Raw genomic sequence first — 144,179 nt, 5'->3', positions numbered from 1 at the left:
CCTCTTTGCAAAGGCAGAGAACCCAGAGACAGCCAAGGTCATTGATCAATGAAGCGGATTTTAAATCACAATATGAACGGTTAAAATGTGAAAATTGTGAAGCTCAGAGAGGAAAGAGATCGGTTCTTGGAATTTTGAATAGAACCCCTTTCCCCTAGGAAAAAACGGTTTTGGGACATTGAAATGTTAAATCCTGCTTCTCTGGAAAAATGAATCTGAAGCTGTTTGGGGCTGGACAAATTAACATTTCAATGACTGGGTGGATAGAAATTCTCCTGTACGGTTTCAGGGGAACCCTCCAAGACATTGATTTGTTAATTCAGTCCTACACAATTGTATGTGTTCCTAAGGGTTTAGTTTTTGTATGAGTTTTGGGTTTTAATTTAAAATTAACTTTTTACTGAATCTCCATGTATGTAGCAGGACTGTCTGTAACTGAAGTTTGCTATGTTTGTTTTTCTCTCCTGTTTACAGGTCTTCTTCTACGAATCCATTTTTATTTTTCAGTTATTTTTGTCTATTTTCGTTTGGGTATTTCTTTGATTAATTTTCATTTTTCTTCTTTTACTGATCCATTTTTATTTTTTAGGTTTTTATTGAAGTTTCTTTCAGTTTTTCCTTATTTACCAACCCATTTTTATTTCTAGTCTATTATTAATTTTTTCCTTTTTAATCCATTTTAATTTTTTAGGTTTTTATTGATGTAATCAAGTTTTTTTCAGTTTCTGCAGTTCTATATTCAATCTTTTTCCTTCTATTACTCTTTTCCAAGTGACGGTTCTACACTCCAGGACTCTTCTCTCTTTAACAACCAGAGGTTAACCCCGTATTTATTTTTACTTTATCAGCAGGAGATTGACTGGAGGAGCCACATTGAGCTGGAGAAAAGCGGGTCTCAATTATTGGCTAGTCGTTGCTGACCAAACGCAGGCGTAGCTCAGCTGTGTGTATAGCCCTTTAGGAGGCATACTGGGAATCCAGCAAAAGGAGCTTTGGCTTAAATGCCCTGTGGAAGTGGAAATAGCATTGAGAGTAGCAATAGGCCGCCCTCAGTGCAAGAGATTTCTAGCTGTCCGACATAGACTGTGTAAAAGTCGGGGTTGGACAGACGTACCGTAAGAATGAGCCGGGCGGTACCCTCCATGTACGGTCAAAAGCGTGTCCCTGGACGCAGGCAACACTGGTAAGGCTTGGTTAACCAAGGATGGGTTGTGGTAGATCCATTTTCGAGGGGGAAAACATAGTTCCCCTCATGGGGTCAGACGGCTGCTCAGTACATGAGATCTAGTTATGGGGTGAAGGCCACAAAGCCCCTTAAAGAATGGAGTAGGTGGTCCAAGGGAACTAATTGGAGTATCCCTCTGGAAGTTAGGTAGCGCAATTGTGGCTGCAAAAGTCAATCATGGTAATTAAGCAGGGCATACAAAACCCAGTTTTAATCCGGAAGAACCGAGTGATGTACGGCCTGGCCTGAGGGGTAAACTGAGTTTAGGGATCCGATGCAGGAAGCAGAGGAGGCTCTATCTGGGCTGACTTTGCTGAAATAGGCCGGATCCACTAAACCCGGGCCTACTGAAACAACCAGTACCCGAGGTAAGTGAGTCCTTAACTGTCACTTCCACCTCCACTACTGAAAGGGTTGCTTTTCTCTTTCTCTATCTCTCTCTCTCTCATCCCTCCCTCATCCCTCTATCTAACCTTGAGACGATGCACCATGTTTAATCCAGCTTCTCTTCATCCTGGTTTTAAGGACGATGAGAAGGGGGGAAAGTGGTGCAGAAAACAACGATCTTCAAACTTTTTACTAACCATTCCAACCTCTCAAATGTCAATCATTTTTCTAACCTAGTAGAGAATTACGTCGAGAACCATCACAACTGCCTTTTCTTTGACGGTACTTGGGTCAGATTTTTGCAAAGAAGGTAAAAATCATGGCCGATCCATGGCCAGAATGTTTAGCTGTAACCCTTTATTCCATCAGGTATGCCCACAGGCAGCCCCACGGGTTATCACCCGATGTCCACCACCGGGTTCGGGACTCTCTCCCGGACCCAGACTCAATAACCAGTGTTCATTCTAGTCAACCAGGTGATTGGGTCATGCTAAAGAAACATCCGAGGACGGGACTAGAGCCGAGATATCTTGGGCCATTCCAGGTGCTGCTGATGACGCCAACCTCTCTGAAGTTCGAGGGACGAGACAACTGGGTCCACACGGGTCACTGCAAGAAGCTGCTCAACTACGTCAAAGAATAAAGAGTATTGTGACGTGATGTCACGTCCCTGTCCGGATCTTATTAAAAAATGACTGTCAGTTTAGAAAAATTAACCACATCTAATCTGGGAACAGGACGTCCATATATGGTCGTTCCTGTGGCCCTTTGGAGACCACAGACTCTAATCACCCCCTGCTGAGATCACCTCACACCTTGGAAAGCTTCTAAGGACAGACCCCAGCCCATGCGTCTCCTGCCCACCTTTGAAACCATGAAAGCTAAACACATGCTAGTTGGCCCTTCCTTGCAGCCTGCTCAATTTACACATCAGAAGCAGAGATAGCTGGGAGGGGGGAGCGCCTAGGAGAGACATGTGAACCGTGCTCTGAGAACCCCAAAAAGCATATTGGGGCTATATGGAGTTATGACCCAAAAATGTAGGTACCCTCAAAGTGCACCTCTCGCCCAGAGGAACCAGGAGAGTCCAAACTTGGCAGCTCTGGGGTCTTCCCAGACTGGGAAATGGGTTACTAGTCACCTGGAGGGGAGAGAGGTGGGGTGTCACCCATAGAATCGTCCATAAATTCATGGTGGACCCCGCACAAGTGCCCGGTTTTTCATATTTCTTACGCCGGCAAAGTTATGGGCCTCTTTTGTAAAATTAGGGAAAAGTGGCCTGGCCGGCAGCAGGGAGGGGCGAACAAGCCTTCCCAAAACCCTCCTTCAGGAACACCCACCGTGCAGCCCTTGGCCAGCGATTGGCTGGGCCAACCCCCCTTACCCTCCCACAGAATGGGGCATAAAGGTCAGTGCGCAAGGGGAGAGGGAAGCTTTTTGCCCTGTGGTCACATCGCCGATAGGCTGTCCGTTGGAACGTAAGTTTGTGCCTGGATTTTGCATAGGCAAAATCCAAGATAGTATTTCTCTTTTTATCCCTGTTTATTTTCCACATGATTCCAGCTTGCTATTCTAATATTTTTCTGTAAATTTTTGCATGCATTGTTTGTTTCACTTCTGTGTTACTTATAGTAAAAGATATTTTCATATCTTTTAAATTGTCTCTCTCTTATTGCTCTAAGCCCCACTGCAACAAAGCACTCGTACGCCCTGAAGAGACCTACCTGTTTATAGTAGACTGATATTAGAGACATAACTGTTTTATGACTCGATTGGGTTAGCTTGTAGCGTGATAGTGGGGCTGATCTGTGAGTGGTCCGAACCCCTATCCCCACAATTATAGAGTCGTTCACTCACGAATGTGGTGGCAGCAGAAAATAAGGGGGGTGCAGGATTGACTGTTTGGGTAATTCTGAATCTCCCCCCTGTCGCGGTCCACCCTCGGTTGGGCTTTTCTCCACGCTGGGGCGTCCTGGCGGTCAGAAGTCTGATTTACACGGGGGTGGTCGTGACAAGTATCACTTTTGTTTATTTGTTTAGTTTAATGTTTGTTGATAGCACTGGTTTTACATTCCTATAGGGTAATATCAGCTATAGGTTTAATAATAGCTCTGGCTCCTGCTCCTCGCTTGTTAATCCTGTATGGGTGTCCAGGCAGCTAGGCGGCCCGTAGATGTGGTAAAGGGCATAAGTTTGTGGAATCGTCCAGTTGTGAGGAAGGTATAACGGTCAACCTTACTAATGAAACCCCCGATCTCTACCATAACACCCATAGACCAGATTATATCTGCTGGAAAGAAGGGTGTGACGTTCAGACTCAGGGAGCGATCCCTCAGTCTATTCAGTTATTACTGGAAGCCCGTGACCGTCAGAAGTTCTTGTGTGGAGTTGACGGGTCCGTACTATTTCCTATGCGGTTTAGCCGCTTATAAGGTAATTTTCCCTAATGCCAGAGGTTCATGTGTCCTGGTGAAGCTTGTCCCTGTATCTTACGTTGCAGCCGATTGGGAGAAACTGATGGTGTGGAAGGAGGTAAGAAGGACAGGGAGAGCTGGAAGGGATTTGTTTTCTGGCTGGACGGGATGGGGAGTTGGACTTATGAAGCGATTGAACAATTTCTCGTCCATAGTGGATGAGATGTTCAAAGAAACCGTTGAGGCCGTGAGAGAGATCACCGAGAAACATCAGTAGAGCGTCCAGAGGAGGGTTTCTGTGAATTAGATGACTGTTATGCCTGGCTTGCAGACACCATTGACAAGGGTCAGGCCCATACTGACAGGATCAGAGACGGAGCTATGACTAGGGAGAGTTGGAATCCTTTTTAAAGTTTTGGGAGGTCTTGGGGCTCACTAATTTTCCATTGGATCCGGGCGAAAGGAAATAGGATATGTACTTATGTTTTTTTGTTTCCATTCCTTCTATACGCTGGAGTGAGATGTTCCTGATGTCTAATCCCGAACAGACAAGATACCCTGAAGACCAAGGACCAGATGCAGAGGATTCCACAAACCAGCCGGCGACCAGCGCGAAACACCACCTCCTGAGTCAGCTCTCGAAGAAAAGAATCTCAAAGTCATGATTTGTTTTAAGCTACGTGTCAAGATTGACTTTCTGTTTTCCATCATTTATGGGTTCAGGACTTTTCGTAGACAAGACTGTTTTTTTCAAAGAAGAAGATTGAGATTCGTCGAGAGACACTGGGGAGCATATGACAAAGAGGAGGGACTGTTGTGGAAATTTTATTAGGATGTGTATTTAATATATTGTGTATTGTCATCATGTCTCTCAGTGTCAGGGTAAACCATTGGAGTGGATATCTTCCCGTGTATGTCCTGTCACAGCTGCTGGGCGCAGGGGTCTCCGTCGGCGAATGGTCCATGTGCTAAGCACTGGGCTGTGGGCCGGGGAGACTGATGTGTTCAGCAGAGCAGTGTTTTGTTGGCTGATGTATGGACGCCAGCTAGGGCCCCCGCGCAAGACGCGGATTTATTGGCTTGGCGTGGGTGCATTTGTTAAGAGAACAATACACTGCGTGCAGAATTATTAGGCAAATGAGTATTTTGACCACATCATCCTCTTTATGCATGTTGTCTTACTCCAAGCTGTATAGGCTCGAAAGCCTACTACCAATTAAGCATATTAGGTGATGTGCATCTCTGTAATGAGAAGGGGTGTGGTCTAATGACATCAACACCCTATATTAGGTGTGCATAATTATTAGGCAACTTCCTTTCCTTTGGCAAAATGGGTCAAAAGAAGGACTTGACAGGCTCAGAAAAGTAAAAAATAGTGAGATATCTTCCAGGGGGATGCAGCACTCTTAAAATTGCAAAGCTTCTGAAGCGTGATCATCGGACAATCAAGCGTTTCATTCAAAATAGTCAACAGGGTCGCAAGAAGCGTGTGGAAAAACCAAGGCGCAAAATAACTGCCCATGAACTGAGAAAAGTCAAGCGTGCAGCTGCCAAGATGCCACTTGCCACCAGTTTGGCCATATTTCAGAGCTGCAACATCACTGGAGTGCCCAAAAGCACAAGGTGTGCAATACTCAGAGACATGGCCAAGGTAAGAAAGGCTGAAAGACGACCACCACTGAACAAGACACACAAGCTGAAACGTCAAGACTGGGCCAAGAAATATCTCAAGACTGATTTTTCTAAGGTTTTATGGACTGATGAAATGAGAGTGAGTCTTGATGGGCCAGATGGATGGGCCCGTGGCTGGATTGGTAAAGGGCAGAGAGCTCCAGTCCGACTCAGACGCCAGCAAGGTGGAGGTGGAGTACTGGTTTGCGCTGGTATCATCAAAGATGAGCTTGTGGGGCCTTTTCGGGTTGAGGATGGAGTCAAGCTCATCTCCCAGTCCTACTGCCAGTTTCTGGAAGACACCTTCTTCAAGCAGTGGTACAGGAAGAAGTCTGCATCCTTCAAGAAAAACATGATTTTCATGCAGGACAATGCTCCATCACACGCGTCCAAGTACTCCACAGCGTGGCTGGCAAGAAAGGGTATAAAAGAAGAAAATCTAATGACATGGCCTCCTTGTTCACCTGATCTGAACTCCATTGAGAACCTGTGGTCCATCATCAAATGTGAGATTTACAAGGAGGGAAAACAGTACACCTCTCTGAACAGTGTCTGGGAGGCTGTGGTTGCTGCTGCACGCAATGTTGATGGTGAACAGATCAAAACACTGACAGAATCCATGGATGGCAGGCTTTTGAGTGTCCTTGCAAAGAAAGGTGGCTACATTGGTCACTGATTTGTTTTTGTTTTGTTTTTGAATGTCAGAAATGTATATTTGTGAATGTTGAGATGTTATATTGGTTTCACTGGTAAAAATAAATAATTGAAATAGGTATATATTTGTTTTTTGTTAAGTTGCCTAATAATTATGCACAGTAATAGTCACCTGCACACACAGATATCCCCCTAAAATAGCTAAAACTAAAAACAAACTAAAAACTACTTCCAAAAATATTCAGCTTTGATATTAATGAGTTTGGGTTCATTGAGAACATGGTTGTTGTTCAATAATAAAATTAATCCTCAAAAATACAACTTGCCTAATAATTCTGCACTCCCTGTATAACGAAAGGAACGTGCGTTTGTTGTCTCTAGTGCGCCTGATCAGCCGCTGGAGATAATGACGTTGTCCTGTAAATAAACATGCATGAGGATCATAGTAATTTTATCTGGCATTGATCAATGAGCAAGGCTGGATAAAATTAGCTCCAGTGGTAATGGTAGGTTATAGTATACATGTGTTTGTTAGCTAGCTAGGTTATTCTAAATGATGGTGTCTTGTCTTCCTATGTCATCACTTCCTGTATCCTTGTCTTGGGCCAGCCCCTTTTTACACCTTTTGTTAGTAAATAAAAGTGAGCAGACTGAGCAGGGCGGGGCAGATGCTTAGCAGAGAACACCTTTGGCTGACTGCGGTTGAGATTTTTACCTCAGATGCTTAACATGAGAACACCTTTGGCTGACTGCGGTTGAGATTTTTACCTCTCCTTACACAAAGACATTGGAGAGCAGATTTTGAATATTAATATTTCTATTTCAGACAATATTTGCTACAACAAGCCATTCAGAGATTATTATCTCGTGACACATTGTACTTCATGACAGTGGTAAATTTGAGTATTTCACCTTTATTTATAAAATAATCCCAAAAATACCCCAAATTTTAAAAAATGTGCAATTTTCAAGATTTCTATTTCTCCGCTTTTAAAACAGAAAGTGATACCTCCATAAAATATTTATTACTCAACACTCCCCATATGTCTACTTTATGTTGGCATCATTTTGTAAATGTCATTTTATTTTTTTGGGGGACATTAAAAGGCTTAGAAGTTTAGAACCAATTCTTCCGAAAATTTTCAAAACCCACTTTTTAAGGACCAGTTCAGATCTGAAGTCACTTTGTGGGGCTTACATAGTGGAAACCCCCCATAAATGACCCCATTGTAGAAATTACACCCCTCAAGTTACTCAAAACTGATTTTACAAACTTTGTTAACCCTTTAAGAATTAAAGGAAAATAGAGATGACATTTCTAAATTTCACTTTTTTGGCAGATATTCCATTTTAATCAATTTTTTTCTTTAACACATCAAGTGTTAACAGCCAAACAAAACTCAATATTTATTACCCTGATTCTGCGGTTTACAGAAACACCCCACATGTGGTCGTAAACTGATGTAAGGGCACACGACAGGGCGCAGAAGAAAAGGAGCGCCATATGGTTTTTGGAAGGCCGATTTTGCTGAACTGGTTTTTAGATGCCATTTCCCATTTGAAGCCCCCCTGATGCACCCTTACAGTAGAAAATCCCCAGAAGTGACCTCATTTTGGAAACTAGGGGATAAGGTGCCAGTTTTGTTGGTACTATTTTGGGGTACATATGTTTTTTTGGCACCGTTTTAATTTTTTATTTTTTAAAACATTTATCTGACAGGGTAGATCATGTGATATTTTTATAGAGCAGGTTGTTCCAGACGCAATTATATCAAATATGTCTACTTTGTTTGTTTGTTTCAGTTTTACATAATAAAGCATTTTTGGGAAAAAAATGTTTTTGTGTCTCCATTTTCTGAACTTCATATTTTTTTAAATTTTTCTGCCAATCCTCTTGTGAAATTTTTATTGGTACCATTTTTGGGTAAATATGATTTTTTTTGTATCATTGATTATTATACTTTATGGGGCAAGGTGACCAAAAAATGTATTGTTTTAGCACAGTTTTTATTTATTTATTTTTACAGAGTTCACCTGAGGGGTTAGCTCATGTGACATTTTTATAGAGCAGATCGTTAAAGACTTGGCAATACCTAATTTTTATATGTTTTTCCTATTTTACACAATAATAGCATTTTTAAAACCCCAAAAATTTGTCTTTAGTGTCGCCATAGCCTGAGAGACATAGATTTTTTTTTATGTTTTCACCGATTTTCTTAGTTAGAGTCTCATTTTTTGCAGGATGAGGTGACCGTTTGATTGGTACTATTTTGGGGGGCATACGCCTTTTTAATCGCTTGGTGTTGCACTTTGTGATGTTAGGTGACAAAAAGTTTTTATTTTTTTTTTTTTTTTTTTTATGGTGCTCACCTGAGGGGTTAGATCATGTGATATTATTAAAGAGCTGGTTGTTGCGGATGCAGCAATACCAAATATATCTTTTTTTTTTATTCAACTTTTTTTTTTTATGGTGTTTATCGGATGGGGTGGATCATGTGATATATTTATTGAGCCGGTCGTTACGGATGCGGAAATACCAAATATGTATTTTATAAAAAAAATATATATATTTTTAACTTTTTTTAAATTACTTAATTGGGGGATTTTATATATTTTTTTATATGTGAAACTTTTTTTTATTTTTTTGTTTTACACTTTGCATCTCCCATAAGGTCATACAAGACCTCTGGGGTTCATTTAACTTCACTTTTTATTTTTTCCACTATTGATTTGATTGCTCCTGTAACTGGGGCTGACATAGTAGCCCCAGTTACAGGGGAAATAAAGCCCCCAGAGAGGCTGTACAGCATAATACAACGCTGTACAGCCTCAGTGCAGGGCTAATCGAGGTCTATGGAAGACCGCCGGGCCGTGACGGGACAGGAAGGGCATAGCGCTTCCTGATCTGTATGCACAGTGCTCGCTGAGTGCTGGTTATACAGCGATCTAGGCAGGGACACCTGGGAACTGTCCCTGCCTTCTCTCTGGGTTTCCCTTCTGTCACTGAAAGAGGGCCCCCCGCTCGGCAGCTGCACGATTAGCGTGCAGCTTCCATCTCTGAATGGACGTTCCAGAACGTCCATTCAGAGATAAACATCCACCCAAAGGACGTTTATATCCTATGGGTGGATGTGAAGTGGTTAGCTTTTTTATTTTTCCATTATGAGGGCTTGCTTTCTGCGGGACAAATTGTACTTTTTAATGGAACTCTATACTGTTGCATAAAATGTAGTGGGAAGTTGGAATAAATGACAAATGGGGTGAAATAGAAAAAAATAAAAAATAAAAAAAGGAATTCTGCCAGTTTTATGGGTTTTGTTTTTATAGCATCCCCTATACAGTAAAACTGACCCGTGCTCTTCATTCTATGGTTCAGTATGATTGCAACAATACTACATTATTATAGCTTTTCTTGTGCTTTAATACTGAAAAAAATAAAAACTTTTTTATAGTTAGGTCTACAGAGCTGTGTGAGGAATCATTATTTGTGAAGCAACTGGTACTCTTGATTGATATTGATAGAGAGGTGGATATCATTCTTGATCAACTAAGATGGCCCCCATATCCTCCAGTTCTCAGCTAATGCCTTATTCACTCAAATTCCAAGAGGACCCTCCTCCCTGATCTGTCATATAGGACGTATGCTGTACTGCTGTTGGTGTGAAGCCATTACAATATGGCGCTTGCACTTAGATGTTTACATAGTTTGCATACCAAAGTTAGTAAAACAATGCACAATGCGCAAATGCCAAGTGTTATCTCTTTTCTTATTGTTGTATTCTAGCCAATAGAACACTGTCACGAGCCTCAGAGGGGAAGCCCCCTCTGATGTATATAAAAACTGCTTAACTTCCTTGAATAAATAAGAACTGCTTTGACCCTTGCCTGGTGTCAGTGTGGGTTCTTCCATGCATGTAGAATCCTGGGATTACTACTAATTTGGAGGAGTAGAGCAAACGTAATTGGCCCTGTTCGAGGGCACCTTTAACAGTTTGGTGCCCAACGTGGGATCTCGGAAAAAGGTAGCATCAATAGCTGAAGGTCTGGCTTTCCAGAGCACGGTGGATGTCCCTTGAGGATGGGGACTGCAGCCCCAGAGACAAGGTAAGAAAATAGATAATCTTATCTGCCTCTTGTACCCCACCGTGCTGTGGTGAACTATTCTGCTGGTTGATGTTACATTATCCTGTGAGTAGCAGCTACGGCTGATGTTGAAATCCCGAGTCCCTAGAACCATAGATTGAAAGAGAAAAAAGATTTGCTCTACTGTGGGTACTTCTTTTCTGTGTATTTTTGTGTCCGGCGCCTCCTCAGCTAACAATTAAGCGGAGCAAGAGATTTCCCCTGGCAGGGAGGGGGCTACAGTAAATTCCTGTGAGACATGGACTGGCAAGATCAGAGGAGGCGGCAGGTGGATTCCTGTGGGACCTGAACTGGCAGACCAGAGGAGGCGGCAGGTGGATTCCTGCGAGACCTGGACTGGCAGACCAGAGGAGGCGGCAGGTGGATTAGTCCCGGCTGGCAGACCAGACGTGGGAGCCGGAGCACATATACTGCACAGGGGTGAGCTCTGCTTGATGGTAAAAAGGGGAAGGTGCCGGTTGTTTTTGTCTGGTTTGTGATTGAGTGGTTAAGCTCATTGTGTAGAAGTACTGTCAAGAGTGGAGTCCGGTTGTGGGAGTGGAGTCCTCAGGGAGTTTCGTGTCTTGTCTGTCTGTGTACCATGGAAGGTGCCGTGTCTCTGTTGCCCGGTGAATATACATCCCCACAGCTGGTGGCTGAGGTGTATGAAGGGAGACAGCGGGGGCCGCAGCTGCAAGGGGCGTGACGTCATTGGAATGTGTGATAGCGAGTACAATGTCTGCAAGAGATAATAACAAGGCAATGTGTGTGAGGTACTGAGTGTGCGTGTATGAAGTACCAGAAAATTTTATTTGTTAATAAGTTCAAAGACTTGTGTGTGTTAATGTACAGTATGGGAATGTTTCTTTATGTCTATCTGTTTCTATGTCTGTTCTACATATACTTGTTATGTTTGTGTGGACCAGGAATCTGACCTCGTGTCACACAGCCAAGTTTACAGTGAGCAAAATCACCTCTAATGATGATTATGATGTTAAATTGAGGGAGGGGGGGGGGAAGGATCATCACAGAGACATAGGGAGGTATGTGCTCTGGCTTTAGGCCAATAAGGAGTGAAATTATTACAAAGTTTCTCACAGGAGTGAACACAGGACATTCGGCCTTGAATTTCAAACTTTCTATTCTAGATATTATGAAAAACAATGTAAGCATCAACGTGAAAATAATTAAGTATAAGAAATTAGGCTGGACAGAAATGTATGATTAACGGACAAGTAATTATTTTTACATGCCGCTGATACTACCCTCCAAGATGGATTAAGTGAAGGTATTACTGGTAGTATTGGTTGTTTAATTCGATGAAATGCCTTAACCTCTATGTTTTTGCTTCCTCTACTAGGATTAAGTCAGCACTTGGAGGCAATTTCATCTCGATTCATAACAGGCTGTTGTGGTTGATGCAGGTGTCCAGGACTCCAGGTCAAGTGAAGTACTCGGGCCCATGGGGGTCCTGCCCATATGCTAGAATCACAAAAGGAGGGGATTGGGATGGAAATGGTCTCAACTGTGGTAAACTGTAGCTTTAAGGCCAGACAAATTTTGTTTTTTCTGTCTTTCAAATGATGTTGCTGAAGAATGCTAAGGTAGTAAGGAAGAAAGAATGTAGACAGGTAGTGAAGGACATCAGCAAGCTAATGAAAGGTGTAGACATGCCCCCCTCCCCCCTGGCAATTTTGTGCTCCCCACACTAGGCCTATCAAAATATATTACATTTAAATTGTATTGCACAGAAGTAAATGGCCATGCCTTAGCTGTCCTCACCCAACTGCATGGGCAGCAACAATGCCCTGTAGCATATTATTCAGCCAGACTTGACACGTGGCCAGAGGTGCCCCTTTCTGCATCAGAGCTATAGTAGTTGTACAAGCCATGCTTGATAAAAGCTCTGAGATAGTCCTGAACCACAAAGTGACAGTGCTTGCTCCTCATGATACTACATCTATCTTCATGCACGTACAACCCAAAAATCTTTTTGAGAATGCAGTGTTCCATTTTGTTGCCTGACAATGTTACTGTCCAAAGGTGTAATACTTTGAATCCAGCCACCCTGTTGCCTCTGGAGCAGGAGGGGAGGGAAGTTAGGGCACGTAAACTTTTCTTCCAGATCCAGAGGAAGAGGCTTGCATATGTCACGAGAGGCAGCGGGATGCTAAATCAGCCATTAGATAATCCAGATTATGTGCTCTTTGTGTATGGATCGAGGTATGGCCAGGATGGCAGGTACTACACAGGTTGGGCAGTGGTGACTAAACATGACACTAAAAAGCAGAGTCCTTAACACCACACATGTCTGCCCAAGAAGCAGAGCTAAGGGCTCTGGAGATGGTTTGCAGAGATGCAGATGGAAAAACAGCCAACATTTAAGCTGATTCCAGGTATAGCCCATGACTATGGACCCATTTGGAAGCTAGAGACTTCCTGACCGTTTCAGGTAAACCCATAAAAATGGGGAAGCAGTGAGGTCTCTGATGGAACCCCATATGTCACCAACTTGAGTGGCTGTGATAAAAACAAAGGTCACTGTAAAACAGACTCAGAGGAGGCAAAGGGAAAAGCCAAGGGAGATCAGGTGGCAGCAATAGCCGCCAAATTGCCTAGGTAGACCGCTGCCTTAGTGGACACAGCTCAGGTCCCTGAAATAACTCCTCCTGTCTCCCTGGAAGTTCTTAAGACCTTACAGAACCAGGCAGGGAAGGAGGAAAGGAACTAGTGGATGAAAAAAGGGGGACTGCAAATGAGGAAGGCCTAATACAGTTCCAAGGGAAACTCTGCCTTCCCAGGTCCCTCTAACCCACAATGGCACAGGCAACCCATGGGGTGACGCACCAGTCAAAAAACTGCTTTGTGTGATATAGAACATGGTACACCCCAGGGTTTAGCACTGTAGCTTCTCAAGGTGGGCGTGTATGAGTATGTATTGGTGTATTATGACTTGCTTCCAGGATGGCCAGAAGCATACCAGGTAGAAGATTATGGCCGAAGTTGTATGCAGGTATGGGGTACCTGAGACCATTGAAAGTGACAGAGGTGTTCACTTCACAGGTGAAATGATGCAGGAGATGATGAAGGTTTTAGGTGTAGAACAGGCCTTACATGCTTCGTACCATCCACAAAGCAGCGGTAGGGTATGAAAAAAAGAACTGAACGGGACACTAAAGTTAAAGATTTAAAAAGCCCTGCTGGTAGCCATCTTTTCTGTAAGATATACCCCTAACCGTAAGACAGGCCTTAGTCCCTATAAGGTCCTTTTTGGGTCAGCCCCTAGGACAGGATTGTATTTCCCACAGCAGCACCAGATGCAACATGGTTGTCTGACATATTATGTGATCAGTTTGCACAAGCATTTGACTAAAATACAGTCTCGAGTTTTTGCTTCACTTCCAGATCTTAATAAAGTACCAGGAACCCACATGTGTCTGGAGATTGGGTGCTGGTAAAAAAGACACATTATAAAAGTCATGTCATCAAACCCTGTTTTGATTGTCCATTCCAAGTGTTGTTGACCACAAGCACATCAGTTAAGCTCAAAGGAAAGCTTAAATTGGATCTACGCCAGTCATTGCAAGAAAAAGTGTTTCTTGTTCCCCTTGCGTGACTGCTGATCCTGACTCAAAAAATATGGATTTTAAATGATAGTAAAAATGGGTTTCTCTGCCATGAAAAAGTTGTGTAAAAGGAGACTAAAGCTGTTACAGCCCGATACTTCCAGCCCAATGACCCATGGATAGTATTGCCTAAAGATTCTCAGTACTAATAGTTTTTATATTCACAATAATCGAGAAGTTGAAGACTGAAACCCAACTAAGCATCCACCACTCAACATCGCCCCCGTATATTCTGTATTAGGGATAGGTGAGAATCTGACTTCCCATTGTATAAGTCCATTATGAGGGAGTCTATCCAATAGGGATAGGTTGTCTCGAAAGTGGTGAAACAACCAACAGGTACAATGGGACAGATTGTAGAACCTACTTAGATTAGGGACAGCATCCGGCCGGTTGAAATGGCTTCAAAGTGGGGACTGATAGTGATGTGGATATCATTCTTGGTCAACTAAGATGGCCCCCATATCCTCCAGCTCTCAGCTAACGCCTTATTCACTCAAGTTCCAAGAGGACCCTCCTCCCTGATCTGTCATATATGACGTATGCTGTACTGCTATTAGTGTAACATAGTAACATAGTACATAAGGCCGAAAAAAGACATTTGTCCATCCAGTTCGGCCTGTCATCCTACAAGTTGATCCAGAGGAAGGCAAAAAAAACCCTGTGAGGTAGAAGCCAATTTTCCTTACTTTAGGGGAATAAAAATTCCTTCCCGACTCCAATCAGGCAATCAGAATAACTCCCTGGATCAACGACCCCTCTCTAGTAGCTATAGCCTGTAATATTATTACACTCCAGAAATACATCCAGGCCCCTCTTGAATTCCTTTATTGTACTCACCATCACCACCTCCTCAGGCAGAGAGTTCCATAGTCTCACTGCTCTTACCGTAAAGAACCCTTTTCTATGTTTGTGTACAAACCTTCTTTCCTCCAAACGCAGAGGATGTCCCCTCGTCACAGTCACAGTCCTGGGAATAAATAGATGATGGGATAGATCTCTGTACTGCCCCCTGATATATTTATACATAGTAATTAGATCTCCCCTCAGTCGTCTTTTTTCTAACGTGAATAACCCTAATTTTGATAATCTTTCAGGGTACTGTAGTTGCCCCATTCCAGTTATTACTTTAGTTGCCCTCCTCTGGACCCTCTCCAGCTCTGCTATGTCTGCCTTGTTTACAGGAGCCCAGAACTGTACACAGTACTCCATGTGTGGTCTGACCAGTGATTTGTAAAGTAGTAGGAATATGTTCTCATCACGGGCATCTATGCCCCTTTTGATGCAACCCATTATCTTATTAGCCTTGGCAACAGCTGCCTGGCACTGTTTTTTGCAGCTTAGTTTGCTGTTTATTAAAATTCCTAGATCCTTTTCCATGTCAGTGTTACCGAGTGTTTTACCATTTAGTATGTACGGGTGACTTGCATTATTCCTTCCCATGTGCATAACTTTACATTTGTCAGTGTTAAACCTCATCTGCCACTTATCTGCCCAAGCCTCCAATCTATCCAGATCCCTCTGTAGTAGTATACTGTCCTCTTCAGTGTTAATTACTTTACACAGTTTAGTGTCATCTGCGAAAATTGATATTTTACTATGCAAGCCTTCTACAAGATCATTAATAAATATATTGAAGAGAATAGGGCCCAATACTGACCCCTGAGGTACTCCACTAGTGACAGTGACCCAATCTGAGTATGTACCGTTAATAACCACCCTCTGTTTTCTATCATTGAGCCAGTTACTTACCCACTTACAGACGTTTTCTCCGAGTCCGAGCATTCTCATTTTATATACTAACCTTTTATGAGGTACAGTGTCAAATGCTTTGGAGAAGTCCAGATACACGACATCCATTGATTCGCCGCTGTCAAGTCTAGTACTTACCTCCTCATAGAAACTGATTAAATTAGTTTGACATGACCGATCCCTCACGAAGCCATGCTGATATGGCGTTATTTGCTTATTTCCGTTAAGATGCTCTAACATAGCATCTCTCAGAAAACCTTCAAACAGTTTACCCACAACAGATGTTAAACTTACCGGCCTATAGTTTCCAGGCTCTGTTTTTGGACCCTTTTTGAATATTGGCACCACATTTGCCATGCGCCAATCCTGTGGGACATTCCCTGTCAGTACAGAGTCCGCAAATATCAGAAATAAGGGTCTGGCTATGACATTACTTAATTCCCTTAGGATACGGGGGTGTATGCCATCCGGTCCTGGCGATTTGTCTATTTTGATCTTTTTAAGTCGCTGTTGTACTTCTTCCTGGGTCAGACAGGACACTTTTAATGGCGAATTTATTTCAGCATTCAGCATTTCATCTGACAGTTTATTTTCCTCAGTGAATACATTGGAGAAAAAAATATTTAACAGCTTTGCTTTCTCCTCGTCGCTCTCTGCGACTCCCCCCTCATTACTCTTTAAAGGGCCGACACCTTCAGATTTATACTTTTTAACATTTATATAATTGAAGAACATTTTAGGGTTAGTTTTACTCTCTTTGGCAATTAATCTCTCGGTCTCTAGTTTGGCCGCTTTTATTTGTTTTTTACATGTTCTGTTTTTTTCCTTATAGTTTTTCAGTGCTTCCGTGCTACCCTCCTGTTTTAGTGTTTTATATGCTTTCTTTTTGTCATTTATTGCTTTCTTTACAGTTCTATTTATCCACATTGGTTTCTTTTTGTTCCTTAACCTTTTATTCCCATACGGTATGTACCTCTCACAATGAGATTTTAGGATGTTTTTAAAGATATCCCATTTTTTGGCTGTATTTTTATTTTTGAGGACTTTGTCCCAGTTAGTTAGGCCTATGGCCTCTCTTAGTTGGCTAAATTTAGCTTTTTTGAAGTTTGGTATTTTTGTTCCTCCCTGTAGAAACGCTCTTTTGAATGATAATTGGAAGGTTATTACTTTATGGTCACTATTTCCCAGGTGTCCCCCAACCTGCACGTCTGTTGTTCTGTCAGGTCTATTGGTTAATATTAAGTCCAGTATGGCCGTCCCTCTAGTCGGGTCCTGAACCAGTTGGGAGAGATAATTGTCTTTGGTTATTGCCAAGAATCTGTTTCCTTTATGAGATATACAAGTTTCAGTTTCCCAATCTATATCTGGGTAGTTGAAGTCCCCCATAATAACCACCTCATTATGATTTGCCGCCTTGTCTATCTCGTTTAGTAGTAGATTTTCTGTAGGACTCTGGTATATTAGGTGGTTTATAGTAGACTCCTATTAGTAATTTATTGTTGTTTTTAGCTCCATGTATCTCTACCCACAGTGACTCCACATGTTTATGTCCCTCACTTATATCTTCACGGAGTGTGGGCTTTAGACAAGACTTTACATAAAGGCAGACCCCTCCACCTCTCCGGTTTTGACGATCCTTTCTGAACAGACTGTAACCTTGTACATTAACTGCCCAGTCATAGCTATCATCCAGCCATGTCTCAGTTATTCCCACTATGTCATAGTCCTCCTTACACATCACTAATTCCAGTTCACCAGTTTTATTAGTCAGGCTTCTGGCATTAGTATACATACATATGAGAGGTTTATGTATATTTTTTACCCTACACCTTTCCTTCTGAACTGTTCTTGTCCCTCCTTCCATTTCTCCCCCAGTCCCACTAGCTTGCCCCCGGTCTCTATCTGCACTATCTTCCCCTTCTATAGTGTAATTACCCTCCCCCCCAGTCCCTAGTTTAAACACTCCTCCAACCTTCTAGCCATCTTCTTCCCCAACACAGCTGCCCCTTCCCCAAGTGTGAAGCCATTACAATATGGTGCTTGCACTTAGATGTTCACACACCAAAGCTAGTAAAACAATGCACAATGCGCAGATGCAAAGTGTTATCTCTTTTCTTATTTTTGTATTCTAGCCAATGGAACAATGCCACGAGCCTCAGGGAAGATGCCCTCTCTGATATATATAAAAACTGCCTAACTTCCTTGAATAAATGAGAACTGCTTTGACCCTTGCCTGGTGTCAGTGTAGGTTCTTCCATGCATGTAGAATGCTGGGATTACTACTAATTTGGAGCAGTAGAACAAACGTAATTAGCCCTGATTGAGGGCATCTTTAACAATACCAGCTTAGTTGGTTTGAGATTGGTAGCACGGGAGTTTTTCAGATGTGGTGGCGACCATGATGTTTTTCTTTTTGTATTTTTTTTTATTATTATTCTAGGGAAAAGGGATGATTTGAATTATGCTTTTTTAAAATATTTTTACAGGTTTTTTAGAATTTTATTTATCCTAGGTCTGTAATGGCTAACCTCCGCCACTCCAGCTGTGGTAAAAACGACACCTCCCAAGATGTACACTTGCTTGGCTGTTCTCAGAACTCCACAGAAATGAATGGAGCATGCTAGGAGTCGTAGTTTCACCACAGCTGGAGTGCCGGAGGTTAGCCATCACTGCCCTAGGTGAACATAACATGCAATTATTAGATGGCCACTTGTATTCTGTAATGGATTTCTATCCAGTACAGAATACACGATCGCAGACATTAGCCTCCTGGTCTCTGCTGTTTAAATTGGCACAACAGAATCCTAGCAGTTACGGTGCTCGGGAGCGGGCACCACCTTTACAGACCAGATTTCTCCACGTATATGTACGGCGGATCTGCAAGGGTTGAAGTGCACTATTTTCATAGTAAAAGGACAGAATGGATTTCTGTTGTAGATATTAACATTTTTAATCACTTGCGGACCGCCCATTGACTGTAAACATCCAAGTGGACTGTATTTACCTCTGAAAGCATGTTCCTGAACGTTCTTGCAGAGTTAGCACCGGCAGGGAGATCATGCAGCTGTGGGAGTGGGGACCCTGCTGTGAGTGACAACACGGCTCCCCATAGAGAAACCAGATACATTATTTACCGTCCTTGCCTTCTCTAGTATTGCATACACACAAGCAAAGGCACAAAGCACACTTCAGCATCTAGCCCCACCCCCACAATCATAAACTATATATCCTAATATCAAAGTGACCATTATGGAAAGCAGATATAATTCGGAAAAATAATTTATTGTACTTTGTGCTATTTCGAAAAAGTTATTTACATAACCAAATGGAATAAAAAGTCATCGTTTTCAAGGAATGTATGTATAAAAAAAAAATATTAGAAAATGCTCCTGGGATGGGGGTTGGTCTTGAACTGGTTAATGTATATAGAAAGCGTAGATTTTATATATTTATCTCCGTTCGTTCCTATCATAATAACTGTGAACGCTTTGCTATGTATAGAATCTCACCTTCAGTATAATTCACATAGGGTTTATTAGACATTTGCAGTAGATGTCTTGCCAAAACCTTACAAACACTTTCATATTTTGTGTGAATTTTCTGAAATATGGACATTTGGGAAAACAATCAACAAAGCAATGTGTTAGTGCTGTGCTTCAAGCAGTTACTTTGCATCTTTTCATTTCCTGATCATTCCAATAACAATTGTATATATTCTTATGATTAAAATCTATAAAGTTAAAAGTTATCCAATAGAACTATTGTGCCTAAAAAACAACAACATTTCAATCACAGCGCTAACAGTAGGCTCATTTCACACCAGTGTTAGGAGACCTCCAGCAGGCTGTTCAGTAGAGAACAGATTGCCACAGTCCTCTCAATCCAGAAAGTGCAGTATACCCACCGGATCCCATTGACTATAAAGGGGTCTAACAGGTAGGCAGCACCATCCGACTATGCCAGATCCAGAGAACCCCTGGTACAGCCTGCTGGATGTCTCCTAACACTGGTGTCTCCTAATGCTAGCCTTACCAATATTAGAAATTACTGATAAGTCTTCTCCTGCCATCAGGGAATATCTATCCATCCATCTTGGGACATTTATCCAAGCAATCATGCCAATTTTCTGGGGTACTTGCATCACAAATAATTACATTTTCACCAACTCGTCATCAGCTCCTCCACCCCCAACACTTGTACAGACACAAAAGGCTGTATTGATTTGTGTTAGTAAAAGAAGGGTGCTAGGATATATGAAAGACTTGACACTTTTTTTTAAATGGGATATGGCCTATACAACCTTGAGGGTTACAACCAGTATTATTAGATCTTGCTTGTTATCTAGTAAAAAAACAACCAAAGACGTACTGGCAACCGGTAATAATGCTGGTGAGACATGGTATCTAGGGACTGGGTGCCAAGGGTATACCTACAAGTCACTTCACCTTGGTGGGCCATAGAGTTTATATAGGGCTACTATACCTTGGTGAGCCATGGTGGTTAGATATAGGGCTATGGTGAATTGTATCCTCCTAACACTAGGTGAAGAAAAGCCTAGCTCTGCCTCTGAGCTATGTAGAATTATGTGCTTCCAGTCCTTGAATCAGGTGAGAATTCTTGATCTACAGAAAACGGTCATCCAATATATCGTAGTAATCCAGTAAGCTGATACTTTTGTAGACTTAGGGGGAAATTTATCATTTGCTTTATGTCTCTTTTGGCATAGAATAGTCACAAATTCACTGCATTTGTGACTTTTCAATTAATTTGCGACATTTAAAGTCGCAACCTGTTCCAAGTCTACGAAAAGGTGGTGTGGCGAGGGCAGAGTGCGGGAATGGCAAGGAAGGGGCTATCAGCCCAGCTAATTCATCATTATTTACTCCAGAAACTGGAGTAAATAATGACTGAAATCTAAAATAGCTTTCATTTCAGGGTACAGAGAGCCAGAGGAGGCAGGAAATGTATGACCAGACCTGTGCCTCATCATAAATGACATTCTTCCTCCAGCAATGTATGCCTTATCAAAGCCAACATAGCACACACTAGCCTTCATAAATAAGGGCTTTTTTTTTTTTTAGGAGTGGTAGGCATGTGTTAGAGTTAGGCCTCATGCACACAACCGTTGTTTGGGTCTGCATCCGAGCCGCCGTTTTGGCGGCTCAGATGCAGACCTATTCACTTCAATGGGGCTGCAAAAGATGCGGACAGTGCTGTCCGCATCCGCGGCCCCTGTTAAAAAGAAAAAATATATAACATGTCCTATTCTTGTTCGCGCTTTGCGGATAATAGGCATTTATATTGCCGGCGCCCGTTCTGTTCCGCAAATTGCAGAAGGCAACACAGATGGCTTCCGTTTTTTTGCGGAACGCAAAAAACAGCACGGCCGTGTGCATGAGGCCTTAGGCTGTATTCACATCTGCATTGTGACTTCCAGTTCTAATGGAGGAAACAACATTATACAGGATCCATTATGCAACAGATACTCCCCATTATAAGAGATGAAGTCATTCCATATATTCTACTTCTTCTTTGTCAGGACTTTTAGCATGGCAAATAATGTCATTTAACACTCTATCAAATCAGTCAGACCAGGGAGGAGTGAGTGGTGACTCAGTTAGAGCTTCACACTTTGTGGTTGGTCAGGACACCTCACATTATGCTAGGCCTATCAAGAGAACAATAGAGCTGTAAGTCATCCTAGTCCTACTATACTAATAAGGAGCACCTTGCAGACATATCTCCCTGTGCAGGAGTCAAACTGAAGTTGCTTTACCATTGAGAACTAATTTCTTAGAGATTACTGCTACAGAAGGACTATATTGTGTATTTTCTACTGCTAGTTCATTCATTTGGCTATGCTTTTATGTATAGGTAGCCATGAATTAGACTATAGCAAACGCTCAGTTTACTGCATCTTCCTCTTTAAATAACAGATGCAGACATTAAACAAACCACTTCTCACCACATTGCTGTAAAACAAAACTCTTTTGAAAAAAAGACTGATCCATTAAGACCAGGAAATGACAAAAGCGAACCCATTCAGTGGTTGTTGTGTATAATATGTGTCAGTGTGCTGTCTTGAAGGCAGGATACCATTACACTTGAAGTGAGAGAGCCTCAGGACTTGCTCAAGGCTCTCTTTATGCAATGGGCATTATGAGCTCAGAACGCCCGAGGCTAAGCCTAGAGGTAGGTGAGTATTCAATCTTCATTGGCAACAAAGGGACACATTTTGTAATATATAATAATGATACAGTTATGGTAAATGGTTCAGCGTGACAGATTTAAAAAAAAAAAAAAAAAAAAAAAAGGAAATATCTAGTAGCAGTTCATGGTCTCCCAGGCACTAACTTAAACAAAAAAAAACAGCACAATGAAAAATACAAATCCAGCTTTTTTTTTGTTTTATTATAATTTTTAAATGCAGATTACTTTATTACCGACAAAGCTATCATATTATTTCTACAAACACACAATACTCATAAACATCTTGGCACAGAGAATATCTATACAACACTATTCTGGAGGCATGCAGGCAGCCTTGGTTCATATCTATGTTAGTGGCTTTATGGTTTATAGACACTTGACAAAAATAAATAAAAAATGCATATGCTTGCGGTTACTGAGATTAAAAAATAAAAAAAATAAAAAAATTGCATTCATTTTCAGAACACCTGATGCAGTTCACAACCTGCTCCAAGTTACAGACTTTTGGTGTATGGACGTCATCCTTTCAGTGATAAATGCTGAATGTGAGGTATGTGTAACCAGGATGCTGCTATCTTCACTAGTTCTCATGTATTCCTGGACTGACTTGTTCCTGCTACAGACCATGAAAGATCTCTTCTCTTTTATCCTATCACTGAGGCTGAGGAGTCTGTGCAGTGGGTGGTCTTCTCTCAAAGACAGTGAGTCCAGGAGAGACCACCAGATCTGCAGAGTGACGATAGAGCAGGAGAGGTAAGTTAATATTTCATTTTATCTCTGATGGGGTCTGATCTAAAGTCTGATTAAGATTGAAGGTCTAGTTTGGGGTTCTGATGAAGATTAGGGGGTCTGTTCTGAGGTCTGATAGAAATGTTTTTCTTTTTGTTTTCCTGCATCTTGCCACGTTTCCCTATCAAATAGCTTCACCAGGAACATTTATATTGTATACAGTCCATACAGAAAGGCCTGTAGAGTTTTTGGCACATTTTTCACAGCTTTGTAAAAACTTATGACTGTATCACAGCATAAGCATGGATCATGCAGGAAGAGTCACCACCATTTTGAGCATTGCAAAGCAGGTAGGCCAAACCAAAGCTCAGTCTATATTGAAGAGATGGAACCTCATTATCTACTTCTACTTGACAGGCAAAACTGGTGGTACACTTTTTAAAAGGCACCTCAACATAAAAGAGAAATCCCAATCAAGTCCTCAAAGACCTACAACAGACCATGTCTCCTGATGTTTCTTCTACAGGAAATTCGTACTGTATATATAATGTCTGAAGCTGATCACACAAAACAATTTATACACAAGCGGTGGTCAGCAGACTCTTGTACGTTCCTTCATTCTAGCCAGAGGTGACTCCGTGTCTATGAATATGTTTCAACCTCTCTGTATTCTCCCCCCTCATTTTTTTTCTCACATCATTGCTCAGGTAGAAGTTTAAAAAAAAAAAAAAACAACATTCAGTCAGGTTCGGAGCCCTCCCTTTATCTCCATAGGGAATTGTCTGAACAGGAAAAAAAAAAAATGCTGGACTTCTCTGTTATTAACACTTTATAGCCAAAGATGGCAAAACCCATGCTAAATGCGGCCCTAGAACTCTAGGCTTATATAACTAACACAACACTCTGGCTGTATGTAGAAATACACAAGCCGCTGTATACATTAGATCTTACAACTGGCCTAGGCGAAGAAGACAATACGAGCTTTTGACACATTTGCAAGTTATGTATGTGGAAAAACATAGAAATCTAAGGCTGCGGTATGTTAATACATAATGAATGCCCTGCTAGCTACCATTAACCATGTCTACCTCCCTGCTCTAGACTCAGCTGTCCATGTCCTGAGCATAGCCTTTTGCATGGAGTAATGAAGGAGGTTTTATCCTGGGAGCTTATTAAAGTGCGCACACACACACACACCATGGCTAACAACGCCAGCTCAGTGAGTAATGCGAAAGGCACTAGGCGCTGTCAGCTCCTCACACCAGACCGAAAGTGAACCAGACACAGGGTGGGGAATGAGGGGGGAAGCATCCTCGGCCTGGATCTTCTCCCTGAGGAGTCCCAGCAATCCCCTCCATAAATCCTGGGCTCTGCTCTTATCCTTCCATCCAGAGCATTGATCTGAAAGTGTACAGAGTGAGGATTAAATGGAAGCAGGGAAGGGAGGGTCAGACAAGACCCGAAGACCCCATGAGAATGAGGCTTTAGATACAGAATATGCTGCCAACAGCGTGTGATATCTGTGTACAACTATAGAAGGGGTGGCTATAAAGGTTACAATACTGCTCCTAAAGAATCTATATTAAATACAACATCTGCCCTTTAACACAAGACCACCATGGGATGGATGACTGTGTGGTATACAGAATCATAAGCTTATGATAACAATGGCTACAAGCAACAATAACAGCCAGTTTAGGTCTATATCAGTATATTCTGCAATGGCGCTAGTACCCCTCACCCAGCTGCGATACTAGTAGAGATTAAGATCTCCTGTACTTTAAGATATACAGTTGTGTTCAAAATAATAGACGTGTGTTTAAAAAAGTGAATAAAGCTCAAAATCCAGCACAGGATGATTGGACTACTTTCCACAGTTCTTCTCTATTTCTTGGTTTTGCTTCAGAAACTGCATCTTTGATGTCACCCCACAAGTTTTCTATTGGATTAAGATCCAGGGATTGGGCTGACCACTCCATAACGTCAATCTTGTTGGTCTGGAACCAAGATGTTGCACGTTTACTGCTTTGTTTGGGGTCGTTGTCTTGTTGGAACACCCATTTCAAGGGCATTTCCTCTTCAGCATAAGGCAGCATGACCTCTTCAAGTATTCTGATGTATTCAAACTGATCCATGATCCCTGGTATGCAATAAATAGGCCCAACACCGTAGTATGAGAAACATCCCCATATCATGATGCTTGCTCCACCATTCTTCACTGTCTTCACAGTGTACTGTGGCTTGAATTCAGTGTTTGGGGGTCGTCTGACAAACTGTCTCCAGCCACTAGACCCAAAAAGAACAATCTTACTTTCATCAGTCCACAAAATGTCTCTTTAGGTCAGTCAATGTGCTCTTTGGCAAATTGTAACCTCTTTAGCACATGTCTTTTTCAACAGTGGGACTTTGCGGGGACTTCTTGCAGATAGCTTGGCTTCACATAGGCATCTTCTAATTGTAACAGTACTCACAGGTAACTTTAGACCTTCTTTGATCTTCCTGGAGCGGATTGTTGGCGGAGTGCTTGACATTTTGGCTATTCTTCAATCCATTTGAATGGTAGTTTTTTGCTTGCTTCCACGTCTTTCAGGTGTTGGTTGCCATTTTAAAGCATTTGCGATCATTTTAGCTGAGCAGCCTATCATTTTCTGCACTTCTTTATATGTTTTCCCCTCTCCAATCAACTTTTTAATCAAGGTACGCTGAACTTCTGAACAATGTCTGGAACTACCCATTTTCCTCAGAATTTCAGAGATAAATGTACTATAACCAGCATGTACAACATTTGCTGCCTTCCTTCCTTAAATAAGGGCAATAAGTGCCTGTTTTTCAAAGAATGAATGACCTCACTCATTGAACTCCACACTATTATTTTGAACATGCCCCTTTCAATTAGTGATTCAATTACACAGAATCAGCAGCATGCATGTCATGACTGTTGGATAGCCATTACTCTACTACACCTGCTAGAAAATTATTTGCCATGTAGAAATATAATTTCTACCAAAAACAGTGATTGATCAGGTTAGTGATACAAATCAGATTTTTTTTTATTTTTTATAGAACAACCTGCACGATATGATAATGAATGCCGCAGGTGTACATGGCTATTATATTATTATATATATAAAAAAAAAAAAAAAAAAAGCTAGTCTGCCCGGGGAATGCCCCAGTGGCTAGGTGTATTAACACCTGCCTCCCCCCAATGGCAGTGTGATGTTACTCATCCATGTGTCTAATTTAAATATTAAAACATGACTGAATCTCAGCCCTATAACAGTCTGTGACCACTTACAGTCAATACCAGGAACACAGCAGTCCAAACAGCCGATTGTGGTGAAATTAGAGACCAGATCCCACCGATCTGATATTGAGGATCTATCCTAACTGATATCAGTATTACATCCTGGAAAATCCCCTTTAACGGCCTCGCACACTTTCCCATATATTTAGGCTAGGGCTATGCGCCGAAACTGGTCGCAGCCAGGGTCGCTGAGAAGTGGAGATCCCATAGAAATGATTAGGATCGCCGCGGCAGTCACAAGAAATCCAGCCGTCTGTAACATCTTGTGCTATAACATGATCTTGTTACTTATCCTGAACATGAATGCCATTAAAAAATAAAAATAAATACTGGAACTGCTGTTTTTTTGGTTACCATGCCTCCTAAAAATGGAAAAAAGTAAACAAACTTCAGTATAATCATTTTATAAAAGATAAAACTACTTATTTTAAAAAGTTATTTCATAGTGAAAAAGGAATAAAAACATGATCACTAATCTTACGGACCTGCAGAAAAAAAAAAAGTTTACATATAATTTTATGTCTAGTGAACCTTAGACACTCGGATACTGTATTAATGATCTATCCTGAAGCAAGGTCACAAAAAAAAAAAAAAACAAACACACACACACACACACACACACACACACAGACCAGGGTTTACCACTAAGGCCTCCTGCACACGAACTTGTGCGATCCGTGGCCGTGCTGCGGCCCGCAATGTACGAACACCGTCCGTGGGGCAGCCGCAGCAGATCGCGGACCCATTCACTTTAATGTTCCGCAAAAAGATAGGACATGTTCGATCTTTTTGCGGAACGGAAGTACGGGACGAAACCCCACGGAAGCACTCCGTAGTGCTTCCGTTCCGCATCTCCGGACCCATTGAAGTGAATGGGTCCACATCCGTGTGCATTCTGCATCACAGAACGGTGCCCGTGTATTGCGGATCCGCAAATGCGGTCTGCAATACGGCAATGGGACACCTACGGTGGTGTGCAGGAGGCCTGAGTACTATGTCACAAAAAATTTAAAATTCACCCATGTCAGACTTGAATAATGGGGCTACATCTTTAAAAGGGGTTATCCAAGACCTATAATGCCCAGGCCCCTCACACAGATTGTACTTACCTTGCTCCCCGGCGCCGCTGCATCTAGCAGGCCACGACAGGGACGAGCTTCCCTACCATCGCGGGTGACACTAGGGAGGCTCGTTTCAGTCACGGCCTGCTATTGGCTGCCGCACTCCCACACCCGATGTTTTAGTCTGCGCAACGGGGAGATGCAGCGGCAGCTATACCAGCGACTCAGGTGCTGGGGAGTGAGGAAAGTACAATCTATGGGAGGGACCTGGGCATATGGGGCAGCATTATAGGTCTTGGATAACCCCTTTATAAAGAGCAGCCACACATGAGGATAGGTCCTGGCAGTCAAATCCCCAGTGATCAGAGGTGGCATTCCCTCTCCATATGGTATCACTTACTATAGTGAGAATACCCCTTTAAAACAACATGGAAAGTGTGACCACAAACTATAATGCAACAGCCTCCAAAGCTATGCATTGCCCTGAAATGATTTAGGACTCTTAAAAGGGCTTCTGTCACCCACCTAACCCCCAATTTTCAGTTTTTGACTTATTATATTTGTTAATGTAAGCAGATTCCATATATGCCCCTCTTACCTCGGGCTGTGCAGTAATTACAGTAAAAAATTTACTTTTATTATATGTAAATTTCTTCACTACCAGCAAGTTGGGCGGACTTGCTGGTAGCCGCCGCATCCTCTGTTTGAAAAAACACCGCCTCCTCCACTTGATTGATCGCTGGCCCTGCCTGCAGCCTCAAATCCCGCGCCTGCGCCGTACCGGTCATTCGGCGCTCTGAGAGATCTTAATCCCATTGAGAACTTGTGGTCAATCCTCAAGAGGCGGGTGGTCAATCCTCAAGAGGCGGGTGGTCAAACAAAAACCCACTAATTCTGACAAACTCCAAGAAGTGATTATGAAAGAATGGGTTGCTATCAGTCAGGAATTGGCCCAGAAGTTGATTGAGAGCATGCCCAGTAGGGTGACCACATTTCCAAACTGCCATTCAGGGACACCCGCCCCGGCCCCCCCCGCACCCATGTCCACTCCCCAAAAAATATGATTTTTGATACTTTTTTAAAAAAATTAAGTCACTTAGTGATCAGTTGATGCTACTGTGCCCCATCAGATGCTGCCAGTGTGCCAATCAGTTGATGCTACTGTGCCCCATCAGATGCTGCCAGTGTGCCGATCAATTGATGCTACTGTGCCCCATCAGATGCTGCCAGTGTGCCGATCAATTGATGCTACTGTGCCCCATCAGATGCTGCCAGTGTGCCCATGAATTGTCGCAAACTGTGCCTCATCAGATGCTGCCAGTGTGCCTATCAATTGCCGCTACTGTGCCCATCAGATCAGATGCTGCTAGTGTGTCAATTAATTGTCACTACTGTGCCCCATCAAATGCTGCCAGTGTGCTAATGAATTGTCGCTACTGTGCCCCCATCAGATGCTGCCAGTGTGCCCATGAATTGTCGCTACTGTGCCCCATCAAATGCCAGTGTGCCCATAAATTGTTGCTAGGCACAGTAGCAACAATTCATGGGCACACTGGCATTTGATGGGGCACAGTAGTGACAATTTACGTGCACACTGGCATTTGATGGGGCACAGTAGCGACAATTTACGTGCACACTGGCATTTGATGGGGCACAGTAGCGACAATTCATGGGAACACTGGCAGCATCTGATGGGGGCACAGTAGCGACAATTCATTAGCACACTGGCAGCATCTGATGGGGGGCACAGTAGCGACAATTCATGGGCACACTGGCATTTGATGGGGCACAGTCCATCAAATGCCAGTGTGCCCATGAATTGTCGCTACTGTGCCCCCATCAGATGCTGCCAGTGTGCCCATGAATTGTCGCTATTGTGCCCCATCAAATGCCAGTGTGCCCATAAATTGTCGCTACTGTGCGCCATCAAATGCCAGTGTGCCCATAGATTGTCGCTACTGTGCCCCATCAGATGCTGCCACCCAGTGTCAATTGCCCCTATTTGCTCACCTTTTGGAGTCATATAATGGAGATGGAGTGACTGTCTCCTCGTCTGGTCACTGGTGGTGATGGAGCAGGGCAGGGCAGTCTTGCGCCGGTGTTCTTCCAGTCAGGACTCGAGGAGGCACTGGCGTCTGGCAGCCGGTGGGACACGTGGTCACCCTAATGCAGACCCATTCACTTGAACGGGTCCGTAATCGCGGAGATGCGGAACGAAAGCACAGATCGGAACCCCACAGAAGCATTACGGAGCGTTTCAGTGGCGTTTCTGTCGGTGCCTCTGCACCGCAAAAAAAAATAGAACTTGTTCTATTTTTTGCGGTGTGGATGGATCACAGTCCCATTCAAGTTGAATAGGTCTTGATCCATCCCAGGGGGGGACCGCAAATTGCGGTCCCCAATGCATGGAACAGATGCACAACGTTCGTGTGCAAGAGGCCCTATGTGCAATTTCAGTGCAGATTTCTTGCAGATTTTCTGCCGCTTAGGCCTGTTTCACACTTGCGTTCTGGCATTCCGGTCATCAGATCCGGCAGAGGATCTCAAAACTGGGCCAAAACGGTTCTGTATTGTCCCCATTGACAAAGAATGAGGACAAAACTGACCAGTATGCCTTCCGTTCCATTTTGTTAAGTTTTTTTTGACTGGACACAAAACCCGCTGCGGTTTTGGGTCCGGTCTGCGAATCGGAACAAACCGGATCCAGCAGCAAAATCAATGTAAGCCAATGATGCCAGATCTTTTTTTTTTTTTGGATCTGAAAAAAAAAAACGGAAGAAGATGATCTGTCACCCATTGACTTACAATGAGTATAGTCCTGGGTCCCGTTTGTTCCATTTCAGTGTAACATAAACGCATCGCAACGGAATGGACACGTCCGAATGTATTAACATCAAACTGAACCGTTTTGGTCCGGCTTTGAGATCCTCTGCCTGAACTCAAAACCGGAAACCCAAACGCAAGTGTGAAACAGGCCTTATGGAAAGCAGACAATCGCCTTTTTGGTTCAAAGGTCCAGTTGGGAGTCTTGGTGCCCAGCACATGCTGGATTTGGCACTTTCAAATTTATTTATTTTCTGTCCCCCATACCAGAACGGAAATGAAAATAAAATGCTCTGCTCCTCCCCGTACTGCATAGCGCACGGGGAATAGGAAACACCATTCACGAGCAGAGGAGAGATCTGCACAGAATTCAGGGCACCGGCTTAGTTGCCCATAGCAACCAGATTCCACCTTTCATTTTCCAAAGGAGCTCTGAAAAATGAAAGGTGGCATCTGATTGGTTGCTAGGGGCAACTAAGCCAGTTCTACTTTGCACCAGTTTTAATAAATCTCCCCCTATGTTGCAAAATTGCCACAGGTGCTCAGGTTTCGCTCTTTTGCAATGCATTGTGTGAAATCTGTAACATTGGTGAAAAACCATGCATCAGAACAGAGAAAAAAGCGTCATAGTGAACAGAGTCGTAGATTATTTCCTGTCATACAGGTACTTTCAGCGGCCTTCTCCCATCCAGGCTGGGGGCTGAAGTGGCACAAAAGCTTAGGCTACTTTCACACTTGCGGCAGAGGGATCCGGCAAGCAGTTCTGTCGTCGGAACTTCCTGCCGGATCCGGCAATCTGCATGCAAATGGACAGCATTTGTAAAGGGATCCGGATGAGGATCCATCTCACAATTACATTGCAAGAACGGATCCATCTGTCATACGGATAAACTGATCCGTTTCTATTTTTTTTTTTCACATTTTTAAAGGTCTGCGCATGCGCACACCGGCATTGCAGTATTTTTAATGCCAGATCCGGCACTAATACATTTCAATATAAATGAATGCCGTATCCGGCATCTGATCCGAAATTTTGGACGGAGATAATACCAGAGCATTTCCTCCGTCCAAAACGCCGTTCAGTAACTGAAGACATCCTAAATGGATTTCTCTCCATTCAGAATGCATGGGGATAAAACTGATCAGTTCTTTTCCGGTATAGAGCCCCTAGGACGGAACTCAGTGCCGGAAAAGAATAACGCTAGTGTGAAAGTACCCTCAAAGGGCAGGTGTGCGACTGCACCAAGGAGCTGACCAACACTTTAGTAAGCGATCAGAGATGTGACCCGTGATGTGCCAGGTAGCGGCACTCTATAGGCTTGTAACGCGTGCACCCCACGGTGTGGGTGACTACCTGGCAGTACAAGTCACGTGACATCAGAAATAAAAACTGCACAACCCTGGCACATAATGCACACACTGACTGCAATCTACAGAACGGATCAGATCAGCCACTGCTCAAGTCTAAAGTTTTGCATAGTATTCCCCATATCTAGGACTGAGCATAGCTTAGTAGATTTGCAACCATGTATATACAGGACCTCTGACGTCATACCACCGCAGACTATAGAAATCCCCCTGTATATAAAGCACCTCTGACGTCATACCACCGCAGACTATAGAAATTCCCATGCAGCGCCCTGACTACCTATGTTGCATCAGTGCAGCGCAGAGGTAGGTAGCTCTCACCAGCTTGGTAGCTCTGTAGGGGCCCGGGCCTATGATGCGGTGCTCCATGTCCCCGGCCCGGTCGCCTCTCCCCGGTGTTGCTGTGTCTCCAGGAGACGGGCACAGTTTGAATCTTGTACCTGAGCGACGGCGGCCGCCTATTGGCTTTGGGGACACCACGTGACGTCTCTGGGGAGTGAAGGAGGAGGCGGCGGGGGCGGCGCAGGGTTTTCTTCTTCTCACTTGCTGGGGCAGCTGCGTGCAGTGTGCAGGGTGTGGAGTCGGAGCCGCAGAGAGAGCGGGACATGGTGACGTCACTGGTTGCTACACGCCAAGCAGGGCAGCCGTAGCAACCAGTGATTTAGGATGACTTAATTACAACAGCACTGCGGCAGCAGCGGCAGTGAATGTTGCAGACTGGCAGGCAGTTGATTCCGGGACTCTCTATTGTCCCGGTTTGAAGGCTCCCGGGACACGGGACAAAAACGTAAATTACTGGACGATCCCGGGCAAACCGGGACACGTGGTCACCCTAAATTGCCCAGTCGAATTGCAGAGGTCCTGAAAAAGAAGGGCCAACACTGCAAATACTGACTCTTTGCATAAATGTCATGTAATTGTCGATAAAAGCCTTTGAAACGTATGAAGTGCGTGTAATTATATTTCACTACATCACAGAAACAACTGAAACAAAGATCTAAAAGCATTTTAGCAGCAAACTTTGTGAAAACTAATATTTGTATGATTCTCAAAACTTGCAAACCATATGTTCCGCTTGTTGGAACAAACAGCCAAAGCAATAAAGTACAAAACATAACTATGTACAATTGCAGATGCCCCCTGTTCTGGGATATTGCACTACTATAACTCCATTTACTTCTATGGGATATGGGAGTTCCAGTGTAGCACAACCCACTTGGCTGTTTCCATAACTCCAACTGCATCAGTATGACTGGTATTATGATCTCTGCCATGACTGTTGAAAATATTATATATATTTATATTCTATATCTTTTATATAATCATTTGTTCAAAAAAGTAAGACACATCTGTCCATACTGTCTGGGTTCTACAACACTTCCTGTAGTTGAACTGTTGAAAGCTTGTTATAAGCAATTAGCTGATATCATTAGGCTGCTTGATTACCCACTAGCCATTCTTATACCACTCACGGATACTGAAATCTGCAACTGACTCTTACTGCTCGTTTTGGTTACCAATACACAACTGCCCCCTGCTGGACTGCATATTAATTACACATGCATTAATACTGTTTATGCCTCATAGTCAGTATTTGATCAGTGACTAGAAGCCTACACATAGATAATGTATAAATAGAAAGATTTACTTTTTTAACCAAACCTGATTTTGGATAACAATCACTAGTGCAAAACCTTAATCAAACACGGATGTGTGAATGAGGCATAAAGAAGGATTTTTAGGCCAGGTTTGCACAGTTTTTTCTGACAAAAATACACACACACACACACACACAGTTTTGCAATGTGCTAATTGGTTATGTAGTTTTTGCAGGTTAAACACAGATTCAACATTTCACCTATAAAACCACAATCGTGGTAACATATGCATGGATACCCACCTTTAGGTCTCCTACACAAAAATCTGCTCTGTCCATAGAAACTGCTCATGTTTTTTCCATATCACATGGTTTGTAATTTGTTTTTTTCCTAAATAACACTGTGAACCAAGTTTTTATCTGACTTTTCTTCCCCATAAAAATGTACCAAAAAAAAGTCAAAAAAATAAAATTAAAAGCCTGCCTAACTCCCTCCACCGCCAAATTACAACACACCCAGCGCCCCCTAATCATCAGCAAAGGCTCCAAACAGGCCAGAAAGGATCAAGTTCCCCAATCCATCCCAGCATTGCCCTGACCCTGGAACCACAGCCCCAAGCAACAGAAGCCAGGCCTGTGAGCAGAACTAGACTGGAGCCACCGCAGCTCCCACCAAAAATGGTGAGGGACTGGGGAGGAGAGTGAAGGAGAGCCAGATTTAGATAAGTGGCTCTGGACAGGAAAATTGAACTGAGGTTTGGAGATGTAGACCTTTCCATCTTCTCAGGGATGAGAGGTCTTTCTCGCATGGGTGCAGTCATGGGCAAGGGGAAAATACTTACTCACCTGCTCTCCACCGCTCCATTCCAGCTCCCTGGCTCTCTTCACTGGACTTTTGACCTGTCTATGCAGAAGTTGACAGACAGGGATGAGTGTGTCACTGCAGACAATGATTGGCAGTGTTGATGTGCACTTCACAGCTTGGTCACATTACTGCTGAGGCTAGTCAGTGGCTGACTACCCATCCATTAGTTTACAGGTAAGGATTTGAAGACCTGTGAAGAATGCTAGGGAGCTCGAATAGAGTGATGGGGAGCAGGCGAATACAAATTTTTCCAGCGTTACTGCTGTCTGGGCAGCAAATTGAATAAAAAAATAAAAAATAAAAATAGGAAAACCCCTACTTCTACATGAGCACTTGTACAAACATGAATCCTCTTGTCTTGATTGTCAGCTTTTATGGTACTTGTTAAAACTTTGATACCATCCGTTGTATGTCAGTCAGAGAGCACTGTGTGCCTGTTGTATCACAGCAGACATCTGGGGCTAATGTCTGCAACAGTCGTTAAAACATTTAATCCCTCAAATGCTGTGGTCAAATGAAAAGCTGAGTGCTGCGCTCTAGGTGCTGGAACAGCTCCCCTCAGCGGTGCTCGGGGAAGACATTCATTCGAGAGGCCGCCTTGGTCCCCCTGAAGGATCCGAGGCTGCCACAGCTACGTTCCTAGTGACCGTGCCTTTAGCAAGGACCCATGGAACATAGAAAATTTCGGATAGACTTCAGTGCTAATGCGTTAGTCTGTGACAGAAGTGATCTGATGAGCACATGTATAAGAAAAAAAAAAGAAAAAAATTATGGAGCCTCACACAGCTCTTTAAAGTATAAAGAGTTGAAAGTATACATAAAGTATGAAAATCTATACAAATTTGGTATTGTAACCGTACTGACCCAGAAAACCAAGGACACAGGTCAGTTTTACAGCAAAGGGAACGCTGTAATGACAAAACACATAATGGTGGCAAAATTGCATTTCTCGATTCTAACCCATTTGTAATTATTTTTTTCAGCTTCCCACTACAATGTATGCAACAGTAAATGGTGTCATTAGAAAGTACAACTCATCCCAAAAATAAAGCAAGCCCTCTAACTGTTATGTGAACAGAAAAATGAAAGACTGGGAGAATAATTTTTATATATATATATATATATATATATATATATATATATATATATATATTTATATATTATATACATACATACATATACACACACACAAATAGTGCAGCAGCACAGTCAGATACGATGTACCGGGTGCAAATTCCCCACAGAGGTCGGCTCTTCCTCCACGAAATATATCAAACGAATGATGAGGCAGCACTTCCAGTATAGAGTGAACGGGTGAGGACCCCAAACTTCATTCAAGCGATGTTTCGGCCTGCTCAATGAGGCCTTTCTCAAGCTCATTGAGCAGGCCGAAATGTCGCTTGAATAAAGTTTGGGGTCCTCACCCGTTCACTCTATACTGGAAGTGCTGCCTCATCATTCGTTTGATATATTTCGTGGAGGAAGAGCCGACCTCTGTGGGGAATTTGCACCCGGTACATCGTATCTGACTGTGCTGCTGCACTATTTGTGTGTGTGTATATGTATATGTGTAATATATATTATACACATACACACACACACACATACATAATATATAATATATATATATACACACACATACACATACATACATGCACACATATATACACACACACTGCCCAAAAAAAATAAAGGGAACACTTAAACACAATGTAACTCCAAGTCAATCACACTTCTGTGAAATCAAACTGTCCACTTAGGAAGCAACACTGAGTGACAATTTCACATGCTGTTGTGCAAATGGGATAGACAACAGGTGGAAATTATAGGCAATTAGCAAGACACCCCCAATAAATGAGTGGTTCTGCAGGTGGTGACCACTTCTCAGTTCCTATGCTTCCTGGCTGATGTTTTGGTCACTTTTGAATGCTGGCGGTGCTTTCACTCTAGTGGTAGCATGAGACGGAGTCTACAACCCACACAAGTGGCTCAGGTAGTGCAGCTTATCCAGGATGGCACATCAATGCGAGCTGTGGCAAGAAGGTTTGCTGTGTCTGTCAGCGTAGTGTCCAGAGCATGAGGCGCTACCAGGAGACAGGCCAGTACATCAGGAGACGTGGAGGAGGCCGTAGGAGGGCAACAACCCAGCAGCAGGACCGCTACCTCCGCCTTTGTGCAAGGAGGAACAGGAGGAGCACTGCCAGAGCCCTGCAAAATGACCTCCAGCAGGCCACAAATGGGCATGTGTCTGCTCAAACGGTCAGAAACAGACTCCATGAGGGCCCGACGTCCACAGGTGGGGGTTGTGCTTACAGCCAAACACCGTGCAGGACGTTTGGCATTTGCCAGAGAACACCAAGATTGGCAAATTTGCCACTGGCGCCCTGTGCTCTTCACAGATGAAAGCAGGTTCACACTGAGCACATGTGACAGACGTGACAGAGTCTTGAGACGCCGTGCAGAACGTTCTGCTGCCTGCAACATCCTCCAGCATGACCGGTTTGGCATTGGGTCAGTAATGGTGTGGGGTGGCATTTCTTTGGAGGGCCACACAGCCCTCCATGTGCTCACCAGAGGTAGCCTGACTGCCATTAGGTACCGAGATGAGATCCTCAGACCCCTTGTGAGACCATATGCTGGTGCGGTTGGAGCTGGGTTCCTCCTAATGCAAGACAATGCTAGACTTCATGTGGCTGGAGTGTGTCAGCAGTTCCTGCAAGACAAAGGCATTGATGCTATGGACTGGCCCGCCCGTTCCCCAGACCTGAATCCAATTGAGCACATCTGGGACATCATGTCTCGCTCTATCCACAAACGTCACGTTGCACCACTGACTGTCCAGGAGTTGGCAGATGCTTTAGTCCATGTCTGGGAGGAGATCCCTCAGGAGACCGTCCGCCACCTCATCAGGAGCATGCACAGGCGTTGCAGGGAGGTCATACAGGCACGTGGAGGCCACACACACTACTGAGCCTCATTTTGACTTGTTTTAAGGACATTACATCAAAGTTGGATCAGCCTGTAGTGTGTTTTTCCACTTTAATTTTGAGTGTGACTCCAAATCCAGACCTCCATGGGTTGAAAAATTTGATTTCCTTTTTTTATTTTTGTATGATTTTGTTGTCAGCACATTCAACTATGTAAAAAACAAAGTATTTCAGAAGGATATTTAATTAACTCAGATCTAGGATGTGTTATTTTTGTGTTCCCTTTATTTTTTTTGAGCAGTGTATATACACTCACCTAAAGAATTATTAGGAACACCATACTAATATGGTGTTGGACCCCTTTTGCCTTCAGAACTGCCTTAATTCTACGTGGCATTGATTCAACAAGGTGCTGATAGCATTCTTTAGACATGTTGGCCCATATTGATAGGATAGCATCTTGCAGTTGGAGATTTGAAGGATGCACATCCAGGGCACGAAGCTCCCGTTCCACCACATCCCAAAGATGCTCTATTGGGTTGAGATCTGTTGACTGTGGGGGCCATTTTAGTACAGTGAACTCATTGTCCTGTTCAAGAAACCAATTTGAAATGATGCGAGCTTTGTGACATGGTGCATTATCCTGCTGGAAGTGGCCATCAGAGGATGGGTACATGGTGGTCATGAAGGTATGGACATGGTCAGAAACGATGCTCAGGTAGCCCGTGGCATTTAAACGATGCCCAATTGGCACTAAAGGGCCTAAAGTGTGCCCAGAAACCATCCCCCACACCATTACACCACCACCACCAGCCTGCACAGTGGTAACAAGGCATGATGGATACCTGTTCTCATTCTGTTTACACCAAATTTAGACTCTACCATTTGAATGTCTCAACAGAAAATTGAGACTCATCAGACCAGGCAACATTTTTCCAGTCTTCAACAGTCCAATTTTGGTGAGCTCATGCAAATTGTAGCCTCTTTTTCCTATTTGCAGTGGAGATGAGTGGTACCCGGTGGAGTCTTCTGCTGTTGTAGCCCATCCGCCTCAAGGTTGTGCGTGTTGTGGCTTCACAAATGCTTTGCTGCATACCTCGGTTGTAACGAGTGGTTATTTCAGTCAACGTTGCTCTTCTATCAGCTTGAATCAGTCAGCCCATTCTCCTTTGACCTCTAGCATCCACAAGGCATTTTTGCCCACAGGACTGCCGCATACTGGATGTTTTTCCCTTTTCACACCATTCTTTGTAAACCCTAGAAATGGTTGTGCGTGAAAATCCCAGTAACTGAGCAGATTGAGAAATACTCAGACCGGCCCGTCTGGCACCAACAACCATGCCACGCTCAAAATTGCTTAAATCACCTTTCTTTCCCATTCTGACATTCAGTTTGGAGTTCAGGAGATTGTCTTGACCAGGACCACCCCCCTAAATGCATTGAAGCAACTGCCATGTGATTGGTTGACTAGATAAGTGCATTAATGAGAAATAGAACAGGTGTTCCTAATAATTCTTTAGGTGAGATAGATAGATAGATATTTTTATTAGGAACAGGTGCTGCTAGCCTAGTTAGAGGGACACCCACCCTCTCAAAACAAGGAAATGCAAATTATAGTAATAGACGAGCACACTTCATTTGGCATGTGAATAAAATTTAATTAAATCACTCAATAGCTGTACACGTGTATATGCTGGGAAATAAAACAATGATAAAATAATGTTAAAATAGATAGAAGACCAAATGTAGGGTATAAGCTTCAAAGCTATAGAGTCCAGCAAAGTCCACAAATATTGCAATACCTAAAAATAATTCACACTACACACAGTGTTGAACTCCAATTGGTGGTATTAGTTGTGATCCCTTAGGGATAAGTCCTTAGGTGTATATATGGATCTGTATCCAATTGATTGCTGTGCAAATATTGGAGGACTCAAATATTCCCGGAGTAGTTTGGGAAATCCACTTTGTAATTAAAATGTTCCAATAGACATCAGAGAATCAGGCCTTCATGTATCTGTAGCTTGTAATATAAGCTTAGACGTTCTTACCTTCCTCTGTGTGTCTAGCGAGGATCCGGGACGCTGGTGTTTGTTAGCGTCTTCCTCCTTGCCTCTCTAGCCGGCTTACCCGAAGTATCGCGGGAGTTTGAGCGTGACTTGCAACTTAGTCCGTGCTTGTAGCTGTTCCGGCTTGGTACAGAGGGAGGAATCTTACGGTCCTTGGCTCTTTGATGCCGATATTAGTTCGACTGTCCTGGCGATTCAATTTTCATAGCGTGGCCACGCTTATGACTGCGGAGGTACTGTTCCCAGGTATCTGATCCGGTCCAGACGCGTTTCAGGAATAAGCTTTCCCTTCATCAGTGGTGACAGATCACCTGGCAGCCTCCGCCTTTTATATCCAAATAGGCACTCAAACTATGGAGATCTGGATTTTCATATGGAACAAGAGATTCTTTGTATGCGGTTTTCGTGCGTTTTTTTAAAAACGCATATGCGTTTTTTCTGCTGGATATTGCCTTTAACCTTTAGAGGCTTGTGGTATAAACGGATTTGATATTTAAAGTTGCTTTACAGACTTATATCATTATAAAGTTTCATACATGTACTCACATGCCTATAACCTGAAACTTCATGACAATATGATGTCTGGTCACTATGTCTTCATAAATAATATATCAATATCAATAAACATGTTAAAATAGATAAAAAGGTAAAAAGGATAAATATGATACATAATAATTTAAAATTTATTGATATAAATTTGGGACTTAAAATTGAGGTAAATTCATAGCGGATATATTATGCAAATTTCTCAGGTGTCTTACTACAATTTTGGTCCATATATCCATAGATGATCCATGAAAATGGAATCATGGAAACACATGAGTAGGATATTGGAGTTGAATAATGGATACCTCAATTTTAAGTCCCAAATTTATATTAATAAATTTTAAATTATTATGTATCATATTTATCCTTTTTACCTTTTTATCTATTTTAACATGTTTATTGATATATTATTTATGAAGACATAGTGACCAGACATCATATTGTCATGAAGTTTCAGGTTATAGGCATGTGAGTATATGTATGAAACTTTATAATGATATAACTCTGTAAAGCAACTTTAAATATCAAATCCGTTTATACCACAAGCCTCTAAAAGGTTAAAGGCAATATCCAGCAGAAAAAAACGCATATGCGTTTAAAAAAAAACGCACGAAAACCGCATACAAAGAATCGCTTGTTCCATATGAAAATCCAGATCTCCATAGTTTAAGTGCCTATTTGGATATAAAAGGCGGAGGCTGTCAGGTGATCTGTCACCACTGATGAAGGGAAAGCTTATTCCCGAAACGCGTCTGGGCCGGATCAGATACCTGGGAACAGTACCTCCGCAGTCATAAGCGTGGCCACGCTATGAAAATTGAATCGCCAGGACAGTCGAACTAATATCGGCATCAAAGAGCCAAGGACCGTAAGATTCCTCCCTCTGTAACAAGCCGGAACAGCTACAAGCACGGACTAAGTTGCAAGTCACGCTCAAACTCCCGCGATACTTCGGGTAAGCCGGCTAGAGAGGCAAGGAGGAAGACGCTAACAAACACCAGCGTCCTGGATCCTCGCTAGACACACAGAGGAAGGTAAGAACGTCTAAGCTGATATTACAAGCTACAGATACACGAAGGCCTGATTCTCTGATGTCTATTGGAACATTTTAATTACAAAGTGGATTTCCCAAACTACTCCGGGAATATTTGAGTCCTCCAATATTTGCACAGCAATCAATTGGATACAGATCCATATATACACCTAAGGACTTATCCCTAAGGGATCACAACTAATACCACCAATTGGAGTTCAACACTGTGTATAGTGTGAACTATTTTTAGGTATTGCAATATTTGTGGACTTTGCTGGACTCTATAGCTTTGAAGCTTATACCCTACATTTGGTCTTCTATCTATTTTAACAATATTTTATCATTGTTTTATTTCCCAGCATATACACGTGTACAGCTATTGAGTGATTTAATTAAATTTTATTCACATGCCAAATGAAGTGTGCTCGCCTATTACTATAATTTGTGTGTGTGTATATATATATATATATATATATATATATATATATATTAAAAGTTGTAGCCCATAGAAATGTGTCACATTATTGATATACATGTGTACCAAACAGACCCATATGGCTAGTCATGTTCACCTGTATGCAAGATCGCATAATGGGCTAAACTTTGCAGCATACATGTACTAGAGGCTTGGACTGCAAGTGGTAGCCCTAAAAATATCCTTCATACATAATTTTCCACTATGAATTAATTAATCTATGGCAAAATAAAATCTGAATAGCCTTCATCAGATTTTGAAGCACAAGATTTCTGCCTTTTCAATGCAACTAGTGAAATTCGCTGCAATTCTGCCTCAGAATCACCATATGAGACATGCAGATTTAGTGAAAGGTTTTGTCCATATTGGAAAACTACTAATTAGGTGAAGGAATCCGTCAATTTGTAATTAGAGATGGAATACACATTTCATCACAATATCAATATAAATAGTGTTTTATTTACCTTTACATTCATACAAAAATGAAATGAGAAAAAAATAATATATACACATCTAGCTCTAGGGTTCGTGGGAAAGTCCACAAAGCAGGAGAAGCTGAGAAGTTTGAAGGGGATGGGCGGGCGGGCAGGCTTGTCTCATTTACTATGTTCTCCGCCCGTTTCAGGTGTAGGAAGCGGTCTTACATTTAGACCTGGTGGAAGATCCGGCAAAGTTATGAAGAGGCTGGTGCCTTTTCCTAACTTCAGCGGAACCACTACCAGTTTAGCTGTTTATTAAGACCGGCATCTAAAACGCCGGTCTTAAATAAAATAAACTATACTATGGGGCGCATTTATTATTTCAGTCCCTGCTCTTTCTAGGTTTCGGAGTGCAGAGAGAGGTCCTATTCAGCAATTGGCAGTCTTCCTTTTATGAGTGTGCATAGAGCTCCATCATACAGAGGACCACCCACTGGAGTGCTCAACATAGACAGTATACAGCATCTATGCAAGGGTTATCATTTTTGCTCTAGATTTTTAGAGCTCATTGAAAAGGATATGACGTTTCGACCCATGCAAGGACCTCTCTCAGGCGTGAAAAAGACATCTGCGTGTATCGAGCTTCTCACAAATTTTATGCTGGATTAATAAAGCGCCTTGGAAATTCTAACAGCTGGATGGATGCCGTCTCATACTACTATTCTACTAGACAACAGAGCCTCTATGGGATTGTTGGACTGTGTGCCGCACATCCACATTTATTCCTGGTAGGGCATATGAAGGGTCAGATTATGATGTGGAAACGGCAAAGATTCAAATGCATAAAACACAAGTTATAGTGGATCTTTCCCATAAAACCATATATCAATCTGCTCAGCTCCTCCTGCTCCACAGCATAATGCCTGCAGATAGGAATGAATGTTCAATGTGCCCGGTTCCCTTTAAATGGTAAAACAGATAAGATCAGAGAGGACATGCATCCTTCGCAGTTTTCATCTCCGAGCAGGAACTGGCAAATGGACGAGACTTCTGCTGCACCTTTGAGAACAGCGACCCCCTACACTTCTAGCTTTCCTTCCTAGAGAAGACTAGCATAGTTTGATACCTACACTCCGCAACAGAGGATGGTCGAGAAAACCCTCAAACACCAGTGCTGACAGCGCCACAAACTGTGCAACTGGTAAGTCCAAATGTATAGGCATGTTTGAATATGGCACATGACCGCAGGGGACGCCATTGCTTGCTCTGTGGAGAAGCGATGTACAGGCAAACAGGATGCAAACATACAAAAACCTCCGATAAAAAGATCACTTCAAGCCATCAGGGTTCTCCAGGAATAGGGGTAAAGTGCTGAAAGGGAAAAGAAACAGGATGTCAAATGATTTATAGCACATAAACAAAAGCTGCTTAACCACCTCAGCCCCCATAGCTTAAACACCCTTAAAGACCAAGCCACTTTTTACACTTCTGACCTACCCTACTTTCACAGTTTATTGCTCGGTCATGCAACTTACCACCCAAATGAATTTTACCTCCTTTTCTTCTCACTAATAGAGCTTTCATTTGGTGGTATTTCATTGCTGCTGACATTTTTACTTTTTTTGTTATTAATCGAAATTTAACGATTTTTTTGCAAAAAAATGAAATTTTTCACTTTCAGTTGTAAAATTTTGCAAACAAAACGACATCCATATATAAATTTCTCTAAATTTATTGTTCTACATGTCTTTGATAAAAAAAAAAAAATGTTTGGGTAAAAGAAAAATGGTTTGGGTAAAAGTTATAGCGTTTACAAACTATGGTACAAAAATGTGAATTTCCGCTTTTTGAAGCAGCTCTGACTTTCTGAGCACCTGTCATGTTTCCTGAGGTTCTACAATGGCCAGACAGTACAAACACCCCACAAATGACCCCATTTCGGAAAGTAGACACCCTAAGGTATTCGCTGATGGGCATAGTGAGTTCATAGAACTTTTTATTTTTTGTCACAAGTTAGCGGAAAATGATGATTTTTTTTTTTTCTTTTCTTACAAAGTCTCATATTCCACTAACTTGTGACAAAAAATAAAAACTTCTATGAACTCACTATGCCCATCAGTGAATACCTTGGGGTGTCTTCTTTCCAAAATGGGGTCACTTGTGGGGTAGTTATACTGCCCTGGCATTCTAGGGGCCCAAATGTGTGGTAAGTAGTTTGAAATCAAAATCTGTAAAAAATGACCGGTGAAATCCAAAAGGTGCTCTTTGGAATGTGGGCCCCTTTGCCCACCTAGGCTGCAAAAAAGTGTCACATGTGGTATCTCCGTACTCAGGAGAAGTTGGGCAATGTGTTTTGGGGTGTCATTTTACATATACCCATGCTGGGTGAGAGAAATATCTTGGCAAAAGACAACTTTTCCCATTTTTTTTATACAAAGTTGGCATTTGACCAAGATATTTATCTCACCCAGCATGGGTATATGTAAAATGACACCCCAAAACACATTACCCAACTTCTCCTGAGTACGGTGATACCAGATGTATGACACTTTTTTGCAGCCTAGATGCGCAAAGGGGCCCACATTCCTTTTATGAGGGCATTTTTAGACATTTGGATCCCAGACATCTTCTCACGCTTTAGGGCCCCTAGAATGCCAGGGCAGTATAAATACCCCACATATGACCCCATTTTGGAAATAAGACACCCCAAGGTATTCAATGAGGGGCATGGCGAGTTCATAGAATTTTTTTTTTTTTGGCACAAGTTAGCGGAAATTGATTTTTTTTGTTTTTTTCTCACAAAGTCTCCCTTTCCGCTAACTTGGGACAAAAATGTCAATCTTTCATGGACTCAATATGCCCCTCACGGAATACCTGGGGGTGTCTTCTTTCCGAAATGGGGTCACATGTGGGGTATTTATACTGCCCTGGCATTCTAGGGGCCCTAAAGCGTGAGAAGAAGTCTGGAATATAAATGTCTAAAAATTTTTACGCTTTTGGATTCCGTGAGGGGTATGGTGAGTTCATGTGAGATTTTATTTTTTGACACAAGTTAGTGGAATATGAGACTTTGTAAGAAAAAAAATAATAATTTCCGCTAACTTGGGCCCAAAAAATGTCTGAATGGAGCCTTACAGGGGGGTGATCAATGACAGGGGGGTGATCAATGAGTCTCTATGGGGTGATCACCCCCCTGTCATTGATCACCCCCCTATAAGGCTCCATTCAGATGTCCGTATGTGTTTTGCGGATCCGATCCATGTATCCGTGGATCCGTAAAAAACATACGGACATCTGAATGCAGCCTTACAGGGGGGTGATCAATGACAGGGGGGTGATCAGGGAGTCTATATGGGGTGATCAGGGAGTCTATATGGGGTGATCACCACAGTCATTGATCACGCCCCTGTAAGGCTCCATTCAGACATCCGTATGCGTTTTGCGGATCCGATCCATCTATCAGTGGATCCGTAAAAATCATGCGGACGTCTGAATGGAGCTTTACAGGGGGGTGATCAATGACAGGGGGGTGATCAGGGAGTCTATATGGGGTGATCAGGGGCTAATAAGGGGTTAATAAGTGACAGGGGGGGGTGTAGTGTAGTGTGGTGCTTGGTGCTACATATTGCTGAGCTATCTGTGTCCTCTGGTGGTCGATCCAAACAAAAGGGACCACCAGAGGACCAGGTAGCAGGTATATTAGACGCTGTTATCAAAACAGCGTCTAATATACCTGTTAGGGGTTAAAAAAAATCACATCTCCAGCCTGCCAGCGAACGATCGCCGCTGGCAGGCTGGAGATTCCACTCGCTTACCTTCCGATCCTGTGAACGCGCACGCCTGTGTGCGCGCGTTCACAGGAAATCTCGCGTCTCGCGAGAGGACGCACCGGCGCGTCCACCCAGAAGAGCAGGCCGCCGCAAAGACCGCAATCCTGCGTACGGCGGTCCTGAGGAGGTTAAAAAGGGCAACTGGCAGCAGATTGGTACCTATGACACTGGCTGACCTGTTACATGGGCGCTTTGGCAGCTGAAGACATCTGTGTTGGTCCATGTCCATATGTCCCCGCATTGCTGCGAAAAAGTATGTTTTAATATATGCAAATGACAAATGAGCCTCTGAGAGGAACGGGGGCTGTGCCATTACACCTAGAGGCTCTGCTCTCTCTGTAACTGCTGCGCCCTCTCCACTACGACATGGCCAGGCTGTGTAAAAGTGATAACACAGCCTGGCCCTGTCATTGAAAGTCCAGAGGGCGCGGCAGTTAGAGAGCAGAGCCTCTAGGAGTAATGGTAACGCCCCTGTTGCTCCAAGAGGCTCATTTGCATATATTAAAACTTTTTTCCAGCAATGTGGACATATGTACATGGGACCAACACAGAGGTCTTCAGCTGCCAAGTGCACATGGAACAGGTCAGCCAGTCTCATAGGTACAGATCTCCTGGACAAATGCCCTCTAATTAGGAGCATTCACATAGGTTGTCACAGCCCTGCCCATTACAAATAATAATGAGCCTATTACATATGCAAGAATTTCAGAGGCATGTACTGGGTTTAGAATTAACAAAAACCACATAAGTATCGTAACCTTTTTTACTGCTAAGGATGTACAGATGAAACTCGAAAAATTAGAATATCGTGCAAAAGTCCATTTATTTCAGTAATGCAAATTAAAAGGAATTGCATTAATGCAGCTTAAAATTAGAATTTTGTGAAAAGGTTCAATATTCTAGCAATTACCATACAGCGCGGGAGAAGGTAACCGGTGCACAGCAGGCGAACGGAGCGGCGGCCAGGGATAATTGTAAGAGCAGTGAGATCCCGGGGCGCCGCTCTACATGTCCAGATAGTTATCTTACAATGTTCAGACCCATGAAAGGTCCTCTTTAAGAAACTGTTTATCTGGATGAACTGGCATGTCTTAAGGCCCCTTTACACTGCTTGATGGAGCAGGCGATTGTCGAGAAGTAATCGTTCCTTCCACACAACTGCCTGCTCGTCAGTGGGAGGAGAGTGCTGCATTTTACATGCAGTGATCTCCTCCACAGTACAGGGATGAGAAATCGCTAATGCCATAACTCATCTCCATACAGAATCGTTTTTTGGACAGCAGAGGCCATTCAAACAGCACGATCTGCTTCCCAGAAATGATTAAAGGCGGGTTTACAATGCACGATGTAAAAGCAGATTGTCGGGAAGGAAGCGTTCCTTACCGACAGTTGGCTGCAAGTTAGGTGAAGGAGACCGCTGCATTTACATGGAGCAATCTCCTTCACGGTATAAGGGATTGGTATAGCGATCCCTCGTCCTCATACAGAATCATTGTTTGTGGGCAGCAGATCGCTGTTTAGATGGCATGATCTGCTGCCCAGAAATAATTGGTGCGCCTGCATGAAAGACAATCACCCAATAAACAGGCAGATTGTTGGGAACAAGCATTCACTGGAACATTATCGGGCAGTGTATTAGGCTACTTTCACACTTGCGGCAGAGTGATCCGGTAAGCAGTTCTGTATGCAAATGGACAGCATTTGTAGATGGATCCGGATCAGTCTCACAAATGCATTGCAAGAACGGATCAGTCTGTCATACGGACAAACGGATCCGTTTATATATATTTTTTTTTCCCCATCTTTAAAAAGGCCTGCACATGCGCAGACCGGAAGGACGGATCCGGCATTGCTGTATTTTTAATGCCAGATCCGGCACTAATACATTTCAATGTAAATTAAAGCTGATCCGGCATTCCGCCAAGTGTTCCGAATTTTGGACGGAGATAAAACCGCAGCATGCTGCAGTAGTTACCTCCGTCCTGAACAGTTAAAGAGACTGAACTGAAGACATCCTGATGCATCATGAACGGATTGCTCTCCATTCAGACTGCATTAGGATAAAACTGATCAGTTCCCGGTATGAGCCTCTAGGACGGAACTCTATGCCGAAAAGAAAAACGCTAGTGTGAAAGTACTTTACCCCGACGAACAAGCGATTCACTAATTTATCAGGGGATTGGTGGCACCTTTACCGTGCAGATTATCGGAACAGGCGTTTTTTGAAATGTTCGTCCAATAATTTGCCTGACAAAACAGGCAGTGGAGAACGGCCTTTAAACTTCATGGAAAGTCCAAGATAGTGGCAGCTATCTTAAAGGATCCAATGGATAACCACACAGGAGATTGAGGCAGCATGAGAACAGGGACACCAGGTATGCCGACAATACACATGTGAGATATAGTAAAAGGGGTTATCCACCCCCGCCAGCAGGAGAAGGTGCAGGAACCAAGAGCAGTGCAGGAGGCGGGGTAAGTATATTACCTGCGAGGGGCCCAGCACATGGGTCAGTTTGGACTGGAGTGTCACTTTAATTTTTACTGTCTTCATTAGTGGAATGAAAATAAAAAGAACTTTTTATCCTTAAAGGGGTTCTCCAGGAATTATTTAAAATGGTCGCCAGTAACCTGTCCTAGAATGTGAGCAGATGCCTAGTGGGAGAGGGCGAGGGCCTCATTACATTGCTCTACAATAGATGGTAATTATGTCATCCTGCCTATGATATGTCATCATGGCTGAGCAGCCCAACAGGAACACTCGTCAATATGAAGCATATCCAAGTGCCAGAGTGTAGTAAGGCCCCTCTCACCTCCATAGGCAGCCCTGCAAGTGGAGGCAACAAGTACTATTCACATTCTAGGACAGGTTGCTGGCAGCCATTTTAAGTCATTTCTGGAGAACCCTTTATGGTATGATACATTAGACTTACCAGATTTTCCTGTCTCTCCAGGAAACTGGATACAGGATCAATGCAGTCCCTATAAGAGCTGCCAGTCTCTCGAGATGTATAGAAAGCACATTCCTCATCAAGACAGGTCTCCCAAAACCTTTGTTTTGCTGACACAGCAGCTTGTATTCTTAATCGTGCAATTTCAGGCAAAGAGTAAGGACCTGATTAAAGACAAAAATTTCCAATAAAAAACAGGCACTGAAGGCAGCATTCAGAGAGCTGCTCATATTGTATCACAACATTGAAATAAAATCATATGACAAGTCTTAATGCAGAGTCATTGCGTCATCTTTGGACAAGGCAACAATACAGAAAGTATTACCAGACAGGTCCACAATAGGTGGACTAACTACCATCACAAATGGAGGATACATGATGCTTCCACAATTATTTTACTAGCACTTTACACACTGACGTGTGTGCTGCGCATTCAAAAATATTTTACAGGCAAAAACCGGTTAAGAACACGATTCCGGCCAGCTATTTCCCCCTCCCCCCCCAGTCTGTTCACTTGGCTGCAGCAGTGACATACCTGTATACCAACATGACCACTGCAGCCAATCAGTTGCCTGTCTAAACTTAGCCTAAGAGAGAAAACAAATCACATGAAGCTATGCTCTAGGACCTTAAACTTACCCAAAGTGCGAGACTGCAGAGCTTGTACAGCTGGATGGGAGAGAAAGGAGAGTGGCAGAGAGGTCTTCATACCAGACAGAATACTGGGATACTGCACAGGAGGGTCAGCGGTATTAGTGAGCGATGACGGTGCAGGAAGGTGCGCGTTTGTATGTACTGGTAAGTCCTGTGACACCCCAGCAGGTGCAGCTACATCAGCATTCTTAGAGTTGTCAGGCAGTGTGGTCTCAGGTCTCTTTGAACACTGGTTGTCAGCTTTTCAGGACCCTTTAAGAGTTCAGATTCTTCAGCTTCCCCCTGCTCAGAAAACACATACATAGTACGTTCATAAAAGGCCAAGTTCAGGCTGTGTGCAGAGAGAACACCTGCAGCAAGTTTATTATGGAGTTCAGTGCAACACCGTTCTCTGCTTGAAGGCAAGCAGCCCAAAACGTATTTTCTTTAAATGGTCACTGTCATTTCACATAAAATTAGTAGTACAAGTTAAAATAAGAAATACTGTAATACATCTTACCAGAGAAAAACAACTCTCTCCAGTTATCAGCTCTTTTCTACACCCCCTTATTAAGTGAACACTCAAATTTGTGATAAATCCATCTTGTTAAAACCAAGACAGACTGCCTGCTCAATGAAGGATTAGATTACATCATCCCATAGAAATCTATTGGGAGTGGAAGAGGAAGTGCAGAGAAAAACAAGCAGAGATTCAACAGCTAATAGGAAGTATTATAGTTCACCCCATGTGCTTTAGTCACACTACTACAACTCAGTACTTCTCCATAATGTCCTTTATGCCGCTTCTGTGATGCTTAGGCCCCTTGCAGACGAGGATTTGTCACGCTGCGAGTCAGCAGCTCCCAGCGTGACCTCCCAGCATTGCCGGGGATCCCATAGCATTATATTGATTTATGATGCTAGGAGAGAGTTCTACTTTACACCAGTTTGATAAATGACCCCATAAAAGTCTGCAAGAAATTTGTAGTGAGAAAAAAAAAAAAAAACACACACACACACACACCACACACACACACGATGACCCACCTTTTTCTTGTCTGCTTCTGGACATTCACCATCAAGAACAACCGGACTGCTACTCTTTCTATAAAAAAATAAAATAGATGGACAATAAAAGGATCCACTGCTTGCCACTCTTTGTAGAGTATTTGAAGGTAACTTTTAAAAAAAATTTATGCAATTGGATTGGTCTAAGTTTACCTTAGTTCCCTAGTCAATACTTTTGTATAGGCGTTGAATTACCTAGTAATAGCAGCATCTTCTTTCCTCCCCAGGCATTTCAGTGGTGCAGCTAAAAGAGCGTCGCTAGGTGTCCTATATACATAAGACAGAGGACATAGTAAGTGGGCAGTCCCGAACGCTGCGTGCTCCATCGGGCCGGGATAGTGCCGATATTCGCGATAAAAAATTAGCGATTAGAATATTCGTACTAAAAAAATTACTCAGGAGGTAGTGGCATATTCAAGTCTGGAAAAAGCCGATTGGTTGGGGTGAGGCTGCAAGTTCCCGAGATGCGCCGAATAAATTCTGGGTAGTTAGGGAGGCAGGTCTTAGCCTCAGGGTAAGGGCATTGGTGGCCATCTTGAGAAGATAGTCAGAAAAGTCTTGTGAGGAGCGGTTGCCATGGACAAGAATCTTATTAAACAGTGGCATGTGAACACAATAATTAGTGATTTTGATTATCACCACAGCAGCAACAAATATAAAAATTTAATTTTGAGTGAAAATAGGTCTTTTAAGGGACATCAAAACAATCAACTTTATAGCGTTTGAAAGCAAGTGTCATTTATCTTACAAGCAATAAAAACTACCAGAATCAACTGTAAGCAACCCAAATGGTCATACACCAACACTGGCTCCTTTTATTTATGGGGGAGATTTATCAAATTTATGTAAAGTAAAACTGGCTTAGTTGGGCATAGCAACTAAGATTCCACCTTTCATTTTCCAAAGAAGCTGTGAAAAATAAAAGGCGGAATCTGATTGGTTGCTATGGACAACTAAGCCAGTTCTACTTTACACCAGGTTGATAAATATCCTCCTATAAGTTTAACTTTGTATCTGTGCTTACCATACTTTTTGTGTATATATATATATATTTATATTACACACACATACATATATACACACACATATACATACACACCATGGAGGAGTACCTTATCTATGTATCCCACCACTTTCAACATGTTTTGAGGTGGTGGAGATACATAGATGACGTCTTCCTCCTGTGGACCGGTACTGAAACACAGTTGGTTGAATTCCATGACTATCTTAATAGTGTGGATGTCGATCTTCAGTATACTATATCCTACTCCAAAACCAACTTGCCATTTCTTGATACTAATGTGAAATTGGTTGATTGTTTAATCAGTACGGGTCTGTTCGTCAAACCGACGGACAGAAACACAATTTTACGATTTGAAAGCAATCACCCACGTAGTTTGATCAAACATCTCCCTCAGTCTAAATTCTTGAGGGCAAAACGCATTGTATCTGACCATACTGAATTGCCGGCCACATTGGATATGATGGCAGGTAAATTCAGAGAACGTGACTATCCTCGTAAACCGTTAAATGAACAGAAAAGCAGAATCCTCCATACTAATAGAGAATGTGTACAACTCACTCCTCAAAAAATTCAAAGGTTACCGTTTATGTCTACATACTCTGACTATAGTGTAGAGATAGGACAGATCTTAAAAAATAATTGGAATATTCTTAGTAGAGGAATTAAAGATGTCCCTGAATTTAAAAATCCTCCTTTGCTATCTTATCGAAAAAACAAAAACATAAGAGATCTGGTTAAAGCAGATGTTGGTTCTAAAAGAAATACCATCCAGCGACCGTTGACGCAGGCGGGACTGGGATGTTTCCAGTGTCTCAATTGCATCAACTGTCGCTATATTTGTAAATCTAAATCTTTTGCACATCCATTTACAGGAAAAGAATACCCCATTAGATTCCATCTTACATGTTCTTCATCATACGTTATTTATGTTCTAGCATGTCCATGCAATTTAATATACGTAGGGGAAACATCAACGGAATTGAAATGGAGGTTAAACAATCATAGAAACTCAATTAGGAAAAAAACGCACTGATTTACCGGTCTCCAGACATGTTGGAGCCCTTCATCACTCTGAACGGGATCTAAGATGCTGGATTATTGACCATGTTGCGATGCCCAGGAGAGGTGGCGACCGTTTGGCAATTTTGAAAAAGAAAGAATTGCGATGGATATACACTCTGGATAGTTTGCATCCTAGGGGGCTTAATGTAGAATTCAGATGAGAGATCTGGATTTGGGGCTTAACTAGATTTTCCTTGCATGGGCGGTTGTTCTGTCTCGGTCTTGTATAAAAGTGCCTTGAAATGGTGATAATACAAATTTGTAATCCATATGAAATATATTAATTAATTTGTTAATTTTTCTTTGCCTTTTAGAACAATTTTGAATTTTAAAAGATTGGATGGGGATCCCTGAACTCTTTGATGGTGATGGTGCTGAGCAACAACATTAAGTCTTCCCGCTGCGTATTTCCAGATATGAAATTTTAGTATTTTTGTGTTATGCTTTCCTTTGAGAATCCTTCTTACGGCTGCGTTATTGCCGGCCATGAGGTTGGCGGTGACAGCGGGGTACATTGGTGTGTCCCCCTCTGACACATGCGACCTAGTGGGTTGGATCCATCTCGGCAGAGCTGGAACCTTCCCCACATGCTGGATTATGTAGGATGCACCTACCGCGGCTAAATACGCTGTATAGGAAAGTGCCTTGCACACTCAAGGTATACATGAGTTACATTCATTAAATTGTAGGGCAATGTTGCCCTTTAGCAAAATGGCGCCTTCAGTGTGACTATGATGAAGCGCATGCGTCACATGAAAGCGATATGACAGACAGGATGACGCGGATCTGGACATGCGCAGTGAATGAATGGAGACGCTCAATGAAGCATGATGGTGTATGCGGGCGCAATTTCTATGATCTCCTTCTAACACATTCACTTTATCAAGGATGTTATATACATGTATTTGGAAATTACTTATATTATATATCTATGTGATAAATGAACAGGGACATCGTTCTTGTATTGTGGATCTCTTAGCACATGTCACTTTATGCACATGCACTTTGTTTATTTTTTGTATATGTATCAGATGTATTCAATTTATTCATGATTGTAATCACACCGCGATTGGTTAGGCTACTTTCACACTTGCGTTGTTCTTTTCCGGCATAGAGTTCCGTCACAGGGGCTCTATACCGGAAAAGAACTGATCAGGTATGTCCCCATGCATTCTGAATGGAGAGTAATCCGTTCAGTTTGCATCAGGATGTCTTCAGTTCAGTCGTTTTGACTGATCAGGCAAAAGAGAAAACCGTAGCATGCTACGGTTTTATCTCCGGCTAAAAAAACTGAAGACTTGCCTGAATGCCGGATCAGGCATTTTTTCCCATAGGAATGTATTAGTGCCGGATCCGGCATTCAGAATACCGGAATGCCGGATCCGTCCTTCCGGTATGCGCATGCGCAGACTGAAAAAAAGGTGAAAAAATAAATGCCGGATCCGTTTTTGACGGATGACACCGGAAAGACGGATCCGGCATTTCAATGCATTTTTTCGACTGATCAGGCATTTTTAAGACTGATCAGGATCCTGATCAGTCTTACTAATGCCATCAGTTAGCATACATTTTGCCTGATCCGGCAGGCAGTTCCGGCGACGGAACTGCTTGCCGGATCTCGCTGCCGCAAGTGTGAAAGTAGCCTTAGTCACTTGAAATATGCCTTTATATGTTCTCATTTTCACTGTTTCTATGCTGGAAGAAGGCTCTTGTGAGCCGAAACGTCGCAAGGTTGCCATACTATGGGTGAATAAAAGCTCACTATTTTCACTTTTAATCTGGAGTGCAGTCCTATTTTCTTGAAGATAGATAGATATTCTCTCATCTATATAAAAATGAGTTTGTCTGTCTAGATGTTCTTTATGCGCGATCAAACGACTGGACCAATCTTCACCAAATTTGGCACACAGGTACATCAGGTGTCCAGGAAGGTTTTAGACCGAGTCTCGTCTCTCTAGGACGTACCGTTCCTGAGATATTCCCCAAAAATTACCCACATTAGCCAATACAAGCCTGCAAATCTTAGTGCTAAACGGGCGATCACTGCTAAAAGGGCAGCCACTGCAGAAGGAAATAGATGAAATATACCCGTGCGAAGATATAGATAGATATATATTTTAGATTTGGCTTTGGGCTACTCCTAACTGTTATCTTGACAGTCAGCTGGTTTTCACCCTTTAACCCCTGCACAGGGATCTGGACTTTGCGGCAGGGGAACAACCAGACACTACCTCCTGGAGTATCATCTGTATAATTGACAGCAGACCTACGGAAGGTCAGAGACACCGATGCAGTACTGAATGATCAGACAAAACCATAGTCAAACGACAAGGCAAAGTCAAGGAAGAGTATTAGCAATCTAAATGAGTTTGAAGTTAGTCATAACTTAGGCAGCGGAGGGTCATAATCCAGTAAACCGCCAGAAAGTCGGTACATGAGCAAACCGTACCCCTTCGCAGGACACTAGCAAGCTAGGAAAACTGTTGCTCAGGCACCTTTTCACGGCAGAAAAAAAAGTCTAAGAGAACCCCAGGTTGCCAGCCACTGGGTGGGGAAAAATTGGGGTGTGTGCTGGCCCTTTGAGAGGTGAAGTGTGCACACGCCTTACAGTAGGAGGAAAGGGCCTTGCTGGCAAGCAAGCTGCAGCCTGCAAAGAGGAACAGAGTAAGGGTCCATTCACACGTCAGCATGAATGGGTCCGCATCAGTTCTGCAATTATGCAGAACGGGTGTGGACCCATTCATTTTAAAAGGGCCGCAAAAGATGTCCACATACGTACTTCTGTTCCGCGGCCCCGCAAAAAAGATAGAGCATGTCCTATTCTCGTCTGCAGCCATGGACAAGAATAGGAATTTCTATCATAGTGCTGGCCATGCGCGGTCCGTAAGTTGTTGAACGCACATGGCCAGTGTCAGTGTTTTGCGGATCCACAATTTATGGACAGCGACACTTGCGGACCTGTGAAAGGACCCCAAGCTGGGTCTGCCGGGTAGAGATGGCTACCTGTGAAAAATCACTTAAATGATAGGGGTTGTCTAGGTTTTAAGAATGACCCTGTAGATGAGCCGATTATCGTTCACAAAAATCGTAATTTCGATTGCATATTCCATCGTCTGTAAAGCAGACAGTTGCATTTACACAAAGCAATCATTTGAGTTGCATGCTTAAACACACCCACGGTGTAATCCTGCGTGTAGTAAACGATTTACGTTTACATATATGAAATAGTTACCGTCCAACGATGATTTTGTGCCCACACAAACAATCGAACCAATGAGAAATCGGATGGTCTGTTGTCACACTATAGTTAATTGCTTTTAGGCCACTTTCACACTCTCCTTTGGTGCAGATCCGTCATGGATCTGCACAGACGGATCCGTTCAAATAATACAACTGTTTGCATCTGTTCAGATCCGATCCATTAGTATCATCTTTACCATAGCCAAGACGGATCTGTCTTGAACACCATTGAAAGTCAATGTAGGACGGATCAGTTTTCTATTGTGCCAGATTGTGTCATCGAAAACAGAGCCATCCCCCTTGACTTACATTGTGTGTCAGGACAGATCCGTTTGGCTCAGTTTCGTCAGACGGACACCAAAACACTGCAAGCAGCGTTTGTGTCCGCCTCCAAAGCGGAATAGAGACTGAACTGATGCATTCTGAGCGGATCCTTTTCCATTCAGAATGCATTAGGGCAAAACTGATCCATTTTGGACCGCTTGTGAGAGCCCTGAACGGATCTCAAACGGAAAGCCAAAACGCCAGTGTGAAAGTAGCCTTACACTTTCTCGCGATTTAACGATAACCTTTACTTATTGATGACCTATCCTTAGGATAAGAGATCACCATCAGATTGGCAGGGGTCTGACACCTGGCACCTTTTTTCAGCTGTTCTGCAGGAGCTCCGACACCATAAAAAGGCTCTGTCCACTGTGTGGCTAGGGTGGTTGCTCACACCTAAGGGCTAATGCACACAAACACGTGCCAGCCGGGCCCGCAATATATGGGCCCCGGCCGTTTTTGCACTGCATCTCGGATGCAAACCCATTCACTTGAATGGATCCACAATCCGGAATGGAACCCCACGGAAGCACTACGGAGTTCTTCAATGTGGTGTCTCTGTGCCTCCGCACCGCAAACACCACAATTTTCACTATTATACTTACTATGTTGAGCTCATTTTCACAGAGAGCCTCGGACACAGAAGGGGATAGCTCATCAGCCCACTTCACCGTTGACCTTCCTGAAGGCTAAGTTAAAGAAAAATAAAACAACAAATCAGGTAGTTTGTAGGAGAACGGTTAGTATAAGGCTATTTTCACACTAGCGGCAGGACGGATCCGACAGGCTGTCCACCCTGTCGGATCCGATCTGCCGCTATTTCGCCGTGCCGCCGCTCTGTCCCCATTGACTATAATGGGGGCGGGGCTCCATCGCAGCACGGTGAAAGGCCGGCGGACTAAAAGTACTGCATGTCCGACAGCCTCTCACCGCGAACTGCCATGCTGCGCAAGAGCTCCACCCTGATTATAGTCAAGGGGATGGAGCGGTAGTCCGGTGGCATGGCGAAATAGCGGCAGGACTGATCCGACAGGGTGAACAGCCTGTCGGATCTGTCCTGCCGCTAGTGTGAAAGTAGCCCAATAACGACTTACACCTAATAAAATTGTAATGCTGTCACATACCTGGGTATCTGAAAGCTTAGCCTCTAGTTTCTTATTTGCCATCTCAAGTGCCAAGGCACGGGGTGTTTTTGAGAGGAATGTCTGTTTTGACATGGAAAAGTATCGCTGGGAGGACTTCTACAAAGGGAGAAAATAAAAATAATAAATATATAAAAATACAATCAGTAAAACAGAACTATAGGCGACTGTCATAGCTTATCCATTCTTTCCCTGTACAATTACCTCTGCACTGGTCAGAGCACGCCTGGAAAAGTCGCTCATAGAAATCAATGAGGTCCCCCTACTGTCCATTGTGTCTATGGCCTATGGGCCTGCCTTAAAGCATTTTTTTTTTTTATTATTTGTAAGTGCGGTTAACAACTCAGGCAAAATGGCCGCCCCATAATAGTGTAATAATAATAATAATAATAATAATAATAATAATAATCTACAATCCAAAAATAAAAAAAAACAGGAGATGTGTTACTGTCTTGTTTTAACTAGCAGAAATATTTTGGCGACAGTAAGAGGAGAGAAGCGTTCCTGCAGCTGCACTCCCTGGTACTGTCTGTGGGAGGCACGTGTGGCTCCTTTGTTATGCCAGTGGACTAAGTACAGGGACTGCGTTCAACAAACCAGAGACAAGTGGACTGGCAGTATTTGCCACCTGATGAAACGCAAAGGGATTCAGCGTTGACTGTCAGCTTTAATTTGAGGGTATTTACATCCAAATCAGGTGAACGGTGTAGGAATTACAGTTTTCATATGTGCCTCCCACTCGTTAAGGAACCAAGAGTAATGGGACAATTGGTTTGTTTCTCAGCTGTCCCATGGCCAGGTGTGTGTTATTCCCTCATTATCCCAATTACAATGAGCAGATAAAAGTTCCAGAGTTCATCTCAAGTGTGTTATTTGCATCTGAAACCTGTTGATGTCAACTCTCAAGATGAGATCCAAAGAGCTGTCACCATCAGTGAAGCAAGCCATTATTAGGCTGTAAAAACAAAACAAACCCATCAGAGAGATAGCAAAAACATTAGGCGTGGCCAAAACAGTCTGGAACATTCTTAAAAAGAAGGAACGCACTGGTGAGCTCAGCAATACTAAAAGATCCGGAAGACCACAGAAAACAACTGTGGTGGATGACCGAAGAATTATTTCCCTGGTGAAGAAAACACCCTTCACAACAGTTGGCCAGATCAAGAACACTCTCCAGGAGGTAGGTGTGTGTGTCAAAGTCAACAATCAAGAGAAGACTTCACCAGAGTGAATACAGAGGGTTCACCACAAGATGTAAACCATTGGTGAGCCTCAAAAACAGGAGGGCCAGATTAGCGTTTGCCAAACGACAGATAAAAAAGCCTTCACAGTTCTAGAACATCCTATGGACAGATGAGACCAAGATCAACTTGTACCATTGTGATGGGAAGAGAAGAGTATGGAGAAGGAAAGGAACTGCTCATGATCCTAAGCATACCACCTCATCAGTGATGCATGCTGGTGGTAGGGTCATGGCGTGGGCATGTATGGCTGCCAATAGAACTGTTTCTCTTGTATTTATTGATGTGACTGCTGACAAAAGCAGCAGGATGAATTCTGAAGCAGGGTGGATTTGATGCAAATCAAAATGATTTAAATCACTAGTCAGTAAGGCTTGATTTAAATCATAGGTTTTCTACATAAAGATTAATTCTTGCTGGTATAACTTATAATATGCAAGTAGATGAAGATTTTTAAACAACTTTTCATATTAGTTTGATTAGGTTGATTCTGCATTCATAGGTTTGTAGAAGTTAGGATTAAGGTCTTTTACTCAACTCTGTTCATGTTATAACATTTTTGCTGTGAAGAGGCATGTGATCTCTGCTGAGTCAAATTCAGTTTTGAGAACTGCAAAAGTAAACCAAGCATCTGTGATATCTTGTAGGCAGAGAAACTGCCCAATAATCTTACAATTACCTCTGGAAGAGCATGACATTGTGAATGGATTAATGGAATTTATTTACCAAAAGAATTACACATATAAAAACATAGAATGTGTCGGCAGATAAGAACCATTCAGCCCATCTAGTCTGCCCAATATACTGAATACTATGGCCCTATCTTATATGAAGGATGGCCTTATGCCTATCCCATGCATGCTTAAACTCCTTCACTGTATTTGCAGCTACCACTTCTGCAGGAAGGCTATTCCATGCATCCACTACTCTCTCAGTAAGTAATACTTCCTGATATTACTTTTAAACCTTTGCCCCTCTAATTTAAAACTATGTCCTCTTGTAGCAGTTTTTCTTCTTTTAAATATTCTCTCCTCTTTTACCTTGTTGATTCCCTTTATGTATTTAAAAGTTTCTATCATATCCCCTCTGTCTCGTCTTTCTTCCAAGCTATACATGTTAAGGTCCTTTAATCTTTCCTGGTAAGTTTTATCCTGCAATCCATGTACCAGTTTAGTAGCTCTTCTCTGAACTCTCTCCAAAGTATCAATATCCTTCTGGAGATATGGTCTCCAGTACTGCGCACAATACTCCAAATGAGGTCTCACTAGTGCTCTGTAGAGCGGCATGAGCACCTCCCTCTTTCTACTGGTAATGGCTCTCCCTATACACCCAAGCATTCTGCTAGCATTTCCTGCTGCTCTATAACATGGTCTGCCTACCTTTAAGTCTTCTGAAATAATGACCCCCAAATCCCTTTCCTCAGATACTGAGGTTAGGACTGTATCACTGATTTTATATTCTGCTCTTGGGTTTTTATGCCCCAGGTGCATTATCTTGCACTTATCCACATTAAAGTTTAGTTGCCAGATTTTTGACCATTCTTCTAGTTTTCCTAAATACTTTTCCATTTGGTGTATTCCTCCAGGAACATCAACCCTGTTACAAATCTTTGTGTCATCAGAAAAAAGAGACACACCTTACCATCGAGGCCTTCTGCAATATATATTAAACAATATGAGTCCCAGAACAGATCCCCGAGTTACCCCACTAGTAACAAGACCATGGTCTGAATATACTCCATTGACTTCAACCCTGTTGTCTGTCCCTCAGCCACTGCCTAATCCATTCAACAATATGGGAGTCTACGTACAGCTTTATTCTACATAATTAAAAAACTAAAACTTTAATTTCATGATGGAATAACCTTTGGATGGTAATATATATTTTCCTCAAAAAGCATTTTATATTTAAAACAAATCTGATTTAAATCAAAAAAATCCGATTTTTTTTTTTAAATCATTGATTTTTATCCACCCTGTTCTGAAGTGTTTCGGGCAATATTATCTGCTCATATTGAGCCGAATGCTTCAGAACTCATTGGACGGCGCTTCACAGTGCAGATAGACAATGGCCCAAAGCATACTGCAAAAGAAACCAAAGAGGTTTTTTAAGGGAAAGAGGTGGAATGTTATGCAATGGCCAAGTCAATCACTTGACCTGAATCCGATTGAGCATGCATTTCACTTGCTGAAGACAAAACTGAAGGAAAAACCCCCAAGAACAAGCAGGAACTAAAGACAGTTGCAGTAGAGGCCTGGCAGAGCATCACCAGGGATGAAACCCAGCGTCTGGTGATGTCTATGTGTTCCAGACTTCAGGCTGTAATTGACTGCAAAGGATTTGCAATCAAGTATTAAAAAAGTAAGTTTGATTTATGATTATTATTATGCCCCATTACTTTTGGCCCCTTAACAAGTGGGAGGCACATATGCAAACTGTTGTAATTCCTACACAGTTCACCTTATTTGGATGTAAATACCCTCAAATTAAAGCTGACAGTCTGCAGTTAAAGCACATCTTGTTCGTTTCAAATCCATTGTGGTGGTGTATAGAGCCAAAAATGTTAGAATTGTGTCGGTGTCCCAATATTTATGGACCTGACTGTAAAATCAGATTTTTCTAAAGGCAAATTTGTGAGGAACGCAAAGAGAATAAGATGAACAGTGCACAGTTCTGAAAAGTCTTAGAAACCTACAACCCTTTTGCCTTCTTAAACTGCTGAGGCAGTTTAGTCTTTGAACAGGACAAAAATCCAAAGCACACAGCAGCTGCAAGCCAGCAGTGGCGTCACAGTAGAAAACATAGAAGACCTTCAGGCCCTGTCAGAGGCTTAACTTCATATTGATTAAAGGTGATGAATAATTATTTACTAATTAGGTTTTAATTAGTCTTTAGAGGAACTCTGAAAATTAACACATGGCTCACAATCCAAAACTTTCATTATACACTTAGGAAAAGGGCAAAGGAGCATAAAACTTCAGCATTTATGTTTCTATTTAAATGTTATATTGCAGCATTGATCCTTTGCATTATCTTGTGATTTATTCACTAAACTAACTAACTATAGTGTGTACAATTAGAAATCTACAGGTATATGAAAACCGTATGTTCACGTGTACGTTAAAAGGGTATTCACATCTGAGATAATAGGGTTATATCGCTATGATATGCCCCCATTGTCTGATAGGTGTGGATCCCACCATCAGGGACCTACACCTACACCAAGAACTGAGTGGGGAAGGTGGTGGGTGGAGGACCCCAGGGGCCAGCCACCACCAAGCGCTCTCCCTGTAGTAATGAATGGGAGCGCACCACGCTTGCACAGCCACCACTCCCATTCATTTCTATGGGGTCGACGGAAATAGCGGAGCCAGCGCTCTGCCATTTTTGACGGCCCCATAGAAATGAATGGAAGGTGGCTGCGCATGCACCCTCCATAACTTTCAGGGCTCAGTTCTCAGTGTAGGTGCGGGTCCCATAGGTGGTACCTGCACCTATCAGACAATGGGGCATATCCAAGCAATATGCCTCCATTGTCTGAGATGGGAAAACCCCTTTAAAAAGTAAACATTTAACTTTTACGTCCCAAATGCACAAAAAAAAATTAATTTTTCTAATCTACTTTAGCCAATTTTGGCTTCTTACTAAAGAAACTGGCACCCAAAGTCCTGATTTCTACCTCAATTTAAAGAGGACCTTTCACCGATTCTTACCCTATGAACTAAGTATACAGACATGTGGAGCGGCTCCCGGGGATATCACTGCACTTATTATCCCCGGGCGCCGCTCCGTTCTCCAGTTATGCCCTCCGGTATCTCCGCTCACTAAGTGATAGGGACTGGAATCTCCGCCTACTAAGTTATGGTAGGCAGAGTCTGCTCTAGCGCTGGCCAATCGCAGCGCAGAGCTCAGAGCCTGGGAGGTTATTTTCTCCCAGGCTGTGAGCTCTGCAATGCGATTGGCCAGCGATACAGAAGAACAAGGGCAGACTCCGCCTACCATAACTTAGGGAACGGAGATACCGGAGGACATAGCAGGAGAACGGAGCGGCGCCCGGGGATAATAGTAAGTGCAGTGAGATCCCCGGGCGCCGCTCTACATGTCTGTATAGTTAGTTCATAGGGTAAGAATCGGTGAAAGGTCCTCTTTAAATTCACTATGCAGTGGCTACTGCATATAAAATAACGTGTGGGCAAAACAGCGTTGGGAGGAGGACACTGCCCTGACGGTCGGTAATTCGCATAGGTTGAGTTTAATGATTCTTACTATCCCAACAATATGATATCTACTATATGATATACTAGTTGCCTCCCTTTTGGGTGAATTATTTCATATGTCTACTAGTGTTGGGTGTAGTTTAATACATTAGATTTTTGTACATCTGGAAGTTATACACGACTGAAAGGGCAGCGCGCTCCATGTGCTCATTGCTACCATGTTGATACCTGTAGATGTAATTATGAATTTAATAAAGTTTAATTGTATTGAGGCATTTGTTTGATTGGTGATCATTTTGTGTTGGTAGTCATACCTCTCTTTAGGTTGTATCCTGGTTATTTAGGGGTGGACAAAAAACAAAAACATAAAACTTATGTTGGTTTTCTTATGATCCTTCAACGTCCAAAGTGATGGACCCCACCACAGTCAATATGGCAATTATGGGCAGTTTTATGCACAGTGACAAATGGGAAATTTACCAAATGTAATGCTTCCTTTCTACAGTAGAATGTCATTTTCTTAGTATACATTCCCTTTAAATGCCTGTGTCATACAATCTACATAAAGGGTCACTGAGTTTTCAGAAAACTTTTGATATGTCAGGCATACCAAAAGTTTAGATCAGTGGGGGTCTGAGTGCTGACACCCCCACCGATTTCTAGAATGAGAAGAGAAACGACATATCACGCTCTCTGCTGCAGGAGAGCAAGCGATGCACATTCAAAAGAAATCCTATGGGCTCAGCGCACTTCAGTCTGTAGTGGGGAGGAATGTAAGCACTTCTCTTTATTTTAGGGATCAGTAGAGGTCTCAGCTCTCTGATATGTCTAACACATTGATCAGCCACCTCTGGCACTTCAGCTGCTGTGAAACTACAACTCTCAGCATGCAAACATGCTCTGCTGTTCTTCTAACTCCCATAGAAGTGAATGAAGCATTCTGAGTGTTGTAGTTTCTGAACAGCTGGAGTGCCAGAGGTTGCCGACCCTGCTCTAAAATAATCACAAGTTTTCTGAAAACTGAGTTCTATTCAAATGTAATATCGAGCCACAGGCAGGGAATTTATAAAATTAACAAATAGTATTTTATTCTGTTTTTTATTCCGGTCCTGATATATTGCAGATGAGGAAAAACACCTTTTGGCAGCTCAGCTGTTACTATGCCGTATAGACTAGGACAGATTAACCAGAGTCATCTTATTTGAGGGCTGGGGAATTAATGACACCTCTACTGCCCTGTTAGGAACCGAGGTAGGGAAAGGCAGCACTATACACACACAATTTAAGGATGTAAAAAAAAAAAAAAAAAATTGACACTGATACAATACAAACCATGGCAGAAGAGTTTAACTGATGTACTCTCTTAGCCGATCCACTAGGGGACATGTCAGACAGCAGTGTCTTAGGAACTCGACAAGGGCTGAATGCTATATCTGGTAAATGAAAAACAAGGTCAAATCATATTCTGGAATACATTAGACACTTGCATTAATTAATACATCTAAGCTTAACAGGCAGCAGTCATGATAAAACAAGTTTACCGATGTACATTGGGATAGATTTGCTGCAACTGGTGAAAAAAAAAACAAAAAAAAAAAACAACCAACTAAATCGCACACGAAGAACCTTCTGCTCCATTCATAAGGGGGAACAAGACCCTAGTTCTTGGGATTATTTGAATGGGCAACAAGTTCAGACACCAACCCTTTAAAACGAGATTTTTGTATAACTTACCAGTAAAATCTCTTTCTCGCTCTTCCTTGGGGGGACACAGAAGACTTTGGGTATAGCTAGGAGGCATGACACTAAGTGAAAACTGTTAAGCCCCTCCTCCAACAGCTATACCCTCAGCCTGGAGCGAGAGACTGCAAGTTGCGTGTCCAAGTAGTGAGTAAAGGAAATGTCCAACGAGTGGAACTAACAAGCCAACTACCCGACAGGGGAAAACCAAATCCAGAAACAGTGTAGAAAAAAAAAATTAATAGGTGGGTGCTGTGTCCCCCAAGGAAGAGCGAGAAAGATTTTACTGGCAAGTTATACAAAAATCTCGTTTTCTCGCCCATTTTCCTTGGGGGACACAGAACACCTTGGGACGTCCGAGAGCAGTCCAAGAGGGCGGGGGGGGGACCACAGCTCAAAGGCGAAGCACCCGAAGGCATCAAGGAACCGCCGCCTGTAAACCCAGGCGGCCCAAGTCAGCATCCGCCGAAGCCCGAGTATGCACCCTGTAGAACTTGGTAAGGCGTGCAAGGAAGACCGTGGCCGCCTTGCACAATTGCACAGCCGAAGCCCAATGCCTCCGGCCCAGGAGGCACCGACCGCTCTGGTGAAATGAATGGTGACACCAAAAGGCGGAACCCTACCCTTGGTGCAGTAACCTCAGCAATAGCCATTCTGATGAAGCGGAGGAAAGTCACCCTGGAGGCCGTCAAACCCTTGCGCGGACCTCCAGGAACCACAAGAGACCGAGCGTCGACAAGAGTCTGAGATCTCCAAGTAAAACTGCAAGACCCAAACAACGTCCAATTGGTGAAGTGTCCGTTCCCGGGGGTGGGGACGATAGTCTCGTTGAGATGAAAGGCAGATACCACCTCAGAAGGAAGGGACGGGATGGAGAACAGCCCTGTCCTGGGGAATGACAGAAGGCTTGGAACAAGAAGGGCCGCCATTCAGACACCCGTCTGAGAGACACGATGGCTACAGAAACTCAACCGTACAGGACAGAAAGGAGTAGAGAGAACTTCTGTAACGGCTCCAAGGGAACGCTTGGAGCACCGAGAGCTCAGTATGTAGTTCCCAGGGCGGTACCGGGGGACGGTACAGAGGAACCAAAGAGCCACTCCATGGAAGAAAGTCTTGACAGTCCCAAGAGGGTCCAGGGAATGCTGGAAGAGGATGGACAGCGCCGACACTTGACACTTCAAGGAACAGGGTCCCAGTCCCACGTCCAGGCCGGACTGGACAAAGACAGAACCATGGGGAGAGAAAGGCAGAGTTGGGCAATGTTCCAGCTTCCCACAGAACCCCAGGTAAGAACTCTAAGTCCGACAATAGATCCTGGACGAAGCACGGCCGGGAGCGAACACTAGCGTGCCCGCTGGAATCGCCTGGGCAAGCGGGAGAAAACCCAATGTGATCAGGCGCAGACCAGTAACACGGGCAGAAGAGTCAGCAAAACTGGTCCCGTCGGCCCCCGAGCAACGTCGTCCCGTATCCACCCGGAGTGGGGGAGCAGAAGGACATACGGGAGGAACCGAAAGGGTCTGCCCAGCATCCAACAGATGCCAGGACAAGACAGATTAAGTCCACGTCTATGTTGCCACCACAGGAAGGGGTTCTACAGTCCCGTGTTTGAGATCTAAGGACAATCTTGACCGAAGGGTAGTTCCCCCAAGTTACCGAGAAGGTAAGTCCACAGCAGGACCATTGCCTAGAATGGAAAACGCAATCTGCACCCAGCTGGAGGACAGAACACGGTAGACCCGGTAAATAGGCACACAGCTAGTACAGCCAGTGTGAACGAGGTCACAAGGAACACCAGAACCATCCAAGTGAACAACCATGCTCTCCCCAGAGGGGAGGGCAGTGAAGGAACAGCCCCCGAAGCCTGGCCGGGCAGAAGCCACATCGGAAAGAATCTGATATTCCTGATGAAAAAATGGGGTCTGTAGTCCCCTAATCTGAAAAACAGTATTGTGTGCAACGAATATCCTTTGCTAAAACCTGTATAGTTGCTTAAGCATTTTTAGTCGAGAGATATCCATCGAATTTTACTGTATAGACTGTATGCGAGTTCATGCTGAAATTGAAGGTATAAAATTGGCCATCAATAGTTTAAAATCTGCCATAAATTCAGGAGTAGTTATGAACCTGAATTAGAAGAAATAGGATAAAAACCCACATAAACTGATAAGCATAAGGTTTATCAGTAAGTATTTTTGCACTGAACACAAACATCCTTTGATAAACCTCCAAATTCAGCTGATCTCACTGTATATTTTAGCTAAGTAAAAATGGGCAATTCTTATGGTAAGGAGGATCCCAAAAAGAAATTGAATTTTAAATTTAGAACTGAAAATCATGTCCCCAAGTCTGCTGCGAATCACTCTATGGTAAAACTGTCTCCTAAAAATGAATTGGGGGAAGTCCAAAAATGTTTGTCCAGAGGCGTTTAGGTCCATTTTATACTGATCCTTGGGTTGATAATGTGTGTAAATGGACAGAAGGAATGAAATGTACTGACCAGTTAGCAAAAGGAGGGTCTTTTTCAGACTTTCATATGGCCATGATCAAGAGCCTATGTCTTAATGACAGACACTTTTCCATGGTACAAAAGAGACCCTCACTGGAATAAAATGTATATAAAAAAAACTTGTGGCCAAGCATGGCTATCTGTGCAAAAGTTTTGGACTGACTTGTGCAGTTCAAATACAAGACAGCAAAGTAAAACCCCCATTGAGATAGGGCTATTACTGAGGGATAGAATCCTTTCGCAGCTTTGGGTGGTTTTGGAGATTTCCTGTTTTCCATAGGTAACTGGTTGAAGGAAGTGTGTGTGTGTGTGTGTGTGTGTGTGTGTGTGTGTGTGTGTGTGTGTGTGTGTGTGTGTGTGTATATATATATATATATATATATATATATATATATATATATATATACACACTCATGTTTTTTTCTCTTTATCATAGATATCCTGGTGAGATGCTCCTGCTGTTTGATCGATCGGATCTCCCAGTCACGTGCAGATAATCACATCCTAATCGCAGCTCCCAGATACACCATGGATCAACCTATGTCTTTGATGGAAAGGATGTCCAACTAAACGTCCATCACCACGCCACACCTTACCACATCAGGACCTGCCTCAGAGTCAACTCCCCAAAGAATCGAACCGAAGGATGGAGCATCATCATGGAGGCAATAACACCCAAGGAGCACCACAATCGACGAGGGCAAGCTGAGGAAACCAAAGCTTCAGCAAGAGACTCAAAGAACACAGGGGACATATTAGAGAGAGGAGGGAACTGTCGTGGAAAGTTTTATTAAGCATAGGATGACTATAGTAGACTTTTTTTTGGCTTAGGAATGGTAGGTAGGTTTATTTTCTATATGCCTCCCTGTGTAAGGTCTGACCTGATTACAGTTATGAGAGCGTGATCTGGGTCAGGTCGTTGCGAGGGAAATTCTATAAATCAGCACTCTGGTCCCTACTTCCCATGTGAAAGCCGCCACCGTTGGTTTGAGAGGGATCCAATGGCTGCTGGCTCTGAGAGCAATGTTCTTAGTGAAGGCTACCAGCGGGTCCTCATCAGCAACGGTGGGGTATGGCACACTGATGCCGGTCTCACTGGACCATGGGCGCCCCAACATGGAACATTGGTTGGTGGGACTGGTGTCCATGTGAATGCTATATCACCTTTCTTGGTCAACCCTGTTTTAAAAGACCTTCCTCAGGGACTGATCCCCCCTTTTGGAACCATGTCTAACAGAGATTCACTGTGGGTCAGTAGCATATTTGTACCAGATTAAATAGATGTTGTCCGATTAGGGCCACATTTGTTTAAAAGAAGGGCCCGATTCACTTGGGAGCATTTGCGCATGTTCTGGTGTGTGTAGTGGATGGTGAGTGTTTGAGCGCCAACCCACCGCCACTCTCGGGAAATGTGCGAAGTGTACCTTCCAGGTCTTTAAAAGGTATTTCGATTGTCAAAGCATGAGGTGGAATGTACCTGCCTATCTGTAACATTACTGGGCAGCCATGTGCCATGGAGGCGGGGTTAGCCCAGTAAACGATCTAACCCGAATATCCTATTTGTAGGAGCTTGCATGCCTCATCTTCTTTCTTACTTTTCTTTCTGTCTCTTCACTATGCAGGAGATTTTTTCTACTGTGCGCCAATTACACAGAAGTTTTTTTTTTTTATCTCCTTCATAGTCTTTGGTGTCTTCATGTGTCACACCACACACGCCTTAGATGGAGGAAAACATACAGTGAGAGAGAGAGAGAGAGAGAGAGGAGAGAGAGAGAGAGAGAGAGAGAGAGAGAGAGAGAGAGAGAGGAGAGAGAGAGAGAGAGAGAGAGAGAGGAGAGAGAGAGAGAGAGAGGAGAGAGAGAGAGAGAGAAGAGAGAGATGAGAGAGAATATATATATATATATATAAATATATATATAATCTATTATAAAAGTTGGGATCAATGGTTGGATTGAAAGGGATTTTCATAATCTACTTTTGATACATCACAGATTAGACATATATTATACAGGCCTCATCTCTTGTGGAAATGCAGTACCTCGAATTGGCACATATCACACACCCTGCCAGTGCTGACACAATGGCGGCCATCCCTGAACAAAGGAGCTATTTAACATCTCACCTCACATACAATGAAAACGAACTGAGATAACACTATTCAACTTATTAGCATATAGAGGAAAACCTGTTCAATATAAAATAGCTCTTTTGCAAGTATTGTATATAGCAGATACCAAGCATTGTTCAACAAAGTTTCAGCTGTATTTTGACAACCACATGTTTCCCCAAGGCCTCTTGAGAAATGCCAGGATTGTTCCAATCGGATCTTGAGAGACAATATGCGCCCACCCCCAAAATAGCCCTATAAGTATTGTGCTGAAAAATTAAAGATGTCAGATATTTAACAACCTATGTTGACTTCCCGGTGGTTATTTATCTCCTGATCAGAAGCAAACCGGATATTCATTGCACAGGGATATATTCATGGTTGGAGGTCTGATGCCTCATCTTATACCAGCATAAACCTGCCTGAAGAAAACCACTAACAGAGATATGCCCCGAGCGGGGAGCCAAAAACAGAGCGGCGAGGAAAAGGCAGTCGAGACAGAGGCCAGCATAACACCCTCCAACCGAAAGGCGGAGTGGGCAACAGGGAAGTCATAGTAGACAGCCCAAAAGCAGAACACCTGCTACTCTGAGACGCCCGGCTCACCGCCTCACAGAAGGTGAATACCCTGAAGAACCCAAAGTGAGGTCCCCCGGACATGGATAATCGAGCACCCAAGAGAAGTTGGGTGACCCTTCCGAGAAGAGCGGGCCCGAACCTGGTAGCAGAGCAGAACTGAAGCGCAGAGGGAGCCAATAGGAAGGACTCCTACCACGGCTGCACCGAAGAGGAGGAAATTGTAGTAGGCGAGGGAACCGTAGTCCCCGCCAGAGCCAAACGTAGAATTCGAGGGCGCTGCAGACAGCACTCTCGTCCATGTGACACGGCATGCGCAGGGAAGCAATGCCGCAGGAGACGAATGGGTACGCATCTAGGAACCACGAACACTCCCCAGGTGGAAGGGCCAACGAACATGGTGGATACCATCACAACGGAACCGCAATATACAATCCCAAACCCGAGAAGGAGTACCACCTAACTCGGTGCAGTAGAAAGCAAGTAGAGCCCGTCCCGGGTCAGGTGGACAGAAAGATCTCTTCAGAGAAGAGTGCAAGGCTTGCGGCAAGCATCCCAAGAGAAACAAGTATGTCGCAAGGAGGAAGGGAGGCATACGTATGAGCAGCCCCGTAAGCAGTGAGGAAGGCCAACCCACCTACGGGAGGAGAAGGCATACACGGCCCAAACAACGCACAAGAACATCCGCTCACTGCAAAATAGTCATTCAGAGAAGGGGGCCAGCCACAGAGTCCCACAGTATCTACAGAAGTGCAAAGTGCAGCCTGAAAGGGAGTTTATGCACAAGACTAGTACGGCATGCGATGGAACGCAAGCAGTCCACCCAGAAAGGGGGGAAATGCACCTGGCAAACACTGCAGTCGGCAAGAGTGCAAAGGCCCGCCCCAAAAGAGGGTGATGCCCAAGGCCAGTACCAACTTCAGAGAAGTAAGACATACCATATTCCGCCCAGAAGGGGGCCATGCACATGGCCGCACAGTATCCAGCAGGAATGCAGGAGGTCCACCTAGTGAAAAGGGGGACATGCACAGGGTTATCCTAGCATTAAGTGATTGTGCAATAATCCACCCAACACCGAATTTCGTGAGAGTGCAACTACTCCGCCAATGAAGGGGGACATGTACAAGTCCAGCACAGCATATACAAGGACAGCTGTGAATCTCGTGAGCGTGCAAAATTCCACCCATGGAATGAGGGGTAGTCATGCACAAGGCCAGCACCGTATCCAATGGGAGTACAAGCATTCCACCCGTATCCAACGTATCCGGTGAGAGCGAAAGCACCCCGGCATGGATGGGGGTCATGCACATGGCCAGCAACGTACTAGCGAGAGAACAGCCACAGTCAGTGAGAGTGTATGTATGCCGCCTGAGGAAAGAAGGCATGCCCATGGTCGGCAGCGAATCCAGTGAGAGTGCAAGCACCCCGCCTGGAAGGGGGTCATGCACATGGCCAGCAACTTACCGGCGAGAGAACAACCCCAGTCAGTGAGTATGTATGCTGCCTGAGGGAAGGAGGCATGCCCAAAGCCGGCAGCGAATCCAGTGAGTGCAGCATTCCGCCTTTGGAAGGAGGTCATGCACATGGCCAGCAGCGAATCCAGTGAGTGCAGAATTCTGCCTACGGAAGGGGGGTCATGCGTATGGCCGGCAGCGAATCCAGCGAGAGTGCAGGCGTTCCGCCTATGGAAGGGGGTCATGCACAAGGCCAGCACCATAACTGGAGTGGGTGATGAAATCTGCCTTATAGAAAGGGCGGCATATACTTGGCCAAGCGGCCGTATCCCGGGAGAGGGCAAGAAACCGCCTAGAAAGGGGAACATGGCACCTGGCCAGCGCCGGCTAGCTGGGGAGCGAGACATGACGCCTATGGAAGGGGGGCATGCGTAAGGCCAGCACTACTGAGATCAGGCTGCAGCGTCCTGCGCAACCACAAGAAATCCGTTATTTTTTATTTATTTATTTTTAATAACACAGCCTCTGAGGCAGGAAGGGGGCCACCATACAGGGGCACAGCCTCTCTTAGAGGCAGGAAAGGGGCCAGCCATACAGGCCCATGAGGAAGCCCAACTGAGGCCGGAATTTAGCGACCCAGTAGGCCACGAAGCCTGGGCCAAAATTTTTGCGGTGCCCGGCCGACCGGGGCCGCACAGTGTCTGAGGTAGCGGCCGGGACCTGAACTGGAGTGGCGCGTGTACATACCGGCCGCGGGTGTCCACCCCGTGGGCCGGAAGGGTCAGGGGGCCGGGAAGGAGCGCCGGAGTTGCGAAGCCTGGGTCAAAATTTGCGGTGCCCGGCCGACCAGAATGCACCGACGGTCGGCCGGGGCCTGTTGGAACATCGCGCTAAGTCCATGCCGGTCGCGGGTGCCCACCCCGCGGGCCAGAGGTGAGGCCTTACGCCTCGGTCGTCAGGAGCGGGCCCCTGGCCCTGAGCAGCGCACCGGTGAGGGGATTGGGGGGGGGGGGGGGGACCCTGAGACCGGGTGCCCGTGCAGTGTTAGCTAAGGGGATAATATGCCAGAAGGGAGGCAATGCGGCTGAACCTATTCTGCAGCTAACGGTGGGGAGACAGCCAGCTGCATGTCCTAAGGAGGCCAGGAGGAGAGGGAGCAGATTGCTGCCCTGCGGCACCCCAGGGGCCAGCCTAGGTCCAGCAGGGACAGAAGGGTCCAGGGCACCAGTATGGGGTCAGGCACGCAGGAGACGTGGGAGGGGGGAGACATAGGGCTGGAGAAGGCACTCTCTCACCATCAGCCGTCTTCACCCTCGGTCCATTCCAGCAGGATCGCCCCTTCAGCTACTGGCAGGACGCTGGAAGAGGGACTTGGCGTGCGGGCGACCCTTGCGCTGGCGGGATGCAGAGCTAGGCTGCCCTGGTCCACCATGCCTTCTGTGGGGGAGGCAGCAGTGCGGGTGACCGGCACTGGCGCAGCTCAACCCCAGGAGAAACAGAGAGGTCTATTGAGTCTGTTGTCCCTGATGGTCTGGAAGAAAAAGAAAAAAGTAAAAATCTAAAATTAAACAAGGAGAAAACAGCCCTGCAGAGCAGGGAGTGTCTTGCCTCCTTGGACACTAAGCAAATACTGGTAGTCTCTCTCTCCAGGCTGAGGGTATAGCTGATGGAGGAGGGGCTTAACAGTTTTTACTTCGTGTCACGCCTCCTAAGGAGCTGAGCTATACCCAAGGTCTTCTGTGTTCCCCAAGGAAAATGGGCGAGAAAATGAGTTATCCTAGAAATATTGAGATAGGTCATCAATATCAAAATCGGCATGGGTCTGACAACCGGGACCCTCGCCGATCAGTTATTAGGAGGGGTCGGGTGCTCCATGAGCACTGCAGCCTCTTGCTAGGTCAAGTGACGTCACCGTACATTGGTCACAGCCTAGTTCCATCTCGGCCCCATATAAAATGAATGGAGTTAAACTGCAATACCGAGCACAGCCGCTACGTATGGTACAGTGCTTGGTGAGTTGCCGGGAGACAGCCCACTCACTGGGGCATCTTGGAACAGCTTATAGTCAGGTGATCTGGGACTCTAATCTCTGCTGATGTGATAATGATGTCCTATCCTGAGGACAGGTCATGAATATCAATTCCTGGATGACCCCTTTAGGCCTTATTCACACGTCCGTTGTTTCTTTCCTGATATGTTCAGTTTTTTGCGGAACAGATCTGGACCCATTCATTTTCAATGGGTCCTGAAAAAAAAAAAAAAATAAATAAAAAAAAAAAATCAGACATTGAGCTGTCCGTTTTTTTTCCAGGACCCATTGAAAATGAATGGGTCCAGATCTGGTCCAGATCTGTTCCGCAAAAAACGGAACAGATCAGGAAAGAAACAACGGACGTGTGAATAAGGCCTTAATATTCTGAATTGCTCCACCTTACTTTTTAGATTTCTCCCCGCTGAAAGCAGATGTGACAGCTATTAAACGAATAAGTGAACTATTAAGAGTGTTGTATGGATTCTAGATATTGGCGACCTACCCTCAGGACCAGCATCAGTGAAATGGTACAAGCAGTGTTACATGGCATCCTATTAAAACTAATGCATCGTCAATAGATTTCAACAGAGCCGAGCCCTGCAGAGTGATAACTGCTCTTCACAGCAGCTTTCTGCTCTTGCTTATTGAGGTTTGCTTTCCCCGCTCTATTACTTTTAATGGGAGTCTGTCAGCAGTTTTGTTGATGCAAAACTGCTAACAGACATAAGCAGGGGTAGGGTACAGTAGTTAATACATACCTCTGTCTTTGCTGCTCCTGCAAGCGCACCAGGAGCTGCGAGCGACGGCTGTAGTGATCTCCTGGTTGGATGCTATAGCCGTCACTCACGGCAGAGAGGAGGGGCTATGGGACTGCTCATCCACTGGGCGGCCTGATGCACCACAACCTAAGGGCCTGCCCCTGATGCATTCAAACTTCAAATTTTCAGCACTATGGTGATTAAATGCATGTACAGTAGTAGGTTTTACCTGTCTGTCAGCAGCTCTGCATTAACACAACTGCTGACAGACTCCGTTTAAGTGCCCTGATATATCAGTCTACCCAAAAAATCTCTTAGCTGCTAACAATACAGATGCATGTTATTTAAAACCCTCAAGTATTGGCAAACTGAAAATAAAATCCTACACGTAAAGAAGAAAAATACCTTTAATTGGAATTGCCATGGTAGAAATGCGCCCAAAGCAAGGCTTTGGTGTAGTAGCCTGCATTGCGACAGGACCCGAGGAGGTCTGAAAATAAATGAATATCTACTTATAAATAGTCCAGAAAATTCGTTTGAGAATCTGTTGCTGTATGAGGCCTCTTTCACACGAGCGTGTCCGGATAAGGTCCGGGTGCGTTGCGGCAAACCCGCGCGAGTAGGTACCCAATTGCAGTCAGTTTTGACTGCGATTGCGTTCTGTTTTTTTATCACGTGTCGTGCAAAACACATTGCACCCGTGCGATAAAAACTGAACATGGTACCCAAACTTCTTCACAGAAGTTCAGGTTTGGGTTCAAGGTTGTGTAGATTGCTATTATTTTCCCTTATAACCATGTTATGAGGGGAAATACATTCTGAATACAGAATGCATAGTACAATAGGGCTGGAGGGGTTAAAAAAAAAAAAAGATATCAATAATTTAACTCACCTTAATCTACTTGTTAGCGCAGCCGGCATCTCTTCTGTCTTGTTCTTTGAGGAATAGGACCTTTGATGACGTCACTGTGCTCATCACATGGTCCATCACATGATCCTTTTTTTACCATGGGGATGGATCATGTGACGGACCATGTGATGAGCGCAGTGACATCAAAAGGTCCTATTCTTCAAAGACGACAACAGAAGAGATGCCGAACAAGTGGATTAAGGAGAGTTAAATTTTTATTTATTTTTTAACCCCTCCAGCCCTATTGTACTATGAATTCTGTATTCAGAATGCCATTTTCCCTTATAACCATATTATAAGGGAAAATAAATTTCGGGTCCCCATCCCGATAGTCTCCTAGCAACAGTGCGTGAAAATCGCACCGCATCTGCGTTGCGTGAAAAACACACAATATAGAACATGCTGCGATTTTCACGTAACGCAAAAGTGATGCGTGAAAATCACCGCTCATGTACACAGCCCCATAGAAGTGAATGGGTCCGCATTCAGTGCGGGTGCAATGAGTTCAACTCACGCATTGCGCCCGCGCGGAAATCTCGCCCGTGTGAAAGAGGCCTTAAGCGTTCTAATTAAAGGGGTTGTTCCCCTTTATGATTTTATTTTCCTTAAACAGACTCCGGCAACGTGCCCGAACCCACAGTGGTGATCATATCTGGCTCCATGGGCCATCATCTGGTTACATGCGGGGAACATAAACTAGCCATGTGCCACATGGATGAAAGACCAACTGCATTCAGTGATTGGCAGCAGTGGTCACGTGCCCCATGTCAAATCAGGATGTGGAGGTGGGGAGACCTAGGACCTGCAGACCCGGTGGGGTAGAGATGGAGCAAAAACCCAGCAGAGGGGGATCAGGTAAATATTACCACCACCGCAGGTTCAGCCATGCTGTGGGATCTGTAAAGAACATCCTAAAGGTGAACAACCCCTTGTAGTGGAAGCTGCTAAACCATGTATTCCAAAACAGTGAGAACCCCTAATAGATATTCAGAAGCAGTCATTTTGATTAAAGGTATACAGAAAATTCAGGAGGGACACCTTCTCACAGAATGATATATGTTGTGTACTTTTAGGATTATGCTAAAGCGAATCAATGCATGGTAAATTATATACTGCTTACTAACAAAACAACATGTTTTAGAAGTGGTGTCCAGTTTTCTATGTTACTGAAACCACAGGCCTTTGGTCGGCCGTCTTACTGTCCTGCACAAACCGTGCTCCCATTTACAACCAGTCATTCAGCCTGGGTCTGGTCACATGCCCCTCCAACGCAGAACAAGAAGGCGTATCCTCAGAAATAGGACACAACAACTTAAATCTATATTAGTAAGTAGCATTATTAACCTACACTGGTTTACATTATAAAATAAATAATTAAACCAACCTTTTTAGAGGGAATCTGTCAGCAGTTGTGACCATACAAAACTACCGATAGTGCCAAGTAGGGGCAGCAGTACAAAATTAACCTTTGCAGTGATTTTATTATTCGTAGTGTGACTATGAACCTTTATTCTGCTAGGCACTGTTCCTGCAAGCGTCATGGAGGCGGTGCCACATTGAAGTGCTCTCTGCATTGGGCTGCCTCACAGCCCCTCCCCTCGTCTGAGTGACAGCAGTAGTGGTCTCCAGGTTGGTTGCTACAGTTGTCACTCAGAGGGGAGGGGCTGCAAAGCGGATCAAAGCAGAAAGCACTTCACAGTAAAGCTCTGCCTCCAGCACACTTGCAGGAGCCACACCTAGCAGAATAAAAGTTCTTATTCAAACTAATGATAAAAGCTTCCTTAAAAGGTAGACTTGTCCTTCTCTCCCCAGCGCTGTCAGTTTTGCAAGATCAAAAGATTCCCTTTAAGTTTCCTCTTAGCAAAAAATCAGCTTACCATGCCACTTTTTGACGAAACATTTTTAGCCTGTACAGGGACCCTCCGTGCCAAGCTCAGTTTGCTACAATTCCCAATGGTCACTCCCGTGTGAGACAGTATGCTGGATAATGCCTGTGGATCTGCAACAAATTCTACAGAAGTTCCTGAAATACAAATACAATACTATAAATCCCAAATCCTAGGATTAAAAAAAAAAAAAAAAAAAACACCCTCTAGAAGGCACACAGATGAATACTACTCACCTGCATTTTTCATGGGATCTCTTTTCCCTGCAGAAGATTCCACTTCTGATGTATTCTTTTCACACCTAAAAAATACACTGAAAATGTAAACAACAATTTTTCACCCCATTAAAAACACCCTATTTTTTCCTCAAGTGGGGGTGGGAAATGTAGGTGTGTCATAGGGCTTATTAAAGAGCACTTCCATTATGGAAAGGCTCATTAGTACAGGAGGACCGGGGAGCAGTGAATACAGCGCTCCCTGTGCAAGCTCTGTACTCACCACTTCCTAGTCTTCTGTGGTGAGACCTGTTCAAAGTGTGAGGATGTAGGAGGCAGAAAGAGCGCCTCTCCATAATGGGAGCAGAGAGTTGTTTTTTTTGCCTGATCTGAAGTCTCATTTGAGGTCCGATTAACATTGGGGGTCTGAAATATTTTTCTCCTCATTTTTCTCCTCTAACACCTAGGTGCATCTTGTAGGGCGAAAGATACGGTAATTTTTGTTTACTTATCCTGAAGTGATGTCACACACATTAAGTGACCACTGCATCCAATCACCGATCTCAGCGGTCTCATGTAATCATCTCCACAGAGGCCAGTGATTGCAAAGACATAGCCATACTCCACATGAACTTTGCAGTCTAAAAAGGTCCCTTTACATGAGTAGATAAAAATAAAAAATAAAATAGTAAAGTCAAGCATACAATTATAGAGTAGTATAAAACTGATCGACCGCACAATAGAGAACGGTTTAGTTTGTCATTCTTGCATGGTGTGTCGGTATGCAGAACTGGAAATTAGTAATCATTAACCCAAAATTGCTCTACCGCTATAGGAAGAAAGCTGTCAATCATTTGCATGGGGTGTCAGGGGGAGTGGACAATTCAATCTGGGGGCTCATGAAATCTGAAGACTCCTGAGCTTGTGCATTGTATTGAGCAGACTAGTGCTCAGCTCATGCTGGGGACGGTTCAATACAGATTTTAGTAAAATTACTGCATCAGTTCACATAGGGAATGTGTCAAAGTTTTATACTGCCCTATTATAGTTACACTTCTTACAATCAAACCTAACTTATAGCCAAAGCTAAACCCGGCTAAATACATTAGATCTGGGATGCCCAACCTGCGGCCCTCTAGCTGTTGAAAAACTAGAACTCCCAGCATGCATGGATAGCCTACAGCCATTAGGGCATGCTAGGAGCTGTAGTTTTGCAACAGCTGGAGGGCCACAGGTTGAGCATCCCTGCATTAGATGTAGGTCAGCCAACCCCCTTAGGTGTATGGGACTTCCCGACTCTCCTCCAACCGTAACCATTGGGGGAAAGAAGGATCAGACTGTTGGATTTCAACATGCCCAATAATCTGACAGTGGCTTACTGCTTACAAACCTCTCCCCATTTATGAACAAATGCATGTTTGGGCAAGTGGGACATCATGTATGGGGGAGAGAGTAGCGATAGCTCTTGACCAAACAGTTGGCTGACTACTATCCACTGTGTATTGCATTCCAAATCAAAAAATAAGCAATGACGTTAGAGCCAAAGACAACTCAACCAATGCAAGATGACTGTCACAACATAGCTGTCGCAGTCCCTCCCATGACCGAGATTAGAAGATCTGATAGACTGGCAGCATGCAAGGTTCTGACAGTCTCTCTGCTTTCATTTATTGCAGGGTTGTCGTTAGTATGACCACAACTCTTATTCCAGGTGCAGCTGGTGGTCATTACTGCTCTCCATCTAGTCTGGACTCACACTTCATTACCATGCGGTTGAGATTCTCTGCCTGGAGTTGGAAGAGCTGGTGTGTTCTCCTCTGAGTTCCTGTACATCCATTTTCTATTGAAGCTGAGTGTACTTCTCTTGGTATTTTGTTATTCCCATTTGCTCATTTTTACTAGGCCTCAGGGAGACGCTGGTTCATATCTAGGAAGGAACCAGTAGTCTCAGATCCAGTCACTAATCCTAGGGCTTTTCGGGGTTTCTAGGGCCTAGGTTTCCAGTGTATGAATATTCCCACCTTCAGGGTCTATTTCATACTGACAGGAGTCAGGGCTAGTTTTAGGGTTTCCATAGGTGGTCACTATTTCCCTTTCCCTAGCCTTGAGGCCTAGTTCTGGTCATTTCCTTCTCTTGTCATTCTTGTGTCCTCCCCATCCCCTACAGTGGCATTATCAACTGTCATTTTTTTTGTGTCAGTGCAGCAATAATACTATTTCTGCACTGGTCAGACAACTGCATGGACCGTCTTTGGAGGTACCTGACCTCCGCACAACTGTCTCACAGATACAGAGACCACAGGCGGCAGGTTCCGGCAGAGGGAACCAGGCCTGTCCTGAACCTAAGGTCGCTCTCCCGGATAGAATTTCCGGGGGAAGTGACAACTTTACCCTGTTCATGGAGTCGTGCAAAGAATTTTTTATGTCCTAACTATTCTGGGGAAGAGAGAGTCAAAGAGTGGGTATAATCATTTAGTTACTTGAAGGTGACGCTGGGTGGCATGGCCTAGGAGGCATGTGACTAGACGCTGAACTCTTCGCTCCGGGACGAACATCCTGTAAATCCATCGGCATCCACGATATAAGTGATTAAAAAAGCCACTCACAGCAGCGCTAACTGACACCAGAGTCCGAGTGCATCGACCGCCGGTGCTATGGAAGCGGAACAGCAGGAAGGAGAGGGAGGAGAAGATGAGCGGGCCAGCAGTGCACTCTAGACAAGATGGCACCGAGTAGGAGAGAAGGCTGCAGAGATCGCAGCACGGCTGTGAAAGTTTGCCAGACCGAATCCCCTCATGACGCCAGATCACTGGTGGATGAGCCTAGTGAAAGGCGCTGAGGACCTGGGTGTACTCACCTCTTGGTGCGACTACAGGTAGTACTGGCAGCATGGAGAAACGAGAGGGTGAGGAGGTGGTGAGAGACAACTGGAGAGGATGTAAATGCTGGAAAGTCTGCACAGTTGCCCCACTGAACCAACAATGATCAGATGTGTTTAAAGCAGTTACAAACTGCAGCACCGCGCTGATAACCCTGAATACACAAATTGGGAGCCTGCAAGAAAATATGTGTCTTATTAGACAAGACCTCAGGAAGGTCACAGAGAATTAAAGAAGAAGTGGAAGAACGGGTCAGTTGCTTGGAAGACAGTGTCTCCTTTAAGACAAGACCTGGGTAAAATCACTCATGATGTCTGATATCTGCTGAAAAAGGCGGACGATTTGGAGAACAGAGCTCGCAGGAATAATTTGCGGCTTGTGGGTGTAGAAGGCGCGAATGCTGCAGGTTTCTTTGAGCAGTGGCTGACTGAGAAATTTGTGAACGACTCCTTATCAAATATGTTTGCTATAGAACGAGCGCACAGAGTGCCTTTCCACTCTCCACCACCAGGGGCCCCTCGAGACCCATCCTGATGAACTCCTACACTTCAAAGACGGAGACACCATCTTAAGGAAGGCAAGGGATCATGAAGACTTGCAGATAAACGACAGGAAAGTGCTCATATTCCCGATTTTTCTGCAGAGGTACAGAAGAGGGCGAAATATGCGGATGTAAACGTCACTTGAGAGACCATCAAGTACCGTACTCCATTTTATATCCATCCAGGCTACGAGTGGCGGCTGAAGGAAAAGTCCATATCTTTGAAACAGCGAGTGCGGTGGTACAATGGCTGGAGGCTGACAATTTACCAGGACACCCTGAGCCATCTTCGGGATGATCTATGGACGACGGAGGGTTGTAAAGTACCAGCTTGGACGTCAGCTGCGCAGATTCTTTGGACGATTAGTATATGCAGGGGGCAGCGCATTGATTTGAAGGGTATCAGGGCACCATGGGACTCTGAGTTTTGTTATATTAGTTAAAAAGAGTCTTTGTGAGCACAGTAATGTACTTAGTAGAACTATTTGGTGATATAACTAATTGCACTACATTAAGCACAATAGGATGCATATTTGTTTATTATGTATATGTCCTGGAGGAGGGCGAATTAAGAGCTAGAGTAGTCAGAGGGGGGTATAGTCTGATTCATCCCTCAAAACAAAGAGGGGGTGGGTTCAGCACATCCCAATGCGCAGGTGCACGTTGCTATGGTACAAAGGTATATTGTATTGCCAATGCTATGCTAATAAATTAGAGATGCTTAGCAAATACATTTTGTACAAAATCATTTGAGCCAGTCTGCCGCACGCCAAGGTGATCTCTATAAGACGGGTCCTAACACTAAACTCACCTTTTGGGTGCCATAACAGACCATGAAATTCAGGAATTCTGATTCCATACCTCAGACAGAATACACAATCACATTGCCCATAGTAGCTGGGTATATTTTGGTTAATAGTTTATATCCCCGCGTTTCAAAGGGGAATGTTTTTGTATCAATGTACTTACTATGTTTGTCAGTTCTGGGGAACCGCACCATGACCAAAACATTATATGTCTCTGTACTACTAGCACTCTAGGTGAAAGGAAGGTAGAAAAGATGGACGATAGATGGAATAGGAGGGACGTCCGGAGAGTGATATTTGTGGGGTTTGATGATGGTGGTTAACGTGTTAGCATGGAATGTTAGGGGTCTCGGTGACGCAGCCAAAAGATACGCAGTGCTGAACTCCCTTAGACAGTTCCAACCTGCTATCATATGCCTCTCAGAATCGCATCTGATGGCAGAATCTGTAGCCAATGTAGGCTGTGCATGGATTGGACATGTGTATCACTCGACATACTCTAGTCATGCTAGAGGGGTCAGTGTACTTGTACACAAACAGATTCCGTTTCACTGAGTCAAATCAAATATAGATCCCAATGGTAGATATGTATGCCTACTGTGCACGATATACCAAACTACATGTATAGTAGTGGCAATATATGTCCCACCTCCATACACAGGTGAGGGGTTTAAACATGTACTAGCGTTTGTGGCTGCGTCCCCTGATGTCCCTACACTTAGTCGGAGATTTTAACATGATTCTTGATTATCGTATAGATAGCCATTACGGGACAAGTACCCCTAGTGAAAACACATCTGTCCAACATAGCAAAGGTAATGGTAAAGGCAGATTTTAGTGACATTTGGAGAATCCGTAACCCTCACTCTCGACAGTTCTCCTGTCATTCTAGTTCTCATAATTCATTATCACGAATTGATCTAGCAATAGGCAACCAACATGTACTAAGACTTGTGCGGACAGTGGAATATCTGCCCAGAAGTCTTTCAGATCATTCCCCCCATCAGAGTAGAACTGAACTTGGATTTGGCGCCTGAGAGACAGAGGTCTATGGAAATTAAATCCTTTTTGGCTGACCATATTACAGGACGAAGTGGGTATACTGGCAGAGATGCAGGAATTCATGTCAATTAACATTGGATCAGCACCGATCGGGGTAGTGTGGGACTCCTTCAAGGCATCTGTTAGGGGAATACTCATCAAGTGCATCCAAAGATATAAAGCTAGAAACAGACAATTGACACAAGCATTACAGTCTAGAGTCACAGATACGGAGTGTACTAAATACATTGATAACCCCAGTGAGGAAACCTGGTCTAATTGGATAGAAGCGCAGATGTATAAGGACCATCAAATAGAGCTAGCAAATAAGGCTTTTTTGGAAGCAGAAATACTTTGAGGAGGGCGAAAGTGTGGGACATATGCTGGCCACTGTCATTAAAGCTCAGCAGGAACCCTCATTTGTAGGGTGTATGCGAGGTGCAACAGGTATTTTAACAATGGAAGGCACAGATATTATGGCAATATTTAGCGATTACTATAAGCAATTATACTCCACTAGATCACAACGTAGAGATGGTGAAACCCAGGAATTTCTCGCTTCTGTTAGGCTGCCAGCGGAACAAATAGAGAGCCTTGAGGATCCGCTTAGTCTGGAGGAGGCAGTGGGGGAAATTCCTAATGAGAAGGTGCCAGGGTCTGACGGAATACCTGGGGAACTACTGAAAAAATAAAGATTTTACACGTTACCGGAACCTTTAGCGGTTTTTGAACAGGCGAATATATTAGGTAGATTGCCTGACTCCATGGAAGAAGCCATAATAATAGTTCTGCCTAAGCCGGGTAAAGATCCCACATGTCCAGGGTCATACAGACCTATCTCCCTACTATGCACTGATGTCAAGCTGCTGGCCAAAGGTGATTCTTAGCTCGATACACAGGGACCAAACTGGCTTTATGCCAGGTAAATCTACGGCCATCAATATCAGGCGATTATTTCTCAACTTGCAGATATCTGAGGGACAAGCGGGGATGCTGCGAAGGCTTTCGACAGCGTCGAGTGGAAGTTCCTATGGAGAGTAATGGAAACTATGGGGTTCAGACCCAAATTTGTGTCCTGGGTAAATTATAGAAGACAGACAGAATACAGACCAATGGGGCGATATCCGATGCGTTTACTCTGGAAAGGGGTACACGTCAGGGCTGTCCTCCATCGCCGATGCCCTTTGCCTTGGCTATAGAACCTCTGGCACAGATAATACACACAGATCCCAAAGTGACGGGTTTGACATATGGAGGCATAGAGGGAAATAAAATTGCACTTTATGCTGATATGCGGCTCTTTTTAGATATCAACCATTCTATACCCCGTGTAATGAAGCTTATTGAGGATTATGGTACATATTCAGGTCTAACCATTAATTGGGACAAATCGGTTATGGATTCCTTTGGATTCAGTGTCGAGATAACTCCAGGATAAAATAGCCGCCTTACAAGTGTCCAATACGTTTAAATACTTAAGGATACAGGTAACCTGTAGATCACAGGAGTATATAGACTTAAACTTGAACCCATTGTTAAACAGTAGTGCCCAAAAGGTTGATAGCTGGTGTAAGCTGCAACTATCTGTCATTGGAAGAGCAAACTTAGTTAAAATGGTGCTGATGCCGCAATTTCTATAAATTTGCATAATAGCCTAGTGTGGATACCAATGAGATACTTCTACAAAATACAGGGAGTATTCAGGGCCCTAATATGGAAAAAAAACAGTCCCCAAGAATTCGCTTAGAGACCTTACAGAGGGAGAAGGATAGTGGCTGACTGGTGATCCCCAACCCATGGTTGCACTTTCTAGCAGCACAGGCTCAGCAATGCAAATCCTGTAGCACTATGGGTACCTCAGACTCCATTTATGCGATGTCTTATTTGGTGGGAGGGAGAACACCTGGATATATATTGGAGCTTGGTTCTGTGATCCGCCCGTCTAAGAGCCCCTTGCTATCACTCTGTGAAACGCACAGACTTTCACAGTTATACCCGATACATAGGGTATACAGAACACCTGAGTTCCGACATGAGATAGGTGTATACGTGACACATCTAACTGCCCCAAATGCAATATTCCAGGGGCACATATATTACACATGTTTTGGGAATGCACTGCCATAGGCCCTTTTTGGAATATAGTATTTGACATCATTTTTAAGGTGTTTGGGATCAGATTACCAGCCGAACCACTGATGTGTGCTGGGCCTGTTGCAAGGGGATTCCACAACAGATCTTAATATTGGCATAAGTAGATCACTGTATCAGGCTAGTCAAGTATTGGATAAGCACTGCTGTACCGGCCAAAGAGGAATACATTGCGCGCATGAATGTTATAATTGGATTGGAAAGGTGGGTGCATCTTAAAAAGGGGAACGATTAAGAAGCTTGAGTCTATATGGGGACCATAGCTGCGAACGCCAGGACTACCCTCTGGACGTCTCCTGGCTCTACAATTGGGGCGAAATGCTAGAAAGTGTCGAAAAGAAGTAAAAACAATAACTTTATTGAAAGTCATGATATAGTAGAACAAGGGATGCAACGTCATAGGTACAGAGAGAGATAGTCAAGCAAAATGACAATACGGCATGGTGCAGGTTAGGGGAGGGTTCTTCATTCTTGTATGTTCAAGATTGTTTATTAATGTATCCAAATTGGATTTGTACCTGTTTACAGAAATGTACTTATGCTGGATCTATAAAATGTACTTATCCGGAAAAATCTTAATAAAAACAATTTGATAAAAAAAATAAAAAAAATTTTTAAAAAAGTAAAAAAGTGACTCAGTCTTGGGATTTTTCGTTGCCGATCAGATAACAATCCCTCCGGTCGGTAGACTTTTTCGGAGCTCTAGGTCTCATCTACAATGACCCAGATCGGATCTCCCTGGCCGAGACCAAGTCGCGTGGCTGACGGCAGGGAGAGCGTTCTGCGGAGACCTATTGCTCTGAATTTAGGAGATCGGATACGGAGTGGAATGACCCAGCTCTCCGTAGTCAATTCTGTCAAGGGTTACCCAAGAGCCTGAAGGACGCATTGGCGTTTCATGAATATCCTGAGTCATTGAAAGCGGCCATGTCTCTTGCTGTACGTATTGATAAGATGCCTGAGGGAGAGATCTAAGGTTCCTCACGCTCAGGACATCCTATGGGGGAAGGGGGGGGGGGGGGGGGGGGGGGGGGGGGGGGGGAGGAGCGCTACCCCTGGACCGAGTGATAAGAACTTTAGGAATAAGAGACTCTGCCATTTCTGTGGAAAAGGGGACATTTTATTAACGCATGTCCTTATGTTAAGCATCAAGGTGAAAGAAAAAAAAAAAAAGAAAAGTTTAGTCATCATCTTACTCTTGGTGGTGTGGGTGGGGAATCTGAGAAATTACTTTTAACATTTGCCAGTAGTACCAGATTTCTCCTGCCTGCCAAGGTGGCGCTAGACTCCAAAACTGAGGGAATTGAAGTGTTTGACAGTGGGGCAGGGATTAACCTAGTTGGTCAGTTCATATGCATGGGTTGACAAGTGCATTAGACAAAAATATTTCGGTGTTTGCAATTGATTCCGCTCCACACATGGTGCAGGACATTTGTTTAAAAGGTGGGTGATTTTCATCAAGAATCAATTTAGTTTTGTGCTGGAGGGTCTGCTTGCTCCTTTGATGCTAGGTTTAACATGGTTAAGCAAACATAATCCTACCATCGATTGGCAAGAGACAGATTCTTGATTGAAGTGATTATTGCATAGACAACTGTCTTACCACATCGCTTTCTGTTGCAACCACTGAAGTTGTACCTTTGTTTAGTTAAGATTTTTCTAATGTATTCTCTGAAAGTGGAGACCAGGAGTTACCTCCACATAGGGAGTATGATTGCCTTGTCAACCTTATTCCCAGAGCTAGATTGCCCAAGTCTAGGTTGTATAATCTTTCTGAACCCAAAGAATAGCCATGCGAGAATAAATCACCGAGAGTTTTGCTAAATCTCATATTAGACCATCCAAATCCCCAGTGGATGCAGGGTTCTACTTTGTTAAGAAAAAGGACGGAACTCTTAGGCCATGTTTGGACTTCCGAGAGCTTAAATCGCATTAAATGTCTGTGATCCTTATCCCCTTCCTTTGATCCAAGATTTGCTCAATCAGATTGTCGGTACCAAGATGTTCTCCAAGTTCAATTTGAGGGGGGCATATCATCTGGTAAGGATCAAGGAGGGGGACAAATGGAAGACATCCTTTAATACCCCTGAAAGTCATTTTGAGAATGACCTTCCCCCAAGAAAGGTACATCACAAAGCATCTGCCTTGACGTTCTTAACCCCAGGGCGATAGGTGACAACGAAATTAAATTTGGTAAACTACGACCATCTGGCCTGCCTTGGGTTCAGATGTTTAGCAGACTCCAGGTAAACTAGATTCTTGTGATCGGTAATTACTGCAATAGGATGAATCGCTCCTTCCAACTAATAACACCATTCCTCAAAAGCCAACCTAATGGCCAGCAACTCCATTACCTATGTCATAATTTATTTCAGCAGTTGAGAGCTTTTTAGAGAAGAAAGCACATGGGCGCCATTTACTAGGTGAAGGACCCTGGAACAAGACTGCTCCTACCCCTACCTCTGATGTGTCAACTTCCACAATAAATAGCTGTGACACATCAGGTTGTACCAGTATAAGAGCAGAAGCAAAACGCTCCTTCACAGCTGAAAAGGCTTGTAAAGCCTCATCAGACCAGACATAGATCTGAACCTTTCCTAGTCATGTCTGTTAACAGTTTAACAGTAGAGTAGTTCAAAATAAATTTACGGACGACTTCCGGTTCCGGCGCGCACATGTAAGGAGGTGAGCAGAGAGAGCTCCGTCACCCCAGACACTAATAGCGGGTGTTGCTGAGACCTGGGGCTTCATCACCCCGACTATACATCTCCCCGACAGAGGGAGGAAAATGGAGAAGTTTGTGCGCAATGGCACCCCGCTAACCAGCTCGCCTCTCCCGCCGCGCGACCTAGCTGAACTCCAGAAAGGCAAGATGGCGGACGCTAGGAAAATGATTACCCGCTCGTCCTCACAAACTTCTCAGCCACAAGAAGCGGAGGAGCTAATACTCACACAGCTGGAAGGGGCTCAGACTGGCGATTTAGAATCTTCCTGCAGAGAAGTGGCCATAGAGGTAGCAAAATTATTGGCGCCAGACATAAAAGCCACTCTGGAAGCTACGATCTCAACTTCTTTAAAGCAGCTGCAGGCCACAGTGAATCAGCACTCGGAGCAAGTGCAAGAACTTGAGCAGAGAATGGGCATTGTGGAAGACAAGCTGGAGAGAGTCCATACCCAGCTCAGGGACGTTACACAGTCTAAAAAGGCACTCCGAGACAAAGTTGAGGACTTAGAAAACAGGTCCCGCAGAAGCAATCTGCGTATTCTCGGTTTACCGGAGAACATCCCAGCGCATCAGCTATTTTGGATCTGCTCAGACGAGCTACCACAGGCGTTGGGACTCCAGGCCCCAGCAACGGTCGAGAGGGCGCACAGAGTCGGCCCACCGCAAGATACTGGCGAGTCAGAACCGCAGAGGAGGCCCAGAACGACCATAGTAAAGTACCTGAAGTACACAGATAAGGAGGCCATCCTGTCCAAATATAGAAAGCTCAAGCAACCGCTCAAATTACGCGGCCATCAGATTTTAATTTTCGGGGACTACTCCATGGAGGTCTCCAAGAAAAGGAGAGCCTTTTCACAAATATGCACCCAGCTAGTAAATAAGAAAGTAAAGTTTGCCCTGATTTACCCGGCGGTTCTGAGAGTGTTCAGGACGGATGGAGGAGTGGACACTTACCTTTCACCTTCGGATGCAGCAGATGCCCTGGAGGACTGCAACATACCAAGAGACCTAGCCACAAGATCGCCTAATAGGGGAACTGATTCGCCAAGAGAGGGTCATTTCGATAAGGCAAGAGCTTTACCTGGGACATCTCAGAGACTAAAAAGAAACCCTGCTTCCAGCCCGGACTGGGGATAACCGCACTAAGTTTCATTTAGTTAGCGGGGAGCCCCAAACCAATGCAGTGGTTGGCGACTCACGTTTGTAAAGAACTCAGTAAGAAATATATGTTTTTTTTTTTTGTTTTTTTTCATGTGTTGATCAAGTCTAGCGGAAGGGAGGTTAGTAGGCAAGTTTAATACCATGTTTGCATTATGTCTGGGGGGAGGAGGTCGGAATTGGAAGAAGTGGTCTTAAGAAATGGACTCTGGGCTGGAAGTACGCAGCAGTCTAACCCAGGTCGGTGCGAAAAAAGAGGAGTCTACAGAAAATTTGCTGCTCTGTTTAAGCGCTCTCAAAGTTCTCAGGGGAGAGAGTGTCTACATGTTTACCGGGGTTATGTTGGGAGGGGAGATTATGTTTATTATGCCATCTAATAACTTGAATTGCAATTTCACTAACGGGCTTTATGGGGGGTTGTTCGCCGGGAACCGGCCTCCCAGAGGTGCTTCTACTTTACTAATACCATATATCCAGCTCAAATGATTAAATTGGTATCCTGGAATGTCAGAGGGCTGAGGTCTCCTCATAAAAGAATAATGGTCCTACGCCACCTTGAGATTACAGGCTGATATAGCCTTGATCCAGGAGACGCACCTTGGGGAGGCTGATTTTTGGCGGATGAAGCGCATGTGGGTGGGACAAGTATATGGATCTCCCTCAGACGGAAGAAAAGCAGGTGTGATGGTGTTAATCCATAAGAAGCTTAGATGCGAGGTTTTATCGATGGTTGGGGATGATAAAGGTAGATTTTTGAAGCTTGACCTAGACACCGATGTAGGCGGGTTAACATTGTTTAATGTATATGGGCCTAATGCTATGCAAGCTAGTTTTTTCTCAGAATTGGAACTGAAGGTGGCGCAGGAAAGTTGTGATAGTATGATAGTAATGGGCGACCTTAATGTAGTTCATAACATTCAGGAAGACTGTAGGAAGGTAGGGGCAGTGGATATGCAGAGACGAGGAACTGCTGTTCAGAGACTGACACTTGACTCCTTTTTGCAATCTACTGCCCTGAAAGATGTTTGGAGGCACCTAAACCCAACGGAGCGTGAGTTTACACATTTCTCACCCGCTCATCAGTCATGGTCCAGAATAGATTATGCACTTATTTCACCAGGACTGATGAGGAAGGTGAAGGGAGCAGAGATACTGGATATTCTAATATCTGATCATGCCCCAGTATCCCTTTCGGAAAATGTACCCAGAGGTACAGATTATATATGGCGCATGCCCAGTTATTTGGCCACAGATGAAGATTTTCTCCTACAGCTGAAAGGGTGGTGGTGGGAATTTACAGACACTAAGGCTGCGTTCACACGGGCGAGATTTCCGCACGGGTGCAATGCGGTAGGTGAACGCATTGCACCCGCACTGAATCTGGACCCATTCATTTCAATGGGGCTGTTCAGATGAGCGATGATTTTCACGCATCACTTATGCGTTGCGTGAAAATCGCAGCATGCTCTATATTCTGCGTTTTTCACGCAACGCAGGCCCCATAGAAGTGAATGGGGTTGCGTGAAAATCGCATGCATCCGCAAGCAAGTGCGGATGCGGTGCGATTTTCACACACGGTTGCTAGGTGACTGTCTATACACTATTATTTTCCCTTATAACATGGTTATAAGGGAAAATAGCATTCTGAATACAGAATGCTTAGTAGGTGATCAATTGAGGGTTAAAAAAAAATAAAAAATTAACTCACCTTGTCCTCTTGTTCGCGTAGTTCTCCCGGTCTTTAGTTCTTTAAAAAGATGAACTATGGGCTAAAGGACCTTTGGTGACGTCAGATCACATGCTCCAATCACATGGTACATCACCGCGGTGATGTACCATGTGATTGGAGCATGTGATCCGACGTCACCAAAGGTCCTTTAGCCCATAGTTCATCTTTTTAAAGAACTAAAGACCGGGAGAACTACGCGAACAAGGTGAGTTAATTTTTTTTTTATTTTTTAACCCTCAATTGATCACCTACTAAGCATTCTGTATTCAGAATGCTATTATTTTCCCTTATAACCATGTTATAAGGGAAAATAACATCTACACAACACCGAACCCAAACCTGAACTTCAGTGAAGAAGTTCGGGTCTGGGTACCACAGTAGTTTTTTTATCACGCGCGTGCAAAACACATTGCACACGCGCGATAAAAACTGAACATCGGAACGCAATCGCAGTCAAAACTGACTGCAATTGCATTCCTACTCGCGCGGGTTTGCCGCAACACACCGGGACGCATCCGGAACTAATCCGGACACGCTCGTGTGAACCCAGCCTAACAGAGAACACAGATAATTATACCCTATTCTGGGACACAGCTAAGGCAGTGATTAGGGGGCGAATAATTTCATACGCCGCAGCTAAAAAGAAAAGACTGGCCCAGAAAATGAATGTAGCAACAGAGGAGGTGAGACGTAAATATACGGCTTTCCTAAATAATCCAACAGATGTTAATAAAACCCAATGGGTCACGGCTAAGCACAATTATGATTTTTATGTTGAACAAAATACAAAACTGACTGGGGATTATAAAAAGTCGCATCTATTCAAATATGGAAATCAGGCAGGGAAGATGCTGTCCAACCTAGCCAGGCCTTATGCGCCTAACACCATTATTAAAAGCCTAATAAATACGTCAGGGCATAGGGTCACAGACCCGAAAAGGTATAGTAGACTGCTTTGGGCAATTCTATGCTGCTTTATATGGTCAAGCAGAATATGATGCTAAATTAGCAGAGGAACTCATATCTAAGATCTCGTTACCACGGCTTACAGAGGAAATGCGCGCCCATCTTAATGAGCAGATCACGGAAGATGAGGTCAAATCTACCATTAAATCCCTTGTAAGCAGGAAAGCTCCGGGCCCGGACGGATTTGGAGCAGACTTTTATAAAGGTCTCACAGAAGAAATTACCCCTTTTTTAACATTGCTTTTCAATAGTTGCCTAGGGGGTCAGGGTATCATGCAATCTGGGAACATGGCGCATATCAAACTCATCCCCAAACCAGGCAAAGATACGGAACAGCCTGCCTCATACCGACCAATCTCTTTAATTAATCAAGTACTGACCAAATTATTAACTAATAGATTGGCACAACATATGCCATATCTTATAGGGGCGCACCAGGTAGGTTTTATAAAAAAATAGAGCAGCGGTGACTAACATCAGATCGGTTTTGGTGGCGCAGGACTATGTTCATAGTGGCCCTGGAGGTGTGGGAGGGAGCCCTGCCTTGTTGTCAGTCGATGCGGAGAAAGCTTTCGACACTGTAAACTGGAAGTGGTTGTGGAGATCTATGACTGCTTTCGGAGTAGAGGGATCTTTCAAATCTTTGGTTGAGAACATCTATCGGAGCCCGCAGGCTCAGGTTAGCTTGCCCGGCTTTTTGTCGGCCCCTTTCCGGCTCGGCAGAGGTACAAGGCAGGGCTGCCCTTTGTCTCCTCTCCTGTTCAATCTGGCTCTAGAACCACTGGTACAACACCTGATTCAGTCAGATATTTTTAAAGGGATCCGGATAGGTAAGAAAGAACTTAAACTGGTTTGCTTTGCAGACGATATATTGCTATTTATAAACTCCCCGCACCTATGCCTTAAAAAGATATTGGACACCTTTGAGTATTTTGGGGGAACTACGGGATATAAAATAAACCTAACTAAGAGCCAATTATTATTCTTGGCTAAAGGGGGGTCTCAAGCCCAACTGGAACGAGACCTTTGTAATGTTGAAGTGGTGCCACAGTATCTAACCTATCTAGGTATCAAAGTAGGACGTCACCCATCCTCACTGTATAAATTATGATCCCCTAATCAGGAAAATAGAAACTGAGTTAGACAAATGGACTAAACTACCGCTTTCACTTTTTGGGAGAGCTTACCTCTTAAAAATGGTAAGTTTTGCGAGATTGCTATATCCTATTCAGACCATACCCCTTCTGCTGACACATATTGATGTCAATAGGATCCAAAGAGTGTTTGTACGGTTCCTTTGGCAGGGAAAACGGCCTAGAATAGCATATGACAAACTTTGCCTCACTAAGTGGGAGGGAGGACTCCAGATGCCATCCATCAGAAGATATAACTTGGCCTCTCTATTTAGACATGCTAGGGATTGGCTAAAAGGCTCCTCGTACTTCTCAAATACCCCTCTAGAAAGGGAACTGGTCGCACCTTGGGATCTAGTAGCCCTACTACACACGAGTCTGAGATCTCCCTAAGCCGTTCAAAGATTATGTAGTCCTGAGGGATACTCTGGCTGCATGGCGGGGTATACGTAAATTATATAAATTACCCATGTACATTACTCCCTATATGCCTTTGTGGAATCTCCCAGCATTTCCGGAGGGTAGGCAATCCGGTCTTTTCAGAGTGTGGAAGAGTAAAGGGATTCTTACATTGCAACAATTACTGAGTGAGGGAGGAACTGAGCTTCTAACATGGCATGAGGTTCAATCCAAATATCAGATCCCAGCTTCCCATTTTCTATCATATAAGCAGCTACACTCATACGGCGGGGCTCAATCAGTAAAACTAGGAGACCCTGAGAGACTGAACTGGTTTGGGGCCCTGGTGGGAACCCAAGATTACTCATTATCTGACCTGTATAGGAGAATGCAGAATATTCTTTCTACCCCATTAGGAGACAAAATGTATAAGAGGTGGGAAGAAGAACTAGGGGAAGACACAGTCACTCCTAAATTGAGGGAAGGGATGGAGAAAGTGAAACAGGCGATTGCAAGTGAAACATGGAGGGAGATGCATTTTAGGATCCTTCATAAAGCTACGTACGCCTTTGACCTATCTTATAGAGACGCGCCTGCGCATTATTTGAGATGGTGCCCTAAATGTTTACAGCAAAAGGCTAACTTACTACATGGGCTATGGCATTGTCCCAATTTGAAGTCCTTGTGGGAGGAAGCTGTCGAGTATATCCAGCAGGTATGGGGAATAAGACCACAACTGTCACCTATGCATTGCATTTTTCACTATATACCACTGGACGAAAAGGGAGAAATATCCCATTCTACCCATATTAAAGGGTAAATAATTACTTGTTCCTCTTAGCAGTGGTAAAGACCATACTCAGACACTGGATATATCCCACAGTTCCTACTTTCCAAGAAGCATTGGGGGTGATGAAGTATGTCATGTATTTGGATAGGCTAGATGTAGAGCGTAGCAAAGAGAAGTCTGCAAAACAGTTTTTTCACACCTGGGGAAGATTTATTGTTCATTCATTGACATCAGCAGAAATAACGGAAGTTGTTATGCCTTTCATACATACTAGGTGGTATCTCGAAGGGAAACTGAAGGGTACATTAGATAAATTAGAGGTGGTCTAGAGGGAGAAAATATTAATATGTGATACGCTTATTGCATACGAATATGAAGTGCTTTGTCCGGAAGTCTCAATTTGAAATATTATCATGGCATTGGGAGTTGGGAAACAGTTGGGAGGGCGGGGGAGGATTTGTTTAGGGGGGGATAAAAATAAAAAATTCAGAAAAGGCATATGCTAATGAACTGCTGCTGTCTAACATGTTTATGATCTTGCATGACGAAATGTATAATGTACACATGCCTGCGTGCATGAATATTCATTGCAATTTTCTTTTTTTGTATCTGTATACTGCCTATTCTTTTCCGAAATAAAAATTGTTTTAAAAAAAAAAAAAAAAAAGTTTACGGTAGTTAGTGAACCCCAAAAATCACATAAGCGCTTTCAGATTTGCGTGTTGATCCAAGTCCAACACAGCACGGACCTCTTCAGGATCCATAAGAAAACCTGAAGATGAGTAGGTAACCCAGGAATTGCACATCTGGAACTGCAAATACACACTTCTCCATCTTGGCATACAGTTTATTCTCTTAGGATCTGTAACACTTTTCTCACGTGATCCTGATGAGTCTCCATGTCAGGAGAATAAATTAGAATATCATCCAGATACACCACAAGAAACCAGCCCACTACATGATTAAAGAGGTCATTGGTGAAATGTTGAAAAACCACAGGAGCATTGGTCAACCCAAAAGATCTGAGTGTCTCTCTGCTTTCACTTATTGCAGTGTTAGTAATGACCACACCTCTTATACCAGGTGCAGCTGGTGGTCATCACTGCTCTCTATTTAGTCTTGACTCACTTCATACCATGCGGTTGATATTCTCTGCCTGGAGTTGGAAGAGCTGGTGTGTTATCAGTTCCTGCTCATCCATTTTCTATTGGAGTGTACTTCTCTTGGTATTTTGTTGCTCCCATTTGCTTGTTTTTACTAGGCCTCAGGAAAATGCTGGTTCGTTCATCTGGGAAGGAACCAGTAGTCTCAGACCCAGTTACTAATCCTAGGGATTTTCAGGGTTTCTAGGGTCTAGGTTTCCAGTGTATGAATATTCCCACCTTCAGGGTCTATTCATATTGACAGGAGTCAGGGCTAGGTTTAGGGTATCTGTAGGTGGTAACTATTTTCCTTTCCCTAGCCTTGAGGCCTAATTCCTGGTCATTTTCCTTCTCTTGTCATTCTTGTGTTTCTCCCCTCCCCCTACACTGACAAATGGCCCTTTCCAAAAACAGCAGAAGCTCTAGGTCTGCATGTCATGCAGTTTCCACAAAAAAAAAAAAAAAAAATTAAAAAATCCTGTAAACTAAAATACATACTTCTCCTCTGGCAATACAGAGCCTTCTGCATCTTCAGTGACTGGAGGCACTGAAGTGGACTTCACAGTGGTGACCTCCTGACTCTTGAGAGGTAGTGAAGTCACACTGGAGACTTGTGTGTGGGAAGCTTGATTCATCTGCTGTAATACTGGATTCTCCTACACAAACCATTATAAAAAGACAAAAAAAAAAACCAACCATGTAATTTCATATTTCCAGATATTTTTAACAATGAGATGTTAGACTTACTGCTAACCTGTGACTGGAGCTTATCACCCAGGTTGGAAGCTACAAATCCCTCCAAGCAACTGTCAGGGACACAGCTCTTCAAAAGCGGATTTTGATTAAACACTGGTTTTTGATCAGTCGCTAAAGTAGGAAAGAGAAAATAAAGAGACCTTATACATGGTACAGATGAGAGAATGTAGAATATGAAAATCCAGTAAAGATGTTTATAACTTTTTTTTTTTTAAAGTAGGTCTATTTGAAAAATAAAATACTGAGATTCTCACATCAAACAATGAGAATTCCTATATTCTGAAGCTTGCCTGAATTTGACTGGCAAGCTAGTGGTCAGAGAGCTAACCCTTTCCCTGCCAAGGGCGTATCGGATGTCATTCATAGCTGGATCTCAAACTGTGCAGCAGCTAGAGCTGTAACCCAAATCTAGTTTTCAAGCAGATAAGCTAAGCTTTAAAAGGGGTTTTCCGAGACTAACTGATGACCTAACCTCTGGATACATCAGTATCTGATGGGTGGGGGTCTGAAACCCAGGACCCCAACCAATCCGCTGTTTAAGAAAGCGCTCTTGTTCCGTGCTTACCAAGAACAACCAGCGCCATACATTGTATAGTGGCTGTACTTGTTATCACGTATTGCCCCATTCACTTCTATGTGGCCAAGCAGCATCCAGGGCACGTGACTGTTGAACAAGTAGTCAATGGCCTAGGGAAAGCTGTGAGAAGGCCACAGCACATTTTCTGATGAACTACAGGCGGTTCAGATATTTTATAATACTGGAACTATAAAGACCCATATTATACCTGGCTGAAAGAGGCCTTCGTTAAAAGGGGTTGTCCTGGTTCAGAGCTGAACCCGGACATATCCCCATTTTCATCCAGGCAGCCCCCCTGACTTGAACATTGGAGCAGGACAAAGGCATTTTCAGGTGATCCAGTGACGTACAGGGCTCTGCTTAGGGCTGCCAGGCAGAGGCTTCTGCCTAGCAGTATGCCCGATGAAGTCACCACCACTGACGGGCAGGCTTCAGCGCTGCCCTAGCCAGTAAAACGGCTAGGGCAGCACTAAAGCCAGCCCATCAGAGCCAGTGATATTACCGAATACACTGCTGGGCGGAAGCTTCCACCTAGCGGTGTTTTATGGTAAATAAAAAAGCCTAATGCTCTCGTCAGTGGGGCTGCCTGGGTGAAATTATAGGTATGTCCAGGTTCAGCGCTGAACCTGGAAAACCCCTTTAATGTTTGTATCAGGGATGGAAAATTATACACCATTTAATTTACAATACTGCCAAGAAAAAGTTTCTACATTGCTGCGGTTTATGCATTTCTTTAACAAACAGCATTAAATGTAGATGTGTGTCATGTATGAACTGCTCACATCTTACAGTTTTGCAGATTATATTTCATTTATATAAAAGGGAATCAGTCACCTCTACCTTGCTGCGGGCAGCATAGCATAGCGACAGCCTGCCGATTTCAGCGGGCTGTCACTTCTGGGCTAGTATTGGCTACTTTTACAGTACTGCGAGAGAGAGACTAGTCCAATGAGACTTGAAGCCCGCTCTCCTCAGCTTCCTGCCCCAGACTGGCAAGTTTCTTTCCTATGCGCAACAAGAAAACCCCTGCCAGTCACAGGCTGGAGGCTGGGGGAGTTCAGGCCTACAACTCTCATCGGACTCCTCCCCATTGCAGCGCTGGAGCTCGCGGCGGGGATTGTCCTGTTAGAACTGTAAGTATTGAATTCTAGCCCAGAAGTGACAGCCTGCTGAATTCTGGTCCGTCAATATATCACGCTGCCCACAGCGAGGGCAGCATAGTAGAGGTGTTAGGTTCCCGTTTAATAACTCTGTATGCAGTGTACTCAGAAAATTTTGATTTTGGCAACATGGCAGTCGTTTTTCACGTTTTAAGAGTACAGGCTCTTGTTGAGCCATGCACTTCTGGTATATTTGAGCTTTGGCACACTGATATTTTTACATTGGTTTTGTGGGTAAACCTCTGCTTAAAATGTGAATTTTAGGGGCAAGGTTTGTTTTGATGCTTTTTTTTTAAAAAAAGGTTCAAGTTGATGGACCCAAGTCTTTTTTTCAACCTGTGTAATCATGTAAGTAAGCAATTCCTGTTTGTCAGTTACATGAAGGTGGACACAGTTATCAACAGTCCGTCAAGGCAACTGCAATCAGTCTGTATTTTAGGAAAAACATAGGTTTTGGGGGTTCACTTTTTAAGGAGTGCAATCCCTTTAATTTTATAGTTTTTATTTTTATTTTTTTTATCATCAGCTTAAAGGGAATCTGTCACCTGCTTTTACCATTTTAAGCTGGCACCATCGCTATGTTGACTAAAGTCCCTTATTTCCAGCAGTCTTCTTTTTACTTTATTTCGTTTTGTAGTTTTGATATAAAAGTGCTTTTTATGTTATGCTAATTAGGGTCCAAGGAGCCCAGAGGGTGTTTTTTTTCTCTCCGGAGCCCAGTGACGCCCCCCTGCAGTGCCCAGCCCGCCTTAATTTGAATTCCAAGGACGCCTCCTGATCAAATAACCTCCCACAGCCCCGGCAAACGGTTCCACCCCCTCCCCACGTCATAGTCTACCTTATAGAAATGCCCCGTCCTTCCTGTCTGCGGCCAGAAAACTCGCAGGCACAGTACTGCCAGCGGCCTGCGCGATCATCAACCTCCTGAGGGCAACAGCGCTCAGGTCACATCACTGGGCTCGGCGCATGCCCAGTGAGACTTTTGAGGCTGTTGCCCTCAGGAGGTTGATGATTGCGCAGGCCGCTGGCAGTACTGCGCCTGCGCGAGTTTTCTGGCCGCAGACAGGAAGGACGGGGCATTTCTATAAGGTAGACTATGACGTGGGGAGGGGGCGGAACCGTTTGCCAGGGCTGTGGGAGGTTATTTGATGATCAGGAGTCGTCCTTAGAATTCTAATTAAGGGGGGCGTCACTGGGCTCCGGAGAGTTAAGAAAAAAAAACCCTCTGGGCTCCTTGGACCCTAATTAGCATAACAGAAAAAGCGCTTTTATATCAAAACTACAAAACGAAATAAAGTAAAAAGAAAACTGCTGGAAATAAGGTACTTTAGTCAACATAGCGATGGTGCCAGCTTAAAATGGTAAAAGCAGGTGACAGATTCCCTTTAAAGAAGACCTCAGCGGATTGTTTTCTAAAACTAATACCTTCAACTGTAGTCCTCCTCCAGCAGATGCCATTGGTTTGCTTTGTCCCCTGCGTTGCAGCACTAAGCCCCCCCCCCCCCCCCCCTTCTGGTGCCTAATAATGCCAACAAGTGGCAAAGGTACAGGGAGGAGGAGAGCTCTCCTCAGAGGGAGTTTCCTTCTCCCTGGCTGTGACGCTGTCTAAACGCATTGGACCACTTTACAGTCGGGGAAAAGACAAGCTGTTCTCATAAGATCTGGTATAACTTACAAGAAAAGGCCATGTAAGCGAGTACCATGTACACAGCGATTGGACAGTGTCCAGGCAGGGAGAAGGAGAGCCGAGGTCTCCTCCTCCCTGTATCTTTACCATTAGCATTTTAGATGCCAGAACAGAGCGGGGGTTATAGTGCCACCATGGAGGGGGCAAATCAAGGGGAGGGAAGAAATAAAAAAATTCAATAAATGTGATTTTATGGAGATATGCACATGTTGAGCTTTTATTTGTAGTTATTTTCATCCATTAATAAACTTTTATGCAAATTCTATAAATAAAAATTATGATGCAAAATTTCATGAAGGTCTCTGCGTGTATAACGTGCTGAGCAGCATTTTGACAAGGTGGAGGATGTCTTACATTCAGAAAATATACGAGTATTGGGGTGGGGGCTTGTACGATTTGATTTCATAATTTAGGTTTAACTTGCACATGTCAAAAACAGTCCCGGCTACCAGAGGTGCAAGATGTCCAAACACTTATGGCAGCTAAAGGGTTAAACGACAGCTCTGCCATACTGCTGGAGGCCCAGATAAGATAATTACACCATACAATATACTAAAGACACCGATAAGGAAGATGCATGCATTTTCTTGTCACTCCATGGCCTTCAGAAGAGGGGGGCTGTACGCAAGTGATTTATGACATTTAAAGAGGTATTCCTGCAAAATATAAATCCTAAAATTGCAGAAAATGAACCAGCTTACACTCGCCTCCCCAATCGCCCACATCTGCCGGGGTCCTCGTAGTGCTGCACTTTCTGCTCCTGTTCTGACAAGGTAGGAGCAGAACGAGTGCAACAAGGACCCCAGCACGAGCGTTTCATCGGGCAATCGGAATCTTTCAGCTTGCTTAAAAATCCTTGGTTGCTGGCGGCAGACCTATCTAATAGCGATCTGCTACCGGCAAACAACTAGACAGCATGGGGACGAGCGATGGCATAGCGATCACTCATCCCCATGCTGTGGAGGAGATTGCTGCATATAATAGCAGCGGTCACCTCCACTAACAAGCAGGCAATTGCCAGGAAGGAGTGCTTCTCGCCTGACAATCTCCTGCTAGATTCTGCAATGTAATACAGGGTTTAGAATGGCAATGGTGGGGGATCAGGGAGACGAGTATATGCTAGTATATTTGTTAACGACAAAATCCCACTGCAAGTCTTTAATTTATTTTGCTGGAATAACCTTTTGAAGGGTTATCCAGGATTTTACTATTGATGGTCTGTCTTCAGGGTAGGCCATCAACATGTGGCCGGTGGTTGTCCAACATCCTTTAACCCTGCTGATCTGCAGTAGCCCCAGTGCTGTAAGCTGGCGTCAGAAACACAGTTCTAACAGATTTATGCCAGATTCAGCAGCAGCTAGATGAGGAGCTTCCACACACTTTGCAGAAAACTGTAGACAATTTTTAGTAATTTAGTTTTTCATTTAGGAAGCAACTATGAAGAATCAGCGCAAAAGGTGTCCACAGCCTTTAAATCCTACTGCCCACAGCCATTATAAAATTAGAACAAACACATAATTTCCCTTCTACAGACTTAAAGGGGTCTGGTGAGGGACCCCCGTGCCGATTAGCTGTTTGAGAAGGCACTCACAGTACTGCCGTGGCCTTCTCTCAGCTTTTCCTAGGCCGAGTGACATGTTTATTGGTCACATGGCCTAGGCATAGCTCAGCCCCATTGAAGTGAATGGGGCCGAGTTGCAATACCAAGCACAGGCGCTTTACAATGTATGGTGCTACCTGGTGAGCACAGAGAAAAACATTTCCTTCTCAAACATCTGATCGACGGGGGTCCCAGTTGTCGGTCCCCCACTGATCAAATACTTAGCCTATCCAGAGGATAGGGCATCAGTATTTAAATTTTATAAAACCCTTTTAAATCTAATAAAGGGAACTAAAACTAAACACTTGAGATATTCCCTTTAAATGTTAGAAAAAAATAAAATTGCACTTACCGGTAACTCCTTTCAGGAGTCCTCCACAACCGCACTTGTGTTGAGATGACCCTCCTTCAAGCAGATAGCGACAGGGAGAATACATTTGACACTCCTCAGTGTCTTAATGGAACAGGACAGCTTACGAGAGCCCACAGTACCACACACCTAACCCAATTTTTTTTTTATTTTCACATTTTGTAATTTTTTAGGGTGGGATATAGGCCATGCCATTGTGAAGGACTCCTGAAAAGGGAATTACTGGTAAGTGTAATCCAGTTTTTCCCCTGTAGTCCTCCACGACGGCAATATGCGGACGTCTACCAGATTAAAATCATCTAGGGTGGGACCACAGCTTGCAAGACCTTTTCACTAAAAGAAATCCTGCTTCACATTCATGACTATCCAATAACAAAATGTAGTAGACATAAGTGTTATGTATGAAATATATCAGATGCAGCCTTACAAATCTGTTCCGTGGAAACATGCTCAGCCGAAGAAGCCGACACGGCCCAGGTAGAAAGACCCTTCTGGCAGAACAGAGTGCAATTTCCCTCTCCCCTCCGAACCCCAGCAGAATTCTACGCATGAGCCAAGGCATTTATTACCATACCTCTCAGAATACAATTTGGGCAGATTAGCATTTTTGACCAAATCACACCAGCAGCAAGCATTACATTTGTATGGCTTACTGCTTCTGACATGAGAAGCAACATTACCAATCTGTGCGTCAGCCACCCAAGCCATGACCAGGCAAGCCAGGAGGCAGACAGTGCCAAACTAAATCACATGTCCAAGAATAACAGGCTACCACATTAAACAAAAACTTAACCATGTCATACAAACATCCCATAGCCAAGTAGACACTGGGGAAAAGCCAAGAAAGGTCTAACCTAGTGGTCAGAAACCTTCAGCACTCCAGATGTGGTGAAACTACAACTCCCAGCATGCTCCAATCACTTTTATGGGAGGTCTGAAAACCGCTAAGGAAGTACGCATGCTGGGAGTCATAGTTTCACCACAGATGGATTGCTGAAGGGTGCTGATCCCTAGTCTAACCAATCTTCAGAGCAAGGAAATGCACCCTTAGGGCTCATGCACACATGATTTTTCTTCATTTGTCCCTTTCGTTTGCGGAACCACATTATGGACAATAGGACGGTTCTATTAGGGGCAGAACGCACATGGCCAGTATCCACGTTTTGCATATCCTCAATTTGCAGACTGCAAAACATCCAACGGTCATGTGCATGAGCCCTTAACGGCATGGGTGTGGTCCCATGTTAGGTCTAAAGGCTATATTACACTGACTGATGTGCGGCCAGAGCAAGCGCCATAGCACAAGAACACATCCATTGGCCTGATTACATAGGCTGATGTAAACTGGAAGGGGGAGGAATAATTATTTCCTCCCTCATTCAGTTCTATTCCTTATCAGCAGCCCAACTCATATGGTGATCCCCAGAATAAAAACTGCTCACCTCAAGCATCCCACAACAGTCCTGGATTAGATACATCCTCCCGTTTTTGATGACTATAGTTTACTACGAACTGCCCGTCACCCTACTACACAGGAAAGGAGTAAAAACACAGTAAAGGTTCACAATAGTCTGTAAACCCAACTAACATTTACTGAACAATGACTCAGTTCCACAGGCCCAAGCAGTTTCTAGGCTTACATACATTGACCCCCTTCATGTTTATTACCAAATCCACTTTGATTCTTAGGACCAAATCTGAAAGCCAAAGCCATGCATGCACCAAGTACTCACACAGCTACTCCGCTCAAGCCCCCCTTTGAAGTCATCCAGACATATCAAAAGGTGGCAGTTTGAGAAGACCGGAAGGAGTCCATGAGTGTCCGGTCACCATGCACCACCCACTGCCTAAAGCAATGGTGGGCTGAAGAGGAGACTCCGTAACACCAGCATTCAGGTCTGGGCATCCTGAAGTCACCACCACAGTTAACCTCCAGGAAGGCGCACTACAAGCTTCCTCCTGTCATCCTCACAAATGGTAGGCAAACACCAAACCTGTCCGCCTTCACATGAACGGAGCCACAGCAAATGCTTGTGGAACTAGGAGAACCTCTTCCCACCTGAAAGGGACAGGGTGACACTGAGGAGGAGCGAGAGGAGGGTCAAATTTATTCTTCTTGTCGTCATCTCAGCGCAAGTGCTTTCATGGAGGTAGAGGCAAAAAAAAATAATATATGATTAACCAAATTCTGACTTTTCAATGTTTTTATGCCACCCTCTACAGGTGCAGAAAAGCATGCAGCCGTAGTGCTCAATATCCATATTCAGGAGCTCCGTTCCAAAACTATTACCAAGTGAAAAAACATGAATGGGGTCAGTTAAGACACCAAAAAGCTATAGTTATTTTAAAAAGACAGTGCTGGCATTATACCTTTAGTCTGCATCTTGGAGAAACAAGACATCCTGTCTAAATTGGAGGATGCCGACTGGCTTCTTAGTACAGCATACATTGAACTTCTAACCATCTTCAAAAGAAAAAAATAAACACAATAAGAAACACAAATAAAAATGCAAGACAGTGTATAATATATATTAGATAATAGAGTTTTCCAGGACTAATTGATATTGACCAATAGGAGATGAGTGAGGGTCCGATTTCCAGCACCCCACAACCATAACAATCATCCATTTGGGCAGCCAGACCCCATCCACTGTGTTGGCAGTGCCTCAGCAACCATTCAAGTGAACGGGAGCTGGGATGTAGTATGCTGGCAAATAGAAAGCGGATGGAGCCTTCTGCATCTGTCTATTGTATAGCTTCCGGCATCTGATCAATGGGGTGCCAGGTGGTCAACCTAATATTGATTACCTACCAAGAGGATAGCTCATCAGTACCCAAGCCCTGGAAAACCCCTTTAATTTTTGTCCATTGTCAGTACACACAAGACATGGAGAAAAAAAAGAAAGCTAAATTAAAGAAAGAAAAAGATCAGGGGCTATTAGCAGTGCATCCCGGGCATCAAAATATACTTATCTACATAAAAAAAAAAAAAAAAAGGGAACCTATTGTTTCTGGAGTACGGTATATATTCTCATGACTCCATGATGTGCCATTCCTTTAATTATTTATACTAGCAAATCTAGATGGGTGCTACCAGTGGTGTCCTTGCACAGTCTGACATAATCCAATCAGTGCTGCCTGCGTCAGATTGTGCATGGACAACCCCAACTGGTAACACCCATCTGGACCATTAAAGCAAACTGCTAAAAATTCATTCATAACTTCAAGAAGGAGTAATAAAGGAATGGTACCGCACAGAAAAAAGAAAAGATGCACCAGAATTGTTACAGGGGGGATGCAAGCAATTACTAAAAGATATATATGTCTTGAGGTGGCAGGTGCTGTACTATAATCTGGTACCTCCCAGCCCAATTTGTGCCATGTGCACCGATCACTTTTAAAGAGCATCTTCTAGATCAGCAGTAGCCAACTTTAGAAAGGTAGAGACCTACTGTAATAGAGGTTACAAAGATCTTTCAAGATAAAATACAAAAGCGAAAAGGTTTAGGTCCCACAGCACAAGAAACAATGACTCACATGGGGAATTTCTTATTTTTCGCAAATATATATTACAAAAAAAAAGGGAAGAAGAAAGGAGGAAGAAGGAAGAAGAAATAAGAAGGTCAGCGGTAAATCCTCATAGCTGAACTAAGGCTAGTCCTATACGTGGAATCTGTTATTCATAATGATAGATTTCGACCTCTGTGCCGTTCACCATTTTTTTTACATGACACTATAGACTGTGCTAGACAGACCACAACACAGATCTGAAAAATATGATCTTAGACTTTTTCAGTCATTGTCACACGCAGTCCTTCTAACACAGTAATACATATAACTTGTTTGTGCCTAGGAAGAGATTTGCAGCAGATAGAGATCAAGGAAAAGCTCTGGTCAAATTGTCATGGAGTCTTTCAGAACCACCATGAAAAGACTAGTTGTTCAGAAAGCTGGAATCACTATTGTAGGACATTGTGAACCCCATAGATCAGGATCTACTGATAAACCTGTGGCCTTTGAGTGGTTCACAATCAGTAGTTCCTGGTCTATGGGATCTACCTAGGTTATAGATTCTCTTCTCATCCTCAACAGATTTGTCTCGTGAAAAATTTATGGTGTATTAGTCCAACAAGTCAAACCTTTAAAAGGTGCTTTGAGATTCTGTGACCTATCCTCAGGATAGAATAATCAGATCGGCAGGGGCCAGATTCCCAACCCCCTGCCGATCAGCTGATTGAGGAGGTTCCTCACAGATTACCAAGTACTTGGCATTGCAGCTTAGCCCCATTTACTTGTGTGACTGGGTTTCATCTAGGTTACATGACGTCACAGGTCAGGAAGACCACCAAAGAACTGCAATCTCTTCAAAGAAACGATTGGTTGGGGAGCCACGAGTGTGACCCCCACAGGATAGAAGTATAGCTATCAGATTGGTGGGGGGTCTTACCGCTGGGACCCCCTATTGATTACGAGAACGGTGGCCCCGTACCTCCTGCCTCCCCTCTGAAAAGAACGGAGCCGCCACTCACACATGCATGTGGCCCGCTATTCAGTTCTAGGGGAGTTTCAGAGATAGAGTAAAGTACTCCACTATCTCCGGAATTCCCAGAGATGAATGGAGCGGCCATAGGCATGCCCAACTGGCCGCTCTGGTAATTCCAGGGGGCTGCCGTGGGATAAGAGGCTCCCATTTTCATGATCAGTTGGGGTCCCAGCGGTAGGACACCCACAATCTCAGTTTTCTCCTATCATGTGGATAAGGCATAACGTAACCATAATACCCCTTTAATGACCTTTCCAGAGCACTCAGACAACCCCTTTAACATTACATAGCTTGGTAAAGGCCTTCAATAAAATGCCTTGCCATGTGGGTAAAACAATGTGCAGCCAAATAAAGCAGACATATCTATTCACATTTACCATGTTTTTGCAGCTATTGGTTGATTGAGCAATTGATGACACTCTCATGGGCACCCTCTGAGCCAAGCTTACTTTACCAGTAGCAACTGGTACCCCAACATTAGACAGAATACTGTCCAAGGCTGCTGGATCGGCTTTAAACTCCTCAGAGCCACCTAGGAAAAAAAAACAAAAAAAAAAACACAATTATTAATAACAGATGCTATACATTTCTGCCACTAGTCAATGAACGAGCGATTCTAATTACCTTTGCCGTCAGCATCCTTGGACTCTTGATTTTTCTGAGTAACAGTGACCTCCGCTAATGGATCCCTTCTTCTGTAACTTTCTGGAGGATTCCCAGAGTGTCCTATATCTGTAGTTACTTGAGACCGATCTCTCCTCTGAGAAAAGTTGAAAGGCTGGGGACGAGTGCAAGATTTTTTTTTCACCGCTTTACCCTAAAAAGAAAGTAACAGGAGATAATGTAATGTATATGAATGATGTAACTTATTAACTGTATCTAGCAAGGGGGGGGGGCTGTCAAAAAACCTTTATGCCCAGGGTACTGGGAAAGGTACAAACGGTCAATGTGTAGTGCCATGTCCCCAAGGCCATAAGGCTCATTAGTATATAGAGCCACATGTACAGATCCAGTAAGCGTCATGAGGAATCCCACTCTAAAATTGGAGCACAGTAGAGACCCCCATGCAATAGAACAGGACCCTATTATGGTTGTATACAAAATACAAGATGTAATTTGGCCCCATGCATGTGGCCTTACTATATATTGTAAGTTTTCTACTGCCAGACACCAGACCAAAAACTGCAACCAGGACAAAAGCAAAAACTCCCAAATGTGTATGAGCACTTTAATGGCTCATGCACATAAACGCATTCTTTCTGTGGCCGTTCGAGTTTTTTTTGCAGAACCATTCATTTCAATGCGTCCGCACAAAATATTATATAATATATATCATGTCCTATTATTGTCCGCATTATGGACAAGGATAGTACTGTTCCGTTCCGCAAAATATGGAATGCATGTCATCTGTGTTTTTGCAGATCCATGTTTTGTGGACAGCAAAATATATATATGGTTGTGAGCATGTGCCTAAAGGAGATTTCTGGGAGCACAATATTGATGACCTATACTCGGTCAGTTTGCTGGGGGTCTGACTCCTGGACCCCTGACGATCAGCTGTTTGCAGGATGAGTGCTGCAGCCTCCTTACATCATGCACAGCGCTGTACAATGTATAGCAGCTGCGGACAGGGCTGAGCTGCGCCTAGGCCATGTGACCAATGAACATTACCTCAGTGGCCCAGGAAGAGGTTGCAGAGCGTTGCGGCTACCTAAAAAGCTGATCAGATACCGACAGCCTATCCTGAGGCAAGGACATTAATATTTTACTCCTGAAAAAACACCCTTTAAAATACAGTTAGGCAAGCAGAACAGTTTGTTAGGCTAAAACCAGACATAAGTCCATCTTGCCCATTATACTTCAACGCTGATATAGAGGGAAACACCCCTATGCGGAAGAAACTGACTTAGAAAAAAAAAATTATATAAAATAAAAAAAATCCTTTCCAAATCTGGATAAGCATCACACCCCCAGTAATTGAGTTATTATAACTTGTAATATTTCAGTTCCATAGTAACACTGCTCTTACAGTAAAGAATACTCTGCCTGGGTGTACAAACCTTTCCTCCAGACGCAGAGGATGTCTCCTCATCAGTTCTGGGGATAAATCGATGGGAAAGATCTGTACTGCCCCCTGATATATTTATACATAGTAATTAATTTTTTTATAGTTATTAATAAATAAACTTTGCATTTATTCATCGCCTTTTAGGATTGGTTGAAAGAGCAAGTACCAGTGTCGACAAGTGCTTGGCATCATGGCGGATGTAAAGCCCATGGGCATTTATGAATACCATTTTACTGTATAATTTTTACACATTAAAAGGGCTATTCCAGTAACTTCATGTTAGATTGGTGGGGACCACTGCCAGTTGTAAGAATGGCGGCTCTGTACCCCGCAGGGCCCACAAAGTGAGAGGTGCAGCAGTTGAGCATGTGCAATGCTGCTCCATTCATCACTATAAAAGACTGCTGACCACAGCCAAGTACAAGCACTCTGCTACTGCCAGGTTACATTGAGATGAATAGCGCAGTAGTGCGCATTCTAAACCCGGAATACCCCTTTAACCACTTGCCATCTGGGCCATTTGCCCCCTTCCTGACCAGGCCAAATTTTGCAAAACTGACATCTCACTTTATGTGGTAATAACTTTGGAACGCCTTTATTTATCCAAGTCATTCAGAGATTGTTTTCTCGTGACACATTGTACTTTATGATAATCATAAATTTGAGTCAAAATATTTCACCTTTATTTATGAAAAAAAATCCCAAATTTACCAGAAAATTTGAAAAATTCGCAATTTTCTAAATTTCAATTTCTCTGCTTTTAAAACAGAAAGTGATACCTCAAAATATTTTTTATTTAACATTCCCCATATGTCTACTTTATGTTGGCATCATTTTGGAAATGTCATTTTATTTTTTTAGGACGTTAGAAGGCTTAGAAGTTTAGAAGCAATTCTTCAAATTTATAAGAAAATTGCCAAAACCCACTTTATAAGGACCAGTTCAGGTCTGAAGTCACTTTGTGGGGCCTACATAGTGGATACCCCCATAAATGACCCCATTGTAGAAACTACACCCCTCAAGGTATTCAAAACCGATTTTACAAACTTTGTTAACCCTTTAGGCGTTCCACAAGAATTAAAGGAAAATGGAGATCAAATTTTTAAATTTCACTTTTTTGGCAGATTTTCCATTTTAATCAATTTTTTTCTTTAACACATCGATGGTTAACAGCCAAACAAAACTCAATATTTATTACCCAGATTCTGCGGTTTACAGAAACACCCCACATGTGGTCATAAACTGCTGTATGGGCACACGGCAGGGCGCAGAAGAAAAGGAGCGCCACATGGTTTTTAGATGCCATGTCCCATTTGAAGCCCCCTGATGCACCCTTACAGTAGAAACTCCCAAGAAGTGACCCCATTTTGGAAACTAGGGGATAAGGTGCCAGTTTTATTAGTACTATTTTTGGGTACATATGATTTTTTGATCATTCATTATAACACTTCATGGGGCAAGGTGACCAAAAAAATTGGTTGTTTTAGCACAGTTTCTATTTATTTCTTTTTACAGCGTTCACCTGAGGGGTTCAGTCAAGTGACATTTTTATAGAGCAGATCGTTACGGACGTGGCAATACCTAATATGTATACTTTTTCTCATTTATTAAAGTTTTACACAATAGCATTTTTGAAACAAAAAAAATTATGTTTTAATGTGTCCATGTTCTGAGAGCTATAGTTTTTTTTATTTTTTTAGAGATTTTCTTATGTAGGGGCTCATTATTTGCAGGATGAGGTGACGGTTTTATTGGTACTATTTTGTGGGACATACGTGTTTTTGATCACTTGGTGTTGCACCTTTTGTGATGCAAGGTGACAAAAATTGCTTGTTTTGACAGTTTTTTTTTTTTGTTTTTTTTACGGTGTTCACCTGAGGGGTTAGGTCATGTGATATTTTTATAGAGCTGGTTTTTACGGACGCGGCAATACCCAATATGTATACTTTTTATTTTTTCTATTTAACTTTTTTTCATTCCTTACATGTGAAACTTTTTTTTATTTTTAACCTTTTATTTTTTATTTTACACTTTTCGTCCCCCATAAGGTCATACAAGACCAGCGCTGTACAGCCTCACAGCAGGGCTGATCGAGGTCTCTGAGAGACCTCACACAGCCCCTGCACTCTCCGGTCACATGACCGCCGGGCCGGAACAGGAAGCGCACAGCGTTTCCCTCTCTGCAGACACAGCGCTCGGTGAGCGCTGTGTCTGCAGCGATCTAGAAGGCAGGGACACCTGGGCACTGTCCCTGCCTTGTCTAAGGGTTGCCCTGCTGTCACTGACAGCGGGTAACCCGATCAGCAGCTGCACGATTAGCATGCAGCTGCCATTTCTGAAAGGACGTTCTAAAACGTGCTTTCAGAAATAGACGTCCACCCATAGGACGTTTATATCCTATGGGCGGACGTAAAGCGGTTAAGGGAAATAAGTCACCCAAATTTTTATCTGCCAGTTAAAATCAGATAACTAATAATCTGTAATCTGAAAAAAGGTTTTTTTTTATTCCATTTCCTGAACATGTTTATGGAGGCAGCCATCTTGCCCGAGCTGTTCTTAAAGGGGATTATACTGATTTATAATTCCATTATTCAGGGAGGGCCAACCTGCGGCTCTCCAGCAGTTTTAAAACTAAAACTCCCGGGGAGCATGGCCTGAGCAGGCATGTAGGCAGACGCATGCTGTGGAGCTCCTGGCCAAGTCACCTTAAAATACTCTGTTTGCCCGCTACATCGCCAAACACCTTGGAGGCAGCTTGTATGGACCGGATTCCCCCGCTGTCTAGCACCCTTTGACGGCCCTATGACGCGCCAGAAAGCTAAGGAGAAGGAGTGTGGTCTCTCCAAGCCGCTTAAGCAACATGGCGCCGTGCACGCCGCTAAAATGTCTGGAGATGGCTGCAAAAGTTCGCCCGCACATCGGCACCAACCACAAGTCTCCCAGCAATGGATACTGAACAAGCAGCACACTATGGAGTGCTCTTCAACACCTGTTGAGAAGGAGGTCAGTGCCATACTGGAGCCAGCTCTGATATAGAACCCACCATTAAAGGGGTTGTCAGTTATTTTTTTGTTCTATGTAACTAGGCAAATGTAACAGCTTTCCAATTAACTCACTATCTCCAGTGGCTGGTTTCTCAGATTTGACTGAGGGTCACATGACCTGTGATATCAGCTTCTCTCCCTGCTCTGATAAAGTTTGTTTACAAGCCTGTAAACAAGAAGTCACTGTGCTGGCCACACCCCCTTCACTGCCATCTGCTCTCTCCTAGGATTCTTAACCCCTTCAGCTGCACAGACTGGGTAGCTGCAGTGACAATTCTGGGCACACGAGCTGACAGACTAGAGAGCATTGCACAAGAAAGTAGGGGGAAGATCCTGTGTGTATTAGCAGTGTCATACAGCTGGAACATGTAGTTCCACACATTCAAGTTGCTGTTGATTCTCCCAGCACTCAGGGCAGCTCTTGTATCTGTAGGACTACAAGTCCCAGCTGTACAATGACACTGCTAAGGGAGTGAATACAACATGCTGCTGATTCTCCCAGCAGGCAGACATGTCACTCAGGGCAGCTCTTGTATTCACTCCCTTTGCAGAGCAGGGGGAGGGGCAGAGATTGTTTTTATTGAAGGTAAACAAAGGGCCAGAAAAGAACCAGGGAAATGAGGAAAAATATAATACACTGCTCAAAAAAATAAAGGGAACACTTAAACACCACAATGTAACTCCAAGTCAATCACACTGTCCACTTAGGAAGCAACACTGAGTGACAATCAATTTCACATGCTGTTGTGCAAATGGGATAGACAACAGGTGGAAATTATAGGCAATTAGCAAGACACCCCCAATAAAGGAGTGGTTCTGCAGGTGGTGACCACTTCTCAGTTCCTATGCTTCCTGGCTGATGTTTTGGTCACTTTTGAATGCTGGCGGTGCTTTCACTCTAGTGGTAGTATGAGACACTCCGTCTCATACTACCACTAGAGTGAAAGCACCGCCAGCATTCAAAAGTGACCAAAACAACCCACACAAGTGGCTCAGGTAGTGCAGCTTATCCAGGATGGCACATCAATGCGAGCTGTGGCAAGAAGGTTTGCTGTGTCCGTCAGCGTAGTGTCCAGAGCATGGAGGCACTACCAGGAGACAGGCCAGTACATCAGGAGACGTGGAGGAGGCCAACAACCCAGCAGCAGGACCGCTACCTCCGCCTTTGTGCAAGGAGGAACAGGAGGGGCACTGCCAGAGCCCTGCAAAATGACCTCCAGCAGGCCACAAATGCGCATGTGTCTGCTCAAACGGTCAGAAACAGACTCCATGAGGGTAATATGAGGGCCCGACGTCCACAGGTGGGGGTTGTGTTTACAGCCCAACACCGTGCAGGACGTTTGGCATTTGCCAGAGAACACCAAGATTGGCAAATTCGCCACTGGCACCCTGTGCTCTTCACAGATGAAAGCAGGTTCACACTGAGCACATGTGACAGACGTGACAGAGTCTGGAGACGCCGTGGAGAACGTTCTGCTGCCTGCAACATCCTCCAGCATGACCGGTTTGGCATTGGGTCAGTAATGGTGTGGGGTGGCATTTCTTTGGAGGGCCGCACAGCCCTCCATGTGCTCGCCAGAGGTAGCCTGACTGCCATTAGGTACCAAGATGAGAACCTCAGACCCCTTGTGAGACCATATGCTGGTGCGGTTGGCCCTGGGTTCCTCCTAATGCAAGACAATGCTAGACCTCATGTGGCTGGAGTGTGTCAGCAGTTCCTGCAAGACGAAGGCATTGATGCTATGTACAGGCCCGCCCGTTCCCCAGACCTGAATCCAATTGAGCACATCTAGGACATCATGTTTCGCTCTATCCACCAACGTCATGTTGCACCACAGACTGTCCAGGAGTTGGCAGATGCTTTAGTCCGGGTCTGAAAGGAGATCCCTCAGGAGACAGTCCGCCACCTCATCAGGAGCATGCACAGGCGTTGTAGGAAGGTCATACAGGCGCGTGGAGGCCACACACTACTGAGCATCATTTTGACTTGTTTTAAGGACATTACATCAAAGTTGGATCAGCCTGTAGTGTGTTTCCACTTTAATTTTGTGTGACTCCAAATCCAGACCTCCATGGGTTGAAAATTTTGATTTCTATTTTTTATTTTTGTGCGATTTTGTTGTCAGCACATTCAACTATGTAAAGAACAAAGTATTTCAGAAGAATTTTTAATTAATTCAGATCTAGTATGTGTTATTTTTGTGTTCCTTTATTTTTTTGAGCAGAATATAATATATGGATCATGTGATGAGCGCAGTGATGTCACCACAGGTCCTTTTCCTCCTGGACAGCAAAGAAGAAGACAGAAGAGAAGCTGGGCTGCACGAACAAGTGGATTAAGGAGAGTTAAATTTATTTAATTTTTTTTAAACCCCTCCAGCCCTATTTTACCTAGCATTCTGTATTAATGCTATTTTCCCTTTAACCATGTTATAAGGGAAAATAATAAAGATAGAGTCCCCATCCCGATAGTCTCCTAGCAACGATGCATGAAAATCACCGCTTATGTGCACAGCCCCATAGAAATGAATGGGTCCAGATTCAGTGCGGGTGCAATGCGTTCACTTCACACATTGCACCCACGTGGAAATCTCGCCCTTGTGAAAGAGGCCTAAGGATGTGTATAAAGCGGTAGCAGTGTGGGGTGGCGCTGGCCTCACTAAATACACATATGGGGGGGACTGAAAGAAGATCTCTCATAAGACAAGATATGAGGCAAGTCAAAGAGTTAGCGAGTTAGAGGGTCATCTGAGCAGTGGAAGACCAGGTACCGCCAGTAAAAAGCGATCGGCAACATGTAATCAATGTCTCACTGCTCATTTCTAAGTCTGATGACCTTGAAAACCATCTGAGACATAATAATGTCCGCATAATTGTTGTGCCCGAGCATCCTGAAGGAACTACTGATGCTGTTGCATTTGTGGAAAAATGGCTTGCTGATAAAATTGGGAGAGAGAACCTGCCTCCACTTTTTGCAATTTAAAGGACGCATCGTGTGCCATTCCGCTCTCCACCTCCAGGGGCGCCCCCGAGACCCCTCCTGATCAAAGTGCTACACTTCAGAGATTGAGATGCCATCCTGAAAGGTGCAAGAGATTGTGCAGACTTAAGTATAAACGGGAAGAGAGGATTCTTATTTCTGGATTTCTCAGCAGAAGTCCAAAAACGGAGAGCGCGTTTCCTGGATGTTAAGGCAGTTGTAAAGCTCTCAACCGCTTTACAACTGCCTTATGCTACTTTCACACTCCCGTTTGGTGCAGATCAGTCATGGATCTGTATTATCTGAATGGATCAGTCTGTGCAAACGGTAGACGCATCCAGTATTTTGCCAGTTAAGCCAATTATATGTTAACTCTTTACTGGACTCTGATTAACTGCCATGTTCCAGGGGAGAACTTTTTTTCTCATCTTTTTTTTCAGTTACCAGGTTGTTCTGAAATGTAGCGGGCTACAGTATTATGAAGCGCCAGGCCCTAGCACCGTCAAGACAAATGTTTCTGTTAAAGGTGTTCTAAAACCTGGGACCCCCGCCGATCAGCTGTTTGAGGAGGCAGCTGCGCTCCAGTAGCGCCGCGGCCTTCTCACTGTTCACCGCTGGCCGAGTGATGTCAAGACTTAACTGGCCTGGGCAAGGCGAAGATCCATTCAAAGAAACGGAGCTTAGCTGCGCCCAGGCCAGTGATACTAGTCGTGACGTCACTGGGCCTGCGGTAAACAGTGAGAGGGCCGCGGCACTGCTGGAGCGCCGCTGCCTCCCTTAAACAGCTGATCGGCATAGCTCCAACTAGAGTTTCCCCTTCTATTAACAGAATGATTCAGCTCTTTATTCTGCATTACAGCTATCTAACTCCCACTAGACTTCATAAGATGGGCAGGATTGATCACTCCAGGTGTCACAGATGCAGTGCGGAGGGCAACCAACTTTTGGCATATGATATGGGACTGCCCAACTATTCATCAATATTGGGTATCGGTATTGGAGATTCTCAAGGCCCTGGTACCTCCGACATTGCAACTGTGCCCCAAGATGTGCATCCTAGGCATAGTGGATGAAGAGTCTTGGTCACATTACCACAGAATTTTCTTAGAAAGAACACTGTTTATGGCCAGAAAGGCGATCGCCCTGCAATGGATGGGAGATACTCCCCCCACAAAGGGACAATGGCTCTCTTTAGTGAACAGCGCGGTTTCCATGGAGAAATTCGATAGGGTCTGGGGTGATCGGTGTTCATCTCCACTTACTATGCATGATTTGCGCCTGCACTCGGCGGCCAGCGACCCTTAGGAGTCCTTTTGACATACGGGGTGGGGTTTAATGGGTAGTCCTGCGTAAACTTACACTTAAATGACCATTTGAGTATGTCATGTACCTGTATAGTTATGTTCTATAAATGCATCACCTGTACAACTATTATGTAAATCATACATATGCGACTCCAGCTGCATGTTATCTTGCCCCTAATAAGCATTGTATCTGCACTTCTGAATGGCCCCTGCGAGGGTCACTGATATCTTGTGTGCCATACTTGTCTTATTTTCCTAAACTGCATGCTGTCTTCCATACAGGGTGGATAAAAAAAAAAAAAAAAAAAAAGTATAGAAATTTATTTTTTTTAAAAATCCCAAAAAAGGGATATTTTTTTAATATAAAATGCTTTGAGGAAAATGTATTACCATCCAAAAGGTTATTCCATCATGAAATAAAGATTAGTTTTTTAATTATGTAGAATAAGGCTGTACGTAAACTCCCATATTGTTGAATGGATTAGGCAGTGGCCGAGGGGCAGACAACAGAGGGTTGTATATTCAGACTAGAGTTGTTGCGATACCAAATTTTTGATTCGGTTTCGATACCATGAAAAAGTATTGCGATACTCGATACCATGCGAAAAAAATAAACAAAAAAAGCCACGTGCATTCCTCATTTTTAAAAATGGCGAATCGCGCAGTTTTTATTTTATTTTTTCTGTTCCGGCATTCACCACCTAGATTTTTTTTTTATATTTTAATAGTTTGGACTTTTCTGACGTGGCGATGTAATATGTTTATTTATATATTTTATATGTGAAATTGGGAAAAGGGGGGTGATTTATACTTCATATTTTAGTGTTTGTTTTTTTTCACTTTTTATTTAATAACTATTTCCCCCCTTAGGGGCGAGAACCTGGGATCTTTCATCCCTTTTCCTATTCACCCTGATAGATCTCTATCAGGGTGAATAGGACTCCACACTGTCCCTGCTGCTCTGTGCTTTGTGGGATGTTACCATGGCAACCAGGGCTTCTGTAGCGTCCTGGCTGCCATGGTAACCGATCGGAGCCCCAGGCTTACACAGCTGGGGCTCCGATCAGAAGCTGCCACTGCACCACCAATGAGGGGGAGTGGAGAGGTCCCTGTGGCCACTGCCACCAATGATTTTAATACTAGAGGGTTGAGAGGGGCCGGCGCACTGTGCCACCAATGATTTTAATGGGATGGGGGGCACACTGCACCACCAATGATTTTGGACCACCGCTGATCGCAGCTCCCTGTCAGGGGCAGGGTGCCGGCAATGCGATTCTGCTGCCGGCACCCGCCTCCTGTATGTGTTAAAGACTGACTACTGTATATGAGTCCAGACTTTCACTATTAGGCCACACAGAGCGGCGCCCAGCGATGTCTCAGCACTCACCATTTAGTCCTGGGCGCCGCTCCGTTCGCCCGCAGTGCCTAGGGTTGCCACCTTTTCTTCAAGCCAAACCCGAACAGAAGGGAGGGAGGGCCCTTTCCAGGCCCCACCCATGTCCCACCTCCAGCCACGCCCATGCCCCACCTCCAACCACGCCCATGTCCCACCTCCACCCCTGATTGCTGTCGCACCGCAATCGTTACGCCCCTGATCCCACGCCTGCGCCGTACTGTTTAGTATTCGACGCAGACGCAGGATTTACGGGACGAAGAGGAGAACTCGGACGTCAATCAACTAAACATGGGCGTGCCACTGCCAAAGGTGAATGGACGGAGCCTCTAGGTGCTGCAGCAACGCCCTCATAGCACCTAGAGGCTCATTAGCATATCATGTCTTTATTTTAAAGGGCTTCTGTCACCCCACTAAAGTGATTTTTTTTTTTGGGGCTAGTTAAATTAGTTATATTGCGATATATGAAAATATAATGGTGTTACTTACTTTGATCCAGCAGTTTATTAAAAAAAATGAAGTTTTATAATATGTAAATTCGGTCTCTACCAGCAAGTAGGGCGGCTACTTGCTGGTAGCTGCTGCAGAAATCTGCCCCCTCGTCGTGTTGATTGACAGGGCCAGCCGGCATTTCAAAAATCGCGCGCCTGTGTGGATTCGGCGCAGGCGCTCTGAGATGAGGAGGCTCGTCTCCTCAGAACTCCCTCAGTGCGCCTGCGCCGATGACGTCTTCTATTTTGGTGATGTCATCGGCGCAAGCGCACTGAGGGAGTTCTGAGGAGACGAGCCTCCTCATCTCAGAGCGCCTGCGCCGAATCAACACAGGCGCGCGATTTTTGAAATGCCGACAGGGCTGGCCGGAGGAGGAGATCCCGGCTGGCCCTGTCAATCAACACGACGAGGGGGCGGATTTCTGCAGCAGCTACCAGCAAGTAGCCGCCCTACTTGCTGGTAGAGACCGAATTTACATATGATAAAACTTCATTTTTTGAATAAACTGCTGGATCAAAGTAAGTAACACCATTATATTTTCATATATCGCAATAACTAATTTAACTGGCCCCAAAAAAAAACAACACTTTAGTGGGGTGACAGAAGCCCTTTAAGAGAACGGCAGCAGGCAGGGAGTTATAAAACACACTGTTATGCACTGCTGACATCAGCCCATCGCTAATGTCAATCAGCTACATAACATAAATGTTTTTTCTGATTGACAGATTCAGAAACCTGAGGCTGTTTAAACACTGTTACAAACATGCTTCAAATGTTTTATATTTATACCTTTTTAGAAGTAAAGTAAGTGATTACCTAGTGTCACAGTCAGACTCAGTCTTGGTCATGTTGAAAAACTAGCAGGGCACAGCGGGCACAGTCTGGGCTGGGCACTAGTTGGGCAGGCTGCTGGAGCCTGGAGCTGCTGGAAGAATGATTTCAAATCTCCCTCCCTGCCTCTCTCTCTGATGTCACTTCCTGTGGACTTGACTTAGTTCCTTATCAGAGAGAAGGAGGGAGGGACTGAGAGGCAGAGGAGGAGCGAGGAGACTGGAGACTACTAAACAGTGAGTGAGCTGCTGCGGCTGCGCTGCCTGCCTGGCAGCCGCATCACTGTAGTGATTGTAGACTGGAGGAGGAGGGGGACTGGGGGAGGGAGCGCTCCGCTCAGCTGATCATCAGTGACAGTGCAGTGCACTCAGACAGCAGCAGCTTAAATATGCGATCGGACGGACTCCACACTGACTGTCTGCAGTTTCAATGAATAGAATAGAATAATCCTGTGTCCGGGTCTAAGAAAGGCTTGTACCCGGGCACAGGATTGCAAACCCGGACTGTCCGGGTCAATCCCCGACGGGTGGCAACCCTAGCAGTGCCCCATTACTGTCTCCTCTCCTGCTCCACATGCTGCTGATTCCTATCGGAGCGATGGGAGGAGACATCAGCTTCACTAGTGGGCGTTCCTTCTCCCTGGCTGTAGCGCTGTCCAATCGCAGCGCAGGGAAAAGGAACGCCCACTAGTGAAGCTGATGTCTCCTCCCATCGCTCCGATAGTAATCCTATCATTGGTGGCGCAGTGCGCCCGCCCCTCCTCCACCCCCTCTCTTCTCATTGCCGCCCCTCCTCCACCCCCTCTCTTCTCATTGCCGCCCCTCCTCCGCCCCTCTCTTCTCATTGCCGCCCCTCCTCCGCCCCTCTCTTCTCATTGGTGGCAGCGGCAGCAGCACAGGGGGAGGGAGGACAGCTTCCTTCTCCCCGTGCTGCTGAGAGAGAACATGAGCGTGCCGATAGCAGCGCGCTCATGTTCAGAGATACTAGACTGCGCAGAAGCGCAGCCCAGTATCGAAAAAACGGAAATCCCGGTATCGTATCGATACCGGGACAAAAGTATCGATTGGGTATCGAAATTTCGATACCCGCAACAACCCTAATTCAGACCATGGTCTTGTTACCAGTGGGGTACCTCAGGGATCTGTTCTGGGACCCATATTGTTTAATATATATTGCAGAAGACCTCGATGGTAAGGCGTGTCTTTTTTCTGATGATACAAAGATTTGTAACAGGGTTGATGTTCCTGGAGGGATACACCAAATGGAAAAGGACTTAGGAAAACTAGAGGAATGGTCAAAAATCTGGCAACTAAAATTTAATGTTGATAAGTGCAAGATAATGCACCTGGGGCATAAAAACCCAAGAGCAGAATATAAAATCAGTGATACAGTCCTAACCTCAGTATCTGAAGAAAGGGATTTAGGGGTCATTATTTCAGAAGACTTAAAGGGACTCTGTCACCACTTTCTAACCCCCCCTTTTAAAAGTATTGTTCTCTCCATGGCGCCCTTGTGATTACAAAGGTGTTGTTATAACATAAATTCGCCGTCTCGTTTTGATAAAAATACCTTTTATCTAACCTGTCAATCTTGTGGATAAGGTGCCCAGGGAGTTTCTGAAGGTCTGAAGCTGCCGCCCGCCGCCGCCGGTGCCCAGCTCCTCCCCTGATCCTTTCAGCGCCGCCTGAATGTAAAGAAATCCGCCTCCGGCTCTCGCTCAGTGCCCCCTCCTCCTTTTCAAAGATCCCGCGCGTGCGCACAGGCCTGTGCCTGATGCGCCCGTGCGGACATTTAGAATCAGCCTCATTGAGCGAAGTGCGCATGCGCGCACTTCGCTCAACCTCCTCATAAGACGAGCACTGCAGCCAGCCACTCAGAGCCTGCGGCTCCATATAGCGCTTGGCAGGCTCTGAGTGGCTGGCTGCAGTGCTCGTCTTATGAGGAGGTTGAGCGAAGTGCGCACATGCGCACTTCGCTCAATGAGGCTGATTCTAAATGTCCGCACGGGCGCATCAGGCACAGGCCTGTGCGCACGCGCGGGATCTTTGAAAAGGAGGAGGGGGCACTGAGCGAGAGCCGGAGGCGGATTTCTTTACATTCAGGCGGCGCTGAAAGGATCAGGGGAGGAGCTGGGCACAAACGGCGGCGGGCGGCAGCTTCAGACACGCCCTGGGCACCTTATCCACAAGATTGACAGGTTAGATAAAAGGTATTATCAAAACGAGACGGCGAATTTATGTTATAACAACACCTTTGTAATCACAAGGGCGCCATGGAGAGAACAATACTTTTAAAAGGGGGGGTTAGAAAGTGGTGACAGAGTCCCTTTAAAGGTAGGCAGACAATGTCATAGAGCAGCAGGAAATGCTAGCAGAATGCTTGGGTGTATAGGGAGAGGCATTACTAGTAGAAAGAGGGAGGTGCTCATGCCGCTCTACAGAGCACTAGTGAGACCTCATTTGGAGTATTGTGCTCAGTACTGGAGACCATATCTCCAGAAGAATATTGATACTTTGGAGAGAGTTCAGAGAAGAGCTACTAAACTAGTACATGGATTGCAGGACAAAAACTTACCAGGAAAGATTAAAGGACCTTAACATGTATAGCTTGGAAGAAAGACGAGACAGAGGGGATATGAGAGAAACTGCTAAATACATAAAGGGAACCAACAAGGTAAAAGAGAGAATATTTAAAAGAAGAAAAACTGCTACAAGAGGACATAGTTTTAAATTAGAGGGGCAAAGGTTTAAAAATAATATCAGGAAGTATTACTTTACTGAGAGTGTAGTGGATGCATGGAATAGCCTTCCTGCAGAAGTGGTAGCTGCAAATACAGTGAAGGAGTTTAAGCATGCATGGGATAGGCATAAGGCCATCCTTCATATAAGATAGGGCCAGGGGCTATTCATAGTATTCAGTATATTGGGCAGACTAGATGGGCCAAATGGTTCTTATCTGCCGACACATTCTATGTTTCTATATGTGTAATTTTTTGGGCAAATAAATTCCATTAATCCATTCACAATGTCATGCTCTTCCAGAGGTTTTTGTAAGATTATTGGGCAGTTTCTCTGCCTACAAGATATTATCACAGATGCTTGGTTTACCTTTGCAGTTCTCAAAACTGAATTTGACTCAGCAGAGATCACATGCCTCTTCACAGCAAAAATGTTATAACATGAACAGAGTTGAGAAAAATACCTTAATCCTAACTTCTACAAACCTATGAATGCAGAATCAACCTAATCAAACTAATATGAAAAGTTGTTTAAATCTTCATCTACTTGCATATTATAAGTTATACCAGCAAGAATTAGTCTTTATGTAGAAAACTATGATTTAAATCAAGCCCACCCTGCTTCCATACTCTGCAAATACATCATCCAGCAATCCTTTGCCTCTCCGAAACACATCTTATCCATAGGGAGTGGATGGCGCACGAGTTTCACTCTACCTATTCCACACATGCACGAGGAGTTAGTATCCTGGTACACAGAACCCTTCCCTTTACAGCTAGGGACACATGCATTGATAGCAAAGGACGGTTTATATGTATTGACTGCTCCATATATAATTTTAGATTGATACTAGTCGCAGTATACATCCCCCCAACATATTAAAAAGTGAAATTCTGAAAATAATCCTAACATTTACTGCCAAATTCCCTGGTACCCCCACTTTGATGATGGGAGATTTCAATATGCACTTAAACGGAGCCCTCAATAAGTTTCATGCAGATGCCACCGAAACGAGTAGTTCCCCAACTTCCATGGCTAGATTGTCCTTGTAGGTCCACCCATGTGACCTTTGGAGGACCCAGCAACCAGGAGAGCAGCAATACTCTTGCTACTCCTCCTCACACAACTCATTATCCAGGATAGATTTGACGATTGGGTCTAAGTCTTTACTGGCTGTGACTCAGGAGGTCTCCCATCTCCCCCGGAGTATTTCCGACCATTCTCCACTTTTGGTACAGCTGAAATTGGGAACGTAGCACATACGTCAAGGCCTATATGGCGTCTGAACCCGTTCTGGCTTAATCTAGTGGATACAAGTACTGTGACTTCCAGAGCCATAGGAGACTTTGATCATAACGTGGGATCTGCTTTGTCGGCCATGGTATGGGATGCAAGGAAGGCGTATGTTAGAGGGCTTTATATTAAAAACATTAATGTGCATAAGACAAAAAGTAGGGCTCTGACCAAAAAATAAAAAATCAGTTTTGTATACAGAATCTAAAAATAATAAGAAAACTCACTAGAAAACTCAGCTAATTGGAAGGAACCCAAGGACTGTTGAAGGACCATCTACAAGTTAGGGCTGGGGATAAGCAGTTTTTTTTAGAACCCAAAAGTTCTTTACAGATGGGGACGCGCAGGCCATTTACTGGCCACTATTAACAAGGCCCAGACTGGTCCCTCTTGTGTGACCTCTATTAGGGATGTGCACGAAAACTTGGTTACGAGAGAGGATATTTTAAAGATGTACGGTATATCAATCTAGGATGAAGGTTACCGAGATAGAACCAACTACTTACTAGACATATCAATGCCTACCCTTTCCATGGAACATGGCCAGCTACTTGATGAGACAATCTCATTAGAAGAACTAGAAATAGCGTCGAAATCCCTCCCTAATGAGAAGGCGAAGGTAATTCATACTGTTATTCTTCATGAAGATCAGTCTGGCTTTATGCCCGGCAAATCCACGTCTCTAAATCTCAGGCGCCTATTTCTTAACGCAAGTGAGGAAGAGAAGTAAACGTGCTTCTAAAATTACCTTTATTTATATATTATGGGTAACAGGACAAACCTGATAACCAAGATGTGAAAAATTGGCACTCTAACAATAAAAATAAAAAAAATGTATGGAACAGAAACTAACAGGGATGGTGCAGGTATTTAAAGGTATCTCTTGACCAGAGGTACTCATTTTGAGAACCATAATCAATTTATTATATGCCTCCTAGAATACACTCACCCATAATTTCTTTTTTTTTATGGATCTTTTTACCACCAGCTCAGGGGGGACAGCTATGGGGAGCCCCTGTGCCCCCCACTTATGCAAATCTCCTCCTGGGCTGGTGGGAAAACAAATACGTTTTCCCAGGCCGTGATGGCTGGTGGAGCAATAAGATCCTTTCCTGGACGTGCTACATTGATGCATGCTTGAGAAAGACCGCATTGAGCGGTTGAAACCTTGCAGAGGGGAATAAAAGATCCACCATTTTTTTCACTTTATTTGGGACACACAGACACACCTCTATTTGACTGCGATTGCGTTCCGTTCTTATTGCGCGGGTGCAATGTGTTTTGCACGCGCGTGATAAAAATACTGAATCTGGTACCCAGACCCGAACTTCTGAACGTTTGGGTTAGTTGTAGTGTAGATTGTATTATTTCCCCTTATAACATGGTTATAAGGGAAAATAGCATTCTTTAATACAGAATGCATAGGTCAATTGAGGGTTAAAAATAAAAATTAACTCCTCCTCTTGATCGCGTAGCTGCCGGTCTCTTACTTCTTTAATCATGAGCTTCCGGCTAAAGGACCTGTGGTGACGCCACATCACATGGTCCATCACCATGGTGATGGACCATGTGATGATCTGTGATGTCACCACAGGTCCTTTGACAGGTCCTGAAGAAAGAACAGGAGACCGGCAGCTATGCGTTCAATTGGAGGAGGAGTTAATTATTTTAAAAATATTTTTTAACCCTCAATTGACCTAAGCATTCTGTATTAAAGAATGCCATTTTCCCTTATAACCATGTTATAAGGGAAAATAATACAGTGAATAGACTCATCTTAGCAACCATGCGTGAAAAATCGCACTGCATCTGCACTTGCTTGCGGATGCTTGAGATTTTCACGCAGCCCCATTCACTTCTATGGGGCCTGCGTTGCATGAAAAAACGCACAATATAGAGCATGCTGCGTTTTTCACACAACGCACAAGTGATGCGTGAAAATCACTGCTCATGTGCACAGCCCCATAGAAATGAATGGGTCCGGATTCAGTGTGGGTGCCGACCTCACGCATTGCACCCGCGCAGAAATCTTGCCCATGTGAACCCAGCCTTAAGGACCGTTTGGTACACAGTCATTATACTGGCCCAAAACATCAGGGTACTTGGCTCGATAGAAGACCAATAGGAGTCTTCAGATGTGGCACTTGCAAGTTCAAACGAACATCAAAAACTATAACCTGTTCACTAGTAACTAATTATATTCATACAATTAGATATTTTTTTAAATTGCAAGACTAAGGCTATTTTCACACTAGCGTTGTTTGAATCCGGCGTTCAATTCTGTCACCGGAACTGCCCGCCGGATCCGGAAAAACAGATTACATTTGAATCCTGATCAGGATTTTGATCACAATGAAAAAAAATGCATTGGAAAAAACAGATCCGCCATTTATTGACTAACTTTTTTTTACATTTTTCGGGTTTAACATGCAAAAGCCGGATTCGGTTTGACGGAACACACGGCGCCGGATACGGCGTTAATGCAAGTTAATGGGAAAGAGGCCGGATCCGGCGGTCAGTCAAAGTGTTCTGGATTTTTGGCCGGATGTAAAAATACAACATGCTACGGTTTTCTGAAAAGCCTGATCAGTCAAAAAGACTGAACTGAAGACATCCTGAACAGATAACTCTCCATTCAGAATGCAAGGGGATAAAACTGATCAGTTCTTTTCCGGATTTGAGCCCCTAGGACGGAACTCAGCGCCAGAAAAGAAAAATGCTAGTGTGAAAGTACCCTAAGGCTATTTTCGAACTTGCAGCAGTGTGATCCGGCGGGCAGTTCCATCGCCGGAACTGCCCGCCGGATCCGCCGATCTGGATGTGACAAAGCATTTGAGAGATATCCGGATGCGGATCCGTCTCACAAATGCATTGCAAGAACGGATCAGTCTCGCCGCTTGTCATGCGGACAGATCAGTCTTGTATCTTTTTTAACGTTTTTACCAGTCTGCGCATGCGCAGACCAGAAGGACGGATCCGGAATTCCGGTATTTTGAATGCCGGATCTGGCACTAATACATTCCTATGGGGAAAAATGCCAGATCCTGCATGTCTTCAGTTTTTTTTTTGCCAAAGATTAAAACCGTAGCATGCTACGGTTTTATCTTTTGCTTGATCAGTCAAAATGACTGAACTGAAGACATCCTGAACGGATTACTCTCCATTCAGAATGCATGGGGATATGCCCGATCAGTTATTTTCCAGTATAGAGCCCCTGTAATGGATCTCTATGCCAGAAAAGAAAAACTCTAGCGTGAAAGTACCCTAAAAGGAGTTGTCTACATATGCCAATGCTCCTGCCCCAGGACTATAACGTGAAGACTTTAGAGAATTCAGACGGAGCATGTGAACATACTAATGACATTATTAAATGTAAAGATACCCCCATTGCTAATCATATTAATCATCATGGTGGTAACCTTAATTCCATCATTTTTTTCAGCACTTGAGGTTGTTCCATTGTCTCCAAGAAAGGGTGACTGGGATCGGAAGATTCTCCAGAAGGAAACTGAATGGATATACTGCTTCCGTTCCCAGTCACCGGGCAGACTCAATGAGAGATTGACTTATAAGTGTTTTATTTGAACGGTTCCTCCTGCCCCATGGGCTCTGCGTCAAGGAATATTATCATTGTCCCCATCTGGTCCATTTTGGTGCAAGAAGCACCTGAATTATTTATGGTGACCCTCTTTATCTGGGTCCCCTTATCTGTCTGTTAGTGACTGGTGATACCCCACCAGTGTGAGGTCCCTCACTTTCGCCAGTATTTGTTTATCCCCTTTCAATAATAGGTAGTTAGTGATAATTTGTATACACCAATCATAACTACTAAATACACACAAAAATACTTCTGGGATCAATTATAAGTAGCTTCTGGGGGCGTATAGTATATACTCCCATTGGCCCTCATTTTCCAACCTTTGCGCTTCTTTTTCTCCCTAATCGGAGCTTTGCATTCCACACGTGCGTTCCGAGTACCAAAAGTCACATGTTTGCGCTTCACCTACCGTATACGCTCCATTGGCCGGAAGTTCTTCCTCTGGAAGTTACTAGTTGCGCCTGCGCTTACATTTCTAGCGCCGGTGTCCGTCACTATCTACAATAGCTCCCCCGAATATCGGTGTGCCAGGCGCTGTGGGTTACCCATGCCAGTGAGTATAGCCATGTACAATTCTTTTGTTACACCATATAATTAGATGGCGACATCTCTAAATGTATTTTTTCAGCTATGTGTATCCACTGACATGGTGTTCATCTTAACCCCACAAGTGACTCCAGAGAGCTAAATATTTTAACCTCATCTATTGCTTTATCCCTACGAATTTCTTTATTGATCACCCCCTGATAAACCGCGTCGGGTCATTATATCCCAGATTATCTGTATATTTAAATACACTTGGTTATGTAGTATATACACATTGGGCATGTACGGTCTTAAAGAGGACCTTTCACCGATTATTACTCTATGAACTAACTATACAGACATGTAGAGCGGCGCCCGGGGATCTCACTGCACTTACTATTATCCCCGGGCGCCGCTCCGTTCTCCTGCTATGTCCTCCGGTATCTCCGTTCACTAAGTTATGGTAGGCGGAGTCTGCCCTTGTTCTTCTGAAGCGCTGGCCAATCGCATTGCAGAGCTCACAGCCTGGGAGAAAATAACCTCCCAGGCTGTGAGCTCTGGGCTGCGATTGGCCAGCGCTAGGGCAGAACAAAGGCAGACTCCGCCTACCATAACTTAGTGACTGGAATCTCCGCCTACCATAACTTAGTGAACGGAGATACCAGAGGACATAACGGGAGAACGGAGCGGCGTCCGGGGATAATAGTAAGTGCAGTGAGATCCCCGGGCGCCGCTCCACATGTCTGTATACTTAGTTCATAGTGTAATAATCGGTGAAAGGTCCTCTTTAACAGGGTGTTTTTCCAGAGTCCAGGAACTAGGACAGGGTGCCTCCACCATCAGGGGGCATCCCTGGGCAGAGTTTACCATTAGGGTCAGATAGGGATAGATTTTCTATCTACCCAGCCTCCCAACCTCTGTCACCCCATCCCTGTTAGTCTATCTGTTCCATACATTATTGTTAGGAGAGTGCCAATTTTTCACATCTTGATTATCAGGTTTGTCCTGTTACCCATAATATATAAAGGTAATTTTAGAAAGCACGTTCACTTCTCTTCCTCACTTACTTTAATTTAATTACTACGTGCCCATTATCTGTAGCATCCGTTATTATATTCCACTTATTTCTTAACCTTCAGTTGGGAGGGGGTGGGGAACATGGGTGCAGTGCTGTGCTCTCGCTCGATGCTGCCAAAGCTTTTGACAGCATTGAGTGGGAATACTTGTGGGCGGTCATGACTAAGATAGGGTTTGGCTTGGGGTTCTAGGGATGGGTGAAATTGCTGTACAATGGGCCCAGGGCTAAAATTCGGGTTAATGGAGGACTGTCCCCGGCAATAGCCTTGGAGAGATGGGACGAGACAAGGGTGCCCTCTGTTTCTTCTGTCTGTTTACCCTGGCTATAGAGCCCCTGGCATGCTTGTTAAGACCCACGCCGCTCATGCAGGGGTTCAGAAGAGGCGAGGTGGAGGAACAAATCTCAACAACACAGACGATATGTTGTTGTATGTGGGTGATCTAGCCTCAATTGGGCCCATTATATCCATAATTTCTGAGTTTGGTAGCCAATCTGGGTTGCTTATCAACTGGAACAAAATCAGTGATACTTCCGCTGTCCCCGCTTCCCCAGAGTCTGTCTAAGGCCTCATGCACACGACAGTTTGAGTCTGCAAAAAAAAAAAAAAAACACACAATGCGGCATCCGTTTTTTGGGAGGATCTGTTTTTCCACAGATCCCTTGTAATAAATGCCTATCCTTGTCCGCAAATGTGAAAGAAGTAGGACATGCACTATTTTTTTTGCTGAAGGGACACGGACAACAGACGCGGAACACAAACGGATGAACTAGGCCGAGAAAAACAACTATCGTGTGCATGAGGCCTAAGGCATACTAATTTAAAGCTTGTATCTTCCTTTAAAAGGGATTCTGTCACCAGATTTAACCCCATTAAGCCAGCTGACATTAGCACATCGCTAATGTCAGCTAAACCCAACTAGCCTATTCCTACTTTTATCAGTGCCCCTGTTACGCCAGAAAGCTAACTTTTATAATATGCTAATTAGCCTCTAGGAGCGGGGGGGGGCGTTGTTCCTGCTCCTAGAGGCTCTGTTCTCCCACCTTTGTTGCCTCCCTCCAAGTCCTGATTGACAGGGCCAGTCTGTGCTCTGTCTGCCGGCCCTGTGCTCTGGTGAAATCTTGCGCCGTTTAGTATTTAGCGCAGGCGCAGTGAGGAAGCTGGCAACCTGCGAGCATCTTCCCCTCACCGCGCCGAGATTCCACCAGAGCACAGGGCTGGCAGACAGATGCAAGCACTGCCTGGCCCTGTCAATCAGGACTTGGAGGGAGGCGACAAAAGGTGGGAGAACAGAGCCTCTACAGAATCATAGTGACAAAGCTGTCACTACGATTCTCTAGGTGTAAGGTTGTGCAGAGGCACATAGCATTATAAGTCAGTATAAAGCTGTGCTCTTCTGCAAGACGAGCAGTGTCCAGAATGGAGGATCTCGCTCACACAGAGCAAGATTTCCAGACTGCACACGCTCATGTAAAACACCCCTTAAGCACTCCATGAATCTATTCCAAATCTGGCAATGCTGCCTCTACAGCGGCACAGTCAATTGAGTCTATGCAAAGTCCTGTTATCACCAGCTAGCCACAATCTTGAGCAATGCTGAAGGAACAGTGCTCCAGACAAAAAAAAAAAAAAAAAAAAACAGGAGCCATTGGCTCCTAAACTAAAAGATTTAGGAGCCAAATTACATTTTTTAGTCGCCAAATTTAAAATGCATATAATTAAAAAAAAAGGACTGAGTAGATGAGACGCAGGTGCACTACATATAGGAGAAAACAGCACCACATACCTCACATCCAGGGACATTTTCTGGGGGACAAGGTGACTAAAAATGGCGAATTGCATGGTTTAGAGTTTTTTTTTTTTCTGTTACAGCCTTCACCGAGCGGAAATATTTAATATCTCACACTTTTTGGGACGTGGCGATATGTAATATGTTTATTTTTTATGGTTTGTAAATTTTATATGTAAAACTGGGAAGGGGGCCATTTAAACTTTTAGTACTTTGGTGTTTTTTTTTACTTTTTATTTAATACCCATTTCTTCCCTTAGGGGCTAGAACCTGGATCTTTTCATCCCTTGTCCTATTCACCCTGATAGAGATCTATCAGGGTGAATAGGAGCTCACACTCTCCCTGCTGCCCTGTGCTCTGTGCACACAGCAGCATGGAGCTGACTATGGCAGCCAGGGCTTCAGTAGCGTCCTGGCTGCCATGGTAACGATCTGAGCCCCAGCAGTGTAATCTGCCACTAATGAAGGGGATGGGACCCTGTGGCCACCATATAACAATGGGGGGGGGGGGGGAAGAGGCTTTGGGAGAGCGCAGTGCACCACCAATGAATGTCTAAAGAGGACCTTTCGTGGGTCCAAAGAATATGAACTTAGCAGGCTGCATAGAGCGGCGCCCAGGGATCTAAGTGCACTTACTATTATTCCTGGGCGCCGCTCCGTTCATCCGCTGTGGCCCCCGGTATTTTCAGCATTCAGAGGAAGGAGGAGGAGACGCCAGTGTCTCTCCTTCTCCCCGACAGCAGCGCTGTCCAATCACAGCGCAGAGCCAGGGAGGTTTTTTTTCTCCCTGGCTCTGAGTTCTGTGCTGTGATTGGACAGCGCTGCTGTTATGGAGACGGAGACACACTGGCGTCTCCTCCTCCTTCCTTTGAATGCTGAAAATACCAGGGGCCACAGCGGACGAACGGAGCGGCGCCCAGGAATAATAGTAAGTGCACTTATATCCCTGGGCGCTGCTCTATGCAGCCTGCTGATAAGTTCATATTCTTTGGACCCACGAAAGGTCTTCTTTAACTCCTTCATACAATTGTCTGCAGCGGTATCACAGACCCAGCCTCAATAACAGGGCATGCGATCTGGGGCACCTGAGGGGTTAATGGCCGCGGATCGCCTGCCCTGTTATTGAGGCCGGGTGCCGGGTCTGTGATTCCGCTGCCGACACTTATGTTTTACATTCATTGGTGGCGCAGTGGCGACAGCTCCTCCCTGCTATATCCCCATTGGTGGTAGTGGCGGCCGCGTCAGTGGAGAGGGAGGGACTCCTTCCTTCTCCACTGTGCGGTGTGCTACTCAAGAGAGAACTTAGGCTGCGCAGGATCGCGGCGGTACAGTCGCAAATGGCGACAAGACTAAAAAGTCTTGTCGCCATCTGCAAATTTTAAGGCGCATTGGCGACCGTTTTGGTCGCCATCTGGAGCCCTGAGGAAGCTCACTCACATTGATCAAACAATGCAGCATAAGGATCTTAGCAAAGGCTAGCTGAAGAACTCCACTAAATACTCTCATTTTTGGACGAACGCTCTTTAGCGATGATCTGGCAGTGTAATACTGCTGCAGATTGCCTGATGAACGAGCAAATGCTCATTCAGCAGGTATTTGGAATCTTTCAGCAGGTTTAAAAATAATCGTTTGCCGGCAGCAGATCGTGCTGCCTAATGACAATCTGCTGCTGGAAAACAGTGATTCAATATGAAGACAAGCGATGGCATAAGTGATCACTTGTTGTCGTCCCCATACTGAGGAGATCGATGCATGTAACAGCAGTGGTCTCCTCCGCTATTGCCGGGAAGGAAGCTTGAAGATCAGCAGGTGTAATATAAGCTTTATCCCCCAACAGTTTAGTAGACCTCAGCCCCAGGTAAGGCTACTTTCACACCTGCGTTCAGGTGTCTGCTTGTGAGCTCCGTTTGAAGGGGCTCACAAGCGGCCCCGAACGCATCCATACTGCCCTAATGCATTCTGAGTGGACGCGGATCCGCTCAGAATGCATCAGTCTGGCAGCGTTCAGCCTCCGCTCAGCAAGCGGACACCTTAACACTGCTTGCAGCGTTCGGTTGTCCGCCTGGCCGTGCGGAGGCAAGCGGATCCGTCCAGACTTACAATGCAAGTCAATGGGGATAAATCCGTTTGAAGATGACACAATATAGCTCAATCTTCAAACGGATCCGTCCCCCATTGACTTTCAATGTAAAGTCTGGACGAATCCGTTCAGGCTACTTTCACACTTAGAATTTTTTTTAAACTATAATGCAGACGGATCCGTTCTGAACGGATCCAAACGTCTGCATTATAGGAGCGGATCCGTCTGTGCAGACATCAGATGGACCCGCTCTGAACGGTAGTGTGAAAGTAGCCTAACGGTGAAAAGAACGCAGAGCTCATATAAGCACTGCTTTCTCTTCAAAGAACTGAGAGCCGGACTCATGCCTGTGGACAGGTAATCAGTAATGGAAACAGGACAACTGCTTTAACAACTTGCAGCCATGGGTGTGGTCCCATATACAGGTATAATCTGACTCATGGGTATCCACCAGAGCAAACCTTCACAGAATAAAATGCTAAACTCAAACATCTTACAACAGGCCAGGATTAGATATGCTCCACTGAAGCCAACCAGAAAGCTACATTCCGAGACCTAACTACACCAAACCCCTCTGGAGCACCGCAGCAGAAGTATTGCAGTCCTAAAACAAAGCTCCATGAAGAGGGTAGGGAGCTACCAACTTCCTGTTTTTCGCCCAGAATCTCCAACAGGATCCTCTTTTTTGGAGTGATGAGGAGCTTTTTAATGCCTTTGCTTTTGTTTTTCCTGTCCCTACCAGATGGGGCAATCTCAGCGGGTGCTGTTGTGGAGATTAGTAGGGAAGAGACAATTAAAAGACTTAAAATTTTAGTGTTGCCCTTTCATACCTTCTGAAACTGGTCCTGCCAGGACTGATGCAGCTTTTGGAAATCTGGTGGGTTCTTGGATTTTGAGAGAAGTGGCAGTCTGCTTTTCAAAGGGTCCTGCGGCACAAGCTTCTCCGCTGTTGGTTTTTGTATACCCGGCTGTAGACATGTTGGGGCGTTTAAACCATTTTCCTTTCCTTTCATCCTGGTGTTTTTCTGAAGAACACAGGACGTCCAGTCAATACCCAGTGTAGCTTCATTGTAGGATTGCATTTCCAACCTGTAGACAGTGACACCTCATGTACTTTTTACATGAAGGCTCAAATCAACCTGCAAAATATCTGAGGATAAAGAAAAAAAAATGTTCATAAACAAAGAATTAATAAAATACCTGATGCGCTAATGAAAGTATGAAATAAGCGCATAGTGCTGCCTCAAAATATACTTCAGAGCATAGCCCGGCCATTATGTGTACATTTAAAAAAAATTGAGAGTGGATTTCATTAACACAGAGTACCAGTAGGTACTAATGGTTGTACATCTGACTTATCCAGGGGTGTAGTTTTGGTGATACTCCAATTAGCCACCCAAGTATTTCGTATACTCCATCAGTGGAGCACATCATCCTGCATTTTAGATTTCCTGGTCTAGGATGAGCCCTATAACCCAATTGGTTTCTTTTTCCCCTGGTGCAATCCCACTGCCTACAGCCCTACACTCACTATAATTTCCCTTAACCCTTTAAGGACCTCCGCTGTACATGCACGGCGGAAGTCCGGTCCCCAAACATGGCGCCCGCTCGCACGTTCAGCGGGCGCCATAGCCACCGGGTTTCTGCTATTTTAAATAGCAGAGACCCACGGCACATGTATGCGATCAGCCATGCGCAGTGAATGTCTGACCGCTTCCCTGCTCAGACATCTCCACTGCGCCTGTTCCTCGAAGCACTATGATGTCATCGGTGCAGGCGCAGTGGAGATGTCTGAGCAAAGAAGCGGTCAGACATTCACTGCGCATGCGCAGAACAGACGCGCACGGAGAGGATCGCATTCAGCAGGAGATGGGCGGGCTGGAGGGACGCGCTGGGCGGCGGCAGTTTATGAAGGTAGACGGAGCCTCTAGGTGGTAATGACGCCCCCATAGCACCTAGAGGCTCATTAGCATATAGATATAAGTTGTTATTTTAGCAAAACGGCTGCCCCAAAACCTATCATATTAGGATGGTTCGGTAGAGCAGACACTAGCGGATCGCTAGTGTCTGACACCTAAATATGTGATATGAAGTGATAGAAACCCTTTAAATGTCCCAATTCACAAAAAGTTATAATTAATGACTTCTCTACTGTAAGAATAAAGACCAATGCATGCAGTGCCTCACGTAACCGCAAAACAAACACGTTAAGTGACCGTGAAGAAGCATGCTTTTCATGTGCTTCACTATATGGCACGCAACGCACAATTAGGAGCTGCAATACTTCTACTTTCCATAGTGTTGTGTTCTGCTTTTACAGGGAACGCAGCGTCCATGTGTAACCTCGCCTCTCACTGATAAGGGATTAAATAAATATGTTTTTTGCAGGACTAGAGAGTGAGACACTTGTATAAGTGAAGGGAATGGAGGGCCAATAGTTCAAGACTGAAGCTGTAAACCATTGGAAAAACTGCTGTCATTTAGCTAAGGCTATAAAAACTTGTAAACTCCGATTGTTAGCTTAAACTTTAAATATGACTATGGGATTCTCCTAGGAAAATCATGTTTTAGACTAAATGCCCCTTCCTGGATCCTCCTTTGTTTTCATTGTGTTTGTCTTTTGCTTAAACTGTGCAATACAGTAGACTGTTGGCTTCCCAGCCAGTAGTCCTGTGGTAGGTTGCGTTTCTTTCCCTCAAGGAATGTATAAAATACATTCACATATTAATATAGAGGAGTCGGAGAGTCGGAGTCGGAACATTTATCTACCGACTCCACAGCCCTGATTGAAATGCTGGATCCGTCTTTCCGTTGTCATCCGGCAAAATGGATCCGGCATTTATTTTTTCACCTTTTTTTTTAGTCTGTGCATGCGCAGACCGGAAGGACGGATCCGGCATTCTGGTATTTTGAATGCCGGATCCGGCACTAATACATTCCTATAGAAAAAAAAATTCAGGCAAGGCATTCAGGCAAGTCTTCAGTGTTTTTTTGGGCCGGAGATAAAACCGTAGCATTCTGCGGTTTTATCTTTTGCCTGATCAGTCAAAACGACTGAACTGAAGACATCCTGATGCATCCTGAATAGATTGCTCTCCATTCAAAATGCATGGGGATAAAACTGATCAGTTCTTTTCTGGTATTGAGCCCCCAGGACGGAACTATGCCAGAAAAAAAAAAAAAAAAAGTGTTAAAGTACCCTTAGTTCTGTGAAATTTTTGATATTTCCCCCTCTGAATATCATTCCCTGATCAGGATCTGTTATTTTTTGGCATTAGTACTACTAGAGCTATAAGCAGCCAAGAGCTTTTTCTGGCGTTCCGGTAACGTACCAGGCTCTCCATGGGTAAGCTAGGTGGAGGCTTCTGCCAAGCAGTGAGCCCAGTGACCTCACCGGAACTAATGGGCGGGCTTCAGCACTGCCCTAGGCTGGCTAGGGAAGCACTAAAGCCCCGCCCCCACCCATCAGTACCGGTGATGTCACCGGAAAACAATGCTAGGGGGAAGCCTCCACCTAGCAGTGAAAAGTAAACAAAAAAGCCCTTGCCATGCACGATACAGCACAGGGCAAAGGAGAGCATCGGAGCATGAAATACTTGATGCTCATATCAGATGGCCTGCCTGGGTGAAAACAGGGACAAACCCTTTCCTTTGTAAGGTACTTAAATGAATGAAGAGCCCACCGCACATGCCCTTCCACCCAACTCTGTGGGACTACCACAAATAGCTGAGCAGTTTTCAGAATTCCCATAGAAATGAATGAATGGAGGACAGCCGAGCATGCGCAACTGCCCTCACTTCACTTTGGGAGTCCTGTTTTGGAGATAGGAGCGGGAGCTCAGAGGTGGGACCCGCACCTATCAAACATTATTGGCATATCCTGAAGCGAGACAACCCCTTTAACAGGTTATTTCCATCTGTACAGTTATGGCATACCAACAGGATACACCACAAATGCTCTCAAGAAGGAGGCCCTGGCTTGCAGCCGCTGTGATTGGAAAGGTGGTGAGTGGGTTTCCTGACAGCTGCTAGCCACTGCGTAGAGGCCGAGTGGAGGGGTGGCAGAGCACTGCTCACTACAGTCACTTCTATGGGAGTCATGGAAGCCAAGCACACATGCTCAGCTCACTCCAATAGAAGTGAATGGAGAGACCCGCACAACTGCATGGCTGCCTCTCCAATTACTTCTCCGCCAGGAAGCAACGGTCACTTTGCCAAGACATGGGACATGGATCTGTCATACAGTTATAGCCTATCCTGTTAAAAATCATATTTAAAAGGGGTCCTTCAACCCTGTGGGCCTCCCAGGCAGACCACCCAGCATGCTAAACCTGCTGCTGCAGCTCTCCCCACAACATCCAGTTCGACATGTCCAATCATTGGCTGCAGTGGTGACGTCTCTCACAAGCAGAATGGCCCTGGGTAATATGACCCAGTCACTGCTGCAGCCAATAACTGGCCATGTGACTCGAGTAAAACCAGGTGATGCAGGGAGACCTGAGGGCTGCAGCAGCCTTGGGAGAGCCAGAGATCGGGAACCCAGAAGTGGGGATCGGGTAAGTAGGATTCCCTCTGCAGGATCAGCCATGTTAGGTGGTCTGCCTGAGAGTCCCCCAGGGGTTAACAACTCCTTTGTCTCACTTCAGCAAGTGGCATTTATCATGTAGAGAAAGTTAATACAAGCCACTTACTACTGTATTGTGACTGTCCATATTGCCTCCTTTGCTGGCTGGATTCATTTTTCCATCATATTATACACGGCTCGTTTCCATGGTTACTACCACCCTGCAATCCAGCAGCAGTGGCCATGCTTGTGCACTATAAGAAAATGCGATGGCCAGGAGTGCACATAGTCCAATCACTATAGTGTGCAAGCACATCCACCGCTACTGCACTGTAGTGTGGTCATAACCACTGGAAACAAGCAGCATATGTATAATGCAATGGAAAAATAAACCCAGCCAGCAAAGGAGGCAATATGGAAAATCACAATACATTAGTAAAAGCTGATGATCAATGCCATTTGCTTTCACTAGGAAGAACTCCCCAATGCATACCTGCAACACACACTTCCGACATAGGACACTGGTTATGCATGCAGCATACCCATAGGACCCACATGCACAACACAAGTGCCCTCTACACACATGAATTACATGCGAGGACCCCCAATGCTATGACCGTGCACTATACAAGGGCACCACAGGTTCTGGGTCATTCACAGCAAGAGCTGCTGCCATTCTCTCTCATGTGTGGGGGGTCAGTTCAGATGGCACCAGCTGGGCATTTAAAAGGGGGGGGTGACTATATACGACTGATGATCACTATATGGGACGTGCACAAGGCAGAAGAAAACCCACTAACGTTCATACAAACCTAATCCAACCGCCTCTCCTGTGGGCACCAACTGGCTCCAGCATCGGTACCGGCCCTGCCGTACGCCGAGTCTCAGAACTCAGATCCACAGCACGTCTCACAATTTGTAAAAAGCTGCGCTCTCTGATTGGTTGAAGAAATAAAAAAAATAAAAACTTTATATCGTCACGTCCGCTTACGACCAATCGACATCCAGAAAAGACTTGTGACGAAGGGCGTACGTAGATCACGTGACCACATGTTTATTGGCCGCTGCCTGGGAAAAACAGATCACTCTGAAAACCGTTACAGTCAGGCAGTGCTGGGCGGTTTACGCAGGCGCAGTGTAAATTGTGAAGCCGAGGGACGACATGACTGTACTCCAACTCTCCTCAGGATTGTGCGTAAGAAATAATAGCGCTGCGTAGTACTTCCTGTGTTTCTCCGCGTGGTTTTCAATAAAGTTTTGGACTTTCCGTTTTTTTTATATAGTCGAGCACATGTATTTGTGTGGCGTGTTCCTTTAAAAAAATGAAGAATTTGTAGCCGACTTTGTACTTAAATTTCTCACTATTTGCAGCACGATTTGTGTTTGTATGTATATAAATATATATATATATATATATATATATAGGTAGGAAAAATGCAGCACTCTAAGAAAAAAAAGAAACACTTTATTCACCTCAGTGGCAGGCTCGGATATAGAGCTGAAACGTCGCCATTGCCACTGAGGTGAATAAAGTGTTTTTTTTTTATTTTCTTGGAGTGCTGCATTTTTCCTACCTATCGTTGTGGGATTGACTTTTCCCAGTGGGCCGTGCACCCATTACCACTTTGAGGCTTTGTTGCCCTTTTTTTCATTATATATATATATATAAAAAATTATTTTAAGATATGTATTTAATGAACGTAAAGAGGTTGGCCACTTTTTATGTACGTTTAGCAAAATGCCCTAGACAGTAATCTTACATACATGCAAGCAGAGCTGTATAGTTCATGCTGTCCTAGGCTAAGCCCCCATTCACACAGCTGTTTTAACCCTTTAAGGCTACTTCCACACTCGCGTTTGGTGCGGATCCGTAATGGATCTGCACAGACGGATCTGTTCAGATAATACAACAGTCTGCATCCGTTCAGAACGGATCCGTTTGTATTATCTTTAACATAGCCAAGACGGATCTGTCTTGAACACCATTGAAAGTCAATGGAGGACGGATCTGTTTTCTGTTGTGTCAGTGAAAACGGATCCGTCCCCATTGACTTGCATTGTGTGCCAGGACGGATCCGTTTGGCTCAGTTTCATCAGACGGACACCAAAACGCTGCAAGTTACTTTTATTCTACAGGTCGGTACGAATCTGGCGATACTTTATATGTATCGTTTTTCTTGCGTTTTGATAGTGCTAAAAAAAAATTAAAAGTGGAAAAAAGAAATCAGTTTGATTTTTTTGTTTTCATATTGTGACCCCTATAACCTTTTGGGAATTATGTGTACGGAGCTGTATGGGGGCTCATTTTTTGCGGGGCGATCTGAACTTTACATTGATACTAGTGATGATCAAGCATGCTCGGCCGAGTACCGGTTCGAGCATCGCTATGCTCGGCAGATCTGCCGAGTACCACATGTGCTCGAGCGCCATGCTCGAGTCTCCTCCCCGGACGTTTGGCGCCTTCTAAGCAGCCAATAAACATGCTAGTAAGTATTGCCATCACTGTAATGCCATTAGACATGTTTTCTACTGGCATTACAGTGATTGGCTGGCCAGAATATGTCATCAGGTGCTAAATTGCAGTTACAGTCAGTTTCTGTATTATACAAACTCTGCTTGCTGTGACCAGTGAGAAGCAAATCAGCACTGATATCTAGGCCGTGTGTGACGCCTATATTTAATCCAAATAGCAGTTAGTCAGTTAGTCAGTTTCTGTATTGTTCAAACTCTGCTTGCTGTGACCAGTGAGAAGCAAATCTACACTTATTTCTAGACAGTGTGTGAGGCCTATATTTAATCCAAATATCAGTGACATCCAGTGTCAATATGAAGAAGGCGAGTATTAAGGGACGGAGAAGTGGACGTCATTCTGATGGTTCACGCAGAGGCCGTGGCTCAGGGCGCGTTGCAACTGTGCCTGCTGCCAGAGCACAAGGAAAACAGTCATCCACGATACCTAGCTTCATGTCCCAGTTTGCAGGGCGTCGCAAGACAACACTCTTGAAGTCAGACCAGTGCGACCAGGTGGTCGGTTGGATTGCAGCAGATAATGCTTCCACTGGGTTAAGCACCACCCTGTTTTACACTAAGTCCAGTCTCAGTAGCCAACAGTCTGGTCAACAACACAATCCTCACCCTGATCATCCTTCCTCCCACCATGTAGAGTCTGGCCAAACAAGCGATCCAGTACTCGGATGTTCCAAGGAGCTATTTTCATCCCCATCACTTAATTTGGCCCTCTCCCCAAGCACTCTTGAAGAGGGACATGAGATCTTGTGCCCTGATTCTCAACCTCTAGAGCCTTCACACTCACAAGATGATGTGTTTAAGGAGGTGGATGATGACGAGACACAGTTGCCATAAAGTCAACCACAATTACTGTCTGCAGAGGTTGATGAAGAGGATGATATACCGGTGTCAATCAATTGAAGTTGTGTTGGGGTCAGCAAATGAGGAGGATGATCGGAGTGGGGAAGTTGAAGAGGACTTGGTGGACGATGAGGTTACTGACCCAACATGGAAAGGCGGAAACGCGAGCGAGGACAGCAGTCCTGAGGGGGAGCGATCTGCAGCACCGCAACAGGCTGGAAGAGGCAGTGGGGTGGCAACAGGGAGAAGGCGGGCCACGCCAAACAAGTCTGCAAGTGTTCCACGGAGTACCCCCTTGCGGAAATCTCCCTTGCCAAGGGGTAGGTGTTCCAAGGTATGGCACTTTTTTGCGGAAAGCGCAGACGACAAAAGAATAGTAGTTTGCAACCTGTGCCACACCAAAATGAGCCGAGGTGTGAACAGTAGCAACCTCGCCACCACCAGCATGATCTGCCACATGGCAGCCAAGCACCGCAATAAGTGGGAGGAATGCCTGGGTCCACAATCTGTGTCCGCGGGTCACACCACTGCCTCCTCTTCCCCTGTCGAAGGCGCAGGCCCGGATGCCTCCCGTGCTGCACCTGTACAGTCGCAAGCACCATCAGCGACCACAACCACTTCCCTGTCCCAGCGCAGCGTCCAAATGTCTTTACCCCAGGCATTTGAACGCAAGCAAAAATACCCAGCCACTCACCCACCCACACGCCATGGCACTAACCGCCCAACTTTCTAAGTTACTGGCGGTTGAAATGTTGCCATTTAGGCTTGTGGACACCGAGGCCTTTCACGGCCTGATGTCGCCGGCCGTCCCTTGGTACTCAGTCCCCAGCCGACACTATTTTTCCCGATGTGCCGTCCCCGCCTTACACCAGCATGTGTCTGCTAACATCACCCGTGCCCTGACCAACGCAGTTACTGCTAAGGTTTACCTAACGACTGACACATGGACAAGTGCTTGTGGCCAGGGACGCTACATTTCCCTGATGGCACACTGGGTGAACGTAGTGGAGGCTGGGAGCGACTTGTACCCTGGCATGGCACAGGTGCTACCGACGCCCAGGATTGCGGGCCCTACTTCCATCAGGGTTACTGCCAGCACCTATGTAAGTGGCTCCTCCACTTGCACCTCCGAATTCTCCACGTGCAGCACCAGTCAGCTGGAAGCAGTGTAGCACTGCTGTGGGGATGCGTCAACAGGCCGTGCTGAAGATTATATGCTTAGGGGACAAAAAGCACACCGCCGCAGAGCTGTGTCAGGGGATAAGAGACCAGACTGAGCTGTGGCTCTCACCACTCAACCTGCAACCAGGCATGGTTGTGTGTGATAATGGGCGTAACTTGGTGGCGGCTTTGGAGCTCGGCAAGCTTGCACACATCCCATGCCTAGCCCACGTCTTTAACTTAGTGGTTTAGCGGTTTCTGAAAACCTACCCCAATTTGCCCGAGCTACTGGCGAAGGTGCGCCGCTTGTGTGCACATTTCTGCAAGTCATCAACAGCTTCACCCAGTCTGTTGTCGCTGCAACAGCGCTTGAAATTGCCAGCTCACCGGCTGTTGGAACTCCACGTTACACATGTTGGCCAGGCTTTGTGAGCAGCAAAGGGCAGTAATGGAATACCAGCTGCAGCACGGTCATCGCCTTTCCAGTCAGCTTCCGCTCTTCACAAGTGAGGAGTGGGCATGGATGTCTGACCTCTGTGAGGTGTTAAGAAACTTTGAGGAATCGACACAGATGTGAGCGGCGATAATGCTATTGTCAGTGTAACCATCCCACTTCTGTGTCTACTCAAACGCTCGCTGCTCACAATTAATGCCGACGCTGTTCGTGGGGAAGAGTTGGAAGTGGGGGAAGAAGACATGACCCTGGTTGATAGCCAGAACACACTCAGTTTGTCTTCTCAGCGCGTATTGGAGGAGGAGGTGGGGACGGCTGCCTCCGCTACACAGGGTAGTAGCCATGGAACTTTAATTCCATCTGTTCAGCGTGGGTGGACAGAAGAGGAGGATGAGGTGATGGACAGTCATCCTCCTGATGACGACGGCGCAGTCTTGCCTACTGGTACTCTGGCACACATGGCTGACTTCATGTTAGGCTGCCTTTCCCGTGACCCCCGTGTTATACGCTTTTTAGATAACAGGGATTACTGGGTGTTCACCCTTCTGGACCCCCGCTACAAAGAAAACTTCTCATCTCTCATTCCTCCGGTGCAGAGGACAAGCAAAATGGTGCTATACTAGAAGTTCCTTGTTGACAGATTGCTGCAAAAATTTCCATCTGACAGCGCTGGCAGCAGAGTCCGTACTTCCTTGGGCAACCGAGGTCAGGAGACAAGGGGAACACACAGCACTTCCAGCAAAGGCAGGGCAACACTCTCCAAGGCCTGGGACAGTTTTATGACACCCCGCCAGCACCCTCAACATGATGCATGTCCTAGTGTCACAAGGAGGGAAAAGTTTTGGAAGACGTGTCAGCGTCCTCAGTGATCCCTCAGTGCCTTACAACTACTGGGTGTCCAAGCTGGACACGTGGCACGAACTGGCGCTCTAGGCCTTGGAGGTGCTGGCCTGCCCTGCCACCAGCGTTTTGTCTGAGCGGGTATTTAGTGCTGCTGGTGGCATTATAACAGATAAACGTATCCTGCTGTCCACTGAAAATGCTGACAGGTTGACTCTTATAAAAATGAACAAGGCCTGGATTGCCCCTGACTTCTCCACTCCACCAGAGGAAAGCCATGACTGAACATAAAGGCACTTTAAATGTGTTGTTTAGAATGTACTGAATACTCTGTATTCCCATGCACCCCTTCCGCCACAAAAAAGGGTATATGGTTGAATCTTCCTTTTCTCCTCCTCCTCCTCCTCGTCCATCACGTATATGCCTTCTTTTTCGGATGGTCAGCTCACCAGCAGGCCCTCACCCATAATATTTTAGATGGTCAGCTCACCAGCAGGCCCTCGCCCATAATGTTTTAGATGGTCAGCTCACCAGCAGGCCCTCACCCATAATGTTTTAGATGGTCAGCTCACCAGCAGGCCCTCACCCATAATGTTTTAGATGGTCAGCTCAGCTGAAGACCCTCAACCCTAATGTTTTAGTGGGTCACCAGCAGGCCATCAATCATACTTTACCTCTCCTGTATAACATTTCCTCATCCTAAATACCTATGACATTCCCTGTAATTTTTTTGTACTCGTTCCAATGACAGGCTCTCTTAAGAGTCCTGTATTGTTATTTATCGTCACTACCTCCCTGAGTCGGTACTGGGAAATTTGCGCGCCCCCGTCTGCCTTTCTTGGAAGTGGTAGCCGTGGCCATCCCTCAGGCTCCCTCTCCGGAAGCAAACCCTGATTCCCCATTACCCGTGGTCACCATGGTAGGCGCAAAAAAGAACATCGAAAGTTGATAGAGCAGACATCCGAATAGATCGTCAACATCACGGGGAGGTGCGATCAGCTTAGAAGTTATCTAGAGTTAACAAAGCGTCAGCAGGCCCCCACCTACAATTTTTTACACTGTCAGCTCAACGTCTGTTCCTCTTCCAAGTTCATTATCATCAGATGATAGTCTGATCAACACAATCGTAATCAGCGGAGGTCACGTACCTAATTAGCACTGAGGAGTGTCTTTGGTTATCGGAATGAACCACTCAAATCGACTCGATCCACACGCTCAAAACAGCCATGCACCACCACCCACAGAATCGCGAAATAGGTATCAATCTGTCAATCCTTTCTGTGTCCGGGCCGGGTGAGGCTTCCCGTGCGTAGTCAAATTAAACCGCAGGCTCCCTTCCATCAATTAGTTTAAGTTTCAGCTTTGTAACCATACTCCCCCCGGAAACCAAAGACTTTAGTTTCCCAGAAAATGCTTGGCGGGAAATGGGAATAACGCTGCCGGGGATCGTCTTCGAACCTCCAACTTAAGTTGTTGATTAATGAAAACGTTCGTGGCAACAAAGGTTTCGGCTGTGGTTCGGCTCGCGCCGGTACAAGAATTTCACCTTTACAGGTACAATACGGATGCCACTGGCCGTTCCTCTTCCAATGAGTTCAGTTTGATCATCCAAGAGTCCGGTCAACACAATCGAAACCACCGGCCATCCCTCTTAGTCATGGCCCCAGTTCCGAAAATCACGAAAATTTTTGCCTGAACTTGCTCTTTATATAAAAGTAAATATACAGGAAAGAATGTTTCCTAACAATTTTTCATCTAAAATCGCTTTTATCTTCGGTTTTGTGAGTTTTATGGTCAGTCTGTAAAAGTGGCGTACAACTCGGGCAACATCGTTACCAGCAGCGACATTGTAGTCCAAGATGCATCCAGACATCCTCCCCATGCTGTCCCCGACCCATTTCGGTGGTGTTTCCATCAATTTCTGACCTTTTCCTATGAACCAGGCACCCTCCCCTCTTCAGAGCAGGGGGTGCCTGGTTTAATGTTTGGGTCCTCCCATTGACTTCTATAGGGCTCGAGTGCTCGGTAGAGCACCCGAGCATCCCGGTGTGCTCGGGCAGAGCACCCGAGCATCGGGGTGCTCGATCATCACTAATTGATACCATTCTGGGGTGTGTATGACTTTTTGATCACTTTTTTATTAATTTTTTTTGTAGAAAATGAAGCGACCAAAAACTGTGAATCTGCCATTTGGACGCTTTTTACATTTTGCTGTTTGCCATATGGGAAATATATTTTTATACTATGGGCGTTTTATCACATCGTGACACCCATGATGTGTATTTTTATTTAATTTTAATCCTGGGCGCCACTCCATTCGCCCGCTGTGGCCCCTGGTAATTTTTCAACATTCGGTGCAAATAGGAGGAGATGCCAGTGTCTCTCCTTCTCCGTGACAGCAGCGCTGTCCAATCGCAGTGCAGAGCTCAGAGCCAGGGAGTTTTTTTTTTCTCTATGGCTCTGAGCTCTGCGCTGTGATTGGACAGCGCTGCCGTCAGGGAGGAGAGACACTGGCGTCTACTACTTGCACCGAATGTTGAAATTACCGGGGGCCACAGCAGGCGAACGGAGCGGTGCCCAAGAATAATAGTAAGTGCACTTAGATCCCTGGGCGCCGCACTATGTAGCCTGCTACTTAGTTCATATTCTTTGGACCCATGAAAGGTCCTTTTTAATGATCAAAGAAGGACAGAGGGACTTCGGTGAAAAAGAGGGACTGTCCCTCCAAAAGAGGGACACTTGGGAGGCATACTTTCAAGAGTAAAAAAAAACAAAACTTTAACCTCATCCATTGAACACACGGGAACACTTGCTCCTCGAACCCTCGCTCCTCACTGGTTGCAGCAGGACCAGGGTTGCCAACCGTCCAGAAATTTCTGGACAGTCCGTAAAAATAGGTGACTTTTTTCCTATTTCCATGAAAAAAAAAGAGGTGTCTGATGCTGGTGGTATTTGACTAGATTATTTTGGTGGTAATTCTCATAATTTTTCAGCTCACAGTAAATTATGGTGATGAGGTTTATCTGTATATTGAGCTATAGACATGGGTTACTTAGAATCGTTATCATTCATTATGGTTTTCCATTTTGTCTGTAAAAAATGTTGTCTGTCAGTGATTTTCGGATAAGTTGTCCAGAAAAAGGAAACAAATCTGATTGGCAACCCTGAGCAGGAGCTGCGCTGTGAGGTCACATGACCACCTGGGAGTGCAGGTCCTGCAGCATCCAGTGAGGAGCAAGTGTCCCCATGCGTTCAGGTTGATGAAGTGAGTATTTTTTATTTTTTTTCTGATCTGCACTGTGGGGATTAATGGGGGATTTTATAATACTAGGTATGCAATATCTTGTTGCCATTACACCTAGAGGCCCAGCATTCTCGGCAACTGCTGCAACCTCCCCATTTTAATTGACAGGACCAGGCAGTTTAAATGTGATCACACCTGCCTGGCCCTGTCAATCAAAGTGCAGAGAGCGCAGCAGTTGCTGAGAGAGCAGAGCCTCTCGGTGTAATGGCAACACCCCCATTGCTCCTAGAGGCTCATTTGCATATATTAAAACATCATTTTTCTCAGCAATGCGGGCGCATATGAACATGGGACCAACACAGATGTCTTCAGCTGCCAAGCGCACATGTAACAGGTCAGCCAGGTTCATAGGTACAAATCTGCTGACAGATGCCCTTTAAAGGGGTTGTCTAAGTTATTTTTTTGTCCTTTGTATGTTTCTAACTAGGCAAATGTAAGGACTTTACAATTCACTTACTTTATCTCCAGTTGCTGCTTTCTCAGATTTCACTGAGGGTCACATGACCTGTGATGTCAGCCTCTCTACCTGCTCTGATGATGTTTCCTGCACAAGCCTAAAAGAGCAGATGTGTGTCTGTACAGGAGAAGTCACTGTGCTGGCCACGCCCCTCTGCACTGCCGCTCTCTCCCTGGATTCTTAAGGAAAAACATTAACCCACTTCAGCTGCATAGACTCAGGGCTGAAGGCTTTACTGAGTAGCTGCAGGCAGTGAGAAGACAAATGCTGGGCACATGACAGGAGCTGACAGTTCTGCAGAGCATTGCACAATTGTCATTGTACACAATGTCATTGTACAGCTGGGACTTGTAGTCCTACAAATACAACATGCTGCTGAGTATGCCAACAGGCAGACATGTCACTCAGGGCAGACTTATCCACTCCCTTTGCAGAGCAGGGGGAGGGGCAGAGATTGTTGTTATTGCAGT

At 44.5% G+C, this 144,179-nt stretch overlaps 1 protein-coding gene across 1 annotated transcript; it reads right to left on the bottom strand.

Moving 5' to 3' along the window:
• Nucleotides 1-42,496: 42,496 nt before the first annotated feature.
• On the bottom strand, nt 42,497-135,061 carry LOC120995968. Its single transcript, XM_040425538.1, has 17 exons — nt 134,937-135,061; nt 130,391-130,710; nt 104,974-105,166; nt 104,727-104,881; nt 102,177-102,270; nt 94,411-94,523; nt 94,155-94,312; nt 76,218-76,282; nt 75,973-76,118; nt 73,591-73,675; nt 63,339-63,439; nt 56,531-56,647; nt 56,012-56,095; nt 49,736-49,793; nt 48,695-48,991; nt 48,038-48,219; nt 42,497-42,648 (listed from the first exon to the last, which is right to left on the bottom strand). The coding sequence occupies exons 2-14, from the start codon at nt 130,640-130,642 to the stop codon at nt 49,785-49,787; spliced, it is 1,572 nt and encodes a 523-aa protein (XP_040281472.1). The 5' UTR covers nt 130,643-130,710; nt 134,937-135,061; the 3' UTR covers nt 42,497-42,648; nt 48,038-48,219; nt 48,695-48,991; nt 49,736-49,784.
• Between the last annotated feature and the right edge of the window lie 9,118 nt (nt 135,062-144,179).

This window comes from Bufo bufo, chromosome 3, assembly GCF_905171765.1.
Source record: "Bufo bufo chromosome 3, aBufBuf1.1, whole genome shotgun sequence".
Classification (NCBI taxonomy): domain Eukaryota; kingdom Metazoa; phylum Chordata; class Amphibia; order Anura; family Bufonidae; genus Bufo; species Bufo bufo.
This window is presented reverse-complemented; position numbering and strand designations above follow the sequence as displayed.

What these genes read in the sequence shown, in the direction of transcription:
- LOC120995968 (XM_040425538.1), bottom strand. Translation starts at nt 130,642, where the DNA reads ATGCAATCCTACAATGAAGCTACACTGGGTATTGACTGGACGTCCTGT. An exon ending in CATGGCAATTCCAATTAAAG is followed by an intron (nt 63,440 to 73,590) that starts GTATTTTTCTTC and finishes TTCATTTACCAG; the next exon opens with ATATAGCATTCAGCCCTTGT. An exon ending in AGTTAAACTCTTCTGCCATG is followed by an intron (nt 56,648 to 63,338) that starts GTTTGTATTGTA and finishes CTCCCTTTGTAG; the next exon opens with AAGTCCTCCCAGCGATACTT.